Source organism: Candoia aspera, chromosome 4 (assembly GCF_035149785.1).
Source record: "Candoia aspera isolate rCanAsp1 chromosome 4, rCanAsp1.hap2, whole genome shotgun sequence".
NCBI lineage: Eukaryota > Metazoa > Chordata > Lepidosauria > Squamata > Boidae > Candoia > Candoia aspera.
Window position 1 is genome coordinate 104,953,421 of NC_086156.1, and position 121,896 is coordinate 105,075,316.

The following is a 121,896-nucleotide window of genomic DNA, read 5'->3' on the forward strand; positions in this document are numbered from 1 at the left end:
GATCAACCGAAGGAGGAAGCGTTCAGAGAATTTCTAGCCCTGCAAGGCAGGGGAACTGCCAGATCCTTGTCTGTTGGATCTACAAGTGCAGAAACCAGTTTAAGCTTTTGAGATGGAGACACCATTCTGAAATAATTGGTTGTCTGAGTTAAAATACAGTCCAGCAGTTACAAGGAGGACAGTTTTGTATACTGATCCAGGTACAAACTTCAGTCCCATTGCTACACCTGAGGGGTCAGTAGGAGAACCTATGAAGGGTAGTTCCACCAGGAAATATTAATTTTGAAGTCATCAATGGCCATACAGAACTGCTGTTTGGAGATTAATGTCCCAGCAGCCACCCAAACACTGAAAACCTTAACCAGGTTCACAGATCATCCATGACTAGTTCACAAATTGCAGTAAGCCATCAGCTGGTTTGTTTGATTTAGGCTTAGCATATTGTGCAAGCCCAGCACAGATTGCACTAAGCCATGGGCTGCCTAACCTCGATTATGGAATAAACCACAATTGATCCAATTCACACAACACTATTGCTTACAAAGCTCAACAGCTGAGTTCATACGATATGCTAAGCCAAGTCAAACAAGGCAGATGATGGCTTATTGCAGTGTGTGAACCTGCCATTATTTCACTTTGCAGCCATCCAGTGAAGATGCAGGTCTTTCCAGTCCTTACTCCATCCCCGGGGAATGCTTAGAGCTGAGAACATTTTCCCCTCCACTTGACCACTCACCGGAAATTCTTGACGTGGTCCTCCACATTGGTCAAGTTCATGGCATTCGACAGAGCCATGCTGTAAGTACCGGCCTGCACTGAGGAGCCCCAGTTCACCTCTGTGAGGAGCAAGGGGGAAAGAGGGTTGGGGAGAGAAAAATTAGAGAAGCTTTCAGTCATTTCCTACCTTGTCTTTACCCAGCGGTTGCCAAAAAATCAAGTAGGAAAGAGAAACAGGCTTCTTGGCCCAGTGAATGACCACATTTGGGATGGTCTCGTTTCACATGTCTTGCTACCAGTTTGGGAATAAGGGCCATTAGTGATAGGTATCCCAGTTTCACCCCCTTGGTGCTAGATTGGTGGTGATGAGCATTGCATTCCCATGGTTCTTGGCACCATGTTGGGAATGATGTGTGTTCCAATGCCACGTCTCTTGGAATCTGGTTGGGGATGGTGGGCATTGCAATTCTCCATCTCTGTAGAGCATCTGGTTAGGGAAGGTGCTTATATTAGGAACTTCAGTTTAAAGGCTTCCCCACCTGGTTTCTTGTAGGTGACATATGCCAAGCTCACAACGATGACCCCGACGACAATGAGAGCTGCCCACCAAGTCAGCAGAAACATGATGACCACTGAAACGATGGATCCAAAGAGGGCAGTCCATTTGCTGAAGTAGCGGAAGGAAGGCCTCCAGCCTAGAGGGGACACAAGGGAGAGGGGAATGCCATTTACCCACCTCCAGAGGCCCCGCCCCTCCATCCTGAAGCTGCAGCTATGCAAACAAGGTAACGTTCTTAATGTTGAAACAACAGAACAAAAAAGAGGTAAACCCACTTAATCAAAAACACAAAGTGAAATAGCAACAAGGTCAAGGAAATATAAACGTGGTGGGCCACAAGTAAAATATACAATACTATTTACTAATATTTTATATGGAAATATAAAAGGGACGCGGTGGCGCTGCGGGTTAAACCGCTGAGCTGCCGATCGGAAGGTCGGCGGTTCGAAACCGCGTGGCGGGGTGAGCTCCCGTTGCTCGTCCCAGCTCCTGCTCACCTAGCAGTTCGAAAACATGCAAATGTGAGTAGATCAATAGGTACCACTTCGGCGGGAAGGTAACGGCGTTCCAAGTCGTCATGCTGGCCACATGACCCAGAAGTGTCTATGACAACGCCGGCTCCAAGGCTTAGAAACGGAGATGAGCACCGCCCCCTAGAGTCGGACACGACTGGACTTTACGTCAAGGGAAACCTTTACCTTTACCTAATATAAAAGCATATATAAAAAATACACCAAAACCAATGAAAAGGCCCCAAACGGCCAACATGGATAAACCAATAAACAGACACAAATATTCCAACTGGAATGCTCACCAACAGATACAATACTGACGATACACATTTGGCTTATTAACCTTCATCAGTAGTCAAAAGCAGAAGTATCAGACTGAATGTAGTTCTGGACAAGTTAATACCAAGTTAGTCAAGATTCAAGTAAGTGCACTGGCTGAGTCCGATTTGCAGACTGCCAAACTGCATATAGTCAGTATTATATCTGTTGGTGGGCATTCCAGTTGGAATATTTGTGTCTGTTTATTGGTTTATCCATGTTGGGGCCTTTTCATTGATTTTGGTGTATTTTTTATATATGCTTTTATATTTCCATATAAAATATTAGTAAATAGTATTGTACATTTTACTTGTGGCCCACCACGTTTATATTTCCTTGACCTTGTTGCTATTTCACTTTGTTCTTAATGTTGGCCATGCAAGGGCAGAAACTTAGAGAGAAGTCATCACCCTAAAGAGAGTTGTTATATGGCCCTGTAGTATAGAATTGTATATTAATCATGTAATCTACTATTGTATGCTACATGCTAAATGTATATGTACAAATACACAATATTAAATTATTAATATATAACCCATGACAAGATGCAATGTAATACAATGCAACTTTTTCAAGTTTCTCTACTACAAGGACTAGTAATTTATATGACATTGGTAAGTTGTACCTATGACATTTTTATTATTAGTTACTGGTCCTCATGCTTGAATGGGAACCATCTCAGAAGTAGATCAAGATTTTGAAGGATTCTTAAATAAAGAAACAAGCCAGCTAATGAATGGGTCAGTGAAATAGAGAAAGATTTACTCATTTCACTGTCCAAGGACAAAACCCATGAATAAAAAGGCCTTTTTTCAGCAGGATGCCAAAACAGCATGTAGGATTCATTCAAAGTTGCAAACTTGTTTCTCTGTACTGTCTTCTGAAGTCATGCAATCCTGGGACAAAAAGTTTTACTCCCTCCAGCCCTGGTTCATCTACCCTGCCCACCTTACCTGGAGAGTTGGTGATGGTGGCGTGGAAGCAGCTGAAGTTGATCAGGGCATAAGAGCAGAGGAAGAAGTTGGAGATGATGGGGGCTATTGTGTTCAGTTCAGCTGCAGAGGCAAACGGATGTGAGAAAAACTAAAAAGCCACTGCAGAACTCAGCAAAGGTTCTCACGTGCCAAGTAACTAATCATATATCCCAGCAATGGGATTTCTTTTCAACAATTTTAACTGACCTCTAGGCTGAATTCACATCACATGCTAAACCTCGGCTAGAGTTAACGAACAATCGCTGTGTTCACTGAATCTGCTGGGCTCAAGCAAATAAACCATGGTTTAAAGGAAGCCATGTTGAGATTAAGGGTTCCTACGACACCTGGATTCAGCAAGCGACCAACCCATTTAATGTAGTTTAATGGGTTGCGTGAACAGCAATGGCTTGCTTGTTTCATTTGGCTCCTCAATCCACAGTCAAATTCACTGATGATTGATCTTCCACTTCAAAGCAACCCCAACCCGTTCATCTCACCTCACCCTTGACTTTCCGCCCATGGCCTTTCGTTTGCATTTTGGGATGGGTAAATTAAAATGACAAATTTTAAAAACAGCCTCACTTACCAATGAGAATGAAGGCAACGGCCAGGATAAAGGTCAGAGCATAAGCTCGCAGAGGTTCCTTATTCTTTCCATAACCCTTGCCAAAAAAGCCAATCAGCGGGTAGAGGTTGTCTTGACAGAGGCACTGAAGGGAAGAGGGACATAAATTGGAAGCAAGTGTCTCAAGATCCACTGGGGACAGTCAAGGCTAGAGGTCACAGGGATGCGTCAATGCGCCTTGCCACAATTAGGTTGTTGGGCAGCTTGGAGCAAGTAATAGGGATCTGATCTGGCACTATTCCCATTTCAGTTCACATGGAACCCAGTTCACAGTTCCCGTGCATTTACTTGTGATAACATCTCTATCTACTTTCCAACTACCTCAAAGTGGAGATAAACAGAAGAACTTACATGGGTGTTGTAGCTTTTAATTAAAAACCCTCTATACTTCTCTCCCCCCGCCACCCCTGCCCCGGTCCCCACAAGCTTTAAAACTATAAAATAACTTTAAAACTCAGCACATTCAGAGAGAAATCCCCCATTGTCAAAGTTCAGCCTGAACAGGTTAGAAAGAACTTGTTCTTTTCTAAAGTTAATGGCTAATCAATGAAATTGACCCGGTGGTAAATTTGGGGAAAGATAAAAAACATACTGAGCTTATGGAATTTGCTGCAAAAGGGGTTTGTGGAAAGTCATCTTCACAGAGGGCCTTCTGCTTCAGATGTGTTGGAGCGACCAGAATTTGCAGCTAACATCGCTTTGGGGGATATTCTTGGGAAAACTCCAACATGGTATTTACCTTTGCCCCCCCTTCCCCATAATCTTTCCCCAGTCTACCTGGAAGACCTTGGGGGCTGAGACGAGGCAAGCCAAAGCTGAGGAGAGGGTAGCAGCGAAGATTCCCGCAGTGACCAGGGGGCTGAATGCCGAAACCATGCTCATTGTCTAGAAGAGAGGGGTGGGGGACCATTCTGAAGAGACAGAAAGCTCCAAGACACATGTCCCAAATCTCTCTCCTGCTCCCAAAGAGCAGGGCGTGAATCCAGGAGCCATACCTGGTAGTCGTTGGCAAGTCCATACGTGCAGGTCCTTGTCACCGTGCACTCAGTGAAGTTCCAGCCATAATTGCAGCCCAGGCCAACACAGTCTCCACCGGTGAAGTTGGAAACCAAAAGAGTGTCGTTTAGACTTCCAGAGGCATCACGGAGGACACAAGCCCCTGTGAGAGAAGAAGAAAAAGGTCTCACAGGCCTGGGAGCCTGGCATGGTCGTCAAGAGCCTCTGGCATCAAACTGGAATCTCAGTTACCTATGGTGGCAGCAATGGCCAGATAGCTGAGGGTGGTCAGGAAGATGGCCATTAGTGTTCCCTGGGGGATGGCCACTGCTGGATCCTGCAAAAGAACGACTATGGTGAGCAAAAATGGGCAAGAAGCTGGTGCTTCCCATTTTAGAAGGAGAGGAGACACAGGGAAAAGCAAGGGTCCTTCCATGCTAGGACCATGAACAATTTGGTCCTTCTCCTCCTAGAACTGCCTCCACCTAACTGTATCTGAGACGTGAGGCCTCCATCAGTACCCTCTCTTTCTAGAACCATCTGCCGTACTATCTGGCAGCTGCAACCGAGGGAAGGATAAAACCACTAGGACATCTCCATCAGCTTAGCTGGGGTGAAGAACAGTCTGGTGAGTCTCCTCCTACAGCTGCTCCACCTAATGGCATCTGAGGGAGAGGAGAAGCTGTTTTCAATGATCTGGCAGCCAATTAGCTACTCCTCTCACAGGACCATCTGCCACTCCAGCTGGCTGCAACTGAGAGGACCCGTCCTTTAGCTCAACTGGGCCCAGGAACAATTTGGGTTCTTCTCTTCCTAGAACTGTCTCCACCTGCTATATCTAAGGGAGATGGGGTGTGCCACCAGCACTCAATGTACTTGGGCAAGTGCCAGGGACCAGAAGACATGCAAGGCATTGCCCCAAGCAACATTGGAATTGTTGGGTGCAACAGTGGCTGCTATGTTACTGCAACCAGCCATAAATCCTGGAATTCATTGGCAGCACTCTCTTACTTACCACCACATGTATGTTAAATCCAACGGGGCCATATACGGGCTGGTGCGTAACTGGAGATTGGTGCAGCCACTATGGGCATTACTCAGCTAGCTGCGGGCTCTCTAATTGCTTGTTCTTCTTTCCCACCCTGTATGGCCCTGTCCCCCACTTCCTATTAGTCTGAAAGCCCTAATGCCCAGGTCTGCCCATTCTGTGCTCATCTGGTCCGGGTAAAGTAATTTCACTGGGAACAGGAACTATTTTGCAAGGCAAAAACAATTCAAATAACTACTCTATTCCACTTCTGTGAGTCACAGCACATAGCCAATAAACAAGTTATTCTGCACGGGAGATATTCTTTGAAGTCCTTGGTGCTCTCTGAGCTGGGTTGTTTGCTTGCAGACATTTCATTACCCAACTAGGGAACATCATCAGTGCTGTTGTTACATCACTGCTGATGTTCCCTAGTTGGGTAATGAAATGTACACAAGCAAGCAACCAAGCTCAGAGAGCACCAAGGACTCCACAATTCAACCCTGAGCTACAGATATTCTCTCCTGTAAGATATTCTTTAGGTCAGACCGACCCCTTGTTCCATTCCTTTAACATCACTTAAATCTGCTGTGTGGTTTGACCTCACTGCAAAACCACTAGGGCACTCCCTGAAAAGTTGGATTACAGCTACACAAACCTAGGCAGAATCCCCTCCTTTTGGGGGGAGATGGGCGGTGATATAAATTTAAATAAATAAATAATAAAGCATCTTCCAATATTTTTTTCTTTGGGTGCTTCTCTCATCTGATGTGAACCAGGTAAACAGTGAAGAAAAGGCCTTCTCTGTATTGTCCCCCAATCTTGCGGTTCCTTCTCAGAAGAGGGCCACCTGGCCCCTATTCTGATCTCCTTTTCTAAGCTTATAATTGATGGTTATTGGCTTGCGTTTGGGATTGATCTAAATCAGTGTTTTTCACACTTGGCAACTTTAAGATGTGTGGACTTCACCTCCCATGCTGGCTGGGGAATTCTGGGAGGTGAAGTCTAAATTATCTTTCTGAAGGAAAGGGGGCATCTTTTAAGTCTGTACCCTCTGATGGTAAGGAGATTTAGCAGGATCCCTTTCTCCTCTATGGAATGTGGCTTGGCCAGATCTTGCCCAGACATATCTAAAGAGCAGACTGAATGGAAAATTACTCCCTTTTATCCAACTATGAGATCATCCTTCCTCAACTGATATCCTATAAGTACGCTGGGTGTGCAGTTCCCAGAAGTCAGTTTGAAAAGCACCCGGATGTGGAAGGTTGCTTTAGGGAGGTGGGTCTCTTAACTCACTGCAGAGGGACCTGAAAAAGTGGAACAGGGCAAATATGCAGAATACCCAATACGTTTCCCTAATAAATCAGCAGGGAATGAGCTTCGGTTGAAACGCCATTGCTATAAATCCTGATTCCTCAGCCTATATCAGCCTTTCTCAACCTTTTGACCCTGGAGGAGCCCCTGAAATATTTTTCAGGCCTCAGGGAACCCCTGCACATTCAGGCTCAAATATAGGCCAGAAGTTACAAAATTATTCTATTCTATGTGTAGGCCTGTATAGATGCATTAAGTGTGTTCTTCGACTAAAAATAAAGAATGAAACTTACCTCTTTAATGTGAAGTTGCCTGAATTTGAAATAATTTTTTAAATCAATCGTGATCTCCCAGGGAAACCCTAGCGACCTCTCGTGAAACCCTAGACTTCCATGGAACCCTGGCTGAGAAACCCTGGCCTATATTAATGCTGAAATGCAAACATGTGCCTTTTGGTCAGTCTTGACTCCTGGTGATACACAGACAAGTCCATGCAGTTTTTTTTCTTGGCAACAGGTTTTTTTGGAAGTGGTTTGCCATTGCCTTCTTTCTAGGGCTGAGAGAGAGGGAGTGGCCCAAAGTCATCACCTGGCTTTGTCCCTAAGGCAGGACTAGAACTCACTGCCTCCCAGCTTCCAGTTCTATGTCTTGAACCCCCCACACCAAACTAGCCCTTATAGTAATTTTTTTTTTTAAGAAAAATTAGTCACAGAAGCACCTTCAGCCTCTGGGAAGTGGAGGAGCCTCTGGGAAGTGCTTGGCCACTGAAGCCAAAACATCATTACTTTACTTTGTTTTCCTCAGCCTCTTGTTTTCACTCAAACTGTTACCAATTTTTTTCTCTACTTTTAAATTCTTACCTCTGAAAAATGCCCTGGAAATCTTTTACTGACGGGGAGATATGAATGTTTTAAAGAGGCAGACGATCAAGAGAAGAAGCCCAACTGAGCTTCGTTGTGCATTTATGCAACCTGTGGCCAACAGGTTGCCAAGGCAACCTACCTTTAAGTCTCCTGAAATATTGGCCCCAGCCAGGATCCCGGTGGCCGAGGGGAAGAATATGGAGAACATGCCAAAAAAACTGCCCGATTCACCTCGCCATTCAGGCCTAATGTTCTCCAGGAAGATGTCACCTTCAAGAAGGAAAGGACATTTTCAAAAATCAAGTAAGCGCCCCAAAAGCTGGTGAATTTTTTTTAAAAAAGGGCATCTGGCTTTTCAAAAATCCAATCAAGAGAACTGCTTTATACTGAACCAAACTATTTGCTCATCTGCTTTAATGCGGTTTACATTAATTAGCAGCAGCTCCTTAAGAGATCTGTCTTCTGAGATCTGTCTTTATCATTCTACTGTACTTGATGACTCAGAAGATGGGAAGCTGGAGCTTCAGTAGGCACAGCAAATGCTTGATCCCTGAGCTCTGTCCCTTTTCATCAAAAAATAAAGGCTCCAGTCCTCATGATTCCAAATAAAGCATGCATCTGAATATGAACATTGGAAGCTGCTTTATATTGACTGCATCCCCATATTCAGTCTAGGTCTGGTTAAACATGATTTACTGAACAAACTATAGTTGCCTGGGTTCACATAACATGCTCAGACATTAACCAAATTATGGCTTTATGAAGAGTATGTTTCTGACCAGTGGTGGCCTGATGGAACCCATTACTTACTGCAATGTGTGAACTCAGGCAGGGGCAGACTATTGATCTGTCTTTGATCACTGATAACTAGTACTGTTTTAGGCCAAAGTTGTTCTTCATCTGTGACCTTCTGTTTACCTGTCTGGATATCTACTGCTGAAATTCAATCCTTCCTAAATATGCCATGGTTTGCATGATTATGTAATTTTGCTGTACACATGTTCAAAGCAATTAGGAAAACATGCTTCAGAGTGTGCAGGAGTATAAACATTGCTTCTGTCTGCAACTCTTTAAAGCAGCTGTGGTTTCTTTCCAGGATTGCGGGGAAGCACTTTTAAAGAGTTGCAGACAAGGACTACAGTTGCCTTCCTGCATGATCTGGGCAGTGATGCGATCTCAGGAAAAGATACAGCTGCTTTAAAGAGTTCCAAACAGGGCAATATTTGCATTCCTGCATACCCTGGGTAGCCATGCAATCCTGAGAAAAGTCATGACTGCTGACCAGGGTTATGTTCATGTTCCTGGTATTCAGAAGATCTTTGGGAAAATATGGGTGTCCAGGTGTTGGACACCCGTATTATACAACTATGATTCTGTCCAGAAGACCAGTGATTGCAGAATGTGAACCTTACTACGATAGCTGAAGAAGCCCTTGGCCATTCTCTCTGGCGTGGCAGGGATTAAGGTCCCGATGAAATAGTTGATGAAGGACACCATGATGACAAAGAAGAAGACAACCTGAGCCTGGAAAGAGAAGCAACAAGAGAAAAGAAATGGAGGCTTCATTCCCAACTTCCTGATCCTGGATTTCATGGGAGAATTATTCAGATTTAAATACATATAAAAAACCTAGATGGATTTTCCTTGTATTTCATTTACTGGTTAGATATATATCACACTTTTTCTCCAAGAAATCATGATAGTTTACATGTAGATTTCTGTTTATTTTATCTCCAAAAAGCAGCTCTATGAAATAGATTGGGAGTACGAATGGCCCATTCACCCTCTGATTTTCCATGGCTAAGGCTGACCTTGAACCTGGAGGTCCAACACCCGAAACATCATGCCATGATTTCCTTCGAATACTGGAAGGGTCCCACTGGTGGCAGCAAAATACCTTCCTGGTTCAGCCCTTAGCTGAAGGATCTGGATTTGGGATCAGGCAAAACATAGTTCCTGCTGGAGCCTTTGGAGATCCACCACCAATCAGAGTAAGCAATCCTGAAAATATGGATCAATGGGCTTTCCTTTTATAAGGGCACTCCGAATGGACAAAGAATCCTGGGAATTATCATTTGGTGAGCTCCAGTGTCCTCCACTGTATATTTTTTGTTCACTTAAAATCCACAGGGTTCCCTGGGTAGACAGTATGGCTACGCAGCATCTATAGCTAAGACTTGTCCCAAGGTCCTGCTTCCCCTCCTAAACTGTGAACAACTTGACTACTTCCATGGAGATCTGACAAAAGCAAAGATCAATCAATTTTGCATAATTGACTTAATTTATTGTTTTGTCCCACCTACCCCCCAGGTTTTTGCCTAGCAGTACATCCGACAACGCTGCTCAGCTATGTTTAAGGTTTTAACAACTAATAGCACTGCCAAGGTTTTTACCAGCCTCTTCTCCCATGCTGTTAATAACTTCAGTCGGTTGCTGCTATCACATAATGATATGATAGTGATCATGTAACAGTAATGTGTACTCCATATCATGAAAAGCTTTGCCAGATAATCATCTAACGATCAGGCTTTAATGTTCAGAAACGAGTCTGACTGGTTTTCCACCCCATAATCCTTTGGCAAACTTTCACAAATCTGCCCACATGCTGTGTTCAGTCTTCCAGATATTTGAAGCTTGTTCCTTCTGAAAATGTCAGATGACATAGACCCAACACAGAGACCACAAGCCATATTCCTTGGCTTCCCCCAAATGTCTGCTCTAAACACCAAGATCTACTCCCTTCTTCGGACTGGTCACCCATCGCAGCATCCACAGGTTTGTGCCATTACTTTTGCTTCCCATTCCATGCCAGCCAAAGCGATTCCAAGCAGGACGGTGACAGTGATCACACCCACGATGCGGATATCGTTCATGGGATCAGTCATCACGGCATCAAACTGCTGTTGAAAGATGAAGATGAACATTTCCTCCTTATCAGCATCATCCTCTAAGCAGCCTCCCGCATTCAAGCTCATTGCTACTGCAACCCTCAAAAGATTAGGCTAACCTGATTAGCCCAACAGTGCGATCTATTCCTAAGGTGGCGGGGAGAGGCAGTGGGAGGAGGCAAGAAGGAAGGGAGGAAGACCTGTTTTACATAGAAGTATGAGATCTGGAAATTGACAGGTAAAAATGGCTCCATCAGGAGCTCCAAGGAATCACCCCATAATTTGCACAGATAATTTGCTGTTCGACAAACAGCTAGAGGGACTGAATGACAGAGGAAGGACTAGTTTGTTCCATACACACCACCAGGAGGTCCTTCACTGTTTCGGCAAAGCCCACCACGTGCATGGCCACCGCCACGGCATTGGCAAAGGAGAAGAGAAGACCGATGGATCCACCAAGTTCTGGGCCCAAGCTGCGAGAGATCAGGAAGTAGGTTCCCCCTGCGGCCAACAGGAGAAGCCAAGTCAGTTCTATCTTCCCTATCACCAGGCCAGCCCTACCGATGGAGAAAGTCACTTATTTTAAAGTATTTTAAAATCAGAAGTAGAAGGATTTGCACACTGGAGAAGCAACATGCACAAAACATTCATGCAAGTACCATTTATCACGGGCAATTTCTAGATGCTCAGGGTCTGCGATCTCAGCAATCTTTACAACACGTCCATAAAGCCAGTCAGTATTATTGTGACACCCTGGGTGGGGGGCAAGGGGGCAAACAGACATCTGGCTAAATGGTTTGCCAAAGGCTGCCTAGAGAATTCATGAGTGAAGTGGAAATCTTCCAGATCCTAGAAGAGGTCCAAATAGCTGTGATTGTTTATACCTTCAGAATTTGTGAGCCACAGAAGGCAAACTGGATTGAGGCTGTAGCAAACAATGGACTTTAACCCTTTGCTTCAGAACTGGATTAGGAGAGAGGGTTATGCCTGTTCTTAGCAAGGGAGGAAGGATCCCACTATGCCAGAGAAAACTACATCAGCCAAGTACTTGATGCATTTTCATCCTCATCTTCCCAGATCATTATTCTAGGTTTTATTCTTAATGTCTTGGGTCTACATTTTATGGGTCCTTGCCCCTCAGCTAACGTATTTTTATTTCTTTCATGGGCAGGTATCACCTCTCTCCCTGTGTAATGGTTATTGCCCTTCAGGTTACCGAAAGACCCCAAAAGAAGGAGAACCGTTTTGCTGCTATGACTGCATCCCATGTCCGCAAGGAATGATCACAAATCAGACAGGTAAGAGATGTTCGGAAAGATACTGGATGTCCTCCATCATTAAGAAACCACACTCAATTTCATAAACATGGCTAACTTTTTGCAACTGAGTAGCCCATTTCTACTGGAAACAGGGGACTGTATCAACCAAAGAGAACATCTGTAGCTCAGGGTTGAACTGTGGAGTCCTTGGTGCTCTCTGAGCCTTGTGGTTTTCTTGCAGACGTTTCATTGCCAGATTAGGCAACATCTTCCGTGCGAGAAGGGAGTGGGGTCTGCTCTCTGTTGATACATAGTGGCTTGCCCTGCTTGTGTTGGTGAGGATGTTGTTCTCTCCTTGGGAGTTCCTTGATTGGGCTGTTGTTTGCTGCTTGGCTGATTGACTGAGTTAATAGTTCCTTTTTGTGAACTCCCAAGGAGAGAACAACACCCCCACCAACACAAGCAGGGCAAGCCACTATATATCAACAGAGAGCAGACCCCACTCCCTTCTTGCACGGAAGATGTTGCGTGAATGAAACGTCTGCAAGAAAACCGCTAGGCTCAGAGAGCACCACAGACTCCATAGCATGAAGAAATGCCCATGGTGCTGACCCCTGTCCCCTTTCCCACATAGCTCCCAGTCTCTTCAAACCTTCTCCCACAACCACGTTCAGCAATCTTCTTTCCAAACACAAAGAAGTACCATCTAGCCTTCCTTCCCCCTCAACCTTGATCCATTTGTTTCATTTCTGTTCCAGCAACAACCTGTTTTTCCCTGCAACAACAAATCTTGTAAGTCACTCAGGGAGCCCTGTAGAGAAGACGAGAAGGAACTGCCATTGCTCTTATGGAAGACTCATTCTGGAAAGGCGAAGAAGAGCCAAGGGAGGACTTGGAAGTATGGACCCAAGACCCAGTGTGGCAAGAAGAAAGGGTGGGTCCCGGTGACTTGGAACCTGCCGCCTAGCTTGATCTGGATTCCTTGGAATGCCCTCCTAGCCCTCGAGAACAATGGCATCACCAGGTGTTTTTTTTTAATCGTATGGCATAGCAGTTTGGTCTTCATGCTGCTTTTTTTTTTCTTGCTGGGAAATCCTTGTGAGGTCCAGCAGCCAGATGTGTAGACTATTTAGCCCTGACAAGTCACATTGCCTGGGGTGCACCACGAGGAGGCTAGTCTACATTGCACCGAGTGGGGCTGAGAGAGAGTGACTGGCCCAAGGTCACCCAGCCGGCTTTCATGCCTCAGGCGGAACTAGAACTCACAGCCTCCTGGTTTCTAGCCCAGGGCCTAAACCACTAGACCAAACTGGCTCTCACCAGGTAGAACAAGCCAAAAAGGGCTGAGATGTGCAAGGATTGTGCAGGAAATGCTCTTTAGAATTGGAAGTCTACTCATTTGTTCCCAAGAAAGTACGCATCCTGAATTGTATTAGACATATGCCAGCTGTGCTGAGGAGGGAGAGTTTAAGTATTTTATACAAACCTCTCTGTTTGGGACTAACCCAGTGTTAAAAACACTCTGTCTGTATCATACCGTTTTGATCAGCTCCCTTGACCCCTGTTCAGGCCCCTTGAATTGGCTTCTTGGACTGTGACCAGATTTGTACTTTGACAACGTCCCTTTTTATGCCTCCTGAACTGGAACTTTGATTACTTTGCATACTGCTTGTAGCACTACTTTATCTGAACTGCAGAAACCCGAACGACCTTTAGAGGGCAGCAAAGAGATCCAGAAACCCCAACTCTTTGCCGCCACCTTCTGACTGTCTGAAGTTTTGTAGCCCAGATCTGATAGCCTTAGTCTCTATGCCAGCCTTTCTCAATCATTTTACCCTGGAGGAACCCTTGAACTAATTTTCAGGTCTCAGGGAACCCCTGCATAGACATAGCAAAAAAATATGAAAACTTCATAATACAATTCACTTCCAATCTACGCAATCCATGCTCTACAACATTTAGAGCAACTGCAAAGCTGCAGGTTGGCAGCTGAAGCACAACGCATAACATTTCCATATGCATATGCAACTACAGGCTAAACATTTAATTGGCTGGAAAAAGATTGACTTCCCTTCATTGCCTGCCTCAACTCTGCTAGGCCAGCAGCTGACCCAGGACAGAAAGAAAAAGATTGGAATCCCAGAGGGGAAGATAGCTTACCTGCTTTGACCTTTCCGTTGGTGGAAATTGCAGAGATAGAGAGACCAGTAATGCTGGTCACCACAGAGGACATGATAATGATCAACCAGGTTAACCCTGAAGAAACAAGAAACACGAGTTTGGCACTCTGGAAGCAGGGCTGTCCAACATCCACGATCTGATGTATGTATTTAACAAGGAGGTGAACAAGACCAGCACTATGTTCTTTTTAATACAGGTAGTCCTTGCTTAACAACTGCCCTCTTTAGCAACCATTCTAAGTTACGATGGCGCTGAAAAGTAACTTTACAACCAGTCCTTGCACTTACGCCCATTGCAGTGTCCCCATGGTTGCATGGTCAAGATTCAGGCTCTTTGCAACCAGAGGGCCTTTACAACCTTTGCAGCGTCCCGTGGTCACATGACCGCCATTTGCATGCTTCATAGCTGGCTTCTGAAATGCAGAGTCAGTGGAGAAGCCAGCAATAAAATCAGTCACATGATGTCTGCTCAACGACCCACCATGACTCAACGACCATGGAGGAAATGAGGTTGTAAGTCCATCACGGTCATGTGATGTCTCGCTTAACAACTATGTCACTTAGTGATGGAGTTGTGGGCCCCAATTATGGTCGTTAAGCAAGGACAACCTGTACCAGATTAAGACTTGTGGGCCTTCTGCCCAGTCTTTTAATTATTAAACTGGTTCATTCAGCTAGGACTATCTACCTATGTTATATTATGACTGCCTTGCTTTCCTTCAATTTGAATGCAGCTTGATTAGTTTTTTATTACATTAAGCAAATTGTCCTTCTGTTGGAAGACGAACAATTATTTTCTGTGGACAAAATGCATCTGAACTTACAAAAACATTATACAACATTAAATAAAATACGTTTTTCCCTCCTTGCATGCACAGGACATGATATAAAAGTAGTTACAAACTTGCAGAAGGGCCCACCTCAAGACTGGCTACATATGATTTGGGAATCTTTTTTTGGGTGGGGAGAAGGTGTCATCAAGAAAACAGTCCCTCTTTAATTCCACAAAGTTTCTTACCTATGCCAGCCTGGGCCGTTATCCAGGGCAAACGTAAATAAAGGATCACACCCCAAATATTCAACATGCATCGGATCTTGGGAGGAAAAAGTAGATGAGTGAAAATCTGGGAGCATTCACAGTCACATGGCATGTACTTTTACTTTAAAGTGATAAAAAACTACTAAACTAAGGATCACTGAACCAGTTGCAGCCCCCCAACTTCGCTTCTTCCCAATTATGTTTCCTATCTCTGGGATCGTTGGGACCCCACTCCTCCTGGGTCAAATGAATTCATGCATTGCATCGGTGGACTTTACCATGACTCCCGTCACCCAGCCAAATCGCACAGGCAGTCCTTCCGGTTCAGCGGCTTCCACATCCTCTTCCTCCCCATCCTTAGCCCCAGACTCCATACTGGGGTCAACACAGTCTGGGCCCCCAGGATATGTCTGCTCTGTTCCCTATTTAAACAAAGAAAGATAAAGAGGAAAAGAAGCTGAAAACAGACTCAATACGAATCTTCTGCAGTGCCGCAAGTCTTCACAATTTATGGCTACTCTCCTCTCTAATGCTCTCCATGTACGCTGGATTCTGGCTCCATCATCCCCAAAAAACATGGCTGTGCTGGAGAAGACTGATGCTCTTTTTGTGACACATGGAGACTCAATTTGGTTATGTTTACACATTGTGTTAAATCATGGTTTCTTTTAACAGTACAGAACAAAATAATTGAGTTCATATATTAAACCACACTGAGTCAAACTTTGCTTGTTTGCTTGTTTGTGATTTAGATTTTTTAAAATAAATCTAGCCTATGTGGCTTGCAAACCCATGGCATATGGTTTGGCATGCAGGGAGAAGCTAGCAAATTTTTATTCGGCAGTTCATGGCTTAGTGCATTGTATATAAATAATCTGGTTCGTGCATGATCCGAGGCCAAAATTTATGGTTTGGAAGCCATGATGATTTGCTTTACACTTTGCACAAAGTCATGGTTATTGTAATCATGATTAAAGAAACTGCAACTAGCTGAGATCTCGCAACAAATTAAGCTATCAGTCATGACTTACAAAACATAATGTTCGGGTTCAGCAAATGGAAATCAGCAAACCACATTATGGTATAAAGAAACAGATGAGCCCGCCTGAAATAGTTTGGCAATTTTAAACCATAGGTTATAGCTTAGCATTTCATGTGAACCCAGTCAATTGCAGTTGATTCAGTAAACTATTGTTAAACAAAGCACAGTTAGATGTGATGTGTGAAGAAAAGTCTCCCTAGCTTATGTTGTCATGGAGAAGAAGGCCAACTTCTTCTCCATGACCATCATGGAGCAGAACCCTCTTACCGGTTCTGCATTCCTCAGCATGTCCAGCGTAGGCCGAATCTTCCGACGTCCAAGCGGCGCAGAGAGTGCGTAGAACTCATAGCAAGGGCAGGCATCAATCGTAGTCTCATAATCAGGTGGAGCCGAAAGGGATCCGTTTTCTTCTGCTTGTGTGGAAGACGTAAGATCTGCTGAAGGTTTGGGAGCGCTCTTGACTTGCTCCGAAGGGGGACCATTCTGTAATTTCCCGAGTTTGAAACGTCCAAAAGAAAAGACAGTCTTATAAGATGAGGACTCCTCCATGGCCTTTTTGGAACTGTTCTCACCTGCCAGGAAGAGAAGGAACAGATGCTTACCTATTTATTTCAATCTATTTTGATTATATTCTGCATTATCTGCAAGACTGCTTCCTCTAATTTTATCCCCACATTAACAAGCCAGGAGTTGGGCAGAGATTCAGGATTTGCCCCATCCTGGTCCTCTCTCATCCAAGCCCAGCACCCTAACCAATACCTTACACTGTCTCTCGTATTGAGCTAAAGCCACAGCTTAAGTTTAGCCCTAGCTGAACAGTTCTTGACCCAGAAATATATTTGCGGTGGCAAGCCTTCATTCCCAAATTTTAAACCTCACAAGAGGGCCCTGAACAAGACAGAACATTTATCTTCATAGTGTGTATTTGTGACCAAGGCAAACGGCACCTGGCAGTAGCTGTGCAGATGCTTCTTATTATTAGTTGCCTGTCCAATAACTGAATTTCTCTGGCAAATTAACTGGGTGATTTAAAATATTAAAAAGCATTACAAGCATTTTAAATCAAATGTTTCCTAGCACTCTGTGGTTTGGAATTTGGTAGCTTAGATAAAGGGATGTGTAAAATGAGAGTAAACCGAACTGAATATTTTACATTTGCTGCTTTTGGTCCTGGGAAAGCAAACGTTACATATTGCTAATACTCTTCTGTATATCTGTTCCTGAAAAGTAGAAATATGTGTTTTCAGGCCAAAAGCTGATGAGTTCCGTTCCAAAACGCCCAGTTCAAAACCGTTCACACGTGTCCTCAAGTGACTCCAACATGAGTGAGCTTTTAAGAGCATTTTCAGGTCTACTTGAACGGTATTCATCACAAACCTTTCCCTTCCTTTCTCTTTATTTATTTTTAAAACTGAAAACTAAGACACCACAACCACTGACTCCAGACCAAGTCTCTTGCTTTGATACTGCCATGAAATACATATTATCATGTTTTCCAATCTCATTAAATAAAGGCAGAGTGCCAATAGTTAGTCCTCCATAATCAGTCCAGCTTTATTTGGGTCATTATCCTGCATAAAATAGTGTTAGAGGATGCCAATTTACCACCATCCCAATACAAACAGCCTAGCCAATATGCAGTGGAAAAATAAATAAAATCTAGAATTACTACCGCAACTATAACATCACGACATCACAAAAATATTAAATAATTAAGATTATGGAAACAATGGTGCAATATACCACAGTATGAAATCATGTGGTATAAATGTTAATATAAAATATAAAAACCTATGGAAAAAAATACCTAAAAGTCAGTAATACTAACCAAAGAATATACAACCATTGTATCACTAGGACCTCCTGGTAAAATTATAATTAATATTGATATTAAAACTATGCAAATTATAATACAACGGCAGTTGAAAGCTGCAGTATGTTACTTTATAAAAAGCAATAGCAGTAAAAATGGTCATGCTAAACAATTAGAAATAAAATCAACAGTAATACACATTTAAAGTCATGGTCTTCATCCATCCTGGTCTTGCGAAGGTCATAATCAAAGGATTTTTTAATTTAGCACATCAGCCTATCAAATTTCCATCTTCCATATTGAAGCTGGATCTTGTAGCCTGGTCTATGAAAGAGAAATGAAGAGGTGCAATGTCTAAGCTGGGCTGATTCATTTACCTCTCAGCTGGGAGCTATAGAAACCCCCTTATATGACCCTATACAAATATATCAGACCAGAGGCAAATCCCATAGAATTCAATGGATTTTCTTTTAGGAGAAAGAAAATGCTGAAAGAAAAACACCAGAGTTCACAAAGGATTTGACTCTACAGTATTAGTCCATGGGGAAAATAACTCATCAGAAAAAGGTGAAATAAATCCATTTGGATTAACTCAACAGTTATTAGCTCCAACTGCAAAGAACAACTAAGAACCTTGTGGCACTTGAAGGACTAAACTGATTTATTGTGTGGAGTCCTTGGTGCTCTCTGAGCCTTGTTGCTTTCTTGCAGACGTTTCATTGCCAGACTAGGCAACATCTTCAGGGCAAAAGCTTAGTCTGGCAAGTTTGGCATTGCCTAGTCTGGCAATGAAACGCCTGCAAGAAAGCAACAAGGCTCAGAGAGCACCAAGGGCTCCACAGTTCAACCCTGAGCTACAAATATTCTGTTCAATTGATTCATTGCAGTATAACTAGCTACAAGACCACAGCGTTCATGCTGTAATAAATTTATTAGTCCTTTAAGAGCCACAAGGCTGGTTTTAGTCTAGGCTACAAGACTAGCACAATCACTTCTCTTATTTAAGAATCAAAACTCCATTTACAAGGGCAATAATTTTCCCGTGCTGATAATTAAATTTGGGGGCATCTGGTTCCCCCACCCTGAAAGAGGATATTTGTACTGACCTTGGTCTCATCCAGCAGTATTTTATTTTCTTCCAAAAGACTATCCCACACCAAAATACAATAATTATTCTCCTTAAAATGGGATGACCAAAAGACCAAATTAATTATATTTCTAAAGGTTTGTCTCACATATGAGAGAGACAGAGAGATCCAGCAAGAAAAATCTGTTTTCTCACTTTGTATTTGAGGATTTCCAAGCACTGCCATGAAAACAGATGCGTAAAGGGTTTACATTTGGTTTTCCTCCAGGTGAGAAAGTTGGCCTTCACTCCCCAAAGTTAAAATGGGAAGAACCATTCCAGCCTAGGATTGATGCTGCTGTGGACTGTTTAAAACTGATGATCAACAGGAATAAAGACAGAAAGCGTGAGAAAGCAGGGGGCAGATGAACAGCAGAGCCAACTGCAGACACAGGAACCAGGAGCGAGCAGAAAGAAGTTGCAGAGACCAGAAGATGAGATGGAAGGACAAGTCACTTGCTTCATCTCTGTACCTGTTCCTTCAGTGTCTCCACACCAGCCCTTGATATCTTATCTGGCTCCAGCAACTGGTTGACCTACTATCTCTCTTGCCTTATAAAGGCTCCTGATAAATGCAGGTCCAGCTCTTCTAAACTGGACCCAACAGCTCTTGGCTGCCTTGATCCCTCCTATCCATCATTCCTACCACCGCCTCCTTCTCCAAATAGACAAACTTTCCAACTGCAGGAAGGAAGAAGGGGGGGGGAGTTTAGGGGTGGAATTGAAAGAACATCCTCCCCCTTCCTTGCACATACGTACAGAAGTTAATGGCCCTGTTTGCTCGCCTTATCTCCTGCCCTGCAACTTCTTTCCACTGGCCCATTTGCACAAGGCAATGGAAACTTAGAAAGACAATGGAAGGCAGAAGGAAGACTGGAGCCTCAGGGATCTGTCTGGCTAGGTGTGTGGCCAGCCGGTGGGCAAGATCTGGGCAGCAGGGCAGAAAGTAGCAGGGTCCTAGGTAGCACAAGGATGCAGGCTTCAGACTTTATGCAGCTGGCTTCAGTCTGAACCGGCTTCTGAGCCTTGCAGCTGAAATGTCTCCTTCTTGGGGACCTGAACCATTGGTTAAGGCATGCAATAGAGGCTACAGAAGGAAGAGGCTACAGTTTTGCTTAATTGATTTATATTCCCCCTTTCGAACCAAGTAGGACAACCTAGGAGGCTTCCACAGGGCAGCTAAGAATGTGAAAGAAGACCTGAATGAGCTGAAATGAAGAGAGACAGAGCGACCCCAATTAAGACATTTCTTTCAAAAAACAGGGCACACAATGGAGGAGAGACTTTGAAGTAGATTCTGGGAAACGCTGGGGTTTGTTGGAAACTAAAGTGAAGGTTGCACATGAACATGCACAGTTGTGTTTGTCCGGATCTTACCAAAGTGTTTCTCAACTCACTGTACACAAACCATAGCTGGATATAGAAGGCGTTTAGGTGGGACACGAAATCCATGAAACGTGACATTTTTCCAACTCACCCTAAATGATCCATGTAAGGACAATTATATAAATAAACATAGAGATGACCTTCTCGGAGGAGTGGTCTTCTTAGCTTGGAATGCGGGTCAGGGGAGACAGAACAAAGGTATCTAAAATCATGCATGATGTAGATAATGTGGAGGAAGAAAAGATTTAGCCTTTCCCTCACCGTACTTTCTGCAAGCTCATCCATCAAAACTAAATGCAAGGAGATTCAGGACCAACAGAGGGAAAAGCTTTTCCACATGGCCCATAGTAAAATTATGGATTTCTCTGCTAGCACTTGTGGTAACAGAGGCCTGGTTTTTAAAGGAGAGTGGACAGGTTCATGAAGGCCTGTCATCATGGCTACTTATAATGGCTGTTGACCACCTTCTGAGTGGATTTAAATGTGGGAAAAGGGACTCTTGCTCCAGGCTTGTACATCCCCAAAGGCCTCCAATTGACCATAGTTGGACCCAGAATGTTGGGCTATATGGCTCTTTGGTTTTTCTTATGGACTTCTTTCTGCCTTGGTGGGACGAAAGTTCTGGGACAGTGTAATTGGTAGGTCTAAAGAAACAAAAAACGGAAAACCACTACTGTACAATCTGCTCTAATGAAACTATGTGGGGGAAATTTCAAGGAATGATGCTAACAGATCTGAGGGAAATTCTTTGGTATGGACTTTCTTTCTTCCTCCCCGCCCCCACTCCGCTCTCCCCCAAACCTTGATGTTCATTTAAGAGAGCCAGTTGCAAGATAGCGGCTCAGGGATGGAGGCCAGGAAAGTTTGCTTCCCATGAACTGTCACCTTAAATTGGAATGAACTGCATATTGTAGATAAATGCAAATTTACTTCTGTGGAGTCCTTGGTGCTCTCTGAGCCTTGTTGTTTTCTTGCAGATGTTTTCATTGTCAGACTTGGCAACATCTTCAGTGCAAAAAAGTGCAAAAAATTTACTTCTGAATGACTAAAAATCAAGGATTTTATCAATTTCCTTGAAGAACGGGGAAGGGAGAGGAATTGAGGTGTTGACTATGAAGCAACTATTACCTTGCCAATGTACTAGGAATCATTCAGGAATTGACCAATAAATTCTTACCTTGGGCACATTCCGAACTTACCTGGAGCAATTATGAGGTAATGGTTATATATTCTGAATCTGTATACCAAAGCCCAGGGTGCTATGACAGATAAGGAGAGGAGACATTATCCTTGAAGGCAATTGCCTATTCCATGGATAAAATGTATTTTTTACCTTTCTTTCAATGTATTCAAGGTTGAAAACAAAATATCCCTCCCTCTAATTTTATCTTCCTAAGACCCTCTAAGGTGAATGGGGTTGAAAGCTTGGTTGGGCTTGCATATTTGCTAAATCAAGGTTTGGCAGTAATTTCATTTGTGGGGAGGGTGTTAAATCACATTTTCTCAGTTTGTATAATCTTTTAAGTTAATACTTACCTAATCATATTATGATTTAGCATGATTTGCAAAGCCAGTCATAATCAGGTTTGCATATCATGCTAAGCCAGCCTTTCTCAACCTTTTGATCCCGGAGGAACCCTTGAAATATGTTTCAGGCCTTGGGGAGCCCCTGCACATTCAGGCTCAAATATAGGCCGGAAGTTACAAAATTATTCTGTTTCATGTATAAGCCTGTATATATTCATTAACAGTGTTCTTAAAATAAAGAATGAAACTTACAGTACCTCTTTAATGAGAAGTTGCCTGAATTTTAAATATTTTTTAAAATAAATTGTGAGCTCCCAGTGACCTCTCACAGAACCCTAGGGTTCCACGGAACCCTGGTTGAGAAACCCTGTGCTAAGCCATGGTTTATTGAATAATCATCAGTTAAGAGGGTTTGGACAAAACACAAAACCATAAATTATGGCTTCCATACTATAATAGCTGAATCTGCACAATACATTAGCCAAAACCAAGTTTGGTCTGGTTTAGTGTGATGTATGAACAAGTCCAATAACCTATTCCAAAGTCACCTATGGATCTTCCTGTATGAACATGGAGTTGAACCTGGGTGTCTCATCCAATATGCTGCACAGTACTGGCTGGGTGAGATTGGTTTGCCAAATAACTAGTAAGCCAAACTCTAAATAAACCAATCAAAATAAGTAAACAAATATTCCAGCCTGCTCTCATTACCACACCTTTAACAACAATAGAGCCAGTTTAGTCTAGTGGTTAAGGTGCCGGGCTAGAAACCAGGAGGCTCTGAGTTCTAGTCCCCCCTGAAGCATGAAAGCCGGCTGGGTGACCCTGGGCCAGTCACTCTCTCTCAACCCAACCCACCTCACAGGGTGGCTGTTGTGGGGAAAATAGGAGGAGGAAGGAGTACTAGGTATGTTTGCCGCCTTGAGTTATTTATAAAAATAATAAAGGCAGGATTAAATAAATAAATGAAATATGTAAAATATCCAAGTGAAGCTTTGCATGTGGCAGGACAAAAAATATGTTTGGCTGTATCTGCAGCAAAGGCTCCAGTTTAAGGCAGAAGAGCAGGGGAAGAGAAAGCAATTGGCAACTCTTAAGAAGGCCTATGGCAATGTTTCTCAACCTTGGCAACTTGAAGATGTGTGGACTTCAACTCCCATTCTGGGAGTTGAAGTCCACACATCTTCAAGTTGCCATGGTTGAGAAACACTGGCCTATAGCACTGGAGAGTGTTCTGTAAGAAAATGCAAAATAGCTAAATTCTAAAGCACAAGTTTTAATTTAGCTTTATTTACAGTTGATATAAGGTAATCATCACTTTGAACCAAATACAGTGTTAATAAATAAGTTTGTTTTAAAAAATGCTTTATTCTATTGCTATGGTTTGTAAGGTGATTCTTTCTTCCACTGAGAAGAAAAAAATGGTTCCCCTGGCTGGTGATTGATTGATTGATTGATTGATTGATTGAAACAATTTATGTAGCCACCTACCTCAACAAGATGACCCTGGGTGGTCTACAAATTTAAAACTAAAAAAATTGTAACATAAATAATAAAACAATGTTTTTAAAAAACCAAATACCACATTTCTGGGGCTGAATAACCATTACCATTTCAAATTGCTAAGGTAATAATAAAACACTCAGCCAACTCATAGCCCAAATGCCTGTGCAGTAAGGGAGCAGTGGAACATGGCTCTTGTCCATTCCTGAACTTAGTGTGTGTTTGTGTGTGTCTGTGTGTGTCTGTGTGTGTGTATCTAAAAATGCTCCCACTCTTGGGACACTGAAATAAACCACATCCCAGCTGAAATCCACTCTTCTACACCATCTTTTAAAGCCGCCTCCTCCTCCTCCTTCCTATACTATTATTTCTGAATACCCTGTGGGTGCGGGTGATTTCTTCTTTTTATTTGTGCTTTGGGTATTTAACAAACTCTTTACCTCTTTACTTTTTGAATGAAGGTGGCCTTTCATGTTTTTGCATACCCCTTTAGAAGTTCACAAAGAAAAAGGGTAAGTAAATCTCTGAAAGAAAGCAGTTACATGCCATGCTTTGCCCTTCTTGGTATGTCTGCCAGCAATAACAGGGGCTTGGCCTATGGCGGAGGGGCGGGCGTTGGAAACAAGTTTTTACAAGGGTGTTTTTATGGAGGTAATTTCCTTCCCTTTCTTGAATAGCACCACTAATGTCTTTTTGGCAAGGCAGCTGAGCTGGTACTCCATCTGCATAAACTACTACGCCCATCAAAGGTAAAGGTAAAGGTTTCCCTTGACATTAAGTCCAGTCGTGTCTGACTCTAGGGGGCGGTGCTCATCTCCGTTTCAAAGCCGAAGAGCCGGCGTTTGTCCGTAGACACTTCCGTGGTCATGTGGCCGGCATGACTACATGGAACGCCGTTACCTGCCCGCCGAAGCGGTACCTATTAATCTACTCACATTTGCGTGTTTTTGAACTGCTAGGCTGGCAGGAGCTGGGACTAGCAACGGGAGCTCACCCCGTCATGTGGATTCGAACCACCGACCTTCCGATCAGCAAGCTCAGCAGTTTAACCCGCAGTGCCACCACGTCCCTGCCCATCAAAAGTCAACAAATATAACTCAACAATTCTAATGAGCAATCTAACAATTACAGCATTTCTCCATCTTTGAAGTAACAATCCTGGAGTGTTTTAAACCAGAACTACAATAAAAACCATAAACAAAGCCATGGTAATGTTCAGTATAGATTCAGGAATGGGAAATTACCCATTCATACAAAGAAAAAGTGCAGAACAAAAAGAAGATGGGGAATCTGGAACAGGTAAGATATTGTAGAATTACATATGTAGAAGGGACACACTCTCTTCCTTGAAAAATCATTCCATGTAGAAATATTTTGCTATACCATTGTTTGCTATTGGTTAGATTCACACAACATGCAGAACTGTAAACTATGATTTGCAAACCATAAGAACTAGATTTGCATGCCAAACTAAAGCCAAAAGCAAAAAAAACGTATTTATGACTTAGAATGATCCCAGCCAAAGGATCTCCATATCAAAACGCTCAAATTCAATCCTAATAAATAGGATATAGACACTTCCATATTACAGGGCCTGCATGGTAAATTAGTATTTAATCCCAAAGGCTTAAGTAGTTATTTACCAGCAACAGCAAATCACATCACAGTGATATAGACAAAACAATATAACTTTGTGGCAGATGCCAGCTCTGACAGCACTATGACACAGCTTACAATACTTGTAAAACCGATCTTGAAATAAAAATTGATTACTAATTAAATGGAGTCAGTGGTGTCAAATGGCTACAAAAAAGGCAGATGGAGTTCCAGGTTGCATCAACAGAAATATTATTTCCCAATCACAGGAAGTCACAATTCCATTCTTTCTCACGCTGGTAGGACCCCTCCTAGAGTATTGCATCCATTCCTGGGAACTACATTTTAAGAAGGTTCATAGAAATTGCGACAGGTTCAGCAAAAGGCAATGGGTGTGACCAGAAGACTGAAAACTAAGTTCTGTGAGTCACTTTCAACAAATTGAGAATTTTTGGCTTCAAAATGTGAAAACTGAGAGGGAACATGATAGCATTCTTCAAATACTTGGGCAATGTCCCACAGAAAGTGCTTCAGATCCATTCTATCTTGTTTCAGAGTGCAGGATTTGGGATAATGGAATTAAGTTACAAGAAGGCAGATTCCAACTGAATATTCCCCCCTCTCCCAAAAATCTTAACAAGACTTCAGCAATTGAACCAATGACCCAGAAAGGTCATTAGATGTGTTCAAATGAGGGCAAATGGTCATCTATTGGGGATGCTTTTATTTAGATGCCTTCAAGGAGCAAGGAATTGGGTGTGTTGGCCTAAATAGCCCCTTTCATTGCTTAAACTATATTATTTTAATTCTTTCACCCAAAATACCAAGGTTTCACTTGCTCATCTTCCCAAGTGGCATCTTAAATTTTATATTGGACAAACTGGCCTATCTCTTCACAAAAGAAGGGTGGAGTGTTTTTAAATAGGAAAATTGGGTAAACATTTACCACAGAAAATGAATAAAAATGGGGATAGAAAATTGACATCAGATATGGCACTGCTTTAAAAAAAACTGTTCAGTGGGAAAATATCTCAGTGGTGCAGGTCTGGCTGCCCCTGAGCTGAAGGTGATGGTCATTTTCAAAGCAATTCCTCTAATCCGTTTTCATCAGGAGAAATGGGGCAGTTAATTAGAAGAATTCAGCATTTATCCTAAATTAAACAGAGGGCAAGGGTTCTTATCACTTTGCATATGTACATTAGCCCATCAATGCAAGAACGTCTGGGTCACACCCAAGCACTGTTTTGTTAATGGGCCATAATCTTTGGCAATGCTCACTCTCTGATCTCTCTCTCTCTGTCTTTTTTATAAGTCCTCTGTGGGACTGTGTACTTCTCTGCCAAATAATAAATGTGATTGCTTTACAATGCCACAACCACTGACTAAGTTTGCGTTACACCAGTTAACTGACCTGAGCTTTACAGACCCAACCCAGTTACTTAGATTCACACTCTGAAGCACAAAACTCAATGCACACAAATCTGTAAGCACAAAAGGCATCTGCCAATTACACCAACTGCATCTCCCATGTGGGGGAAATCAGGGTCTTTGTTGCAACAGGTTAAATAAGAGGATGCTTTCTGAGTAACCCACAACCTTGCTGGGGATATAGCGTGCAACAAGAAAGTGGGCCAATTTTTTTTTTGACTCCAGGGGTCACATGAGGAGGAGGAGGCAGAAAAGTCTGAGTTGCAAGGAGGAGGGGGGCATGGAAATGTTGCAGTAAATAAATAAATAAATGTGCGTGCCCTCCAAACACAGACATCCCTGCCCACCCCATTCCTAGGATTGTGTGAAAGGTCCCCTGTGCAAGCACCGAGTCATGTCTGACACTTTGGGGGGACACCACTTTTGTGACGTTTTCTTGGCAGACTATAGTGGGGTGGTTTGCCATTGCCTTCCCCAGTCGGGGATTACTAGAAGAAAAAGGAAGTGTTTTGACTCTGTCCTCAAAAAGCCTACTGATGAATGCCTTGCCAACTTCCCATTTCTGGGTTCACATGTAATTCTGAGATCTTCTCCATGCGCTTGTTGTTTAAGCAACTGTCTGACTATTGGGTGAAGAGTAGCAATGTCTACGCAGAGTTGACTAGCTACCTTCTAATGGCAAAGAACAACAGACAAGAGATCTTGTGGAATGTATCTTGTGTGGTGGCATTAAAGTGGCCTGTTCAGAGCATAGGGACAGAATACAAGATAACTGGTCGCACCATACTCTCCTAAAAAGAGATGTTTTGCATTTCCTTTGTTTTCCTTTTTCCTCTTCCTTTCTATTTTAAAATAAAACAAGCATCAACTTTACCTCAAACTGTACCCCTAGACTTCCAAATTAGCCTGGACAATGCCTATGCATATTTGTGTTTAAGTAACCACCCTGAATTCCTTAGAACAGTGTTTCTCAATTCTGGGAGTTGAAGTCCACACTTCTTAAAGGTTGAGAAACAGAAAACCAGCATGGAAGGAAGAAATAATTAAGGCATGATCTGGGAAGCCTTGTATCTTTAAAAAGCCAGAGAAATGTCCTAGCACTTGATCCATGGAGAAATCTTTCTCCTGTAGGGCCAGGTTTGAGGTGGAGGCTCTCCTCGCTTTCCAGAATTTTAAGAATGGCTCAGTTATCACCCAAGAAGGTGATATTTTTAGGTCAGAGCATGTTGGCAGAATAAGCTGCTGTGAAAGTCAGAGAAGGCAGTAACAAAGTGTGACCTGGAAGGAAATAATTTCCTTGTTACATAATCTTCAGCACAAGTGTAGAACAGCTGGCAATACACTTCAACACAACATTTGCTAATCATTTTTCTATTGCTAAATAGGTACCTATTCTATCTGTGTCTCGAGAAGTATTATCTATCAGGATCAGGGTTGCCAACTTTTGGCTAATAGCTTCTGTGCCGTTGCCAAAAGTACCAATTGTTCCACAGCAAAGAGTTGTTTAGTGGACACGTGCGATCTGAGAAAATGCTAGAGTTGTACTTTTGTGGAAAAACAGATAAACCAGATAAGAGATAAACCAGATAAATGTGTGGACTTCAACTCCCAGAATTCCCCAGCCAGCATGAGTTGAAGTCCATACATCTTGAAGTTGCCAAGTTTGAGAAACACTGAGATAAACCATTGATATCCTGACAAACTGGCCACATTCAGAGTCACCTGTTTGCCCTTCTCTTTTCCTCTCCAACAAGTAAGTTTTTCTTATCTCCAGAAATTATGAGAAATCCACTTCAAGCTATGATTCCAGGCTTCCATGGGTTTGTAAGCACCCACAGATTGCTCTTTTCTCCCTGCATGGAGAAATAAGCAAGATTCATATGTCATGCTAAACCATAGTTTGCTGAATCATGATTGTTGAATAGGCTATCGTGGGCTGGGTTCGCATAACACACTGAACCACATATAACTCCAAGTAAAGTGTAACACAATGTATGAACCCAACCACAGTTAAACTGATCGTGCTGGTGAAAGCACTGGTGGTAGAAATGAGCTCCAGATTTTGCAGATCAAAGCAAGGGCTACTATGCATGGGATGTAAAAATCAGGTTCAGCAGTAGATGGTAGCAGAGAATTTGAGTTGTCTATCTCTCTTGGCTGCCATCTGGTGATCAGCTAGGGTTTTGCAGTCCAGATCTGATAGCCCTACAAAATCTAAAGAAAAGAGAAGGGATCACCACCCAAAGAGGCAATTTGGGGCCCACTCCATGCACGTAAACGGTCTCGGGATTTGGGATTAACAGCTATTTTCAACCAGGGTTTCTGTATCTCCAACAGCTGCAGGACAGGCTCATTTTTCAGTAGGGGAAGCTTTCCTTGGCTCAGGAATACAGAGTTAGGGGAAGCTGTATCAGTTTCCTTTCTGCTTATGACCCAACCCCTGAAAATACAGAAGTACAAACATGCATTTTCTTTCATCATTACAAGCAGGCAACAGTCAGAACTTCAACAGGCAGGACTTCATCAGATGCAATAAGGGAAGTACTGAAGCAAACAGAACATCATCAGCTGCTGTCAAGAAGAAACTGAAGATGTTGCCTAGTCTGGCAATGAAACGTCTGCAAGAAAACAACAAGGCTCAGAGAGCACCAAGGACTCCACAAGAAGAAACTACCTTTGAAGAACCTTCTCCCTTCTTACAGCTGCAAAGCAACATCTGGGTTATGGGTCAACCAGCAGTGCATCTCCAATCTGCTCTTCTACTTACTCTGAAGACACTATGTAGACACTACATAGGCTGCCCCGCCAAGCCTGTTGCCTTTCACCAAACGGCCGCACTCTGATCCCAAAGCAGGGATGAAAACATGTCCCTGCTGATGTGCCTGCTTCCAGCTGATAAACTTATGGAGCATTGCTTCACTGTGGACTTGGTGTCTCCTCCCCTGCCGTGTTCTTGCACACAGGCACGCTCAGAACCACGCGCCAGCCACTCCATATGCATCGAAACTCCAGCCCCACCCAAGCTGGCTAAGTTAGTCCTCTTGCAACACTAACTAGGCAGCCAGGGCCTGAGAAAGGTGGCAGATGCCATGTGGCATGGAGGAACAAACACAACCTTGCTGGGCAAAATGGGGGACTGTCCCCACATAGAAAGAACTTGCTGGCGCCAGTTGAAGCAGGAACCGAACACACACCCCTTTCCTTTGAATGAGACCCGAACGCTTCCAACTGTCATGGTTGCAACTGGTTAGAAAGGAAGGGTTGTCCTAGCAATGTTCTTGTTCTGTCATGTCCCCACAGAGGTCTCTACCTCTCACCCCCAGCCCATAAATGAAGTAGACTTAAGTCATCCTTAGCTGGACTGGAATTAAAGTAGTCTTCTGCCCATGTTCCAACACCATCCAGAGGCAGCATCAAAGTGGGTTAAATCGGTTACCTGTTAACTTGGAGGGAATTTGGGGGACTACAGAGACAGAAAAGCTTTTAGGGGAGGGAGGGAGGGAGGAAGATGATTATCTAGGCAGCACTTAGCAGAGGCAGGCTCAGTTCTAAACATTAAGACCCGCCTTGGCAAATATATCCATAGTGCCCTTCCTCAACGAACCTTCTTCCTGGCCCACTAAACCATGGTTTATCCAACCACCAATGAATTACAATCCATTAAATTGCATCGAAATTGTGGATTACAAACCGATGGCTTGTTTTGCTCTGTGACTCAGTCTGAACCAGACAGCCACCTAACATCAAGGTGCATACGGAAACTCAGCCGTTCCTGATGTGCTTGCTGTCCCCCTGAGGTCTCCACTGGTGCTTCTATCCGAAAGGAGAGGGCAAAGGAAATAAATGGAGCCTTTTGTTCTCTCTCCCTTTCTTTAAAGAGTAAAAGGATACAAATAAATAAAGCAGGGATTTTTAAATCTCATGGAAGTTGTAGCTTTCTAATATATCTTTAATTAGTTTGAATAGTTAAATTATGTATGTATGTATGTATGTATGTATGTATGTATGTTAAGGGGCTAAGAATCATGACTGAACAAGCTAAAAATGAATATGAAAAACCACGTTCAACACAATATAAATCACCAAATTGAAGTGTACACTGTATTACATTCGTACCACTAAAAATCCCTTCTGATTCAAATATCGCATGAAATCGAAATATAGATTCGAGGCATATATCCATGTCTTGTTCTTTCTCAATGGCTTGCACAAATGCTTAACCAGATCAAGTTAACCAGATTCATTCACACAACATGTCTGCCTGATGAGGGTTGACTTTGACCAATTTTCTTCATGGCTCCAGCGACTCCTAAATTGACAGTTCAGGAATTGTGCTTCAAAGCACCGGGGAGACGGGGACGTGCATCAGGATGAAACATGCTGCCCCAAAAGGAAAGTCATTCAGTCCGAGGTTGGACCGTTTCTATCAAGGTTGGAATGGCCTGTTCGGTTGTCGGAACACTTCCAATAAGCCCAGGTCTGGTAAGGCCTGAACAGGCCGAAACATTTCAGCTCCAAAATATGTTGCACACTTTTCCAGAAAATGGGTGTGTTGCATGAATGCAGCCCATCTGTTTTGCTGCATGCATACCTGGTGACAGGAAGACCATTGGCAATATCTGCATTGAGAAGAGCAGGGGATTCAGGGAGTCAACAATGGCTCCTGTGCACGCTGACGTATGGACTTTAGCATATAACCACACTGGCACACTTTAGCATCAACCACACTGGCTGTTGATACAAGTCATGAAATGTGCACAACCAAGGAGAAACAGATGCCCAATGAACAGTATTAAGGGCCAGGAGTTCAGAGAAGCCATGTGCCTTCCATTCCTACATCTCCTGACTCGAAAGATGTGAGAACTGATCAAAAATAATTGATAGCCAGGAACACTCTATTAATGCATTTCAAGAGAACTAGAAAAACTCAGACAAATACTGGTGAAGAATAGGTATGACTCAACTTTCCTTCTTCCTGCTAACCAGGGGGGACTGAGGTTCATATGCTAAACTGGGTTTGAAGAAGAAATGCATTTGCTCCCTGCGGTAATTTCTGTGCCTAACTGTTTACCTAGAAAAGTGAGGTGGAGACTAGTCATACTGTACACCTGTAACGTGTGCCCTTTTTGTACATAAGTGTAAATAAACCTATGTCATAGAAATGCTCCAGGCTGTAGTTTAACCTGAACTCTTCAACAATGTCAGCTGTTGGGAAATGGGATGCACACCCATAACAGGAGGCAGGACTACACAATCCCGGAGTCTGTTCCCTTCTTTGGTGACTTGTAGAGATTTTGAAATGGCAGCACCCTATGACTGGTCCATGGTGCTGATTTGAACAGCATCCAAGGCCATAAGAAGATACCCCCTGACTCCTGAAAGGCTACTCCAGAGCAAATGAGAACCAACCCTTAGCATAAACTATGAGCATGGCATTTGAAGAGAAAGCTGTCAGACTTGGGGAGGAGAATCTCTCTGTCTCACCACGACTTGAGTGGTGAGATGGAGTCCTTGCAAACTTAGCAGATGATCCACCTTTCCCCCCCAAGGGGCTTCTCTTTTCCTTCCCCCTCCCCAGACCTTCTTAAATCCAAGGTCCTGCAATGTCAAAGGAGTCAAGGTTTAATCCCCAAATGGATACATATGGAGTTCTACCTCATGGCTGTAACACAAGAGAAGAAAATGAGGCCATCTGCCAAGAAGAAGCCATCTGGAGCAATGGTCTGTCCACAACTCAGCGTCTTTTAAAGAAATACCAGATAGCTCTTTTTTTCCTCTTCATTCACCATCTTCTCTCCCCTCCACCCTTCTCTCATTTAACCTCCCACTCTTTGTTCTACTCCTGGACTCTATATGGTCCAATGGAAAAACCAGTCTGAACAAACATTTTCTGAGACATCAAGGGAATTCCCCCCAAACGCAAGAAAGAACCTTTCAAAAGTAATTACATTTTTATTTTCAGGGGTGTAACTCCGTTCCGACAGGGCACACCCAGGCTTACATTGTATTCCCTTCCCAAAATCAAACTGGTTCACATTCTGTCTCTAAGTCGCCTACTTCCATCAGATACTTCTTCCTTATCAGGGCAAAATACCAACCCAGGCCCTGTTGCCTGAACCCATAAATGCACTAAGTCCTCCTAGGGCACAGGAGGAAATTGTGTTAGGCGGCTGCAAGTTTAAAAATGTCATTTAACCCTGCCACGCCACAATCCTCCATTGGGTGGCAAGCTGACTTCAGGGAATGTGAAGTCCCTAATCTGAGCAGATGTTCATCCTTTGGCACTTTGCAAACCATGGGTTGAGAGGCAGGAACTGTGGCTAGGAGACTACTTCCTCAATTAAAAAATAAGGCAGAAGACATGCACACAAATGCATGGGTTCCTCCCAAAACAGATAAGCTCCCAGCCCCAGCCCCTTTTCCAAGGGACATCACTGCTTTGCCCCTGGTGACATGTGATCAGTGGGAAAGGGCTCGAGGCCTTCAAACTCAAGAGGCAGGGTCTTCCCAGCATGGGGTGAACCAGCTTCTTTCCAGCCCTCTTCTATTTTTTTTAAACACACACCCTGCTTAAGTTCAATTGAAATTTGGGGCAGTTGGAGAAAATTTTAACTTCCTAGTGATTCTGAGTCTAGTCATCGTAACCTTTGTGCAAAAGAGGGCAACCTTTCGGTAGACAGGGCACCATCTAACCATTTTGGGGGTGAAGCCGAGGACTACACCAATTTTAATTTAATATCAGATTTGGTATGGCCTCCCACTGTAGAAGCCTCTAGGCAGCTTACAAAATCACCCAAACAGTAAACCAGTTCAAACAGTTTAAACCCACATAAACAGCAGTCCAAACTAAAACAACTAAAATGACAAACAGTACAAAAATATGACAGGAGCCTCACCAATAGATAACAGCCACATTAACTCCAGGCCTGGGAGCAGAGCCTTTTTAATTTTCTCATAGAAAAGGTCTCATAGGACCTGCAGATAGGCTACTGGGGGAATTTCAAAGACCATTAGAGAGGATTCTGAGAAGGAGCAGCTTGGCATGGGGAAGGATGGAGGTGTTGGTTGGAAGCTAAAATGGCTGAAATGGATTTAGACAGCAACTGGTTGTGGAAGTTGGCTTGTTGATTTTAAGAAAAGCAATTTGGGCTGGTAAGCCTGAACTGGATTAGTATGTGGGCAAGTGGGAAGATTGTCAAAGATGATTGTTTGGGCACTACCCAAGGAAGTTTTCAGAAAAGGAGAACACATTACTGATCTTTCTACTAGTGGCAAAAAGCTCTTGGTGGAGCTGAGGAAGATGGAACATACAGTAGGTACATTCAAGGACTGTTTCCACAGAAGGGTAGCAAACAATGAGCAGGGATGCCAGCCAGCATAACTTATTATTAAGAAAAACCTTAGAGCTAAGAAAAGCCTTAGAGCAGTGTTTCTCAACCTTGGCAACTTGAAGATGTGTCGACTTCAACTCCCAGAATTCCCCAGCCAGCATGAAGAATTCTGGGAGTTGAAGTCCACACATCTTCAAGTTGCCAAGGTTGAGAAACACTGCTCTAGATAGAAGTAATTTTAGTATTTAGAAATACAGAAAGCTGCATACAAGTCAGGTACAGACATATGTCACTCAAATAATAATTTGCCAAAAGATGTTTGGATTGTTCTGAGGCTACAAGCTAGAAAGCAGGAAGAAATGTTGGTTTGGTAGTTTGACTCAGGGCGTATCAGACTATTAACTACTCACAAAAGAATGCAAGAAACAGTTCAGGAAAGTGATACTGCTTGAATGTACCAATACAACTCGGCTGACATTGCTTCTTACAGGAAAGAAAAATAGCTTCTTAACGGAAAGAAAACACTGTGGTTCTGCCTTTCAAACAGGGGTACATATCCCATTGCAAGCTCTTTATGCAAATAAACATGGAAAATGAAAGCTGTGGGTTAGTGTTGATGTTTATGAAGACAAATAACATTAACAATCATGTTTAGTGAACTTTCTGTAGATGGTGAAGAAGCAAAGGTGGTAAATTGGTTTGTATTCTTTGGTTAGAAGAGAGAGACAGATGGACAGTGGCTAAACAAACAAAGAGATAAATCCCAGGGAAGAATGCAATGGCAAATTAAGACACAATCATGAAGGATTTCTATGACTACAGAGATCAGATTTGTTTAAGAAATAGTTCTTTTCCATTGAAAGTGGAAAGCTGGACATTGAGAAGGGGCAAGAGAGACACTTATTAACTATGATGGTTACTAAGAGTACTGTGAACTGCAAGAAGAACTAACCAACTGATCTTGGACCAAGCAAAGATTGACTGCTGGTTATGATCAGCAGAAGCTCACATACTGTGATCATGGGATGGGAGCAGATGTTGGGCTAGAAAAAAAACTATGCTTGGCAAGGTTAAGGAAAGTAGAGCAGCATGGATGGGATCAATGAAATAATAAGATTATCTGAAGAGTTATAAGATAGGCCTGGAAGCAGGTTGTGTCTACAGCAGTGTTTTTCAAACTTGGCAACTTTAAGATGTGTGGACTTCAACTCCCAGAATTGGCTGGAGAATTCTGGGATTTGAAGTCCACACATCTTAAAGTTGCCAAGTTTGAAAAACAGTGGTTTATGGTGTCTCCTGCAGCTGAGCCTGACTTGATGGCAGCTAAGTAAGCTCTTTTTCATCTTTCCCTCCTTAGCAGATTTTCTTTAGGAAATAAAAAACGGCCAGAAGGCCATCTACACAAATAAAACCCTGGAACTCTGGATTGCTGTTGCCAGGTTTAGTCGATGAAGCCAAATAGACTGTTTTGGTTCCATGTAGCACTAAACCATGACTTGTTTAATAATAGTTGAATAACTCCCAATGGCCAGGATCATCTTTAACACTAAGCCACAAATTGTGGTTTAACAAACCCTGAGAGCTGGGCACTGGGGTCAGTCAACACGCTAAGCCTAAACCCATCAAATCTTTTTACAGCATAGCACAATGAATTCAGGGACAAATAGTCTGATCTAAAAAGCAGCTGTATATTCTGTAATTCCCTCCCCCCCCCATTTTTAAAGGTGTAAACATTTCTAGAAATAGTAATGTACTTATAAAAACATATGTATGAGAGAGGGAGGTTTTGGGTTTTGTAAATTGTACAGATCTGCGTGATTTAAAAAAAAATTGTGGGCAGCACTGACATAATTTGCAGGAAATTTTAATTCTGTCTTGTGGTTCATGGGGATATTCACTGACATTCAGAGACAGTCAGCTATCTGTTGGGTTTTGAAATGCACTAAGGAGATTAATACCAGGGGATTGGTACAGAATTTCTCAGTCCATCTGGATTTTGTCATATATTTTTACTGTTTATTTATATTTATATTTATGGTTTTTACAATTGTATCGAATTTTAACATTGTTTTTATTGTAAAATGCCTAGAGTCCCTCCTTTGGGGGGAGATGGGTGGTGATAAAAATTTAATAAATAAAGAAACACAGCAGAGAGGGAGGAGATGGAGGAGAATGCTATTATTTATTTGTTTATATTTGTTTTATATCTTGCCTTCTGAGCTGAAAGGAGTGTACAAAGCTCTCCTATTTTTCCCCACACAACAACCCTCTGAGGGAGGGAGAGGGACTTGCCCAAAGTCACCCTGGAAGCTTCTGTCTCCAACACCTTAGAGCAGGGTTGCCCAGCTTCAGCAACTTTAAGGTGTGTAAACTTCAACTCCCAGAATTCCGCAGCCAGCATGGGATGGGTAAGGGAGTTCTGGGAGCTGAAGTCCACACACCTTAAAGCTGCTGAGGTTGAGAAACACTACCTTAGGGAGAAGACTCACAGATGGAGTAGGAACCCATCTAAGGAGGCTTTGGATTGCCAGTTCTCACCCACTGGCCCAGGAGAGGGATCACCTAAGCCAAACATAACTCTCTTCCTCCTTGCAAGAAGACCCCTACCCACAAGCAAGAAGAAAAGGGCCAAGAGTGAAAAAGGGGGGGGGGATACAGATGTGAAAGTCCACAAAGGTGTCTGATGGATTCCTATGAAAGGAGAGACAGCTGAGGATCTTGCCGGAGGGAGAACCGTGACAACTTCAATCAGGCTTAACGCTTTGTCCTATCACCCTTCCGCGTACTGAATTATAACTGTCTGGACTTCCTGGTATTTCTATTACTAAACCCGTGGTGTCTCAGAAGTAATTAATGTATTCAGGTCATCTGGCAACCCAGGACAGATTTCACACAAAAGTTTCCCTGAATTCTGCTCCCCACCCACTTTTTGTAGAAACCATTCTGACTTTTCCCCAAAGTGCATCAAGTCCAGGTCAAACCTTCCTGGGGTTTACAAGGCTCTAACCAGTTTCCATGAACATGTTGGCTAAAGTTTTAGACACCAAGCAACAGAGTTCCTAGGTTGTTACTCTGTCTGTAGTTTGTGTGTGTGCGTGTTCAGATAAATACACAACACACACACACAAACATGGGAAGCGGAGAACCTGAACAGAGAAAATCAGCATGTCAGGAAAACAGTTTATCTGTGCTAACTTTAAATGAATAAGGGTTTATTTTACTTCTCAAATTTAGGATTGTCCAGTAAGGTGAGTCCCAATTAGTACCTGTGGCTGTACAGTTATGAAACGGCTTTATTTCCTTTTGTGGCATCTGTGAGAATTATGCTTCGATTGCTAGGTTAATGCGTGGGCTGGTTATGTTTAGCTTTGATTTCAGCCCTTCTGCCCTCCTGTCCTCTTTTAATATCTTGCATCTGGCTATAATTAACTTTGCAAGCTGGCATCAAAGCTGATGGTCAGCATACCACAGAGGTCATGCCATAGCTACGGATACCACAGAGGTCCAAGAAGGACCCCGTCACAGCAGACACAGGTGAGAGATTTGGGCTGGGGATCCCCCAAGTAGTTATGAAGCAGCTCCGTCAGTGTGAGAGGGTTGAGGGCGAAGGGTTGAGAGGTCATGTGTCATGCGTGTATGTGGGAAGATTCTTCTGTGGGATTTGCATGTCCACCCTTTTCTTACGTGAGTATCAGACAGATATAATCATAATTACAGGTCAGATCAGATCAGATCAGAATGTTCTCTAACAACCGATGGAAAATGATAAGCATGCTGGGTATGAAGACACATCCCAAACAGGAGTCCAGGCCTGTTCACAGACTACCTGCGATCACTCATCACACTGAGACATAGTGTGACTCACTAAACTTGGGCTCAACACGCTGCATGAACCCTGCCACCATGTTTGTCAACTCTGGCTCCTTGGGGTTAGTGTGCTGTGCAAATCCAAGGGTGGCTTAGAAAACAAACCGTGGTTAAAGCAAATCAGGGCTGAATGCTACGTGTGAATCTGATCCCTCATTCAGAAAAAAATTGAATCATATTCGTGAATTGTGAGCAAACTGTCACAAAACAATTGTTCCCAGAAATTAGAACAGAACTCCCATGTATGGGAGTATTAATCTCTGATTCAGACCACAAATCTACAACTATAACACATCCTTTTCCAATTAAAACACATGCAGGCATGCTTATACCTATTGTGCGTTGTTTATATAGTGGGGGGGAGGGGAGAAAGAGACCATTTCATCCTATTCTGTGCTAGTGGGAAAGGCACATCACATATCTGTAGATTTTCTAAGAACTACCTATCAGTTTTAGGAGCCTGTATACAGGTAGTCCTCGTTTAGCGACTGTGTTTAGCAACCATTTGCAGTTATGACAGTGATGAAAAAGTCACTTCGTGACCAAGCCTTGCATGTACACCCTTTGCAGGTCTGTAAAGCATAGGAAAGCTGAAGTAAGATCATAAGCGCAGTCACGGTTTCACTTAGTAACTGCTTCACTTAATGACTGAGTTGCCAATCCCAGCTGTGGTCGCTAAATGAGAACTACATATATGATATTTAATGTTTCCTAAACACTGAAAAAGTGTGATCTTCACCCCACACACAACTATTTTGTGTGCTGTGTTTGTAATTCAATGACTTGAGGGTAGTATGTATTTCGCCATTCTATCACATTCCTTTACTGTCTTCCACACTTTCATTGGTTCTGTTCTCTTTTCTCACTGGGGCATAAGAAGCCATCACAGTTTGTTGAGGGAAACCTCAAATTTGTAACTTGATGACATGATGATGATGATGATGACGATGCTGTAGGATTAACCTAAATGAGACGAAACATGAAAACTTTCCAGTTCTCCCAAATGCTTCATCAGTTGAGATGTTACAAAAAAGAAAGGGATAGGGTGGGATTTTTGAAATATTTTCTTTGATGAAGCGTGCTGGAGAATCATTTTGGCCAGTACTAATACAGACATCACCCAGCTATGAGTTTTGGATCTTTTCTTACAAGTATCTTCTTTCCAGAAAAGGATGACCTGCATGGACAGACCCCCAGACGTGATGGGAACTCCAACAGAACAACGGTGGGAATTGCAGAGTGAGGGCCACGCAGAAGGGTTCTTCACTGCAGCTGTCCAACTGAGGGGACAGGACCTTCTGGTGGATATGACTGTGACTTTGGGTCTAAAGAACTATAAAGCCCACAGCATCCTTCTGGCTGCAGTCAGTTCTGTCTTTCTGCAGCGTTTAGAGCATGAGGAGCAAGAAGTGATGAAGCTGGACGGTGTGACCACACCATCTGGCTGGGAGGCCATTTTGAATTTTGCCTACACAGGAGAGTTAGAGCCCACCCCAGTCAAGGCTGGAGACATCCTAGATGCAGCCGAGGCCCTGGGAGTCCCTCGTGTGGCTGAAATCTGCAAGACAGTGTTGATAGGGACAGAGAATGGGGACAGACTGAGTCCAGCAGAAGAGAAATGGAAGACGTTGCAGAGGCTAGAAGAGCTGTACAATGAAGGCATTGGCTGGGACCTGGAACTTAAAGCTGAAGGAGATACATTTCGAGGTGAATAAAGCAGAGTTGATAGGAAAGCAAAAAATTCAGATTACCAGGAGTCAGTGGGTTGGGAAGAATTGGAAAACTCCAGATTTGGGTTAGGAATTGTCTCAGAGTTAGGGCACCATGACTGTAGCCAAGGTACAATCCTTCGATTTCCTGACCTCATCTTCTCTACTTTCAGTTCACCGCCTGGCCTTGGCTTGTGGCTGTGAATTCTTCCATGGCATGTTTACCAGCGGCATGAAGGAAACTCAACAGGCCAAGGCCCCTCTTTGTACCCAATTCACTGCAGCTGATCTGGGGCTGATCATCTCCTTTGCTTACTCAGGAGTGCTGAGAGGTGGATGGGATTATATGTTTGAAGCGGCACAGGCTGCCCTTCAGTACCAAGTCTCTGGCATCTTGGATCTCTGCCTGGATCTATTCCACTACAAGCTCACCCCAGAATCCAGTTTGGATGTCCTGTCCTTTTCCTGTGCTTATGACCTACATGATCTGGAAAAATCTGCAGAGAAGTTTATATTAAGCAACTTTGCTCATGTCATGGAAACACCCAAGTTCCTAGATCTTCCCCTGAACCAGCTGGTGGGCTTCCTTGGTGCTGATTCCCTCTACATCCTCAATGAACTAGAAGCCTTCCAAGGAGCCATCCGTTGGTTGGATGCTGACTGGGCTGGGCGGATGAACTGTGCTGAGAAAGTTTTGAGCTGCATCCGATTCCCACTGATGTCCACTCGAGAGCTCAAACAGGTGCGGAAAGAAGAGATGATGGCTGCTCCTGGTCGCCTCTACACCCTCATGGTTGAATCCTTAGCTAGCATCCCACCAGGTCCTTCCAAGATGGAGCAACTTCCTTGCCGGGTGAGATATCCAGAGAAGGTCATCGTGATTAGTGGAGGAGATACTCTGACAAAGAATATGGCTACTCGCAGCCCATGCCAGGATTTCTGGTTCACCCACCGCTTCCTCAGTGGCATCGGCTTGGTCAAACAAGTGGAGTGGCGTTGTCTTGGAAAACTCCCAGAGAAACCACGATTCCGGCATGCCGTAGCAGTCAAGGACAATGTTATGTATCTCTTTGGGGGAAAGCATTATTACGGCGTAAGGGATACCATGTGTTCAGTGTTCAGGTGAGTTGGAAGGCCTGCTGCTTGAAGTAGAGAATTGGGGAGGGAAGAGAGAATAGGATGTAGTCCCATTCTGTGAAGAGACTTTTGAATAGGAGTGGGAAGATGTCAGGCTTAATGTTTAATTATGCATCTGATCATAGTGAGTATGAGGGAAGGAGATACATGAATCCTGGAAACAACCAGCATTCATGATATCTGTAACTGCAGCTGAGGGGAGCTGAAAGGTTTTTATATGGTTCTTCAGCTAATGGGACGCGGTGGCGCTGCGGGTTAAACCGCTGAGCTGTCGATCGGAAGGTCGGCGGTTCGAAACCGCGCGGCGGGGTGAGCTCCCGTTGCTCGTCCCAGCTCCTGCACACCAAGCAGTTCGAAAACATGCAAATGTGAGTAGATTAATTGGTACCGCTTCGGCGGGAAGGTAACGGCGTTCCGTGAGTCATGCTGGCCACATGACCCGGAAGTGTCCTATGGACGCCGGCTCCAAGGCTTTGAAACGGAGATGAGCACCGCCCCCTAGAGTCGGACACAACTGGACTTTATGTCAAGGGAAACCTTTACCTTTACCTTCAGCTAATGGGAATACTGGTTGGGAGCTCATCAATAGGCTGCCATGTCCCCAAGATACATGATGAAGCCAGTGAACTAGCAACAATTTATATCCATCCATCCATCCATCCATCCATTGCAGTTATGCCAGAAGCTGGGATCCCTATCTCCTTCAGGAGCTTGACCATCTGCCAACTTCTGATTTGTTTTTTTTCCCCCCAACAGTTCAAGAAAAAATAGAGTAAAATCTGCAGTGCTCAGAAAACCTAGGATGGGTTGGGCATGGACGAGACTTATTCCTGACACCCCATAGAAATGGAGTGCCTCCTGGGATTGTTCACTAGGCTCCTGCCCGTATATCCCAAGGCCAGAAGAGAGAATTAATCCTCTCATCTGGGTTTGTACAACATGGCTGATCTGGTTGGATAGCTATCCCATCAAGTATCTGTCCAAGGGTACTTTGGGGTGTGTGATCCTAACTTTGAAGTAACTGACTTTCTGTGCTTCCGTAACACTTCTATCGTTTATATTATCCAGCTAAGTATGTTGTGGGAATGGAAGCATAGCCTGATAAATACCATAAGGAATTAAGAAGATCCAGGAGGGATTGTGGCTTCTCAGTCCTCTTGCAAATGCTAATTAGTCAAACTTTCTGCGTGTGGATCCTGCAACTGAGAAAGAGAAGTAGGAACCAGGACATCTATAGTTACACTTCCTTACCCAGGAGGAACGTATCTGGCACACTGGGCTGTCGAGGAATAAGCACTATGCCTCATCCATAAGCAACTGGGGGACAGAGTTGATTTCCACAGAGAATCCTTATTCCTTGACCATCTCTTGCAGGTTTGATCCTCTTTGCCGGAGTTGGGAGCGACTGGCTGACATGACAAATTGCCGGAGTTATTTTCCTGTCGTTTTCCTGAATGGTTTTTTCTACGCTCTGGGGGGGAGCTCCAATGAAGTTTATTGCCTGGATCTGGTGGAGTGCTACGAACCTCAGAGCAACACGTGGAGGTAGGGCTCAGGGAGATTTCACCAGCTGGTGGGGAATTCTGGGAGTTGAACTCCACATGTCTTAAAGTTGCCAAGTTTGAGAAACACTGTTCTAATGGAAAGGGCAGATAAAACAGGAAGAATCTTACACTTGCTTCCAGATACTGAGATAAAAATCTAGGTAAAAGGATAATCCATCAACAAATCCACGATGACACTGGAAATTTATAACCTGTTGTGTCCCCAGTGGCTTGCCATTTTGTGAATTTAGCCCCCAACAGCCAGGCTAGAAAACTCTGCCTTCTTTTCCTCACCTTTCCTGCATGCCTGTTTCTCACAAATAATTCGTTGGCTTTTGGTAAACTGGGTAAACCTCCCATTCTGTGCTCCAGCAAAGCAGTTATTTTCACCTCCCTTATTTTCCCTTATTTCTCTCTCGCCCCTCCCCTTATTTCATTTCAGGCCTTGTGCACCCTTGCCTACCCCAGTCTGTGGCCACGCAGCCTGTGTCCTGGATGGGTGCATCTATATCTCAGGGGGCAGCGACGGCTCATGCCGCTGCCAGTCCTCTCTGATTCGGTATCGCCCAGATGGCCCACCTTTCCTTCTGGCCCCCATGCAGGAAGAGCGTGCGGGGCACATCATGGAGGTGCTGAATAGGCGGATCTATGTGGCTGGTGGTCTACGATGGCGGGACGGGCACGGGGGCTACGCTGACCAACTGACCTGTGAGGTGTACAGCCCAGATCAGGACATGTGGGTCACCTTGAGTCCTCTTCCCCAAGCTCATGTCATCGCTGCCTCTGTTGTCCTGACGGGAGAGCTCTACGTCATGGGGGGGTATAGCCATAACACCTATCGGGATACGCATCTCATTCATTGCTACAACCCTTCCCATGACCGTTGGGTCAATATGGGGACGATGCCTCAGGCTTACGCTGATCTAAAGGCCTGCGTCTTAGAAGTGCCCCCCTCCCTTAGACAAAGTGAACCGTCCCTCACATATGCTCCCAACGAAGATGACCCTCCTGGTTCTTTACTGGATTTGCCCTATCAAAACTCCGGATCAAGCTGCTGAAAGGCTCGAGTATAGCATGGCGTTTCAGGTCCTGGATTTGCAGTGGACAGAGCCCGGTTCAAGTCCCTCCTTGGGTGACTTTGGGTCAGCTACCTCACAGGGTTGTTGTTGTGGGGATAACATGAGGAGAGAGAACCTGCTCCACGTTTGCTTTGAGTTCTCAGCAAAAAGGCAATATAAATGCTAATGCTAACAATAATATCAATAATAATAATACCTTTATTTCCCAATAATAATACTAATACTAATTTTAATAATAACAACTTTATTTCCCACTTGGATTGCCACTTCATTCAAATTAACACTGAAAAAATATTTTTATCTGTTTGAAAAAGCCAAGGGACTGGAGAAAAAGCTCTGCATTCACACAGGCAGATGTAATTTCTTTGCAGCTGGATCTTTGTGCAGGTCATCTGACTGTTTGAACGTGACTCAAGTGAAAACCATTGAAAAGGCAGAGATGAAAATATATTGGCTGATGTTCTAAATCATCTGAGGGTCCCACTTCCAAAACAAGGGCCCCACAAGTTCTTTGAGTGGTAGTGGGTGAGTAGGGGTTGAGGCCAAGATGAAAGGCAAAACTAATTTTTATTTCATGTATGTTTTGATTAAAATTAAAGCTAATATTACTCTTGTGTCCTGGATTTAGACGTTTTCCCCCTTCTGTTGGTCTAGTGCTTAAGGCAATGGGGTAGAAACCCGGAGGCTGTGAGTTCTAGTCCTGCCTTAGGCATGAAAGCTGGCTGGGTGACCTTGGGCCAGTCACACACTCTCAGCTCAACTCACCTCACAGGGTTGTTGTTGTGGGGAAAATAGGAGGAGGAAGGAGCATTAGGTATGTTCGCCGCCTTGAGTTATTTATAAAAATAATAAAGGCAGGATAGAAAATAAATAAAATAAATAAATAGAAATGATTGTTTGGTAAGAATTTCTGCAACTCCGAGAAGGCAGGCAGGACAATGCTGCAGTGATTCATTTTTATCTCTCTTTATAGCTTCTTTCTTCCCCACCCCACAGTAGGGCACTACCTGGCTGACTTTCTCTGTATTTGAAAAAGCTAAGCAAGGTCATGCCTACCATTTGGATAGGAGACCACCAGGAGATTCAGGGCTGTAAACTACACAATTCCAATGAAGACAATGACCATCTTTTCTTTTCTTTTTAGCATTGCTAAGAGAACTACACAAGGGTGCCCAAGCACCTACAAGGGATCAAGCTCAACTTGAAAAGGTCTTTATCTTTAACTGGCACTTCTACAAGAACTGATTTAAGTAAACCCAGAATCTTAAACTAAGCTGGGCTCTGCCACAATGATAAGGATAGGCAGCCTAGGAAATACAGCTACTTAGCTGTACAAGGCCAGTTGATGCAAAAAAATGTTTTTGTTTATTTTAGAAATAGGATTCTGGTTATTTTTTTTTAATTTTATTTTTATCCCGCCTTTATTATTGTATTTATAAATAACTCAAGGTGGCAAACATACCTTTGCTTTACATATCAAATTTCCAAATGGCTGCATAACTGCACCTTTAAAGATTGCTTGAACTGCAGATATAAATAGTATAACCACTAAACTGCTGATTCATGATGCGATTAAAAGCGTAACAGTAAGAATCAAGTTGGAGATTTTGAAAAAAAGGATAATAGGCAATTGCCATCCACAGTTCAACATTCAGATCTTGCTGAATTATAAAGTTATAACTAAGTTTAGTAGCCTTAATCAGCATGACTCATGCTCAGTGGGTTGTGCCTGGATGGAAGACCACCAGGAAATTCTCCAAATAATAAAAAATCCACAAAGAAGGTCATGCCAAACCACTTCTATATGATGCCAAGAAAATTACATGACACTAGGAGCTGAGCTTGACTCGTAATTTTAACGGTGAGATATATATTGCGTGAGCAGGAAAAGGCTGTTAACTTGGGCTTTAACCTAACCAGCAGGGCAGCTCTAAGTTCTCCCAAAGATCCTTCCATTTGGCCCCATTCTAGGGAAAAAAAAGTATTTTCAATTTTCTTGCTTCAAGTTGTTTAAGAATATCTGGGGGAATCTTCTCCATGGGCAACCCTGCATGTGAGAAAGGTGATTAAAAAAACCTCCCTGTGAAAATGAACCTGTCTGATGTGTCCAAATATATATTAAAAAAATGGGGAGAAAAAAAAGAACATGAATGGGAAGCAGCAGAACATTTAAAATACAACCAGAAAAGTCCATCTAATTTATTACCTGATTGAGGAGGATTGGATGCTGCTGAATGGATGCAGAGGTGCCTACCGAGAGTAGGTTCAGAAACAGGAAGCATCCTGGGTTCTTGATTAGATGTTTGCAGACCGGTTGTCTTTGTTATTTCTGAGTGCAGTTACTTTCACAATTGTTTTTTGGACTGAAATGAAAGGCCAGCTAGTCTTTTAGCAATGATTGATGGTTGCACTGCCCAATCCACCAGTATCCTCACTGATCACCCACTTCCCCCCATCCAACCAGAGAATGATTCCAGGGGTGACTTTCTTCATAACCACTAAGTTTAACTGGCCAAGCTCTTATGCCCACAGGTTTAAATAAGAGATGTGTATTTAGGAAGAATAGGATACTTCTAGTGTATTTAGGCTTCCCAGCATGTGGTCAATTGATCAGACACTGTAGGGGGTGCTATTGAGCCATATCCAAATGCAGTAGAGAAGGTTCCAGATGAAGCTTTGTTTCCTCTGATGGGTAGAAATTCAACAGGTAAAACTCATCTCTCAGAAACCTCTCCATGCAAGGAAAAGCTTCAGTTGCTGAGTGATGTATGAAGCATTTAATGCAAATCCTTGTCTAGTATAAAAGAAAAATCTTCATTGTCATCAATTGCCCCATTGCCTAGGAAGTCAGGTTTTATGATGGTTAACCTCATGTTTAAATGCTGCTGTTGTACTGACATGTGATGCTAGTCAAGGAGCAGGAGAAAGGAAAGAGGATACCTTGGATCCCAAAAGTATAAGAGGTAAGTGAGTTACAAAAAGCAAACTGGATTGTAGGAAGCTTATACAGCTAGCCTGATGAAAGCTGAAAACAAGGCTGCTAACCTATTATTGGCTACTTGTAGGACCAGGAAGACTGTAGACTTTGAGGTCCTGGTGGAAAGGCAGGATCTAAATCTAACCAAGAAAATAAATAAACATGGGCACTACCAAGGAAAGGAACTTTCCCCAGTGCTAGGTCAAAATGCTTTCCACCCATTTTGAATAAAAAGAAAATTAAATTGGCTTGAAATGTGCAGCCCCCATTGCCCATCTCCTCTGTTCCCAGTCACTGCTGCCCTTGGCTACAAAGTCTAACAGATCAGATCCACTATCAATAGTAAAAGAGATCAGAATCGTGCAAGCCGTGTTATTCCCTGTGACACTCTATGGAAGCGAAAGTTGGACTTTGAATAAGCAAGGTAAGAAGAATATTGACAATTTTGAACTTTGGTGTTGGAGATGACTCCTGAGAACACTATGGACAGCCAAGAAAGCAAACAAATGGATTATTGAACAAACTAGAGTTCTCACTCAAGGCACAAATGACCAGACTCAAATTACCATATTCTGGATACATGATGCAAAGGCCTAACTCTCTGGAGAAGGCTCTCATACTGGGAAAGGTGGAAGGAAAAATAAAAAGACATCCTGCAGTGAGGTGGATGGGCTTGATTACAGCAGTGACGGGCATACCATTGGAAGACCTGAAAGACCAAGTTGGGGCCAGATCATCCTGGAGAAGGTCTATCTATGTGGTTGCTAAGAGTCGACACTGTCTTGATAGCCCACAATCAATCAATCAATGGTTGTCCTTGGATGGTGTTGAAAAAAGGAGAAAAATACTATAAACTAGTACAGTTAAGGACTTCAACCTGTATAGAGGAACACAGCCAAAAAAAAAAAAAGTTACCAGGACTTATGGTTAGGTGCAAGTGGGCTACAGCTAACTTTGCACAGCACAGTTGGCTAAATTTTAGTTTGTTAGGGAGTTGTGCAAAGATAGTCGGTTTGGTTTCTACATTGTACTATGCATGGTTCGCTTAACTGGGCTTTTTACACACACTACAATCGAAGCAAAAATTTGTAGCTCAGGGTTGAACTGTGGAGCTATCGTGGGCTCTGCTTTTCGGATCCTGAAACACCACTTTGCCCGATCATCCGCATCCTCAGGGTGCAGGCCCTTGATTTGCATGTACTTATTGATGGTGTCTTGCCATCTCTGTTTTGGTCGCCCATCGATGGCCGGCAACCATGTGGGATGCGGACGATCAGGCAAAGTGGCGTCTCAGGATCCGAAAAGGAGACCCCATGATAGCAGGAAAATGCTAGGAAGGATGAGGAGGAGGAGGTTGAACTGTGGAGTCCCTGGTGCTCTCCGAGCCTTGTTGTTTTCTTGCCATTTCATTGCCAGGCTAGGCAACATCTTCAGTTCGCACTGAAAATATTGCCTAGCCTGGTAATGAAACATCCTCAAGAAAACAACAAGGCTGGGAGAGCATCACGGACTCCACACACTACAATCAGCAGGCTTTGTGCACCATGTTAAACCACGACCCGTGGGTTCAGTCAGCACATTAAAAAACCCTGTTTTGCCTCAGAGCAGTAGGTGAAGTAGGCTGCTAGAGCTGGTTGTCTGCAAAATATTCCCACTGGTTCACTGGTTGGGTTTTAAGGAACCACATTTTCTGCAGATTCACAGAAAACATTAAATGTGGATAAAATGGGGTTGGCAGACTGCAGTTTGGCATCTTGGGTGAACCAGGCCATTACCTTAAGCCACGATATGGTTAATTGCTGATAGGGCTGTACCGGCAGAGCACTGTCGCCGGCTACAGTGAGCTGGATGCTACTTTCGATATTGTCATTCAGACATATCCCTGTTTAATAGGGGAGGACGGGTTACATCACAGAAGGGATCGGGACTCCGGGGTGCCTCCGAAGTTCCCCCGTAAGAGCCTGGGATCTCCCAGGTTAACGCCAGGAATCGCGGGCCCTTTCCCAGCGTCTTCGCGGGTTTGGAGCGCAACGGGTTAAGCTTGGAAAGGCCGGGCGAGGCCCCGCTTCGCTGCCTCCAAGAGAAGGAGGAGACGGGCCAAATTCCGTTTGTCGGCGAGGAGGGCGGTGCTCTACGGTGACGCCGCGACCCGCTTGCTTCCTTCTCCGTTTTTGCTTCTTTCGGGAACGGCGGCGCGTTCGGAGAACGGGTGAGCAGCCTCGCCTGCTTGCCCGCAGAGAAGAGGGCGCGTGCCTCTCCGGCGTCCGGGTCCGGACCTTCTCCGGGGCGAGGCAGGGGGAGAGGGGCGCGGGGACGAGCCCCGTGGACTTTGCTGCCCCCTGGGCGGAGAGACGCAGCCGCTTCCTGGTCAGGGAAAGGGCGTGGGAGCGTCAGCTATCCTGGGGTGGAGGGGAAAAAAAACAAGCACGTTCCGCCGGCTGGCGGGCATCTCTGTGCACGGTTGAACGCTTGCCTGCCCGTGTCACGCCTCGAGCTAGGCCGTGGGGATGTGAACCACGATTCACAGAGCGCGCTGAGTCATCACAAGCCGCTGTTTACAGCCGCCGTGACCGGGTTCGCGCAATCGCAGCCCTGCATCTTGGTGTGGCTGAAGGGGATGGGTGAACTCGGCCATCGCGCTTGTTATTAAAGGCGCAGCGCCGACGCTGGGGAGAAAGTTGGCGAACTCGAGATTTTATTTCTCCAGATTTCCTACATGCGGGGGAAGAGTTTCAGCCTTTTTTTTTAAAAGGGGTATGCAATCAAGGGAATGGTGTTGCAGTTTGCCTGCGTCTTACTGTGGCTGTTCATTTATAAACTACGTGCTCCCACCCAACAGCCCAGCCCTGGCTGTTTCTTCTGTCTGGTTCCCCCTCAGAGCTCCCCAACACAAAACTCATCCAGCACAAACAAAAAGTGGTTGGTTTGCTTGTATTTTTGTGTGTGGCATTAATCCATTCCGTGCGAATCCAGATAATGGTGGTTTGTTCAATAAATCTTGATATTATGACTCAGCTTTTGTGTGAACAAATCACTGTCTTTCCAAGCTGAGGTAGTAGTTACCTGGCTGCCCTCTAGGAACCATGTTGGTTGAGGCTTATGGGGAATGGAATGGTTTGGGGCACTGGGTGGGTGTCCTGCTGTTTCTTTTTTTAGGGATTGAGGATAGCGAAGAAATTATCACAGGTACAATTGTAAATGCTGACATATCAGCCTTAATGTTTTCTTACACTCCTTTTGATCTTCCTCCTTCCCTCATACATGCTTTCCAAGTTGAATTTTGCTGGGAAGGTAAATGAATTGGCAGGCAAGTCTTTGCATAGTGAGCTGCCATCCAGAATAATTACCCTGTTATCTATAGGGAAGAACAAGAAGCCATTATGGGTTTGGAGAGAGAACATCATCCCATTGAAATGTGTGAAATGAAGGAAGTTCTTTTTTTCTCACACCCTGGATTAGTGGCAGTGACACTAAGTTAACAAGGGATCCTGGTGAAGGGAAAATTGAGGATTAGGGATTGAGCAAGGTTGTGTGACCCGGAAGATGTTTGGGGCCTTGAGTAGGGCGGGGATCTCTCTGGGCCAGTGTGGTGGGATATGTTCCAGGATCTGATCAAAACAGGACCATACAGGTTTCAATTTTTTGTTTTCTTTTTTCTTTTATTAATTGTGAGAGCCAGGAAAAAGCAATTTGGGCATTAGCCAAGCCTTATCCAAACAGCCAAGCTCTTTCACTTTTCCAGCTTCAGTGCTGCTAATGAGTTTGCATTATGCTGTGTGGGTGGTTTGCCCCCTTCTCTAACCAGGCATAGCATGACAAAGTAGTTTAAGCTCAGGTCATGATCGGCAAAGCACAATGTGTGGGAGTGGGGGCATGTGTGTTTGGCTAGCATATAAGAACCCCTCTGTGCCGCAAATTACTAAGTCTATTCCTATTTCCCCATCTAGGTTTAAAGAAAGGGCTTCTGAAATGAATTGGTGGTTCACCATCCCTTACAGTCTGCAGAAGTGACAGGTGACCTGGGGTTGACTGTTGATTCTTGGGCAGGTAAAGCTCTGATCTTCTGTTCTTCTATTTGTCTTCTGACCCATGGCCTTCTCAAAGAGTATCCCATGGTGCTATTCCATTTCAGCATTCCTTCTTGATTGTGCCTTTGGACGTCTTGCTGAGTCTTCTCCTGGTCTCACCTTGCATCCCATAAGTCCTTCTTAGTAGAAATCACATAGTCTATTTTAGGTTTACCTGCCAACCTTACTTTGAATAGAAACCATCAGTCCATCTTCAGCAGCACGGGAGGTGTCTAATCCATGTTGGCCACTATAGCACCTGCAGATGCTAGTCAGTCAATCAATCAATCAATTTTATTAACCGCCAAAAGGCCCAAATAACCATTCACAAATATAATCCAAAATTTGACATTAGGTAAAACAATTTAACAAGTAAAATATTTAATAAATATTACATAATACACTTAAAACCCCAACTCATTGATTTATGACTAAATACCTTGTTTTTAGCCATAGTTAAAAATTTGGCTGTTATGCCTGTAATTTTATGATTTTCATCTGCAAGTAAAATTTTAACATATTCAGAAGTATCTCTTCCTGGTTTTGATTTTAAAATTGGTCAGATAACTTCCTGCCAAAGACTTATAAAATTCACCATACAATAAAATATGATCCACTGTTTCAAGATCAGTACCATTACAGGGACAAAATCTTTGAGAGATGGGGATTTTTTGAAATCTACCATATAGCATATTTGATGGCAACACATTTAACCTGGCTTTTGAAAAAGCTATTCTGTAGTTACTTAAATATAAACTGTTCAGATATTTTGTTGTTGTTGTTTATTCGTTTAGTCGCTTTCGACTCTTCGTGACTTCATGGACCAGCCCACGCCAGAGCTTCCTGTCGGTCGTCAACACCCCCAACTCCCCCAGGGACGAGTCCGTCACCTCTAGAATATCATCCATCCACCTTGCCCTTGGTTGGCCCCTCTTCCTTTTGCCCTCCACTCTCCCTAGCATCAGCATCTTCTCCAGGCTGTCCTGTCTTCTCATTCTGTGGCCAAAGTATTTCCGTTTTCCCTTTAATATCATTCCCTCAAGTGAGCAGTCTGGCTTTATTTCCTGGAGGATGGACTGGTTTGATCTTCTGGCAGTCCAAGGCACTCTCAGAATTTTCCTCCAGCACCACAGTTCCAAAGCATCGATCTTCCTTCTCTCAGCCTTCCTTATGGTCCAGCTCTCGCAGCCATATGTTACTACAGGGAACACCATTGCTTTAACTATGTGGGCCTTTGTTGTCAGTGTGATGTCTCTGCTCTTAACTATTTTATCGAGATTTGTCATTGCTCTTCTCCCAAGGATTAAGCGTCTTCTGATTTCCTGACTGCAGTCAGCATCTGCAGTAATCTTTGCACCTAGAAATACAAAGTCTTTCACTGCTTCTACATTTTCTCCCTCTATTTGCCAGTTATCAATCAAGCTGGTTGCCATAATCTTGGTTTTTTTGAGGTTTAGCTGCAAGCCAGCTTTTGCACTTTCTTCTTTCACCTTCATCATAAGGCTCCTCAGTTCCTCTTCACTTTCAGCCATCAAAGTGGTATCATCTGCATATCTGAGATTGTTAATGTTTCCTCCAGCGATTTTTACTCCAGCCTTGGGTTCCTCAAGCCCAGCATGTCGCATGATGTGTTCTGCATACAAGTTGAATAGGTAGGGTGAGAGTATACAGCCCTGCCGTACTCCTTTCCCAATCTTAAACCAGTCCGTTGTTCCGTGGTCTGTTCTTACTGTTCAGATATTTAGGGAGCTGAAAAGTATATCTGTAACTGATTCGTTACAGGTGAGCACTTAAACTTTGGTCTTAGCTGTTAATTCCTATACTGAATTGTCCTAAAATCTTTGTTTAATACAATGAAATGCTGATGTCATACCACTGGAAAATAAATAATCATGGTCAATACCAATTTGACTAATCTTTTGGGTCACCTGTTTAAACCATATATATACAAAAGACTCATTTGGGATTTCCTGAAGCAATCCTTCCTTGTTTTTAAATACATATATTTGCAATGAAAACTTAATAGCGGTTAACCAAGTCATTGTTTTCAAAGGGCATTGCCTCGTTTCCAGGAAAATAACAGAATTTGGAACACATCTTGGAACAGTTAAAAGAGATCTTTAGAATTTCACCTGCGATTGGGCTTTGTTATTATTAGCAAATGTAATTCAGATTGGAGCTCCATATAAAATTTGAGATGGCAGTTTTTGAACTGAAAACCTGTATTGCTGCAGGAACAAATCTCCCTCCTTTTGGATAAAAATACTGAAGCAAGGCCATCATAGTAGATTTTGCTTTTTGCATAGTAGAAGTATTGCCTTGCAGTGATGTTCCCAGGATAGAGCATGGTTAAATAAAATGCCCAAATAACTAAAATTCTCTACTTCCATTATCATATGATCTCAAATTTTCCAGATGTACTTTTTAACTTTTTTTTTTTTTTCAAAAACTCAAATTTTGGTTTTATCATAGTTGATTTGTAATTGATTTTCTTAGCAAAACAAAGGCTGAAATGTTTGGTTTCACCCATTCTGAAGACCAGCCTTTTTGCAGAGTGTTATTCCTCCTTGTCTCTGATTAAAGAGCGGGGAGCCCTATCTGCTGAGATTGCTAGGGCAGTGTTTCCCAACCTGGGTAACTTTAGGATGTGGATGGGGAATTCTGGGAGTTGAAGTCCACACATCTTAAAGTTGCCCGGGTGCTGTAGGGGATCAATTAAGCCCTGTTGCATTTGCTTAAAAGTAAACTAAAGGCACCTCGGTTTTGCTTAAGAAAAGGCAAGTCTTGTGTCTTTAAAGAGACAGTTTTAAAGGTAAGCTTGCCAACTGGATTTGCATGCCTAGTTTTGAAAACGAGCTGTTCACAACAGGGCTTTTTCTCTGGCACACAAGCACTGCCTTTACTTTTTCTTCTGCAGAGATTGAATCCCCCGTTGACCTTTCCCACGAGGCCTATGGATCCCTCTGCTCTCCTTTGTGTGGAGAAGCCTTCTGCCCATGCTAATTCTCCTGTTCCCCATATTCTCCAAAGACTGGAGGAATCCCGGGCTCGACTTTTGAATCCTATCCGTCTTCCAGGATCATGGGTAGGTCCTCTGAAATCTGTTACCCAGGGCCAGGCAGTTGCTGGTCCCAAAACAGTTGGTGAGCCTTGATCCCAAATGCTTCCTTGATCCTAAATGTTCCATGTTGGCTGCTTAGCATGATAAGGTACAGCTAAGATCCTGTGGAAAGCTTCTGTGAAAAGTATTCCTAATAGGTGTTGGCTTAATGTGGATTCCTGGCTAGTTGATTTAACTATTGTGGCTTTTTCCTAACCACACAGAATTGTGGGAAACAAAATTAGTGAGGGTCTGAAGGTCATACCTAGGCAAGTGGCAGCCCCTGGTTGACCTCTGCATTTGAAAAGTAAGAAGGGTTAAGTCTAGATAGAATGGGAGACCACAAGGAAGTCCCAGAGATGTAAACTAGACCAGGAAGATGAAAAAACATCCTAGAAAATGCCAGTGGCAGATTGCTTCTGTCACGTGGCCAAGAAAATTGCAGGGAGACAATTGCAGGGAGACATCTGTGATGTCCCTAGAAGTTAAGTTCAGCTTGAAGGAGACCTTTTTCAGATGCAGCTCTCCTGCCAGATTACCAAGGGTAATTTTCAGAGTATCAGAAAGAAGAAAGGAACCGTGCTAATATTTGAATTCAGTTGCTGCTGCTCCGCTTATTTAGATGTGTCTGCTTGTGTCCCAGCAGAAGGATGTGGGTGAGGCAGAGACCCTTGGTTTGGCGTGCATGGAAAGCTTGTGGAAAGGCCCAGCGGGATCTATGGAGAGCGACGATGTCGCAGAGGCCAGACAGATGTTGGAAAGAAACAAGAACCAGGAACGAAGCAGATTAATGGTAAGGGAGCTGTTGCTGGGCAAGGACAAATCAGGGGTGCATATAGTGGATTGAGGAATACTTGGGGGTTGGGCTGGGGAGTCTGTTTGACACCATTGCTGCACATGGTGCTTTTATTGTTCCTTTTCCAGATATCTCAATTTATGCAAATCAGGGCTAAGAAATCGCTCTCGTACTGTGCCTTCTCTCGGCCGAACTTGCTGTGGTTGGAAAACCCGCTCCTAAGAGAGCCCCCATCATCTAGACTTACTTTTCCGGGGCTGGAAGAATCCAGAGCTCGCCTGTTGCTCCCTGTTGTTCCATCAGATCTCCCTCTGGATTCTTCAGAGCTTTTGAAAGCTTTCTCACTCCATCCCTGGCAAAAACTCTGCGCCACTGGCTTGCCACCAGATTGTAGAGTTTGGGAGGAGGCTTCTGGATCCTGCCATGAACTGGAGGATCTCCAGGTAAGAGTAAAACTCAGGAAGGAAATACAGCTTCAACTTTAGTTGTAGAAGTTGGGTACCGTGTCAAGTCTCCTTCACGCTGAGTTTGACTCCTGGCGACTTCATGGATACATTCCATATTGATTTCTTAATAACAATGCAGAAGAGGTTTTTGTGTGCTTGGGGTTTGATTGTATGGATTCCATGAGGAGGAAGAAATTATTGTCATTATTGAAATGGTTTGCCATTGTCTTCTTCCAGATAGGGTTTTTTTTCTTACTTCCCTGAACTACTTTGTAGTAGAGTATTTCTCAAATTACTGCACTAGGACTTCCTGGTAGTCTCTCATCCAAGTGCTAATTTGGGGTGAGCCTATTTAGTTTCTACATGTAGGAGAATCATCAGCTCTGAATGCTAAAAAATTTCTTGCTCCAGATCAGTGTCAGTGGGCTGATTAATGGTAGACTGAGGCTGAATTGAGGGGGTTGTGCAACATCTACTATCTACTAGTATTATAGTACCAACTCATTGATTTGGAGAGCACAGGTTTGGGAAGGCTGCTCTGTCTGAGATGAGTTAGAGAGGATGGCTAGGCAGTGATCTGGATTTGAAATGCAAAGTGTGATTCAAAGCATGTGTAGTACCTGTCAGGAATAGCTTAAATCAAAGGTGTGTTTTCTTGGGATTGCACTATGTGATCTTGGGAAAAGACACCTTTGATTTAGGGTGTATCTGACAGGTGCTTTGTGCACTGCGAATTGCATGTTGTCCTTTGAGTTCAGATCCCTGCACAGCCCTACTAGAGAGCTTAGATTAGTTTTGAGCCAATAATTAATTCTCCCTGAAGGTTTCCAATGATGGGTGCTGGTGTGCTGCAATATCCCTCCCATGCATTTTAGGGGGACTTGGAGCTGAGAGCTCCCTGACTTCCTTAGCACTCATTGGTACCAGCTGTTTAACAAATCATTCCTCTATTATGCATCTTGAATGGCACCACCGACACACTTTGCATGCTTTTGGAAAACCAGATGGAGGAGATGGCATGGAAATCTAAACTTCAGAATAGCAGCATCTCCTGCTTTCCTATTTAGGTGCTGGCCATTGCTTGTAGGTTGACTTGACCTAGTAGCTTAATGGTGAATGGTGTTTTTCTTTTGTCCGATGGTAGGAAGAAGAGGATGAGATGGATACATTCAGTGGCATCCCAGGATATGTTCTCACAATGCCAGAGGATGAGTTGGAACAGTCACAGGAGGAGGATGACACCCTGTTGGCGGAGATACAGGAGGATGTTGAAGGGCTAGCTGTGAAAGAGCAGAAAGTAAGGGGCCAGCTGCAGTAGTAGCAGCACCCAATGTTTGATTGTGCCATGATCTTTCCCATTTTTGTGGCTATAATAACAGAGAATGTAAGTGCAGTTGCTTTGCAACTCATCAGCTTTGCAGGCAGGAATAACAGTTCTGCATTCTTTTGTTCCAGTGTTCTATTCAGTCTGGAATTTTTTTTAATGTTTTCATAGTTTTGTTTTCTCTGTGTCTCTAATAGTTGAGCAGTCTCTCATGGACTAGAAATTTGGAATTGGTAAGCAAATTCCCATGGAGTGCTACCTAAGTCTTTCTCTCTTCGTTCCCCCCTCTTTTTTCTTTTTTTTTAGCTAATGCTCTTGAGCTTGGTCTGCTGCTCACTGGTGGAAGGGGCAACATTTGGGAATCCTCCAGGGTTGCTGCAGCAGGAACTGATGAAAATATGTAAGAGTCTAGCAGAATGTGAACCTGAATTCATCCTCAAGGTATGAAAGGTGGCTGTGGAGCCTGGGCTTGAGGGTTGGGTGGTGGGACGTGTGAGGCATTAGGAGCAGCTGTGCACCATGGATATCCCTGGACCTAAGAGGTGGTCCATGGGAAAGATTGCTTGTAACTGTTGCATAGGTTTAGCTCTGATTGTGCCATTTTTCTGTACATGATTGATTTCCCCAATTTTATGGGTTGGCAGCTTTGTTTTAGGTATCATAGAATAACCAAAACCTTTAGTAAGTGCCTATTATTATAATAGTCAAAATGTTAAGTCGAATGATCTGAAACACATCTTCAAATCAACCATGAGCAAAGGTTTTCAAGAAAAGACAGGCAACCATTTGTACAGAATGATATGAGGATTCCTGCACTGGACAGGAGGTTGGACTAGAAGACCTCCAAAATCTTCCAACCCTATGATTCTAACATAAAAGTTTTCGAATGGCCTTCCCAGTCCCTGGAGTTGAGTATTTTGGATAACGTAAAACATGCAGTATGTGCAAGGAAACCTAAGAATATTTCTCGGCTGGAAGAGTTCTGCAAGGAAGAGTAGGAAAGCATTCCCAAAACGAGACTAGAAAGACTCTTAGCTGGTTGCAGGAAATACTTGGAAGCTGTTATTTCTGCAAAACAGAACTATTACAGAGTTCTGACAGAAAGGGCATCCAGGCTTTTGCACCTGCCATAGTACAGTTTTCTCATTTTGAATCTGTAAATCTCTGCACATAAATAGCAAGTATGCTTTCAAAATTGCAGAACGATGTTGTGATTTAACCTTGTACCATGTTGAGGGTTTGCCTGCTGCTGTTTATTTAGGGACTCTTTGAAACCTAAGGGGTGCCTAAACCTTTGCATGCAACTGAATCTTTAAATATTACCGACCAGGTATTCTTAAATATTAGGATTCCTAATCGTCCCAATCATATAAGGATTCAACTGCCTTTGCCCACCTGTATGCTCTCTTTCTCTCTTCTCAGGTCGCCCTATATGCTCGCCAAGAACTGAACATCCGCAGTACAGCTAATTTCCTCCTGGCGTTGGCGTCCTTCCTCCTGCCCTGCCGCCCACATCTGCGGCGCTATTTCTGCCATGCAGTGCAGCTCCCGTCGGACTGGATGCAGGTAGCCAGGCTCTATCAGGTGAGAACACATCCCACGTCCTCCTGCCGCTCCTAGAATCCTTCAGCAGGGAGTTCCAGATTTAATCCAAGATGGAACTCTTTTTCTTTGCCACATGGTGCCCTTTTCCTTCTCTTCTGTGTGCAGAGCCTAGCAGGGGAAGAAGGAACTCTGGCTCCCATGCCTTCCTGCCTCCGCGCTGGAATGGCTGATAAATTCCGGCAGTTTGATGCCTATCAGTTGGCCAAGTACAACACGCGCAAGTGCCAGGGCAAGAAACGTCATAAGCCAAAGACTACAAAGGTAGAGTTTTGGACTTCTAAGTTGGTTAGACTTTTTAAGGCTGTAAGTGGACTGTCTCCTGCCTTCCTTCACACGAGTTGAATGTTCGGACCCATCGGAGGTCCCCTCGAATATTCTGCAAGGGATGCGAGCAGCAATTTTGATGCAGAGAGAAATCCTGCACTAACTTTGCTAATGCAGAAGTGGGCAAGGGGAGCCAACTGTTTGAAAGAAGGACAAGTGGCTGTGAATCTGAATGTTTGTATGTCCCTTTTCCCCAATAATTAGTCTAATGTGGTTGTTGTGGTAAGAGATGGTAAGAATACAGGTAGTCCTTGTTGGTATATGGTTTTTTTCTGCAAGAAATTTTAGCTGCAGAGAAGTTACTATGGTAACAAATCATTTTGGCAGGGTGAGAAGGTCAGATTTAATTGTCCTCAGGTTGGGGTGTGAAGAAGATGACCATATAAGATAAAGCTGCTGATTGCCTGGGGGGAACTTGCCGTAAGAAGGTTTTAGTTTTGTTTTTGCAGCCTCCCTTCCAGCAGCAGTTTGTTCAGCTCAGCACGTGTGTATGAGCTTGTAAATATGTTAATGTAAGAAGCTTTTGTGCCTATCCAGCTCTGGATATGGAAACTGTTTATGTTTTATGCTTTTTATAAATACACTTATTTTTATAGAAATGCCTGGTGTGTTTTTTCTGATCTCTTGGGCCAAATGCTTTCCAGCACTCTGAACAGTCCTCGCTTAATGACAGTAATTGGGACTGCAATTCTGTCACCAAGTGACGCAGTTGTAAAGCGCAATATCACCTGACCATGCCAACTTTTGATGGCAGTTCTGGCAATTCGGTTGCTGTCATTAAGTGAATCCCACACAGTTGTTAAGCATGACGTCATGTGGTCACCATTTGCAACTTCCTGCCAGCTTCTCCATTGACTTTGCTTGTCGGAAGCTGTCAGGGAAGGTTGCAAATGACAATCATGTGACCGTGGGATGTTGTGATGTCATAATCGCAAGCCAGCTGCCAAGCACCTGAATCATGGTCGTGACTGCAGGGACGCTGTGATGGCCACAGGTATGGGGACCAGTCGTAACTTCCACTTGTTCAGCACCGTCATAACTTTGAACAGTTGCCGTGAACAAGTGGTCGTTAAGCAAATTTTCAACCTGTAAACATTGAAAAATGCTATATCAAGCTTTTGGAAATGCTTTGAACTGAAAGATACTTTTTGCCCTCTCTTTTTTTCCCATTTCTGGAAATCCTTTATCTTTTGGGGGTAGAACAGGAAACAGTACTCCTTTTGTGACCAAGAGGGCCAGAACTGTAAATCTATGAAATTTGTGCTAATAAAGGCTTGTCTAAGTCTAGTGGGACGCGGTGGCGCTGCGGGTTAAACCGCTGAGCTGTCGATCGGAAGGTCGGCGGTTCGAAACCGCGCGGCGGGGTGAGCTCCCGTTGCTCGTCCCAGCTCCTGCACACCAAGCAGTTCGAAAACATGCAAATGTGAGTAGATTAATTGGTACCGCTTCGGCGGGAAGGTAACGGCGTTCCGTGAGTCATGCTGGCCACATGACCATGGAAGTGTCTACGGACAAATGCCGGCTCTTCGGCTTTGAAATGGAGATGAGCACCGCCCCCTAGAGTCGGACACGACTGGACTTTACGTCAAGGGAAACCTTTACCTTTACCTTAAGTCTCCATATCAATTTCATCTCTAATATGGAGCCTTCTAGAACGCCAGGGGCAAGATTATTTACTTTGGAAGTTTTGTTTCTTTGGCAGCCTAGGACTACACCTTGGGATAACTGGAAAAATCACAGACTAGGTCGGAACAAAGACTTTGCATCAAAATGTGAAACCTTGCAGAAAACAGTAAGTGCTCTGGGAGGAGGAAGGGAGGAATGTGTTCCCCTGTGCTTTGCTCTTAATTTTGAACAATTCAAGGCCTGGTACTATCAAAGCATGCATCGAGATGCCCCCCCACCCCAGCCATTTGTAAATCTAAGCTGTTTTCTCCCCCCCTCCCTTTTATAAGAACTTCATTCAATTTCAAGATACATAGTTAAAATACAATATAACAAATATAGAGAAACGAGAAAATAGCTAACAAACGAAGAAGGGACTTTATTTATTTATTTATTTATTCATTCATTCATTCATTCATTCAAATTTAATTACCGCCCATCTCCCCCAAAAGAGGGACTCTAAAGTCCCTCTGCACTATAAAAGTGAAGAAACGAAAGATGATTTCCGATTTCTCCAATAAGCGATATAAATACAATTTGAGATACAATCTCTGACCCGTAATTAAACCATATTAATACCGTTTCTTTCAAAGTTAACCCTTAGTCACTAAAACCCACAATTAAAGCTTCGTTTTTTTCCATCACACGCAAGTCGTCTAAAAGTGGTTGTCAAGTAGCGATGAGTCCAGAGACAGTATTCTCTATTATCAAAGCTGTCCGTTTTGCCATTTGGGCCAAATCCATTAATTTAATAATCCAGTCTTCCACTGTAGGTATATGTGGATCTTTCCATCGTTGTGCATATAGAAGTTTTGCAGCTGTAATCATATGCAAAAGTAAATTTCCGTGTTGTTGCTCTAACTCCGTCTCCATCAAACCCAAGAGAAACATTTCTGGGCTTCTTTTTTTTTTTTTTTTTTTTGTATGTTCACTTTGAGAATCTTTTGTGTAATATTACATATTTGGTCCCAAAACTTTTTAGCCTTCTCGCAGGTCCACCAACGTAAGCTGTTTTCAAGGTAGGTGGGTGGGTGGGTTCCTGTAACTGTTAAGATGCAGATTGCTTGATTCTCCGCTTTTGATTTTTGTAGTTTCGAGAGAGCTTGGATTCGAAAGAGAAAGCAGCTGCCAAAGACTGCTTCTCCCTGAAGAATTTGATCCACCGCCTTCACATCTCTGAGCCAGCTCAGCACGTTATGAGTCTCTTGGGACGGAGGTGAGACTGCCTGGGTGCAGCTGGGACAACACTTGGAAGCCTGGTGCAGCATCTGTCTTGAGGTTTCAACAGGGACACATAATTTCCTCTAAGTGGAGGGCGACTCTAAGACTTCGAATGGCACTTTTTCCCAACAGTGGCTGCAGCCAGCTAATGGTACAATGGTAATCCTGACTGGTACAAATACCAGACAGGATTCCATGGATTTTAAATTGGATAAAAATTTACACTGCGTTATTCCCCATCCTTCCTGGTTTTTCTCCATAAATCTTGTAAGAAGTGACAGCTTGGGGGCAGTTCTCAGCTGACGCGACTGGATTGGGGGTTTTGGGATTTGTAGGCAGAGTGTTTTTGCTGTCGCTGGAGGGTATCCAGCGAGTGGAAGAGTGTTCCAGGTGCTAATAAGTTTGCTAACGTGATGTTTTTAAAAATGTTTTGAAGTTTTAAAAACCCATAGAAACAGGGCTAAAATATTAGCTGGGAAATTGCAAAGTAACTGTTGTACGCTGTCCAGAGTCACTTGTTCTGTGAGATGGGCAGCTATATAAACTGGATGGATGGATGGATAAATAAATAAATAAATAATAAAAAATTGGAGATAGTCTAGGGAGCACACCCCAAGGCTTTGGAGGTCCTTAGGATCTGCATCTCTTCTGAGGTTCAGGTTAGGTCTTCTTAGAAAGGTAGGAAGCTTTTATCACTCAACCGCTCTGCAAATTGTATGAAAGGGGCACTTTCTGAAGCATGCCAGTGCAATCAAAATGTGGGGACAGCTGTGTCCTCTGGTCTGTGACACACACAGAATGGCACTAGTGAAGTGGCTCTTCGTGCATACATATATACAGACAAGCCAAGTTTAGCTTCTGATATCCCGTGTGAGCCCTGAAGTGGATGCGCCTGGTTCAATATTTCAAGGAGAGGAGCTTTGCTTGTGTAAAATTGCTTCGCAAAGCACCCTGTTCGGAGGTATTGTGTGGCATTCTTATATATTCAAAAAAAATATTTCATGCTTAGAAAACATTGCAATCCCTGCCATTCATCTTACCCAAATCTCCTTTTACGAGACTTGTGGTAGGCAGTGCCCATTAGTTGGTCCACGTGAAAGTTGACTGTCATTCTCCTCATGTTTCATTCTGGAGACCTTGAGTTCACAGCCTTCCTCTTCTCTAGGTACCCCTCGGATCTGCCCACCTTTTCCCGAAGTCAGTTGCCAGGGCTCTGGGACCCGACCCTTGCTGGCACTCGCATGAGATTGCCACTGCCCCAGACTTGGGAACGAGAGCTGAGCCACCGTGGGAACAAGGCAGCTGCCTGGGAAGACCTGATCGGTAGGTGGAAGAGTTGACTATTTTCTTTTCTTTCTTATGTGCTCATATCACTAGTAGGACCCTGAAATCACAGAGTGGCATGCTGGTCCCAATATGGGATTGGACAGAATTATAGTAGAAACATGGAAAATAAGCATGAACAAATGTACAGATAGTCCTTGAGTTACGACCGCTTGTTCAGCGACCATTCAAAGTTACAGCGGCGCTGAATGAGTGGTACTTATGACTGGTCCTTGAAGTTCTGGCTTTTACAGCATCCCCACAGTCATGTAATTGCAATTAGAGCTCTTGGCAACTGGCTCACACTTATGACCCTACGGTCACATGGTCGCCATTTGTGACCTTTCATACTGGCTTCCCATGAGCAAAGTCAGTGGGGAAGCCAGCAGGGAGGATGTAAGTCGCTCCTGCTCCCACTCCTTATTCTCCTGAGGACCCCTGCTATGGAATACAAGATCCTAGGGATCTCATTCTCCGTAGCACCCCTCCACCTGCCTGCACTATGTGGTGTGTGACTGCCCGCAGCCCACCCACTCTCTTTAGCGCCTGCCCATGGCATACATGCACCCCTCCATGCTCCTTGCCCGGGACTCCTGCCTCTTCCCGCTTAATGATCCCCACAGTCCTGGGGTTATGACAGTGACTGGGACTGCTGAGATTGGCATCACTAAGTGATGTGGTCACGTGGCATTGCATCTTAGGACTGCGTCGCTTAGCAACAGAAATTCCAGTCTCAATTGCTGTCATAATCTGAGGACTAGCTGTAATGCAAAGACCCAGTTCCCTTGAGAAGGCTCTAATGCTGGGAATGGTGAAAGGAAAGAGAAGAAGAGAACAACCAGGAGCAGGATGGATAGGCTTGATAACACTGGCCATGGGTGCATTGTGGGAAGACCTGAAGGATCAGGTTGGGGACAGATTATCCTGGAGAAAAGTAATCTGTGTGATTACTAAGAGTTGAAACTGACTTGAAGGCATATGATCAAAAGAGGTTTGGGAGATGCCATAGGTGTGGAACAAGCTTGGAAACTTTTACAAACAAATGTTGCAGTGGTGTGATAATTGTGTTTCTATCACATTACATTATGCTATATTTTAATTTCTAATATATTGCGTAACTTCATAAGTTACAATCCTATATACTATACTATATATTTATTAAAGGTTACAGAGTCATGCTAATCTTATACAGCTCTGAGTTATACCTTCAGTTAATACACTTCTGTGTTAAGTAACAAGGTTAAAACAAAATGTAATAATGTACAGTGGTAATAACAGTGTCATGATGAACAATGTAACAACAACAGTGGTGAAAATTCCTTCCTAGCTTTAAATGGAAATCTTCTAAATTGGAAGTGTGAAGTAGGATCCAATCATAGCAACAGGAGGTATAATACAACAGATGATGCTGAAATGCTTTCAAAATATGTGGCAAAATACTGGATATTGGGGGACAGGGAGGCACCCCTCTACCCCCTTTTACTCCATTCCCCCACCCCCCCAAGCCTGAATATATATATATATATGTATGGAAAGGTAAAGATATAAACACTGGATATAGTTCTTGTATCTTCGCCCATTTTTTAAAAACGCCAGTCCAAAGTGTTCTTGGGTTGCCAAGTTTAAGCTTTGGCACCCTGTACAATTGCCATCTGCCTTCTCCCTCCTAGATGCAGGGAAGCTGCCCTTCATGGCGATGCTACGGAACCTGCGCAGCATTCTGAGGTCTGGGGTCAGCGAGAGGCACCATATATGTCTCCTAAAGCGCTTTGAGGATAAGGTAAGGCCATCCGTACCAAGGTAAGAAATGCAAGGTAGCTGTTTCATGCCAGGTCAGACCACAGATCTGTTCAGGTCAGGATTGGGTATGCTGGGTGGCAGCTGTCTGCCTGAAGTTTTGTTCAGAAAGCCGCCTTCTCTTTGTCAGGTAGAGGTATGGGAGTCAGGATAGAGGGCATTAGTATTTGTCCCCGCTAATGGTGGTCCAGACAAGGACAGGAGTGGGAATGAGGCCGGTAAAGAGATCTTAAGGCCAGTAAAGTGCTCTGGACTGCCTAATCTGCATATGCAGATTGGGTGGGTGGGGTTACGAAACTGGGGCAGGCTGAGTTCAAAGTTTCCTTAAATATGTGTGAGAGTGAGTGTGCGTACAGGTAGTTCTTGTTTAGTGACTACAGTTGGAACCAGCAACTTGGTCATTGAGTGAAGTGTTCACTATGACTGTGCTTATGATTGTACTTCAGCTTTCATTTGCTTTTTTTGTTTATTTGTTCATTCGCTTCCGACTCTTCGTGACTTCATGGACCAGCCCACGCCAGAGCTTCCTGTCAGTTGTCACCACCCCCATCTCCCCCAAGGATGAGTCCGTCACCTCTAGAATATCATCCATCCATCTTGTCCTTGGTCGGCCCCTCTTCCTTTTGCCCTCCACTCTCCCTAGCATCAGCATCTTCTCCAGGGTGTCCTGTCTTCTCATTATGTGGCCAAAGGATTTCAGTTTTGCCTTTAATCTCATTCCTTCAAGTGAGCAGTCTGGCTTTATTTCCTGGAGTATGGACTGGTTTGATCTTCTTGCAGTCCAAGGCACTCTCAGAATTTTCCTCCTGTACAGCCTGCAAAGGTTGTAAATGGAAGGAATGGTCATAAAGTTACTTTTTTCATCACTGTCATAACTGTGAACAGCCACTAAACAAGGCAATTGCTAAACAAGGACTACCTGTATATGAGAGAGAAGAGAAGTTAGAGGACTGATGGCCAAAATCTCTTGCATTAGATCAGAAGCAGGGAGTCTTTGCTGGTTGGGGCTGCCCTTTTTTGGGGTGTGGGGAAAACCCCCCAATGGGGAGCAGGTGGGCAGCGCTCTGATGTGGATAGAAGTGCATCTAGTTTTCTTTTGTGCGAATTTACTATATATTTATATATTTTAGTGGTAAATATATAGATTGGTATGCACTATGGTTTTTGAGTGTTTTCTGCCTCCCTTGTGGGCACTTACGTTGCTGATTTTCAGGCTTTTCATCTAGGGGGAGGTTTGAGCTCTATGGAGGAGAAATTTGGGGGCTCTGTATTTATTTATTTGTTACTCAAATTTATATAGCCTGCTGTCTCACAGAAAGCAACTCTGGGCAGCTCACAGCAATTGAATAAAAACAGCACACACGTAACAAACAGTATAAAAATATCCAAGACAATAATAAAAAGTAAATGTTCCTGAAGCCGCTGATTACCCAGCGGCAGTAGATTCTCTGTTAGAATGCAGTCTGAGTTTTGCAGCAACGGCAGGGAAAAGTGCTGAGCTCTGCAGCAATGGCAGAAAAGTTGCAACAGAGCCCAGCTTGACAGTTAGAAAGAGCACCAAAAAGAAAGCAAGCCCATTGGCTGCTACCTCCAAATGGCACAAAGAAAAAAGAATAAAAGGTCAGGGAAAAAGAGGAACGTGTTGTCGGGGACAAGCATTCTTCAGGCTCAGCTTCCAGACCTCGCCTCTTAGGATCCAGAACTGGAAGACCTTCCAAGCCTTGCACAGCCGGACCACCAGAAAAGCCTTCCTTCCTGCGCCTTCACTGCCCTCAGCCGCTTCCAGCCCTGCCCGAAACCATCCCACCCCCGGTCCGTGGAAAAATTGTCTTCCACGAAACCGGTCCCTGGTGCCAGAAAGGTTGGAGACCGCTGGGTTATGCTATTGTCTATGCATGTTGCATTGAAGCAGGCTATCCCATTAAATCATAATAAGGTCTAGTACACTAGCTGAACCCTGCTATTGTATTCTGTGAATCCTGTGTGAACTCACCCTTTATATGTTTTCCATCATTATGAATGGCAGCCATTATTTTTTCTTCAAGGAGACCATCAAAAAGGGAAGACGTGGGAAATACCTGGCACAAACCATGGTTTGCTGCCATAACAATATGGGCAAAGAGTTCAGGCTTCCACTGATTGCTTGTGCTCTGAAGTCTAACAGAATACATTTTTGTACTATCAGATTCCCCTGTGATGTAAAGGACATTCCTTCCACACAGCCTCCCTATACAGACTTCAGTTCTTCCTAAAGATGTCTTCTTACTAGGTCATTCAACTTCAACCTGGACATTGTCCATATGTGTAGACTACAACTCCCAGAATTCCTCAGCCAGCATAGTTGTTCCTGAGCCTTTGGGGAACTGAAATCCACGTATCTGGCAGGTGCTCTTCTGGGAGAAGTTCATAGTAGATTATTCTGTACTTTAATGTTAATAATTTCCCTCCTGCTTCTATCTTTGGTGTTCCTCTGTCCCTCCAGGACTCTGTCATCCACAGCAGGCAGCTTCCTTTTCGGTTCCTTACAGCGTACAAAGTCATTTTGGACCTAGAAAAAGACCTTAAAAAAAAGGGTGAGGAGTATTTACATGGGTTGAATGGCTGGGAATTGTTTATTAACATTGGAAAGTTCCTCCTAAGTCATTTTGTCCTGTGGGGCTGTTCTGAATTTTTTTCAGTGCATCCTTGTGAGCCAAGTTTTGAAACCAGTATTTCTATGTTACGTGGAAAAATAGTATGTATATGGTTTCAGAGTTTGAACTGTTACACAAGAAGGAAGCAATGTCTTCTGTTTCATGCACATGGATGTATGATCCAACTTTCTGCTGCATGACAAGGCCCTCTGCTGGTGGAGAAAACTGGTATGCAGTAAATAGCCAGATTTTTGAAGAAGGATGGTGGTACCTGATGGAAACATAAGAAAGCTGTTTCAATGAAGCAGCTATGATTCCCTCAGCTCTAAATGTTGCATTCAGACTTGCAAAGGGAACCCAGCAGAGAGAAAGAAGTGGGAAGGATGAAGGCAAGAGAAGTAGATGAAGATCATTAAGATGAGTTATGAATGTCAAAGAAGGAAAAAAAGATGATGTGATTTGCTAGATTACCTATGGATGGAAGTATCTATTTTCAAACGGGGAAAAAGAGATCTTCCTTCTTGCTTCCTTGGACATCTTTTTCTTCTTTTAGACGAGCCCTTTCCATGTAACAGAGAGATCATCACGAAGATCCTAAAGCAAATGAAACTACCAGCAGAGTTTGGAAAACCCCGATACCTGCGTGGCTGCATGGAAGTCCCGCTAATTTTCCAGATGGTGAAGAAGGAGAAGAAGAAACTGCTTAAATCCAGGTACTGGTGGTGCAGCCAGGACCATCCTTGCCTTCTGGCACAGCGGAGGTTCTGGAGATGGAGAATGAAGAATTTGGTGTAGGCTTTAGATCACGGTCACTAGACCCTGAAGCCCAACAGTGCCCAACAAAGTATTTGTTGGCCTGATGGGGTCCAAGGTCAGTCTAGTCCAGCTTCCAGCTGCCCCCAGCCCAGTGTGACTTCTAGGCTAAGGCTGCTGCATTTATCTGCAGCCTCCTTGATTCAGAGGTATATTGCTATTGGATGTGGGGTTCACATAGCCACCTTTCCTAATATCCACTGATATACTTTTTTCTTGGTGTTCTTATTTTCTGCCACTGGGGCTCCTGACATCCCTTGTAGCAAATCCATCCTTGGATGGGTTTGTGCCCCCCCCCACTCAACAAAAGATGGCTTCCTTCTGTGAATCAGCCACCCTAACCTTGATCCACCTGAACCAAGGAACAAGGAAATCATATTTCCTTTTTCTAGACATTCTTCTTTCTCAATCTTGTGTCTGACAGAGACCTGCACTACACCCACGACCTCCTGCAACGCTACCGTCAGGCTCTAGAGACAGCAGTTGGATTATCAGTTCGGCATAACATAGCCCCCATTCCTGGACGAACTCTCATCTTGATCTCCTGCTGCTATGTAACAGGAAGACCTTACGTTCAAGGCCGAAGTATATTTTGCCCCACTTCTGCCCAGAAGGACCACAGTGAACAGAAGAATCCCGTAACGGTTGGTAGGAAGTCATAAATTGTCATTTAGTTCTCCCTCTTTTTGGGGTCTTCTTTTGTTCAACCTTTTTAAAAGGGCCTCCTCATAAGCATGAATATTACTTTAATACTAATTGATTTTCTCAAGCCTATTTAAAAACAAGTGACCTGCACCCCCAGCAAAACAGGCACAAACTTTTGCAGTGGAAATGGGCAATAAGGGACAGAGGGAGGGTCACTTGTTTTCAGTTGTGTTGTTGGAAATCGTAGTCTGGCAATGTATAGAGGTCTGCGGGGCCCACCCTGGATTTTCTGCAGGTATCCGCCACAGTTGTTTTATCTTCAGGTATTTGTATTTCATTAAAGTATTTATGTGGCTTAAGCAACCAGGATGGTTTGCTAGAATTTGATGCCCTTTGTACATTTATGCCCTTTAAACAGCATCAGCACCCCAATGATAGCAAAAAACCTACAAATTAAAGCATCATGATTGAGTGAGCCATGGAGACCATAAAGTCTAATCTCTGCTTAGGGCAGGCATCTCTGCTTGAACACATCTGGGCTATCTCTTTGACTCACTGGTCTGATCCTTGAACGACTCTTACTATTAGGCATTTTTCTTCCTAATGTCCACTCAGAATCTGCTTTCCTGTAATGTAAATTTAATATTCCATCTCTTGCACTGTGCAAGGAGAAAGAACCAGTCCTGGCCTTCCCTGTGATCCCTTTTCTGAGATCCTCCTCCTTCACCACTCAAAGATAAACACTTTTAAGTTGCATCACTGTCTTCATAGGATTTTATGTCTGTTGTCTAGTCATCCTTGCTGCTCTTCTCTGAACCTTCCCCGGTTTCTCTGAATCCCTTTTAAAGTGTTGGACCCAGAACTAGACCCAACCCTTGAAGTAGGAGCTGATCAGTGCAGAATGAAGTGGAACTTAGCCCTCTTTAGTGTGATGTTCACGTGTCCGGTTGAGCACACAAGATGTGGGGAACGGTTCGCTGATGGCGTGAACCCAGAAAGCGGATGAATTTAGTAACCCTCTTGAACACGCTGTGTGAATGCAGTTGTAGGGTTACGGATCTGAGAAATGTAGAGTCTGAAGAGGCCATGTGGACCATTGAGTTCCACCTTTTCCTTATTACAGGAATCCATGTGTTCCAAGCAGATGGATTTCCATCCTCTGCTTGATCAGATTCAGTGGAGGGAAGCCCACTCTCTGAGTAAATGGGTTTCACTGTTGACTGGTCATGTTAACTAGGGATTTTTTCCCCCTGATAGTTTCTTTTAAATTAGATCCAGTAGATAGAGGACCAATAAAAGAAAATATTGACGCTCTGTTGACTTATCGTTTATCTATTTATTAGTTGTGTATGCCGCCTTTCTTACACAGGAGCTCAAGGCAGCATACGTAATGCTTCCTCCTCCTGTTTTTCCCCAGAACAATCCTGGGAGGGAGGTTGGGCTGAAAGAGAATGGCTGGCTCAGAGTCACCCAGGGAGCTTGCATGTCTGAGGATAAACTAGGCCTTGGGACTCCCTTCTCCTAGTCCAATTCCTTTTCCCATTGCTCTACCCTGGTTTTCTTGCAACTAGAAAACATAATGGAAAGTGGAAAAAACGTATTCCTTATCCCTCCAATATGGAATTGGGCTTGGTAAAAGAAGTGGAATGCTAAGTGGTAGCTGATTAGGGATATATCTGATTCATTTTTCCTCCTGCATTAACTCAGCTTGCTCAGTTAGTTGTCTTCTAGATGAACAACTTCTCTTGGGAATTTTATAGATGCGTCGGTATCACCTCAATTGCCAGTACTTTATTGGCAATGGTATGAAAGCAGTCAGTTTGCCATTACTTACTTTTGGGGATGTCTTTTTGTAGCCCTCAGCTTCCAAGTGGTCTCCCATTCAAGTCTAAATCAAAGCCAAGCTTGCTTAATAAAGACCAGACAACATTGGCTAAGTGCCGCTACCCCCATAGGCTTGTTCCATCACTTAAATGCAAAGAAGTAAGGAATTCTTTTGGCCTATGGCAGATGGGCATAATAATTGGGTCCTGCGTGTGCCTCTTTTAATGTCACTCTTCCCCTCTCCAGGTCCGAGACATGGCCATGTTGCTGAGTTCCATGACATATTCTGTCTGCGAACAGGCTAAGGTCTTCCTCTGCGAGCGTGAAGTTATCTTGGGGGCTATTGCCATGACTGGCTCTGTGCTGAAGGATGTGCAAACCTTACAGGATTTGGTAAGGGAGGGGCATGGGGTTCAGGGCAAGGATACGGTTTCAGGGTCAGGCTTCATCGTCTTTCCCTTTTCTCCAAATAAATATGAGTATTCCTGAATTGTATGAATTGGTCAGTGGGTTTGAGGGGGGCAAAGAGGGTTTGCAAGGATAGAAACAGATAGAGATGTCTGGTGAATGGGGTTGGTGTAAACTAGATCTAGTTAGGTTCCCTGAGGTTAATCTCTTCAGCTTTCTTCTCCAGCTTTGTTCTGTGCTTTGCATAGCATTGCTTATCCCCAAAGCGAATATTGTGATGGGCTTGTATCTTTGCACTATAAAGACTGTAAAAATAATGGGAGAAAAATGGATAAATAAGTAGGAGAAGAAACTAACAAGGTTACAGGAGAGGCTGTTAGTCATGGATTGCCCTGTGCTGATTAGCAGGATAGTAAATCTACAGAAGAGTTCAATTTACACTAATGGAACCTAGGAATGGGGTGCTGGATGATGTGTCCAATGATTCTTTCTCCAGAGCAAGTCACATTACAGTGGTGAAGATTGGTCAGCAGTGGACATCATCAAGGATTTCCTGACTCGGAGGGAACATGTGAGTCTGAGTCTGTGGTGAAGATGCAGGAAGCCTTCAGTTAGAAGGACTGATTGGACAAAAGGATCTTGCTGATCAGTCAGTTAAAAACACATTAGGTTAATGAATGAAGATATCTTTAGAATACTTCAGTTTCTTCAATCGCGGCCTCCCTGTCTAGATGTTTCTGGAGGTCTCTAGTGATCTGCTAGACAACCATATTGCTGGGTTAAATGGCTGTTCTTTGGGGTCTCATCCAAGGAAACAATGGTAAATACTTTGAAACCCCTCCCATCCTAAGTCCCTTTTTCCAGCTGACCCAAGGAAGTGCAAAGACTTTGCTTTCTTTTGATTTCACACAGCAAAAGAAAGCAAAGTCTTTGCATTTCCTTGGGTCAGCTGGAAAAAAGGGCTTAGGATGGGAGGGGTTTCAAAGCTTTTGTAGCTGTTGTAGCAACACTCTGTCAGCATTAGTTATGGCTTCCTATGATCCCCATCAACAAGATGCTGATGGGAGTTGTAGGCCAGTAATTATACATAGGTCTGGGTTGGAGAAGGCTTGATGAATGCAGCTGCTGGACATTTGGAGTTCCAGGGTGTTGACCTGTTCACACAAACAAAAAGGAAAAAAGTTGCAAAAAGACCTTTTGCAAACAAAAGGAAGCAATTACCTTGGAGTTTTAACCCATGCAGGTCAGTGTGATGAGTCCCCGCATATTCCAGAGTTCTTTTTTATTTTTCTTTCCCAACTCCAGGTGGATACGATTCTCATGCTAAGCAGTGACGTTGAGGAGCTTGGCAACTCCTGTCTCCAGCTGTATCGCCATCACGTGGCCCCAGACTGCCTTTTCATCAACATCTGTGCTGACCCAACGTAAGGAGAGAGAGCGGGCCCTGCCTTAGACTCCTCATTTGTTTTTATTCCTCTTGACGTACCCTTTACGAAACTCGGAGTGGCTGCAATTAAAAAGATTTCTGGAAGGAGCAGTGTGCTGTGCAACTAAGAGAACACTTTTTTGCCTTCCAACTTTAGGGAAAAGAGAACTTTTAAATCCAGAAAGGACGTGGTAATACATGGTTTCAGCGAGCAAATGTTCAGGTGAGCCTCTGAGCTAGATGGGTGGGTAGAAACTGATGTTGATGGCTTGTTTGATGTGTGAATGATTGCACTTTGTTACGGGATTGCTTTCATTCAATCACGGAAGGCTGTTTCCACAACGGGAAGGGCTAAAGATGGTTTCTGTAATGAGCCTCGATTTATTTTATTAAACAGATTTATATGGTTGCCCAACTCACACACTAGGTCCCCGGGCAGCTTACAAGAATAAAATCCATAAAACAAAACACCCTCCATGGCAGCAACGGACGCACTCAAATTAACCACTATAGTTGGTGGCTGTTTAAAGAAGCAGTTGGAACGAAGGTGGAAGTCTCGGGAAGTAATGTCTGTGTGTGCTGGGAAATTCTAGATTTTAAAAGAAGTTTCTTACTTTGGGCAGGTTTATGGCTGAATGTGGCGATTCCCGATTCTTGGAGCATGTTGGAAAGGCTGACGAGATCCACGGCTTGCCCAAGCAACGGCGAACAGTGACAGCTCAGCAGGGAGCTGGCGTTGTGCCCTGGATACCTGCCCCGCAGAGCAGGTGGTTTTGAGGGGAAGTAATGAGAAACACCATGCATTGGTGTGGATGGAGAATTGGATATTGACACCTGTTTTCTGGCAGGTGGTGCTCTGTAAGGATTTTTGTTTCGTCTACCTTCCGGGACATGCACGGTGAACGTGACCTGCTCATCCGCTCTGTTTTTCCTGAGCTTCGTGCACGAGCAGCCCAGTTCTGCATAGCAATCCAGGAGATAGACTTGCGCTGGGGGATCACAGAGCATGAGAGTCGGCAGAACAAGTATGTGGGGTGCTTTTGGGGAGGGAGCGGGCCTGAACAAACCAGTATCTGTATTGAAGAAAGAAAGCTAATGGTATGTGCTAATGAGTGTGTTATCCCTTTATCATTTCTCGGTTAGATTAGTGGTTTTCAAACCCTGAGAGTCCCCAGATTACACTTTGAGAACCGCTGAGTTAGACTACTATAATGCACTCTGCCTGGGGCTGCCTTTGAAGACAGAAAAAGTGCAAAGTGCAGCAGCCCAATTTTTGGTGGTGGTATACCTGCCAGGAGCGCATGACATCCATCCTTAGGGCCCTATGTGGCTGATCAGTAGGCTTTTCCGATCTAATTCAAAAGGGCTGGTTTTGACCTGTGAAGGACTGTCTTCTCCTAACTGAACTGGCCCTTTCAGTATGGTTTTTGCGGGGTGAAGCCTCATACCTCACTTTTGTGAAGTAAGAGGAATGGAATCGCTTTATGAAATAGCTTCCTCTTAGTATAAAGTCCTGCTCCTGTTCCATCTCTTCCAGTGTTCTGGAGGCTGCTGAAGGTGGAACCTGTCCAAAAAGTGTCTGCCTGAAAAGTCTGTTCTCCCCATCCTTAATTTATTTTCACTTTGAATGACTTACATTGATCTCTTTGCTGAGGTTATTTTGTCTGGCTTTGTTATGATTGTTTCATTTGTTTTTCCTTATCACTGTTATTACCATTGATTCTTGATCCCAACTTGGGTTGGTTAATGATTTATTTCTATTTACTCTGATGTTTTTAACTGCATGTTTTTGTTTTGCAGACCTTTGGGAGTCTGTAGAAATAATAATTATAATAATAATAATAATAATACCACCACCACCACCACCCTGGTTCTAGGAAATGGGATATATTAAAGAATTCTTGATTACCATGTATACTCATGGATAAGCTGAGTATTTTAGGTGCCAAAACACATCTAAAAAATCAGGTTTGGCTTATCCAGAGATGGGCTTATCCATGAGTATACTGTATATGGTAATACTTTTTAAAAGTATCTATATTTCCTGTATATATTTGCATATAAGACCATCCGTTGATAAGCAGGCCCTCAAACTTTTAAGCAAAATACCATGAAAAATGCAGGTTGGCTTATCCATGGGTGGCGCACTTTTCATGGTATTTTGGTTAAAAATTTGAGGATTGGCTTGTGTGTCCATCTGGTACTGGATATACATTCATGGTTGCAGCATTGACGTCCAGTATGGGGTGCCTGTGGTCTTCTGGATTCTGCTAGATCCATCAGAAAGCCTTCTCTGCCATTGCCTCTGCCCTGTGGAACACTTCCCCTAGAAGTGAGGCAGGCCCCCACTCTCCCAGCCATCTGGAAGCGGGTGAGACCTGGCTGTGTCACCTTGCATGGGGCGTGAGGAGGGGTAACCAACCCTGGGGGTGGTTAGCACCCTGAAGATGCTCCCATGAATCAAGAACTTTTAACATCTACTGTATGTCTTGGATTATATTTTCATTTAAGAGTATTGTTTTATTGTATTTTAACGAATATTCTTGTTTTATTGTAAACTGCCCAGAGTCGCTCTTTGAGTGAGATGGGTGGAGACTAAATTTGAAATGTAGATAAATATAAATAAATAAATACATTTCTGGCCATTGGCCATGCTAGCAGGGACTGATGGGACCCAGAGTCCAACATACTCTGCAGTTTGTTGACTGCTGATCCCTCTTTCTTGGTTTAAGCATTTGAAGACAACTCCTTTGTGAGAAGTATAGAAGCAGAACTTGCTTCACACCGTTGGGTGAAGAGGGAGCAGCACCACCCCAGGTCCCCAGTCTATAACTTCTCACCCTGATTTGCATTTTCGTGCTTTCTCCTGGAGCCTTTTTTGAAACTGTCACTGTGGAAATAAAGAAGCAGAGCATCCACGTCTCTGCGATGTGCTGAGAGACCAAAGTCCATTAAATAAATTTGGCCATCCTGCACACCTTCCCCTTCCCCGTGTACATCTAGGATGGAGATGGGATTGAAGCAAAACTGAGGAGTGGGAAAACAGACTCACCAAGGTTTTTCTCTTTAGGCAGGTGGAGTTGTGTCTGTCAGAAGTCTCACAGAGTTTCCTCTTCATCGGAATCCTCGGGGAGCGGTATGGCCATGTCCCGAAAGAGATTTCCTTGCCGGATGAGCCTCAGTATGAATGGGTGAGAGATGATGCTGATGTGAGCTCCAGGGTGTGGATGATCCAGAAGATGCTAAATGGAAACATCCATTCCTCAAAGAAAAATGAGCATCAACTGGAGCTCTGTGTGTGGAAGAGGCAGCGTTTTAGATCTTGCCTGTTGGGGCCATTCGCATCAGCAGAGATTTGCCTAATGTCCATTTTATTAGAGGACAGATTTGGTGGGATTCAGTGGCCCCAGCTATTGGTAGGATAACATCTTCAGAAAGTGACATAAAAGCAGTGTTTTGCTGGTCCCAAAGGCTTAATTAGTTAGGGTTGGCAGGAAAGGCAGATAATGACGGGAATCAAGGCTTAACCAGGGCTGAATGTCATCAGAGAGGGCATAATTGCAAAACAGCTGTTGAGATGATTCTCAGAATAAGAGCTTCTGTTTGAATATTGCCCCTGCAGGTGAAAACCTACCCAGCAGGCCGCTCCATCACTGAGTTGGAGGCTGTTCAATTCCTGAGTAATCACCCCACGGCAGGATCTAGGACATTCTTCTATCTCCGAGAGCCGGACTTTCTTGGGTAAATTGTTTTTATTACTTAATTTGAAGATCCTATAAACCAGTTTCAACAACTTACTTTCAACTTGCCTGCTCTAATACATGTACTTAAAAGGTATATACTGTGTTTTTCTTGCAGAAAGAAGCAGGCAGCCTTGGTTGATTTTAAAAATAGCTGAGCAAGGTAGAACTTGGTTCATCCTTGGATGGGGACCATCAAGTAAACGTAGGACAATAGCCTTCATAGGGAAATGGGAAAAAGAACCTCCTGATAACCTTGTGCTTTGTCTCCAAACTCCTCCACACCTTCAGATGGTGCTTTTTAATTCCAAAAACAGTTCTCACAGAGGGTGGATTGCCTTAATCATAGATTTTGAGCATTCTTCCTCCTCCTCCTCCCTCTTCATCCTCTTCTCCCTCACCAGCTCTGTGCCAGAAGCGTGGAGGAAAGATTTTGAAGCTGAATCAGAGGAAGCTGCCCAACGCATGGCAGACTTGAAGGAACATCTCAGGAAACATGGAAGCTTGGCTGCCTTTAGCAAGTAAAGGAACTGCTGTTTGGTTGTGTTCTATGATAGCTGCTGAGTAGGTGGGAGAGCATAATGTGTCCTAACCTGACTTTTTCTTGTAGCTACTCCTGTCAGTGGGGTGGAGTAGCCCAAGGTCAGCCTTACGTGAAAGGCCTTGAAGATTTTGGCCACAGAGTCTTGCAGGACGTGTGGAAATGCCTCCAGTGTGAATTAATAGAGGTATCTGCAAACCCTTTCAAAGCCCTGCCAGTCAAGCTTCAGGGATATTTTAAAACTGGCCTGGGCTTTATTTCTCTCGCATCTCAACTTAGGGACGTGAATGTCAATTCACAGCAGAGGAAGAGGAAGAGGAAGTAAGCATTCTGCAAGAATCTTTCCAGGAACTGCAGCAGAAAAGATTTTGTGCTCGGACAAAGCTTTTGAAGACCACAACTGCTCAGTTGCGTGGGGGCAGGCTTTATGTTGTGAGCAGTGAGCCTGGCCAAGGAAAGACAGTTTTCTTGGTGAGCAGAGGGAAGGTTCAAGCAATGGGGGAGGTCTGGAGAAGCTGGGCTAAGATGTGCAAGCTTGGTTTATGTTCTGGCGTGGCCAGAATAGTAGCACCTGTATGCAAAGGAAATAGCAGTTTGGGATGGGAAGGGAAAGACTCAAAGTATCCCCCAGATCACAGAAAAATGTAGGGCATTTATTCACACTGGTTCTGAAGATGCAGGAGAGAGAAATGATCTTGTGAAAGAGGTTGGGGCACATTTTTTCCTCTTTAAGAAAGATAGACTTTGCTCCCTTGTATTTTGTTAACACTGAAGTTGCTGGCCTGCAGTGCTACCCAGGAGCGAAGTCTTCAACCAGGAGAGAGTGGTGGCTGGGATGGCGTTTGAAGTTGGCCACTTTAGTTCCAGGATTGATGGAATTACGGAAGGGTTATGTTGGCTGGGACCCATGGCTGAAGCTTTCTCTCCCTTTCTTTCCTTCTCCACAGGCAGCACTTGCAAAGAACCTCAGGTTGTTGGTCCCGCCAGAAGGAGAAGGCCCTCCTCCCTGTTACCATGTTGTGGCCCATTTCACCAAGGCGGGACCCAATCAGGCCGAAGCCCAGGTCATGCTGGGTCATATCTTTACCGTGCTGAGGAAGTTGCTGAAGAAGCCTCAGACTCCACCCCGAAGCTACAGGTTGGCACAGGCCTAATTCTGCAAAGCGGGGCTCCAGTAGGTAGATGTCGAGGAAGGATGGCATGAGAGGATTGCCTCAAGACTGCCCTCCAAGTGTGAAACCACTACAAAACCCAGAATTCCCAGTCAACTGACTAACATTTTGGTGTTCCCGGTATACTGTATGTGGAAGATTGTACTAGAGAACAAGTTGAAACTTTTTCAATGAAGAGGAGGAAGGAGATAATTGTTTTCCCACTTAGGCTGAAGATTCAGTATATCTTTTTGGGGAAAGGGAGTTAGAGTCACAAACCTGCACTTACAGATCTGTGTTCCAGACAATAACATGTAGGGGGGAAAGTCAAGTGTTATCCATCCTCTTCTGTCTCTACTGGACCACCCACCTTGTGTTTTTTCTCCATAGAAAGCAGCATGTGTATTTCATTTAATGATCTGACCAGAAATCAAGTATGCCTGTGCTGAAGAATGGTTGTTGAACTGTGTCAGGGACTGTCTGTGTGGAGATGCTGTTGTGATGTCCTGGGTAATTGCCAGCGGCACCTAAGTGGTCACAACATACAGCCCATCCTCTAGTTCTAACCAGTCTTCCCCCTCTTCTCAAGTGGAAGTGTTTTGTGCTGAATATCTACTTCCAATCACCGCTGCTAATCTAAATGTATATAATGCCTAGGCAATTCTTCATCTTTTTGGCTTGGCGGTGGTGGTTCTTTTTCGTTTCCTGTGCAGCAGATAAGGAATTATCCTGACCTTGCAGAAAGGAAAGAGATTTGTTTTGCTTACAGAGGGCTGGTGGCCCAGTTTGAATGCCTTCTCTATGCGGTGGCCAAGTTGCTGAAACGGGGCCAGACTTTGGTACTTTTGATTGATGATGCTGACTTGATCCATGCTGCCAGAGGAGAGCTGGTATCTGACTGGCTACCTGAACAGATGCCCCAGGTAAGGTTTAGTTGCCCTCCATATTCTTCCTAGGCCTTGGCACCTTTAGCTGGCCCACATGTAGGCAGTCTAAGCCTTCCTTGGCTTTGTGTCTCCATGCAGCGAGTCAGCCTGGTTCTCAGTGTCTCTCAGGAGTCAATGCTCCTTGAATCTCTTAAGCAACGGAAGGATGCCATCTTCATTCCCCTTGAGCCTTTGGCCCTTCCAGACCGAGCTGCCATCGTCCGCAGAGATTTGGCCCTGCATGGGAAAAAGTTGGAGGAGTCAGCTTTTAATAACCAGGTAAATGGCAAATCTGCAGATCTAACCATGGTCACCTTCAAAACTTCTGTACAAGCACAACATCTGAATAACCATCATACAATCCTTTATTCAGGGCTGCCCCACTTTCTCTTTTGAAGACTCCTCATGGAATGGAAAAAACCACAAGCAGTTCTTAGCATAGGCTTGAGAAACAGACAGGTAGCGTGTTTGCCGAACGCTGTTCCAGCCCTGAAATTTTAATGCAGTGTAGTCCAGTAGGCTCTTGATTCTTTCTCAGGATGAAGCAGGAGGAGGATGTGCATTTATGAGGCACTAGCGTGGAAAGGGAGGTGGGGTTGGGGTTGGGCATGCTTGTTGCCTCTGTTGGTAGCCATAAGGTCCTAAAAAAATACTGGTTTGAGTTCAGAGGGCACTGATGGGGTGCAGCACCCTGTCCCCACCTTGTTAATGCCTCCTTTAACTCAAAGGGGTACATTTTCCTAGAAGCACACAGATACCAGCAAGGGCAGTGAGTACACCCCCTCTGGAGCTGCAGAGCTGCCTACCCCTAAAGCCAAAAAACCCCAACACAATGTGAGTTAAATGCTGGGTGTTTTTCATAATCGATGCCCGGTTCCTTTGGAGGGCAGCGCATCAGCCACTGCAGATCAGGGATTTGCTAAGAGTCTCTGTTCTTCTTAAGCATTTTTCCCACAGTGTGAAAGAAATGGGATGGGGCACATGACGCAGAGCCCTCATAATGCAGTGGCTCATAACATCATGGAGACCCAGGTTCAAATTTCCCTTCATCCCTGAAGTTCATTGGGAGGTCTTAGGCTAGTTAAATACACTAAGTCATAGCCCATTTCATCTGGAGGGACTGGGAGAAAGAGTGGGATGAAACTCAACAAAACAGGGAGGTTTAGTTCACAGCTTGATGCCTTCCAGATACTATATATGGGCCTAAACTCTTTATCTTCCCAGGTTTTGCTAGGTGGGAATTATGGGAGTCCTTGACACAGGCTTAGGGAGGTGCTTAGGGAAGGGGAGGGGCAGAAGCTTGAGGACAGCAGTGGAAAGACTCTGTGGGTCCTGGGACCCCATCTCTTCTCCCCACAGATGCGGCTTGTGCTCATGAAACGTGGCTCTCGGCAACCTTTATACCTGAGCTTGCTAACCCAGGACCTGCGGCTTTTTACCCAATACGACAAGGTGAGGGGTCCCTTAGAAGGGCTGTTAGGGGAAGGGAGGATTGGAGAAACAAGGCTTCGCAAATCTCTGAACCTCAAGAAGTTTCATCTGTCCTTTTTTTTTCCCTCCCACCTTATGGCCTCAGCTCTCGGAGCGGATCCAGAAACTTCCTGTCTCTCTTCCGCTGATGATACAACACTTGTTGGGTTGCTTGGAGCAAGATCATGGGCTAGAGCTGGTTGCTGTCATTCTGGTGTCTCTCTGGGCCAGCAGAGATGGTAAGTTGCAAGGGGGTGTTACATGAGAATGTTCAGCAGGGCCGTTGGCTCTGGAGAGCAGGTGCCAATGGCCATAAGCAGCCACCAATAGTCCTTTGGTGGGTGGGAAGGAGGGAAGCCATTGGAGGTGATATGTTCTTCCAGGCAATGTTGTGGTGAAGGTCTTGGACCTGAACTTGACACCCGGAGATCTAGTTTCAAGGCCTCTTGACTAGGGAAGTGACTGGGTGATTTTGGTCCAGCCATTCTCTTTCAGCCCAACCTCACAGGGTAGTGGTGAGTTTAAAATTATGGGAGACCTTCATGTCATCTTTCTTAAATTGACAGAAGAAAATAAGGATAGATATAGATAGATAGAATAAAGAGGAGGCGGCTTTGATGCAAAACATCTGGCAGGCTTCATTCAGAAATTATTCTGCCTCTGATCCCTGCAGGACTAATGGAACAAGATCTCTATTCAATCCTTGCTATCTGGAAGGAATTGAATGGGGCCAGCATAACCTTGGAAAAAGCTATTATTGCTGGAAGACATGTGGGCAGCTTCCCCACAGCCCTCTTCTTTGACCTTCTGCGGAGCCTGAGGGGGTAAGACACTCACATTTGGGGTTCTGGCTGAACAAAGATAATTCTCCCCTGTAGAGTGTGAGTTGCTGTGTGTGGTAGATGCAGAGACGAGGGATCTGCATGTGTGTGATGCCAAGTGCTTCTAAAAGATAGAAGTTGAAATTAGATTAGAGGTGCTGTTTCTGGGCTGCAAAAGAGTGAGCAGCCACCAGAAGGCAGAAGAGATAGATAACCCTAACTGCTGCTCCTAAGTACAGATGTTGTTGTTTATTCGTTTAGTCGCTTCCGACTCTTCGTGACTTCATGGACCAGCCCACGCCAGAGCTTCCTGTCGGTCGTCAACACCCCCAGCTCCCCCAGGGACCAGTCCGTCACCTCTAGAATATCATCCATCCACCTTGCCCTTGGTCGGCCCCTCTTCCTTTTGCCCTCCACTCTCCCTAGCATCAGCATCTTCTCCAGAGTGTCCTGTCTTCTCATTATGTGGCCAAAGGATTTCAGTTTTGCCTTTAATATCATTCCCTCAAGTGAGCAGTCTGGCTTTATTTCCTGGAGGATGGACTGGTTTGATCTTCTTGCAGTCCAAGGCACTCTCAGAATTTTCCTCCAACACCACAGTTCCAAAGCATCGATCTTCCTTCGCTCAGCCTTCCTTATGGTCCAGCTCTCGCAGCCATATGTTACTACGGGGAACACCATTGCTTTAACTATGCGGACCTTTCTTGTCAGTGTGATGTCTCTGCTCTTAACTATTCTATCGAGATTTGTCATTGCTCTTCTCCCAAGGATTAAGCGTCTTCTGATTTCCTGACTGCAGTCAGCATCTGCAGTAATCTTCGCACCTAGAAATACAAAGTCTTTCACTGCTTCTACGTTTTCTCCCTCTATTTGCCAGTTATCAATCAAGCTGGTTGCCATAATCTTGGTTTTTTTGAGGTTTAGCTGCAAGCCAGCTTTTGCACTTTCTTCTTTCACCTTCATCATAAGGCTCCTCAGTTCCTCTTCGCTTTCAGCCATCAAAGTGGTATCATCTGCATATCTGAGATTGTTAATGTTTCTTCCAGTGATTTTAACTCCAGCCTTGAATTCCTCAAGCCCAGCTTGTCACATGATGTGTTCTGCATACAAGTTGAATAGGTAGGGTGAGAGTATACGGCCCTGCCGTACTCCTTTCCCAATCTTAAACCAGTCCGTTGTTCCGTGGTCTGTTCTTACTGTTGCTACTTGGTCGTTATACAGATTCTTCAGGAGGCAGACAAGATGACTTGGTATCCCCATACTGCTAAGAACTTGCCACAATTTGTTATGGTCCACAGAGTCAAAGGGTTTAGAATAGTCAATAAAACAGAAATAGATGTTTTTCTGAAACTCCCTGGCTTTTTCCATTATCCAGCAGATATTGGCAATTTGGTCCCTAGTTCCTCTGCCTTTTCTAAACCCAGCTTGTACATCTGGCAATTCTTGCTCCATGAGTTGCTGAAGTCTACCTTGCAGGATCTTGAGCATTACCTTACTGGCATGTGAAATGAGTGCCACTGTTCGATAGTTTGAACATTCTTTAGTGTTTCCCTTTTTTGGTATGGGGATATAAGTTGATTTTTTCCAATCTGATGGCCATTCTTGTGTTTTCCAAAGTACAGATAGTCCTCACTTAACATCCACAATTGAGACTAGCATTTTGGTTGCTAAGCAAAGTGCTCATTAAGTGAATCCGACCTGATTTTATGACCTTTTTTGTGGTGGTCATTAAACAAATCACCATGGCCATTAAGCGAACCACATGGTCATTAAGCAAATCATGTGGACCCCCATTGATTTTGCTTGCTAGAAGCTGGCTGGGAAGGTCAAAAATGGTGATCATGTGACCATGCGTTGCTGTGAATGGTCATAAATGGGAACCGGTTGCCAAGCACACAAATCATGGTCATGTGACTGCAGGGACACTGTGACGGTTGTAAGTGTGAGCACCAGTTGTAAGTCAGTATTTTCAGCACCATTGTTCATCTGGACCATTGCTAAACAAATGGTCATTAAGTGAGGACTACTGTAATCATCTGGCATTTTGCAATTCAGCTTTGGTAGCCCTAGATAGATTGCACTGATCCTCTGGGACCGCATCTTGCATCTAACATGGACAGAGTCTCTAGAAGCCACAAGCATAAACCAATGTGACTCCCTGGCTTGTTGGCTGGTGGCATTCAGGAAGTGTGCATTGCATGTTGGTCTACTAGTGGCTTAACATGGCTTCTTGGACCACTGAGATGATCCTTTCACCTCTCTTAGCCAGGATAGTTGTCCTGGGAGCTAAGGGTCTCCAACAGCAACTAAAGGGTTAAAGAAGCTTCTCCTGGGTGGGATGGGGGAGTCTAAAATTCCACTGACTTCACTGCATGACTTTGGACCAATTCTTGCCTCTCAACCCCGCATATGTCTCATAGCTGTGGAGGGGCGATTCTCATGGGTGTCTAGAGCAGTGTTCCTCAACTTTAGCAACTTGAAAGTGCATGGACTTCAACGCCCAGAATTCCCCAGCCAGCATGCTGGCTGGGAAATTCTGGGAGGTGAAGTCCACACTTCTTGAAGTTTCCAAGGTTGAGAAACACTGGTCTATAGGAGCAGGAGAGTACAGATGTAAGAAATAAATTCAAAACCAACCTGGGGCTGAGGGCTGAGACACTCGCCTAAACTCTTCACTGAGGCTGTAGTTTGATCCTGAATTGTGTGACGCTGATTTTTTGGGAGGGGGGGAGAAGGAGACAAGATCCATCTCTGCTATTTCTCCATAGTCTTCTTCGGGCGTGTGGCTCCCCGTCAGAGCTCCCAGGTTCTCGGCTGCAGCTCTGTGGCAGCCCCATGAGGGTGGCAGTAGAACGGCGCTACTTGAAAAAACCGGGCCTGGACCACACCGCTCATATGCTCTTGGCAGGTAATGCTTCCTTCATACTTTGGGGGGAACATGACATGCTTTGCCTCTGCAGGGTCATCCCATTATCTCCAAGCGTTCGTCAGCCTTCTTAACCTTTGGCAGTATTTAAATACAGGTAGGTCATTATTAGTGAGAGTTTGAATAATGTGATATTTGGTCTAGTGCGAATTGTAAATTGATGTCAGGTCGTGTTTAACATAATCCAAAATGCAGTGAACTCGAGGCTAGGGCCTACGCAGTTGCAGTTGGGGTTTTAGACGCTGCTAATCTTGGAGGAAAGGAAGATTCTGTCAGAACAGTACAAGTTTAAAAAAGAAGAGGCAATAGAGCAATGGAGCAATATTACAATAGAGCAAGAATTTGATATAATTGCATGCATGACTGTGGTCACAACAACGCTAAAGTAGAATGAGATATTGGAAGGCCTGAATCTACGGTAGAATTTTTGTTGTTTTCATTTTGCTTTCTGTAACTACTCTGTGACTTTGTTAACCATAAATTTGAATTAGAAGTATATTCTTTTTAGCCTTTACTGTAATATTTCATTAATATACATGTAACAATGTGTGTTTAAAAAAATTTACTGTCTATTTCCGTCGAGCTGGAACCAATTTCCATATTTCCCATAGAAATATCACTTTGAATAGTGCAAATTCAAATCATGCGACCATTTTCTGGGATTCATTAACTGCACTAATTGAGACCTACCTGTACCTGGGTTCAATTGTGCCATCATTTAATAGATCATTGCACCTCTCCAGCCAACCTCTAGAGGGCAGCATTGTTTTTCATGGTGGGAGAGGGTGTTGAAACAGCCTGTAGGGAGCAGTAATGAGCAGTTGCCTAATGCTTTCTCCCCTGTAGCTCACTGGTGGAAACTTTCAGACCCAGATGGTTCCTGGACCTTCCAGAAGTCCAAGGCAGAGGCCCTGACTGCTCTGCCACACCACTTGGTAAGTGACATGAATGCTTCTAAGCAACAACTTGGCCTGTTAGGTACTTCTAAGGAATACATGTGTAACTGGTGTCATTTGAAGTCTCTCGAGAACTCTTGGTCTGAGTAAAAGCAGCTCCTTTGAGACTTAAGTTTCTAGACCTCATGGCTATGGAGGAAAATGGATAAAAACAGGTAGAAAAATTCTGTGCAGATAAGGAACTGCAACTGCATTCTTCTGGGAAAAAATTCCATTTTGGTCTGTCTCTTTTAGATACAGTTCTTTATTAGTCTCTTTTAAAGTTCACTCCCTTGCAAAGCAACAGATGAAAAAGAGCAACTTCAGTGAGCTTTTGGAGACTTCCTGTTCTGAAATGTGCATGCTAAATATTACTTCGGTTAAAGGGGGTGTTGTAAAGCAGAGCAAAAGTGTCATAGGGGACTGGGTTGGCCGTAAATCGTGTGCCTGCTAGTCTTAATGGCAGGCATCCAGAAAGGGTCCCTTGTTTATGGATTCTGTGCAGGATAGATAACACAGTCCTTAAGCCATTTAAAGATTAGCATTTGAATTATACCTAGAAATAATGCAGCTTGTGCAAAATATTCAATAAAATACTCAGTCTCCTCTGTCATCCGGGTTTCTGCACTTCGTACCAACTACTTTGCACATACATAGTTTTACAACAACACATGCAAGTCATTTAAAGAAATAAATTTGCAGATACTTTGCAAATACATGCTGGGATATGTTCAAAGATAAACATTAGAATGCAGCAGGTTTGATCTGTAACCCGTCCATTCCAGTGGTGTGTCCTTGCGTATTTCTTAGCAGATCGCATAGCACCTTCCTGGGAATTTGGACGCTCTAAGAATTTGAATTATAACTGTTCTTCCTCAGGTCCAAAGTGGGCATTTGGATGCTCTGGCTTCTTTCTTGACTGATTTGAAGGTTATCAGAGCACATCTTCATCTGGGCCTCCTGCATAGCCTCTCCAAAGCCTACGCACTCTCTGGTGAGCCACTGTCAAATAGAAAGTAGGAGGTCAAAAGGCATCATCCCCCCTTGAACTAGGCGGGGAATCATGGACTTAGAAAGGTGCTGCCACCTTTTAGCTGAGATGGAAAAATTGCAGGCTGGGGTTTAGGGGTTGGCCTTGCAGTGGGCTGGATTGTAAAACAGTTCTGTAGAAATGCAGGTACAGGTACTCCTCACTTAATGACCATTTGTTTAGTGACAGTTCAGACTTAAGACAGTGCTGAAAAAACCGACCTACAACCGGTGCTCACACTTATGACTGGTCATGGGATCACCATTTGTGTGCTTGGCAACTGACTTGCATTTATGACCACATGGTCTCGTGATTGCCATTTTCAACCTTCCTGGCTGGCTTCTGGCAAGCAAAATCAATGGGGAACCGTGTGATTTGCTTAATGACCACATGGTTCACTTAATGGCCACTTCAAAAAGGTTGTAAAATTGGGCTGGATTCACTTAATGACTGCTTCGCCTAGCAACCAAATTTCTGGTCTCACTTGTGGTCATTAAGTGGGGACTACCTATATCATAAAGGTGACTGAAAATGTGAATCCATCTGTTCTCTTCTGTAGCAACAGCTGCTGGCTCAGAGCCCAATGAGGCAGTCAGCTCATTCTCCGACTTTTTGCAAAGAAACTTTGGGCTGCTTTCCCAGAATCCTCTACTGCTCCTGCAGCAGGCGGCTAATGAACCCCATTCCTCAGACCTCTGCTTGCAAGCCCAGGTGGTGCTCCGGAAGTGCAGGAAACCTTTCCTGAAATGGATTAACAAACCTGAGAAGGTCCAGCAAACCAAGAGGTAATTCTATAAAGGAGGGGTGGGGTCCTTTCCTTCTCATGCATCTCGCTATGTTTTTTTAATGTTTCCCTTTGCTTTTACTTCACAGTCTCATTTTGAACCTTCCTTCCGCTCCTTCTTCTGTTTCTCTTGCTCCTTCGGGAAAACTGGCCATTGTGGGTACTGCAGAGGGGACGTTGCACCTCCTGGAGATGAAGACTGGGCAGGTAAAAGTGATCCGAGTTGTCAGCAATGCTTTGGCTCTGGAGACATTCAGGCTGTGTGGTGGTGTTCGCTTAAAACATGTCTGCAAGCTTTGCAGTGTTTCTCAACATTGGCCGTTTGAAGATGTGTGGACTTCAACTCCCAGAATTCTGGGAGTTGAAGTCCACACATCTTCAGGCGGCCATGGTTGAGAAACACTGCTTTAAAGGAATTGTGCACAGCTGCCCTGCAATCTTGGGAACAGAAACAGTTGGTTTAAAGAGCTGCTGGGAGATGCCACGTGTGTGCCACTTGTGTACTCTGAAAATCCTTTTTGTCTTTTTTAAAAAATCATTTTTAATTGTATTTTTTAAAAAGAAAACAAAACAAGCCAAAAAAAAGATGCAAAGATATAATATCAATAAGTGGACAAATAAGTTATAGAAGATTACAGTTACTGCTGAGTATATTGTTGATGAAAAGTTAACCATAGAAAACAAATACCTTATTTTTAACAATAAGGAAAAGGATTTTAGAGATCTTCTTGAACCTCTGAGCTGAGTGCCAAAGTCTCCACTATTTTGTAATTTAAAGATACCTTTAAAAAGAGGAAGAAAGAAGAAGAACTACTAAAAACATTCCTTTTATCTTTGGAATTAAAGCCCTGCACAGCCTCACTGCTTCACAGCCCCTCTGCCCAAATCCATACACACACAAAATGTTTGCATCAGATGAGCATGGCTGGGTGAGGTGAGGGGTTGGATCTGACTTGTGACTCTAAATTCTCCTCCTTCCAATGATTTAGGAACAGAAATCTTTGTTGAGTGTGTGCGATGGAATCTCAGCCTGTGCATTCTTGTCAGAAACAACCGTTTGTCTCGGAGCCTTCAATGGACGCCTTGAACTTTGGAGCCTGAGGGAAGGATGCAGGTAATGGGGGCTGGTGGGGGGGCGTTATACAGAAGAAGGACAGGATAGCAGTTGACCAGGGCTGGAGAACAGGGGAAAGATGTTTGAATTGTGAGACTGGAAGATAGTGATAGTTGTTTTACAAGAGGCAGCCTGTATTTGCAAAGTTCAAAGTAGGGCTACAAATTAAATCCTTGGGGTGGGCAACTTGACAGTCCTGAGCTGCCTGTAGATCCTGGATCCTCTTCATCAGCATCTTTGGATCTCCCTCCAACCACAAATGCAAGAATCGGGGCATAATTTCTAGCCATTTTGAGGTAGGAAACGCATAGAAAATGAAAGTACATTTAACTTAGGTCCAAATGATTAAAGAACAAGGAAAGAGGAACACAGGGGTCTGCCAACTCTGTCTTCACTTTTCCTGCACTAATACCTGATTTTTCCCTAGTGTCCTCCTTTGTGTTTCAGGGTTAGTGCTCCTGCCACAGTGGAGGAGTGGATTGTGAAAATGTCACAGTTTGCTGAGGTGGCACGGTTAACTTGTTTGTTTGTTTCTTTTCTATCCCACCTTTATTATTTTTATAAATAACTCAAGGCGGCGAACATACCTAATACTCCTTCCTCCTCCTATTTTCCCCACAACAACAACCCTGTGAGGTGAGTTGGGCTGAAAGAGAGCGACTGGCCCAAGGTCACCCAGCCGGCTTTCATGCCACCTCCTGGTTTCTAGCCCAGCACCTTAACCACTAGACCAAACTGGCTCTCTAATCAAACTAACTTGTTTGATTAGAGGAAAAAAAAAATTTTTTTTGAAAGACTGTTAACCTTGTATGGACTTTTTGCTGAAAGAAGAAAAAAATGATAGGGTTTATGGTTTTGAGGACTGAAAAAGATGCAGATTAAGGGAGGGGTTGAAGGGTTTCGTATGGTATCTAAAAAGAAGGGCTGATAATAACATTGTAATGAACAGTTACGGAGAAAGTTGGAAGTCACTATATTTCATAACTTCAGTTTCTTTTCTTTTTGCACTTTTTCTTTGCTTCTTGCTTTCCTTCTTCTTTGTCTTTTATGTAAAACTCTTAATAAACATAAATTTTAAAAAAGGGTTAGTGCTCCTGCAGAGAATGACCCCATCTAACTGCTGCTCCAGGTTCCCTGTTTCTTCATTGTTTTAGAATCCTCGGTGTGGATGCTCACAAGGCCCAGATTACAGACTGCTGCATCGATTCAGATTGTAAACTGTTCGCTTCAGTGTCACTCGATGGCACTCTTAAGGTATTACGGGCAGGGGTTAGGGGAGGGGGGAATACAGAGCTGGATTTAAGCATAAATTAAACCAGGTGCAGCTTAGAGCCTCATGGTCTGAAGAGGCCTCTCAGAATTTCAGATGTTTGAAGATTTGTTACAGTTTTATTATAATGTCATATATGAAAGTCTCTATAAACTAAGCCGCCTTCTTTGGTTTACATGACCTCATTAATTGATTGAAATATGCTTTGTTTCTGCATGCGTTTGTACCTTCTGTTCAAAGAGGGCCCTTCTCCATCCCGTTACGGGTTGGATATGCATCTTGGTGGCATTTTTGCCAAGTTCAGGTATTACACAGCCTTCTTCTCTATAATGCTTCTATAGAACCATTATAGCTTCTCATACCGTAGGAGCTTACCATGTCTAAATCCAGCCCTGGGGGAATGATTGCAACAATTGTAAGCATTTACAAAACGCCACAGTTCTCATCATTTTGAAAACTTTCTCAGCTTTGGGAATCTGCATGTGGACATGTGCTCCACCAGTGGGACTTCCCGTGCCCTTTGAACTGCGTGACTTTTCATCCAGAGGATCAGTTGGTGGCTACTGGTGGATGGGACAGATCCGTCACCATCTTGGATACAAGTGGAAGAAGCAAGATCTCGGTGAGGTTGAGAGGGACTCAGCATATAACTGGGAGGTGCATGACTGATGAAGACCAACCAGTGAAACTTGGTTTGGAAGTAGATGATTTTTTTTGACTATCGTTGTCCCTTACAGGTGATGAAGGATCATGATGCCTCCATCCATTCCATTTCCTTCTCTTCCACTGGGAAAGTTTTGGCAGTGGGTACTTTAGCTGGTTCCATCACCCTCTGGTCGTGGCAGGAGGCCACCATCCTGGGTTCATTCATGGCTCACTCTGGCTGTGCCTCTGTGGCTCAGTTCCTTTCTGATGGAAAACTTCTTACAGCAGGAGAAGACTGCAAGGTGCAACTCTGATAATACTGAATTATATTGGCGGCTGGTGGGAGGAATGTAAGGAGACCTGGGCTGTGGGGAAGTTGGTTTGATGTGGGTATTCGAAATTTCTGTCGCACTTAAAATGTACCAATCGTAACTCTTCAATTTCTGCCAGTACATTGATGATACAGATGACTTTGCAGATGGCCACACTATAGTTTGTAATGAGAAAAGAACCTCAATAAAAGTAAACCCTACAAATATAGGGCCAAGAACCTTTCCCCTATAAATTAAGTGCGTGAGATACTCGCAGTCTGTGGGAAGAAGAGGGAAGATTGAGACTGGGGGTTTCTGAGTAGCCCAAGAAGCCCAGCCTTAGGCAACAACTGCTTTCAACTTTACATCTTCCCAACTCAGGAGCCATCTACAATAGGGAGTGCAGCAATAGCTCTGCAGAATGAAAAACTCTTGCTTTTCTTGTCATTTTCCAATCCCTTTATACAGCTGGAAACCCACTTTCATTATTAAATAAAAACACATCCATCAGTAGGATATCTGGCACAGTCTCCATTGGAGCTTAGCCGCAAACCAGGACAAACCAATCGAGTATGGCCGAGTTATTGCAGTCCTTTTTTTTTTTAAATGAAGTTTTATTGAGATTTTTGGTACCTTAATTTTTTTTTTATTTGCATGTGAATTCTTTTTTTTTTCCAGCGAAGTATATACTGTAAATATTGGTAAATCCCTGTGTGTGTGTGTGTGCGTGGGGTGTGTTGTCTAATTGATAATTGTATCCTGATGTATAGGTCCAGATTTGCAAAGGCCACTTGGGGCAATTTTGGAGCACTTTAGGATCAGGAGCTTTTTCTCCGGCCCTGTGTATGGCGCCAAATCTTGATGGCAGCCGACTGGCTGTGGGACACCACCAGGATGGCATCTGGATCTACAGCCAACCTTGGCGTAAGACAGTGATGGTTGGAAGTTTCTTTTGGGGGGTGTGATGCAATGTGGTTTCTTCATTTATTCCAGGCAACTGTGGCAGAAAACATCCTCCCTCCCCCCCTCCCTCCCTCCCCAATTGCTTAAAGTTTAGAAATTGTATGTAACTTTTAGGCTCCTTGGTGGTAATCCCAATTTACTGATTATTTCAGCGAAAGTTCTACTTGATGATAATTGTCCTAGATGAATTGTAATTTGGGGCAAAAGAACCAAGCGGAAGCCAGGATGGTGTATGGATTAAGACTGGGGAGATCCACGTCTGTCCACTTTAGGGTGACTTTGGAACACAGTCTCCCAGCCCTACCTACTTCAAGTTGGTTGCTGTAGGGGAAAGAGGAGAAGAGATGATTAGATATGCTTTCTTGAATCTTAAAAGGAAACCTGGTATATAAAACAATGAGTAAAGCTGAGAGTGCTTGGAAATAGAGCATTACTAAGAAGTCTCTTGGATGAGAAGACTGGGAGTTGTTCCCCTCAGATGTTTGAGAAGCTTGCTATAATTCTTAAAACTATAAGGGTATAGACATCCACAAATGTCTTACGTAAATTATGCCACTGGACAGTTTCTGTGAGCTTTCTCATGGTATACTTTGTTGGAGAAGCAGCTTATGTATTAGTAGGGATGTTCATAATCCAATCTAGAACAGCTTTTTCATTCTCAGTACTTTTGTTAGAAGAATATATGGCTTGCTCATCATCTCTGGGCCCTCTTAGATATTCTAGCTGCTGTGAGCTGAGCATTGTCTCTCTCTGCTGTTTGATGGCTTTTACTTTCTGATCTGCACACCTGTTAAAAGTACCAGATCCCTAATCAGTCTTGTACATGATCTCTAAAGAAAAAAAAGCAGGAAAGACTGCATAGAATAGAACCCATGTTGCAGATTGGGGTCTAAATGTGGGTCATGAGTCTGAAAAGAGGTTGTTTGCCATTAGAGCGGGAAATCTTAGGTATCTTTTTCATCTATGCATGTTCTCTCATTCTTGTAGGCTTTAAGACAAGCCCCACTCACTGTCAAGGAAGCGGCGTGGCCGTCTGTAGCCTGGCGTGGTTACACAATGTATTTCTGGTTGCGGGCCTTGGCAATGGGTCCCTTTGTGTCTGGAAGACTTTGGAGACTAGCTCTGCCTGCTGTCATCAGTTCAAGGGTCATGATAAAGCTGTGATGGGCCTTGCAGTGTCTAAGAAACTGGTGGCTTCTGTCTCAGGTGAGTCCAAGGGAGATTGTTTGGACCAGTCATGGGTTTCTCTGAGGACTTCAAGAATCAGAAACAAAGAAAGAAAGGGAGGCTCTCCTGGGGAGGATTCAGTGGGATTGCAGGTAGCAGTACCTGGCTAGCCTTGCCTAGGCTTGATAACTAAGTAGGGTCCAGCTTGGTTAGAACCTGGATAGCAGACTATCAGAAAATCCCAGGTTTTTAGACCACAGTGAGAAGTCAAAACCTGTACCAGTGATGGCAAACCATTTCCATATTGCTTCCAAGAAAACTCCATAAAGTCACTTAGGAGTTGAACTTGACTTAAAGAGACTTCACTTTTCTTCTTTTGGAGAACACAGATACTGTCTCTTTTACTTACAAATTTGTGATAGTGTGTATATTTTAGGCTCGGGCAATTGAGCGTTGGGGACCAACTCTATCGCACAGTCAGTTTTTCGGTGAGCGGGTAACTGATCTGCTTCCATCTCCCCAAATACGTCCGCAAATTCTTGGTATTGAGCGGGCAAGCCTTCTAAATGTGGCAAATCAGGGCGCGGCGTGGCGATCGCTGCCCTTCCAACCCTGGGCAACCATCTCTGCGGCAGGAGCTTGGTAAAATTCATCTTTAAATGTCACAGTCCTGTGCTCCCAATTTATATAGGGACTCCGAAAGGTCAGCCATGGGATCCCCAAGATGACCAAGGGGTTGCCAACTGGGGCTGTAATCAATTTCAAAGTCTCATCGTGGCTGCCCATTTGCATTGCAATAGTTTCAGTGAAATGGGTTGCCACCCCCCCACACTGCTGAACCATCCAGCTGTGTAAAGATGAAAGGACGCTGGAGGGGAAAACTTGGCAGTTCCAAAGCAGCAACCAAATCGGGGTGAATTAAACACCTGGAACACCCAGAGTCAACTAAAGCCCACAGCTCGGTAGATCTTGTGTGGGAACTCAACTTCACTTTTACTGTTAAAGTGGGACAGTCATCACTCACCATAGCATCTTCGTGCCCATCCTCTCCCACCTGCCAGCTGGCGCCTATCATGGCAGGTGGCTGGCGTTTCCCGCCGGCTCCTTAATTTCATCTTCAGCCTCTCCTGAAAAGTAGATTAATTCTTCAGAGTCGGCTGTCCCTTTGGCAGCTGTCATTCGTCACGAAGCAGGGGGCGATTTGGCCAGCGGCTTCCCCACTCGATCTCCAGCTTTGGCTTTCGGGCAATCAGCTGCTCGATGGCCCTCCTTTCCACATCAAAGACACTGTCCTCTCGCATAGCGCCGATCTCTCTCCTCATCCCAGGCTCTGTGGCTTGGCCGGACAGCAGTTGTAGCACTTCGGGGTCCTCTCGTGGTGTTGTGTGGTTTTTCAGATTTTCTGGTTTGCAGGAAGGTATGCTTGGCATTCTCAGCCTTCCCTGCCAGGCAGATCCAGTCATACAATGACTCGGGGTTGTCTCGGCTTAACACCCAGCACAGGACATCTCGGTCGAGCCCCTCTTTAAAAAGCTCTATTAGAGTCGACTCAGACCAGTCAGTGATTTTACCAGCCAGAGCTTTAAACTCTGGAGCCTAATTGGCTACTGACATTTGGCCCTGGGTAAGATCCTTCATCGCCTTCTTGGCTCATGCCTTGGCCAGAGGATCTTCAAAATGCAGTTTTAACGCCCAGATGAAATCATTGAAATAATCAAGTGCAGGGGAGTCAGCATCACTTAATTGAACATACCAGTCAGCTGCTTGACCCTTCAACTTGGTGGCAATGGCATTTATCTTAGACTCTTTGGAAGGGAAGCATGCCCCAAACTCTCTCATATAACTCTTCGCATTAGTCAAAAAGAAGGATAACTTTGTTGGATCCCCATCAAATTTGACAGAAAAGTCTCTCACTCTGCCCCTTGCTGGAGTAGACCCAGTAGGTGCTTGAGTGATTTGCCCCCAGGTTACCATAGCTTTACCTTTACGGGGTGGGGATACTGATGGCCGGGCTCTGCGGGGTGGAGATTCGTCCCGGAACCGTCTCTGGCCCCGTTCTGCTGGTGGTCTAGATGGGAGGATGGGGGATGGTTGCGGAAGGCTGGGATCTCCTCCGCATCTCCCGTGTCCCTCCATTGACAGAGACAAGTTTTTAAACATGTACTCTATCGGTTCCATTTTGGCTTCCATCACTCGTAGCCTCTCAGGGGTCTGAGAGTCCCTTCTCCTTCGAGTGCCTGGTTTCCTCTCAGTTGACGCCGTAGTAGATTCTTTGTCGGGGGTTAGTGGGAACCGATACTTCTAGGATGTCCCCGACGTCCCTGGTTGGGGGTCCCCCACTTCATCCAAGATGATCAACTCGTTGAGTGATTCGCTTGGTACCGGTTGCTTTGGTTCTTCCCCATTATTGGATTCTTCCGAATCTGAATCAGAATTTGATTCATCCTTTGACAGGTCTCGGGATTCTGAAGGTTCTGTAGTGACGTTTAATTCTCCACTTTTGACCGTCGACTCAGGCATCAAGCTAGTCGTTTCCTCAAGTCCCCTGGTCGTGGATTTCGACTTAGCTATCGTTAACTATATTCCCTCACAAGAAACTAATCTTGGTAGGAGCTAACGGTATAATTTTGGGATTCTCAGCTTTATGTAATGATTGCCTATTCTAATGTACATCAGACCCATAAGCAGGGTTTCAAAGGTATCTGATTTATTGAAGAATAGTATGCAGGATCACAAAGAAAGCTGAGAATGATGAAAGCACGGGAAATTCAAACTAAAAACCCTCGGTGCAAATGAAATCCCTCCCCCTGTAGAATCTTCTCAAGTCCACAATCTCAGGTGCTCCTAACGGTTTCTGATGGTCTGCGGGAAAAGGCCTTGAACAGAGAACATAACCCAAACACATTCCATTATCCTGATTTCACATACAGAGCTTGGTACAAGGTCTCACAGCAGCTCCCTCCCAAACAGAAACGCGCGTCAGCACCATGGCATGTGAAACGTTACGATATATGAACTACACTGAAACAGTGAACATGACAATATCTATTCACAGTGTTTGTGTATATATGTGCTCTACAGGGGGCTACCCTTGAAGAGTATCTGGAAGCTTCAGCTGGTCCAGAATGCAGCCGCACGGGCCATTTTCAGTGCCCTTAGGCCAGCCCATATAACACCTCTGCTGCGCGAGCTGCACTGGGTGCCAGTTTGCTTCCGGGTCCAATTCAAGGTGTTGGTTATTGTCCTAACAACCAGGAAACACACTGAGACAATGAACTGGTCTCTAATATTTATTGCTAGTACTTAACAGGAATCCTAACAAACTGAAGAAGCGTGGGAAAACCCAGACATATAACCCCCAAGGGTTAAGGCGGTCCCGATCTGTGTCTCTTTGAATGGCTGAACAATTCCTCAGTGCTACGCATGCGCTTGACAGTCTGGATGGGAGCCCCCTGCTCGCCATCCTTACTCATGACAGTTATCACCTTTAAAGCCCTACATGGCATTGGGGCCAGGCTACTTGAGGGACCACCTCTTCTCCATCACGTCAACCCGCCCCACCTGATCATCCAGAGGGGGCATGTTGCGGACCCCGCCTGTAAGAGAATTTCATCTAGCAGGGTCCAGGAAATGGGCCTTCTCTGCAGCGGCCCCTGGCCTTTGGAGCATCTTGCCTTCAGAGGTGAGGCAGGCCCCTTCGCTCCTGACCTTCCGGAAGGCCCTGAAGACTTGGTTCTGCTGTCTCGCTTGGGGCGGGAAGGTGGGTAGCCATTCTTGGGGGTGGCTTGCACTCTAGAGCCCCTCCCACCAGCATGGAGTTTTATAGCCTCTTGGATTTTATATTTATTTATTGCATTTTATATTTGTAATGTGTTTGATTTTTATGAGATTTTAATGTTTATTGTTGTAGCTTGATTTTATTGTAAGCTGCCCAGAGTCCCTCTTTTGGGGGAGATGGGCGGTAATAAAATTTGAATGAATGAATGAATGAATGAATGAATGAATGAATGAATGAATGAATGAATGAATGAATGAATAAATAAAATATTCTCTCTTTCCAGAGGATTTCACTGTTGGGCTGTGGCTTTCAGAGACCCTGACACCAGGCCCTGCCATGGATGCCGGCATCTCACCCCTCTCCATCCTCCGTGGTCACACTTCTGGGGTGACCTGTTGTGCCTTCAGCCTTGATGGCAGCTATCTTGCTACTGGAAGCAAAGACCGGGTAAGGTTGTCGGATGGCCTTGGCCCAAGGGCAGAGGAACTTCAACATGTTCCAAAGAAGATGGGATGAGCTTCTGGGGGGACAGCTTCCCTGTCACACCCAGTCTGCTACCTGATGTTCCAGTGCAAGAACCTTGGTGCATTCATCAGTTGTGCAGTGGGATGATGAGGCTCAGTATCTTAACAAGGGTCTGCTGGAGTGGTTCGCCCACCTGGCCACCTGCCCTCGAGTCCTTTGTAGCGTAAATATTAATCTTTCTGGAACATGAAAAATGTTTTGCAAATGGGTGTCTAGGAAGGTAGAGGGAGGAAGGGAGTAGGGCAAAAACTGCTGCAGTCCTTTGCTTTGTACTGAATGTGTCTCCTCCCAATCTCAGGCCTTGTTTCTATGGGATGTCAGGGACCCTCTTCAGAAGACTCCCTCTCTCTTGTGCTCCCTGCTTTTCTGCCACCAGGACTGGATTTCCACCTGTGCTTGGATTGGCACCATGCTGGTGAGTTTGGAGAACTGCACAGAGCATGTAATTCTGGGCTCCTAAGCAGGAGAAACCTCAAGGCAGAGAAGGGGATGGGTTAGTTTCCATCACCTGCCAAAAATGAGGACCCACCATCTGGCCATTGACCTAGCATTTGCAAGTCCACTGTTGTGAATTTAGGTTGATATCCCCAAATCGGTAGGACAATCAAATGTGTGGCAGGTAGGAGCTTTCCTCTGACTTTTCAAAAAGGTAACACTTCCTTACCATTAATGCCTGCTGGATGGCTGGGTTTTGCCATAGTTACCTCCAGGTCTTGACAGTTGTTGGCATTAATTCTGGAGCTGTTGGTTTAAGTGTTAGATTTTATCGTCGTTCAGATCCCATGAAACCTTTATTGTGGACATAAGGCCAGCAGTCAGATGTAAAACAAAGGAAAATGGAAATACACAAGGCTAAAAAAGAAATCAGTACATATTTTCAGACCCAAGAAGAAGTAGGTAGTGTGTATACAGCAAAACAGTATCTCCCTTTCCAGGAAAAGGACAAAGATACAATAATCCAAGTGAAAAGTAAAGCGAATCTCCTGCAGCATTAGAGAGAGGAAAGTAGGATAGTATTAATTTCCTTTCTATTCACTTAGTTTTTTTGTGACTGGGCCACATCAGCTCTGGCAGCCATTTTGTGATAAGTACCATGGCATCTATTTCCTCAACATTTCAAATGTGGTCACTGGCCCCCAGTGGCTGGATAACCCTCATGGGGCAATAGAACTTTTGATTGATTGATTGATTGATGTGCCATCAAGTCAATGTTGACTCTTAGTGACCACATAGATAGAGACATGACGATCTGTCTCTAACCTGGTCTTTCAGTGGTGTACCCATCATTGCTGCAACTGAGTCCATCCATCTTGCTGCTGGGCATCCTCTTCTCTTTCCTTCCACCTTTCCCAGCATCGCCGCTTTTTCCGGAGATCAGGGTCTTCTCATAATATGTCCAAAGTAAGATAATTTGGACCTGGTCATTTGTGCCTTGAGTGAGAACTCTGGGTTGATTTGTTCGATGATCCATTGGTTTGTTTGTTTTGCAGTCTATTACATTTTTAAACTAGAGATCTGTCTGTCTGCATTTCTGACTTCTCTCTCTGCCCCTCATCACTTTTCCAACAGCTCTCGGGCTCCAACGATGGTACTGTTCGTCTCTGGGATCCTACAACTAGGCAGTGTGTCCAGGAATTCCTGGGACACCAAAGTCCAATCTGTGGTGTCACAAGTGAGGTAAGGGGATTGGCCGATGATTTTTGTTTTCCTAAAGATGATTCTTTCCCAAATAAAACTTGCCCCCCCTTTTTTTTCTTCAAACAAAAGCATTTGGGTGATTCTGCAGAACAAAGTGAGGGCATGTGAAGTGGGAAAGGAACCCACTGGGAAGCCTGTAAAGATGTGCAAAGTGTTTAGAATTTGGAATCACTGTTTTGGGTTTGAAAGAGGCCATTCCTCTCTCTCCAGAAGTGATCCAAGTGAGCTCAGAGAAGTTGTCCTGAGCTTGACATGATCCGGTTAGGAGCAGCATCCGAACACTTCCTGTGAAGTTGGAACAGCCCCTTTTAAATCCAGAGCAGCAGTTTTGAGGTCAAAACATTGTGTGTGCTTCTAGAACTCTGTCCCTGTGAATGGGGGTGTGCCAGAAAACATCCTTGCATTCAAGGGTGCGTTGTTTAGAAAATGAAATCAATCATGTTTTGGAGAAGACTTGACGCAAACATAGAGGTAGAGATACAAACTTTTAACCTGATGCTTTAACCTTTAAGGACAGATGCCCTGAAATTGCTGTTTGCATTTGGGTTTGCTGTTTGCATAACCTGCACAGCTCCAAGTGAAAGACAAAGACACATATTAAGTTGTATCTTCCAAAGTCTGTAAGAGGTTTGCATCGTCTTGGAAGTGGTATATTGAATGTGCAGAAAGTAGTAGTGTTATTGCTGATAACTAGTATACTACTATTATTGTTTCCACCATTAATATTGTACCAATAATTGTACCAATAATTGTAATAAATTATTATTTCTGCTATTACCATGGCTGATTCTTGGCAGATTCATGTTACTCTTTTGCTTCTCTTCCTCTTCTTAGCTGTCTACTCCCAGCTTTCTCTTAGCTGGTTCAGTACCTTCTAAAGGAGTTGGGATGTGGGGGATCAGTTCTCAGAATCCACAGCCAGTACCCTGGTTGGGTCTTTTGAGAACTGTGACTCCGCATGGCTCTGGAGGGTACCAGATTTGGAAAATCTGCTCTGCGTTGCAGCCAGCCTTGAGTCCTGTCTGATGTTCCCAGCCACTCCCATACAGCAGTTGCTGTGTGTATCCTGACTGTAACTATGCCTGCCCATCCTTCTTGTTTCATTCCTCTGAACTCTTCCCTTTCTGGGTCCTTGAACAGAAAAATCACGTCATCTCCATGGGCAGGGATGGGCTGCTGATAACGTGGAATCTCAAGGGAGTGGAAGAAACTCGGTTCTTGGCTCACCCAAGTCAGACCAACCACTGCACTGGCTTCAGGGATCCATGTAAGAGGTTTCTTAGCACTGTTTTTCAAAAATGTGATACCGTTTTAGGAATCTGGAAGAGGGGAGTGTGAAATTGGTGCCTGCATTATTTATCTTGTAATGCAAATGAATCTTTGGTTGTGTATATTTTTATATTGGGATTTAATTTTGATGCAGACGCTTCAGTTTGTGAAGATATACATTAAAATGTACTTAAATTTGGACAGGGCACCTCCTCTTAGGCCCTGAGGTAGACAGACAGACACACATGTTACATTATGTCATAGTCCCAGTTGCAGGGAAGGATATATACAGTCTATTGGGGGAGGGGGAAATGTCTTTTTACACAGTATACAGAGTACAGTACTGTGGGGGTGGAAGTCGTGTCAAAGTTCATGCATGGAGACGTGACTTAACGTAATATCTGTAATATCTCCCTCTCTGACAGTTTAAGGGTAGGTGGAACGGGTATACAGGTAATCCTCACTTAGTGACCTCAATTGGGACTGGCAACTCTGTTGCTAAGCGCCGTGCTTGCTAAGCGGGAAATCACATGACTGAGATTGGCTTATGACCTCACTTCTGCTTTGGTCATTAAGTGAATCACCACGGTCATTAAGCAAAACTTCACATGATCGCAACTTACGATTTTACTTCCATGTTCTCCATTAACTCTTGCTTGTTGCAAGCCAGTTGAGAAGCAGACAAATGGCCATCATCTGACTGGGGTGCTGTGACAGATGTAAATGTGAGGATTGGTCGCTAAGTTTTTTCAACCTTTGTAACTTCGAATGGTCGCTAAACAAGGCAGTTGTTAAGCAAGGTCTACCTGAATACCATTCTGATAGATTCTATATATCCGTTTTTGCAACACCACTGAGCACCAGGACTGGATAGTTTCTGAAGCTAATGCATTTTATACTGCCATCTAATGTGTGAAGGTCCATGAAAATCCCAATAGAAGATTTGAACCCCGTAGAATAACATCATATGACGATTACTAATAAGAAGAAACTGGTCACATGCTACTTCCTGGTGGTCAACATAAATTTGAACAGGAGAATATTTCTTGGTTTTTCCCCCTTGTTAGCAAATAAAAAATCTTGGTAGCAGCTTTTCCAAAGGTTCCTACAATTTGGAATATCAGTCCTAGTATGGATTCTCCGATGCTTAGCTTAATTATCTGGGGAAGGAGTTTGGAGTTGTTTGGTGAAGTGATTTGCAGGAATCTTGCACTGAATGGATCCCAGCTGAGGCATAAAAGGAAAGCGGGAGGTATCATTAAACAGGAAACTTCATCATATTTACAGCAGTTCATAATATTTGGATGTGCCTTTCCCATCGGTTACCCACTGTTGAGTTGGTACAAAAGCTTCCATTTTTCTTTTGGCAGGGCAGAAAGACTTTGTATTGGCTGCAGCCGGTGCTGATGGCACTGTGAAAATTTGGAGGCCTTTGACGGTAAGAAGGGAGGGGAATCTTTTTTTTTAAGGTCCCACAATAAAACAAGCTTTTTATTCATTTATTACACAGTTTGATACACTGCCCATTCCCATGGCATTCAAGGCACTTTATTAAAACAAGGGGATACATATACTAAAACCAGAAGCAAAGCATAAGTAAGTAAACGGCAACCCACACAACCATGAAGCGCAGACACTCAGTGGAAAAATCCAGTTGTAAGCAATTTGCAAAAGGCCAAGAAGCAAATGCTTCCATCATATGTGGCAGCTCCAGAAAAGATAGGTCATCGGAGCTCACCCTCCCTTGACTTCACACAGGGTGGGTGGCCCTTAGTAATCCCTCCCTGCAAGAATGTGTGGGGTGGGGAGCAGATCTTGACAAGATAGACGTTCCTGTAGGTATCAGGAACTCAAGCCATGTAGGACTTCGGATGCAGAAACAAACTGATAACAAGTGCAGCAACTGTAGCCTAGGTATAACATGGCTCAGAGTGCTACCTCCGGTTAACAGATGGGCCACTGCACTTTGGCCTCATTGAAGCTTCTGAGTAGTCTTCAAAGGCAGCCCCACGCAGAGTGTGCTGCAGTGGTCTAACCAGACGAGTCTCTGTAGTTGAGGCACCCCGATCTTGGTATGCTTCCAGTTGAGATCATGGTTTCTGGGTCCCTTCCATGAAACAATGTCTTGCTGGACCCAGGAATCATGCCTTCTCTCTGGCAACATCTGCTTTGTGGAACAGCATCCCCCCAGAGATCCAGATGGCCCCAACTCTCAAAGCATTAGAGACCTGGCTATTCCCTTGGGCATTTGGGTCAAGTGGTTAAGCAAGCTCTACCCATTAATATTTTCTCCTAAGTTGGAATTGTGGTCTCGTGACCTCGGATGTTACAATTTGTGTTATTTAAACTATTGTTTTTAACCTTGTACGTTGCCCAGAGTTACTTTCATGAGATGGGCAGCTTTACAAATTTAATAAATAAATAGTATTTCCTCTACAACTGACTATTTTTGTTGGTTTCAATCCCTTTGAAATCTCTTTAGAGAACTCTGACTGTTGCACAGTATAAATAATACAGATAAATTCTCCCAAGTGTGAGGTTGGAACCTGAGAGCTGTATTGTTGGATGCATCTGAAAATGTTGGTTGAAGTGCCAGAGTTTGGTTTTACTGGTTTTTTAGTTTTTATTATTGTTGTGAGCCACCCAAAGTCATGTTACATAAGATGAGCGACCATATACATTTTTAAAATAAAATAAATTCATAAACATTTACTTATTTTTTGCATCTTCATGAGAGAGATCATGCAAGAGGGCAGATTTAATCAGTCTGGAAATACAGACCCCACATGTGGCTTCCAACCCCTGCCTTTCATTAACCCTTTTCTGGTTATTTGCAGATGGAGCAACCCCAAGTCCTGTTTGGACACTCTGCTTCTGTCTGTGCGGCTGCTGCCACCTCATCGTCTTTCGTGACGATCTCCAAAGACAAGACAGCCCGTATATGGGCAGTTCCTAAGGATGACAGTAAGTAGGTGGCTCCCCTAGAAGGCCCGTGCCCTTTCTAAACTTGTGGGTTGAACAAAAATAAGAAATAGAGAGAGGCAGAGGTGTGTTGAAGCAGCACCTGACTATAAGTGGGGTTTCCCAACCTTGGCAGCTTTGTGTGGACTTCAATTCCCAGCTTGCATGACCATAAGGAATTATGGGAAACAAGCAAGCCAGCAGTAATGCCTATTGCCCCCTCCAGCAATACTTCCAAAAGAAATTTGAAAGAAATTCTCAAGCCCCCTGAAAATGAGGAGAAAAAAACAGAAGCCTCATTCAGGGGCAGCGGGGAGGACCTTCAGAGAAATTGCAAGGCAGATTTCAGCATAGTCTTAGAACTCTGCTCCTGCACAGCTGAAAAATATCAGATAGGAAAAGTTGGAATTGAACAGACATTCCCAAGTTCCACCCCCTGACCCAGAGCACTGCCAGCACACTTTACCCCTCCCCTCCTGCCTCTGATTACACTCACCCAGCACTGATTGCAGTGGAAAATTGTCTCCCTGCTTCTAATCTACTTGCTAAGAAGTTTTTTTTCCTTCTCCACAGCCGGTGATACTGAAAATCCGCCGCCCCACCAGGGCGCTGTCACAGCCGTGGCTTGGTCGCCAGATGGGAATTTGGCTGCTTCCGGTGGGGAACGTGGTGACCTGATTGTCTGGCGAGGAGGAGATCCTCTGGGGACAGCAAAGGTAGGGCAAGCATTCTGCGTGTTTGTCCTCAAATTTGTTTGGACCTTGGGGATAGCACCTTTTGGGAATTGGAAAAGGAGCTGCAAACAGAGATCAAAGATTTAAGTGCCTGCTTTCAGCTGATGTCTGTTTTTTTTAATCAACTTCCAGGTTGGCCACCAGTGCATCAGTGCCCTCACCTTCCTTTCTTCACATACAATCCTTGTGGCTTGTGATGGGATCAGCCTTTGGGACATAAGTGACAGCACACAGAACGTCAGAGCAGTTAGGTAAGATCAGGCAAAGTGTCATGGGGGAGACTGTCCACCCCTTCCTCTCCTGGATTTATATGTGAGTCACTCCTTGGAGTCTGAGGTGAATCTCAGCCTAACCCCAGCAGCAGCTGCCGTAAGAAATAGAAAACTTCTCTGAGGTCTTGCAGAAGGCTCTCTGGAGACATGAAGCAAGTAGGTTCAAAACACAGTGAGAAGAAAAGGTCTTGCGGAATTCACTGCCACAAGATCTTAATGCCAGAGGAGCAGTGGAACCATCAGGTAGACAGGAGTTAGAAGCATCTTGTTGTGAGAACAAATGATCAAGGAAGACTGACCATTTTTGTGGCTTACTTGAACTTGTCCAAAATGGAACATTTGATGAGCTCAGTCTTCCCTCTGTGGCACTCCGGGACTGTCAAAGATAAGATCGAGTTGAATTGCAACCCCCAAAACATTTTGAAGGTGCTAAATTGAGAAAGGGCGAACTGGACAGATGCTTGGTTTGATCTTGCTGGGCAGATCTCCTGCTGCTGATTCAAGAGGCTGCCTATAGTAGTTGGTTCTTCCTATTTGATGAGTCTTTCAAGGCTGTTCTTCACCCATCAGCTGCACACCAATGACCCGTCTTTAGCTACTTGACTCTCTTGTCTTTTCCCTCTTGCTTAGTTTGACTTGTAGGAAAACCTTGTGGCGAACCAAAGGAAACTCTGTGCTCTGCATGGGGACAATCTGGCCTCTGGGCCTTTCAGTCTGTGGGCTGAGTAATGCAAGTTTGCTGATGCTTCAGCCTGGAGCTGACAGTTTCCAGGAAGTCAGGTGAGTAAGATATCTGTGAATGGTGATGAGATGGAAGGATTTATTTCCTGGTTCTGTCTAATTGTTACTTTCTCCCCCCAGCTATATGTCTAAAAATTGGTATGATGATTGTGTCTTCTTTGATACGTGCCCATCTGATGAGGAGGAGAAGGTCTTGCATGTCTGGCACTCCATGGAGAAACCGGGCTTGCTGAAATTGGTGAGCCAGAGCAACATGTCCAGATAAGAGTTCTTCCAAAGACAGAATCATCTCTTGAGGTGTTAACGCATCATGCTAAGCCATAATTTGATTTGTTTGGATGTGGTTCAAGGTGTTGTGGAAACCCAACATTTGTGCCTTGTGAATCCACTCATTTGTGACTGCTTCAGCAGAGCATGGCTTAGCACATTGGTTAGGGGGTGGGAGATGCTCCAGGCCTACCAACCTGCTTCTATCCAGAGAACCTTTTATTTCCAAAATCAGCAAGTTGGCTTATCTCCTTTCCCCAACCTCCCAACAAGGAAAATTCATTTCTGGAAAATCTCTTTGGGATGTCCAGTAAACACAAGAAAAGAATCTTTTGTTGAATCAATCTCATCTGAATATTGTAGGATGCTCATTTAATGCTCTAGCCCAGTGTGTCACAACCTTGGCCACTTTAAGATGTGTGGACTTCAATCCCAGAATTCAACTCCAGGAACACATCTTAAAGTGGCCAAGGTCGAGAAACACTGCTCTAGCCCATTGATTTGTTAAAACTCCCAACTCTCTATTTCAAATTACCATCTATCTACCATCTCTTAATACTACTTTTCAGTTGTATATACAAATGAACTGTAATTCGGGAACTTCCAAAACTTCCCAATCAGGTTAATAGATTAGGAGAGTTTGGGGCACTGCTAATGCCTCAGGATATAGATGCTACCGATAATGCTGAGCTAGACTGGTGTTGGAACCATACATAGAAACATTCTTTGTATGAAATTTTCTCCCTACAGTCTGAATGCAAGCTGGGTGGTAATGCCTCCATACTGCCCTACGTTGTGCTTTCACTGACCATACAGACCCAGTTTGGTAGTGGCTTGGTTTCTTAGGGTGAGACAGTTTGGTATAGTGGTTAAGGCACCAGGCTAGAAACAGGGAGACCAGGAGTTCTAATCCTGCCTTAGGCATGAAGCTAACTGGGTGGCCTTGAGCCAGCCCCTTTCTCTCAGCCCTAGGAAGGAGGCGACAGTGGCAAACCATTTCCGAAATCTTGCCAGGAAAGCAGCAGGGACTTGTCCAGGCAGTCACCAGGAGTCAAGACTGATCTGAAGGCGTGCACAAACACACAGAATTTCTTAGACTCCATTTCTTAGAAATAATAATTTGCATAATGATCCCTTAATATTGTCCAGACAAGCTAGGTCTTTGGAAATGAAAAGACAAGAAGAGAATGATTTCTCCAGATTTGCCCTCTCAGATAGTTCAGAAACGCAAATTCTTTAAAGGGGCGCATTTAGCAGCAAGACAAAAGGGGGTGATTTCTTCACCCAATTATTTGCTTTTTTGTTTGTTTGTCCCTGGATTCTGGTATAAAGAAATTCTCTGATTTAGAAACCCTTTACAAATTTATCTGGCTGGGATTGGGAGAAGAAGTAGCAGTCCCATTTTATTAGCACCTACTGTTTTTATCGGTGGTGTGTGTATTATTTATAGTGGTTTCTAAGAGGGGGTTTCATCCCCCACTACCAGTGACTTACAGCGTCTGAGCTGCCTTTCACACCAGCACTTTTGACTATGGTGGTTCTTCCCTAGAAAGCGAGCGAGACTGGGAAAATCAGGATGATGAAGCCAGTCAAGTGGACACCGAACAAGCCTTCTGGCTACGTCACAGTGGCCAGGCTGGTAAAAGGTGAGGTGGTGCTGTTTTTTTCTGCTCAAGATTCTGTGGAAGAGAATTCGTGTCCAGTTTCTGCGCTTATGGTAGAAACCCTTGGAAAGTTACTAGCCCCCGTTGTGGAGAGCTTGGAACTCTGTATTTGGTGTTCATGGAAGAAACTCACAAGGGCCAGTGTTGAGTTGAACCATTGCAAATGTAAAGCCTCCTGTGGGTGAGTTTTAATCAGTAGGTGTTGGTTGGCTTCACAGGATGATTGGCAGAGAGAATCTGGAATGGACGTCAGAGAAAAGGGCCACTGACTTGTATTAAATGAAGGGGTGGGGGAGAGCTAGGTAGAAGTTGATTTTAACTCTTGCTTCCCCCCTTTTTGGCAGACAAATTGCTATATGGCGACTCAGAAGGATTTCTCTGGAGTCAGACTCTGCAAATTGAGGAGGAGGAGGAAGAGGAGGAGGAAGAGGAGGAAGAGGAGGAAGAGGAGGAAGTGGAAGAGGCGGAAGTGGAAGAGGCGGAGGAGGAAGTGGAAGAGGAGGAAGTGTCTGAGGCCTGGCAAAGGAGGAAGGTGAGACAGGGTCAGGAGAACGGTTGCCCATCTCTCCTGGATTACACGTCAGCAAGAATGGGAGCTGCATTGTTTCTCAGGCAGTCCAGGCAACTGATTGGAAACTCTGCTGCCCCCATTCCTGCTTCTTTGCCATGTCAGTGGCCCACTTCCAGGCCTGATTCGAATGCCAAGGTTCATTCTCCTTCACTGCCAGGAGTCCGTGCAGCGGAATCCCCTGGTACCAGTTGCTCTTGTTCAGCTTTGCCTGATGCAAGGCCGAAGATTCGCTCCAGCTCATCTTGGTTTCTCCTTAGATCCACAGTGACAAAATTACAGCTTTGCATCTGGTGGGAGACAGGATTGTAACTGCCTCACACGACCAGGACGTGAAGATTTGGGATGGCAGCACGATGAAACTTGTGAGTGACTCTCCACTATGCTGGGCTCCATTTAGGCAGATGCCTCCCCCTGTCCCACCTTGTTCTCCCTCAATGCTTGTTTCATTTTCCCGACTGTGTCTTTTCACCCAGATGCCAAATGCATCTGAAATACGTTTGATGGCCAGAGTGCCTGGAATTAATCCAGAGAGCCACATCCCCACTTCTTACATGATTTGTTTATACGAAAAATCCTATCTGCCATTAATACTGGTTTTAGGACCAACACTTGGATCAACTGTTATATTGTTCTAGTAAGACAGGGAAGATAGTGCCCATGCAGCCATTTCCTGCCCTGCATCTCCACTCTGCCTAGAGTCTATAGAAACATGTTAAGACTTTTTCTCACCATAATTAGACAACCTCTGGGTAGCCCCAATTTACTCTCCCAAGTTAAGCCAACCCCAAATTTTGCATTCTTCTGCTGACGTCTTGTCTCTATTCCTCCCTCGTCTTGGTTACAGGTGGGCCAATTCCGATGCCGGGCCCCCGTTTCCCGTCTCCAGCCCTGTCCTCGCACGGACTCGTCTGTCCTCTTAGTGGTGGGTGACACTCTGGGCACTGTTTATTTCCTGGATTGGGGCTGCCTTTGTGAGTAAGGAGCCGCTGAACCTTTCTGAACGCCACTTCAGTCTCTTTTGACCTGTTCAGCAAATCACAGGTGCTGAGGTGATCCTTTTGTTTCTTGTGACCTGAAGCTGGTACCAATGTTGCAGCTGATGGTAGCTTAATAGCCACAAGGCTTAGGTTGAGCCTTACAATCAGCGGAGAAATAAAAATTCAAAACTCCACTTGATCATAGCGGAGCCTGGATTGAATACTTGTAATTGTAGTAAGTGGAAAAGGAATGTTTAAATTCCACATAAATTTAATTTGCTCTACGTAGTGAGTCTCCTTTGATCTGTTTTTACATATGTATGTTTCCCCCCGCCCCATCTCTCAGTCCAAGCCACCATATACTCTCCAAACATGATGCTGAATATTTGTGGAAGCCTTAAGAGCATCCTAATCCTGTGTGGTTACGTATTACTTGTCAGAGCCAGCCCAAGAACTATGTCAAGTCAGTGTAATCCAATCTCCAGTTCTTTATTGCTTTCACCATACAGAAAGAATCTTGCCAGACTAAAGCTACTCTGACCTCAGGGTAAAAAACCTGGGAGAGTCTAGGGCAGAGCTACCTTGAACCTCTTAACTTTCCCAGCAACAGTCTCTGGACTGTGAATCCTTAACTGCCTGGAATGCGCTCCCTCCTTCCTGGGAATCAGTGTCAGCGCTGAAATCCACAATTACAGAGGAAACAAATAAATACTATGAGTGAGACTATTCAGGCCTAGTTAAGGCAGACCTGGAATTCAGATTTGCTCATGGTCACCTTAGTGGACTTTTTTTAGAGCTACAAAAATCAGACAACCTAGACTTTCATCCCTCTTAATAGCCACTGAGGAGTTGCTCAGATTTTTTCTGCTCAGATCCAGAAACTCTAAATTAAGAGTCTTACTTGGCCTTTTTTTAGACCTAGCTTGCCTGTGTGGCTTCTGATGACACTTCCATGTTCTTCTCATTCTGTAGGTATCCTTTGAAGGAAGGATGGGGTTCAAATGGACTATAAGTAACACATCTAGTATTTGGGTTCTTCCTCCCTCCCTCCCTTCCCCCCCCAGCTGAAAGATAGTCACAGCTAAGAGTAATTTTGAGATGCACTAACCATTCTGTGCATGAACAGAACAGCTGGTTTGGGATGATCTGTGCCCAGAATGAAAGGGGTCTTGGCTGGTTTGGGCAGAAGTGATCAGGTTGAGAGACAGGAGAAAGCCAAGTACGTCAGCAGTGGGGAGGAAGGGAGGGAAGACTCTTGAGTCTGGTGGCCTATGCTCCTTTTGGATTTTGTTTCATCCAGAACCCTGAAAGTCCAAAGCATTCTGGGATTATGTTCTGCAGAACTGAGGCTAATCTAAAATGGTTTGGCAATTCCTCCTGAATGATCGAAACATTTTGTGCACCTCCACAGTGGATACTTGGTCTACTAGAGAAGGGGGGATTAAAATATACAAATATACTAATTATACCAATTAAAAGATACAAAATAAATGTTCTTGTTTTCCTCCATCCAAATCCAAAGCCATTGACATACACCAAAGAGCGAAGCAACATTTATTCTTTTTATTTAAAAAGATTTCAAGCAATTTGTGTGTTTCTTTTGGAACAATTTGCATGCAGTTGAAGAAAAAATAATGAGAAACTGGAAACCCTGAGGATTAGCGTTCCTTGCTGGCATTGTTTTTGTCCTTCGAAACCCAACTTAGCAGCAGAAATGTAAATTCGAATACTACAAAAGTTTTCTAACTGCACAACAGTCAGTTTCAGGAGTCGAGCTCTTCAACTTCTTGGCTTGAAGGCACTTGACGTGTCCCATCAAAAAACGACGTTGTTCAAGTTGTCATTCTTGTGCAAGTTTTCCCCCCCCATTTTTTCCCCTGTTCACCAAAGCTGTGTGAAATTGAAGCGCACCTTCAGGAGGTACTTCATACGCACCTGGCAGGGATCATAGACAATGAATTCGTTGTAATTCAGAGTATATCCAGGAGACTTTGCTATCCCAGTTTCTACAGCTGGGCCCAGGGGAACAATTGCGCCGTGCCTGGCCAGGAAGGAAAGAGATATCACTGCTGTGTTGAGTGCCCCAGATACAGCTATGCATCCATCCATAAATTCCCAAACTTTTAAAAGGAGAAAACAAAAATGTTGTATCATTCCAGTTAAGCTTCCCCATGCCAATGGCTAGTGTTAAGCCATCCAACAATACAGTTTCTACTTGGTTATCAAGACTGAAAATCAAGCATTTTTGTACATTTTTGCAATGCGGTCTTTCTTCAAAAAAGGGGCATTTTATTCAACAGCCACGAAAGAGATACAGACTCTCACAAAGCAACAGAAACCTCTATGAAATATGAAAGGAATGCAACGTTCTAGCTATGTTACCTTTTTTCTCTGTTTTACAAATCTGTGTTTGCTTGGGGAGGGAGTGTGGAAGTAAGGAGGTCAGTACAGAGCCATGTGCATTCCACTTCACCTCCTTTTAAAACCAGATTTCAGCATTGCTTCCATCCTTCTAACTCTATCTTTGGTAACTTAAACCACACTTTCCTACATTGACAGCAGTCAGATTGCATTCGCTGAATGTTGTGGGAGCGGCAATGTCTACACATTTTTCTAGATTAGGGGGAACCGACTTAAGTAGCAATTTTTATCCCAGCTGTTCCCTTCCCATCATCCCAAACTCACAGAGAGACACAACTGGCCAGAGACGGAGCAAGTTTGCCAAGGCCTTTGGTGCTGTGTTTGCTGACTAGCAGTTTTTCTGCTTCTGGATTGGCCTCCAGCAGTTCATTGCACTCCCCCAGAGCCACCTGTAACAAATACAGTACCGCACAGATGCTGCTTAATAGACAGAACAGGGAAGTGGTCCAACACATGAAAAGCCCTGATGCTCAGTTCAGCCTGGGAGGGGAAATACAGCCAAGGTGCTAGCCAAAATCAGGAAGCCAGAGAGTCAGGTTGCATCTAGGTGGTTAGATGCACACCTGTGGTTCTTATCCCAAACCAACCCACCAAGATGGGATCTCACCTCTGACAGCAGGAGCAGGCCGACGTCTTTCTTGCGAGTGGCAAAACAGTAATTGGCGCTCTTGGAGGACATGTCCGCAAAGTAAATGCCTTTCCCAAACTTGGAGAGGAGAAAGAAGAGGGAGAGAATGCAGACTTGGCTGCTCCCCAACTTGAATGCATCTTGGGTTCAGCGTAGCCTAAGTAGAGACTCACCATATAGCCTGTGATGGGCGCCTCCGGCGGTGCCACACGCAAACCCTGGCTCAGAATCCCTGCCCAGTTACCCAGGCGAGATCCATGCCAGAGCAGCATCCTGGGAAGGGAAAGCAGGACAAAAGGTGCAATTTGGAATACAGCCCAAGGGTAGATTTAGTTTCACCCCATCGGCTCCGTTCTTACCTGTTGGGCAGGTCAAAGCGGAAGGTGGCTTCTGAGCTTTCCTTGTTCAGTTCAAAGGCCTCGAGCAGGGTCATCGTGTAATCCTTGTGGGTGGGAGCATGGGTGGAGAGCAAGTAGCGCTCCAGCACCTGGGGAAGGACATGAAGGCAAGCTGAAATACCACAACAGTTCCATTAGGTTCTTGCTTACTTGCTTATTCAGCTACACACCTGGAAAACGTGGCTGTCCTTCTCCAAGGGCTGAAGCTCACAGCCGAGACTCTGGTAGCTCCGGTCCAGAGGGTGCTCCAGATCCAGTTGTTCTGATTGCACATGTTTGATGCCAATACGGATCTCGCTGAGAGCCTTGAGGTGGAAAAGGAAGTCAGCAGAGAGCAGCTATCACAAGTGCAGGGTTTTATAGGACAGCTTCCTTCTTAGAAAGCACCCCTAAACACTTGAGTAGGCATTTGGAGGGTTGCCTTCTGGATGTGGTGGGAGTTGGAGTCCAAAACACATGGAACGTGCCAGGTTGGGAAAGGCTTGGTTGAACTAACACTTTTCTATATTGAAGATTAATAAAGCTGGATGGCGTCTTGAGGACATCAAGTCCAAAGCCCTATTAATTGGACATTCAAATTAAAACATCCCAGAAAGATTGTGTCCAGTCTCCGCTTGAACCCTTCCAGTGAATAAGTGGAACTCATAAGCCCACCAATTCTTTGCCTTATTGGTTCCACGGGATCACTCTTGACACTCAACTGGAATCTGTCTTCCTGTAACCCAAGACCATTCTTCCATATATGCTCCTCTACACAAGTTCATCTTTTCAGCATTCAAATCTCTCCATTAGGTTGAACAGGAGTAAATGAACACACAGTCAAGTCTTTGCAGCCTTGAAGACTGACACATTTATTATGGCATTAAGGTTTGTGGCATTCAGTCCACTTCAGTCAATGCCATCAACCAGCCTACTGTGAAAGAAATGCCCCTTCTCTCAAATAATACTGCACGTATGACTAAACTGCGAAAACCATTGCCAATCAATTTGGTTGCCTAAGTGCCACAAGATACTTGCTGGTTCTTGTTCATCATGGTGATTACTTTGGAAATTAAATGATATGGCAGAACTGTTCAAAAATGAAGCAGGGAAACTGAGGATCTGCAGAAAAGCTTTTCCTTCAACACCTGAGAGCTGCTTTAACTAGTCCCATCTGCCTGAAATAATATAAGCTAGGAACTTGCATCTCTTATCCTGTAAAAGAATTTAGAGACAACCTTGGTATGAAAGAACCATTAAGGAGGGACTTAGAGAAGCAATTACATAGTCCAAAAGTGGAAGCAAATATGAGGAAGAAACTCAACCCCAACCCCACCTTGTTTTTATTAGTGTAAGGAGGGACAGAAAGAAACTTGAAATGTTTTTCAACATTGTCATTATCCCCTACTATAATAAAGCAGCATGACTGGAATTCTGCAGTGTCTGTCTCTTGACTCAGTCTACCTTGAATAGCCAACATCATGCCCTTCACCTCATTTTCCAGTTCAGCGCAGGAGCCGAGGAACTATTTATTCCCTTGATCTTAATAGACAGTCTACCCACCACTCTTCTCTCCTTGAGCAATTAAATGTGACTTTCCTTACCTCCAGTAGCTGTGCCTTTTCTTGCAGTTCTTTTAACGTCTTTATTAGTGGTGGTGTTTTCAGCCTGAAAAGGGGAGGGGGAACAAGGACAAACACTTTTATGGTTTTGCACTACAAAGAAGACTCGCCCATCAATGAAGATCCTCCTCAGAGAGGTGTTTGCCCTTCAGAGGTTGGGGAGGTAGCAAACACAGGGAGGACCTTTTCAGCAGTTACAAAAACCTCTTAGACCAGGGATGGTGGTCCACAAGCTGCACATGGCTTGGCTTCAAGCACCTGATGAGACCACCAACATCTAGTGGCAAGCGAGAAGAACCTCGGGAGACAAGAGGAAGAGCTGCAGCCAGGGCAACAATCTGACAAGAGAGATACCAATCACCGAAGGTAGAGAAAGCATGCAGAAGGGACCCTCCCTACTTCTCTGGGGCGTAAAGGCAAGGGAGGCGAGAAATGTTTTCAGATTTGCAAGATTCTGTTACTGCAACCTTAGAAAAAAAGCAGTGTTAGTACTCATGGTTTTGGTTTCCTGTCTGGGCCACCTCAAAGGGCTGACACAAAATGACTGATTTTCAGCATCCGAATTTTGGTGGTGGGTTTTTTTTTCTTTGAAAATTAAGGATGGAAAAGGAAGTGGGGTGAATGCTTCAGTTTCTACCTCTAACCCCCCCGGTGCTCTCTGGTAGATGACCCAAAACTATTCTGCCACGTAGGGCCTCTGGGGAGCATGGTGTGAAGATATTTTTAAGGGTGCAAATGGAACAGTTTGCCTCCCAGAAATTTCCCAATCATATGCAACTTCTAAAACTTTTTTTTAAAATCCATTCAATCGGGTCTGATTCTCGGAGACTGCCAGGTCTAAAAAATGGGTTGGGAAGGAAAAAACAGTCTCACCCATCTTTCTGGTGGTATGAATCTTTTATCTTATTTCGTTGTTTGATTGTCGCTGCCCAGAGTCATTGAGAGTTGGGCGGTATACATGTTTAAATAATAATGATAATGATAATGATAATAAATAATAGGAAGGGGGAGAATGGTAGTTCCCAACATCTGGGAGAATCATGCTCTTTTCTATATGCTAATTGTCCAGAACCAACTACTCTATTATTCATGAATTCCATCCAGTCCTCTCAAATATTTATTGCTGCATTAGTTATTTTAGAGAGCCAGTTTTGTGTACAGTTAAGGCTTCAGGCTAGAAACCCGGAGACCGTAAGCTCTAGTCCCTCCTTAGGCACAAAGCCAGCTCGGTGACCTTGGGCGAGTCACTTTCTCTCAGCCCTAGGAAGGAGGCAATGACAAACTATTTCTGAAAAACCTTGCCAAGAAAAGTGCAGGGACTTGTCCAGGCAGTCTCCCAGAATTGGACATGTTTGAACGGATTAAAAAAAAGTTATTTTAACTGCTTTATACTGTACCTACTATTCGTTTTCTATCTGTATCCTTTTTTGCCATGGGTTTTGCTGTTTTAATCTCTTTTAAGTTTGTTTTAAAGCTCAAGAGAGCAAAGAGATCAATTCAGCAACAAGTAACAGAGTTTGCAAGGACGTTAGGGAGGGAGAGGGGAGAAATCTCTCCCTGCTTGGTTGCTACACAGAAAGAGTTAAAGGAAAACCAAAAACTGATTTTGTCACTCAAATTTAACTTGTCAGGCTACGGCAAACAGCCAAAGGTTGGGAAGATCAAACCTTGAAGAACCAGTCAGGAGAGGGAAGATTCCCCTTTCACGTGGGCTCTTAAGGGGCACTCTGTTTTGTCTTTCATGTGGTGAAAGAGTATTTCTCTTCTGTGGCTGGCTGAAGCCGGTAAGAAGTCGCCCACCGAAGTTGAGTTGGAGATTGGCTAGTTATACAGCAAGATCAAGATGGAAAGCTAGATGCAGATTAGGATTTGTTCTTTGTTTTATGGACTCTAATCTGAGTTACACTTTTGTTTTGCATGGGTGTGTGTGAGGAAGCTGTGGTCTGAATCTGCAGCTTCAGAAGCCATTGCTTATCTCTCCTTTTCTTTCTTCAATTCCCCTCTAGTTGTTTACACTTGATATACCTGGTAAAAACTTGAATTCTTAGTGAATCTATGGCTCTCGATTCTGAAATGAATCAGATCTTTGGCACGTGCTTCTCTGCAATTGGTTAAGCTACTACGGAAAGGATAGAAAGAGGTTGCTATTATCCCCAGACTAGACTAGCAGAGAGATAATCTCTGGACACCCGTTGCAAGAGCACACAATTTCTAACAAGCGATTACTCCCATAAAACTTAACAAGCTCTATTTACAAGCTACGTTGTTCTAAGATACCTTAAAGCTAATTTGAAGCAAAAGGGTACCCAGCAAGTTTATAGCTAAACGGTAGCGTTCAATTAAAAGTTGACATCTCTGCAAAATTATAGATAGATCTGAGTGGCAAAAGTTTAGGCTGGGGAAAGTACATAGTCCATTGTTGTCATTGATCAGAAAACTGGCTGAGAGATGTAAACAGCAAAGAGAATAGGAACAAACAACAGCTACACAGAAAAGTGTGAGAACAGAGCCAAGAGAGAACTATTTTTTTCTTTAGACAACTTAGAACCCCAAGATGGGGAATCAGCACTACTAACCCAAAATCATGGGGGATCCGTGTGTAGAATTCATTGCAAGCTAACAGCAGGGCAGGGCCAGTCTGACTTTGCTTCAGACATGCTTCCACCTTCTGTAATGACCGGTACCCTGCCTGGATTTGTTCAGCTGTCAGCTTTCCTGGAGCAGAGGTGAAAAAAGTCAGTTGGGTTAAAGGTAGGCAGGCAGTTTAAATTTCACAAAGATCCACCTATGGAATTCAGTGGTGCAGGACTTCCTATGATCTGTCTCCTACATTGGTGCTCACACAAATACCCTGCTTAATCACTGAGCGTCGAAAACAGGAGCCGTGATCCTCCTTAACAGGAGTGTTTATATATGAGCTAGCTGCACCCCGTAGTTTAATGCTGCTCTCTGTTTGTAGCTGGCTCTTGCAAATGCTTGTTTTGAACGAGCAGGTTTTCCTAAGCAAGGGTGCATTTTTCATTTCTTTTAAAAAATGATTTCACTCTACTGCCCTTTCTATGTTAAAAGGAGGTTCCCTTTTGCCGTGCTAAGAAAGTGACCAACTAGGATAAGAGTGACAAACTAGGATTGCGTACCTAGTGGAGCTTTTCTGGTGTCATACTTCATCTCTATCACCATCTCCTCCATAGTGCGAATGTTACATATCAGCTCTACCAAAGCCTGCATCCGTGGGTCCAGCCGGGAAACTGGCTTGGGACTGGAGACTGTCTTCTCAGGGACGGCTTCTGAATTGTTCTGGCAAGAATGCAAAATGAGGGCTTATGGGCAGAGTATCCTCCTGACCTCTAAGCTGCCTCCCTGCTCTTTCCCACCTAAAGTCTTACAGTATCTCTGACTTCATAGTCCAGATGAAGAAGATCATATTTGCCTGCAACCTTCTGGAAGCTAGCCCGCTTGGCCCATTCATTTTTGGTTTTGTCCAGGAACCTACGAGGCAAAAAAAGAAGTCCCGTTCAGGAGAAGGGAGGTGTTGTGTGGGATAAGGACACCGTCAAGAGTTTTAGAGGGACTCACTTTTTGGTGAAGACATCTTGGGCTTTTGCTAAATCTCCAGCACAATGCACGAGGGAGTGCTGACCAGGCTTACCCACTAGGAAGTAGAGAGAGATGGAATGAAGGAATGAACGAATGATCAAAAGGACTACTGCAGGGTATGTGAGGTGAAGCCACTTTCTAGAACTCAGAAAGGATCAAGAATTCCGGAAGAATCCAAGAGCTTGATACATCATGAGTCGCCAACATTTCAATCGTTTTTCAAAAAAAGATCTTTACGATAACTGCTACAGCATTATTGGGAGTGAGTTCCTAGATCGGTATTTCTCAGCCCTGGCAACTTTAAGACGTGTGGACTTCAACTCCCAGAATTCCCCAGCCAGCATCCACATGTCTTAAAGTTGCCACGTCTTAAAGTCCACACGTCTTAAAGTTGCCAAGGCTGAGAAACACTGCCCCAGATCCATGATTGCCAGATGGACTAGGACCCTGATTTTTTAATTTTTTTTAAAAAATTAAGCCCTACTCCTGTTCCAGGTTTGTCAGCTCTGCTCTCACCTCCTCAATGACTCAGTTCCTTGCCCCAACTCACCACGCCCCCAGCGCATCCAGACGCTGTAGTTCCGTGCATTATCCTCCTCCAACAGCTGTATGAGATAGTATTTGTTGTTGTTGAATTGAAGGTTTGTCTGGAGGGAGCCAAGATGACAAAAGCAGGGGGTCAGAAATAAGGCAACATCTAGTTCCTTTTCCATTCCATCTACTTGTCTCCTAGGTGTCTTCCTAACAAATACCTACGAAAGACCAAGCTTTCATTCAACTATTTCTCCAATCTGTGGAACCAGCTAAGGGGGTGGGGAGCCCAAACCTATCAATAAACCTCATCTACACCGTTGTAGTTTCTAATTCTATCTTCCCTGCCTCTCAGGCCAACTCAAATGGTTCTCCCCACTGTTTTGTCTTCCCGATGATCTTGCTAAGTGCAAGAGGCCCAGAGACAGGGCTTGTCGGAGCTCAACTGGTGAGCTTTGTGACTGAATCAAGATATGAATCTAGATCTAGATCTCCCCAGCTGACGTCCAACTCTTTCAACCATCCAGAATCTCTGACTGGAGAAAGCAGGTTCAGCCCACTCACCTGGTTCAACATCACATTGTAAATGTCATCTCCTTCACAGTAAACATGAGCCTTTAGAAGGTGCAGAAGGAAGGAAAGAGGAAGGGAGGTTATTCAAAGCAAAGGAATAAAAAAACAAAACAAAACAAAAAACAAAAAAGGAAAGCCTCCTTTAAGCTAAGCTTGCCTCCTGGTGACTTCATGAAGACAACCGTGCAGTTTCCTTGGCCAAAAAATACAAGGGGTATTTGTATTGCCGTTGCTTCTTCCAACTTCACAGTCTGCCCTGCGGCCCTAGCATTCCCTGTAGGTCTCCATCCAAGCACTAACCAACCCAGACCCTGCTTAGCGTGCAATCCCAGACAGGATGACCAGGCCCTGCCATTTGCTATGCTAAAATAATCTTATGTGAGTCTTTTCCAGACTACAGAAGTCTTCCCCTTCCCCAAGCAGATGGTATCCCACCATGTTGGATTTCAACACCCGACAATCCCAGCAAGCAAGGTTAAAGGGCTACTTTATGCTAGTGACAGCCACCATGAGGAAGTGGCTTAAGGAACCTCATGGGGCAGCCACAGAGCGACACCGCCAGCTGTCTGCAGGAATTGGTGATCCTCCTCTTTCCGCTGCCAGTGGCTTTTCTGCAATGACCATTGCCCATGTAGCTTATCACGGCAGCAGTTTCCATTAAGGGAGAGCAAAGACAGAAAACCACGTCCTTGGGTCTCTCAGTTCAATCCACTGACCTGTGCCAAGATGCCACTCCTTGCTTCCTTCTACCTTGTACCCTTCTACCTTGGCAACATAAGCTGCTTCTTCAAAAGGGGTGGCCTTCAACCTACAAGGCAGGCATTGCTAACCTCAGATGCCAAGCTCTTTCTAAAAGCATTCTCGTGCCGCCTTGGCAAACTTCCTGACGACACTGCCAACTTGTTGCTGACCGAACTCTGCCTAGACTGATGGGCAGATCTGACCCCAACGTAGCAATTCTTCTATTCTCAGAAAGGTCATTGATGATGCCAATGACTTACTTTTCCCAGTTTGGCTGTGCACTCTGGGTCCACAGGAGCTTTTCCCTTCACTGTCAATGTCTTCACCGCCTCTGTAGGTGAAAAAAACAAAGTGGGCCAAAGCAGGGTCAGCCTCGTTACACCGAACAGAGGTGGCATTTGGCTACAAGGAGCTTATGTGGGCATCCTACAATCTTGGCATTAAAGAAAAAGCAGGTTTCTACTTCTTAAGTTTCTAGTGTCTCTGGGCTTAAAACAAGATGGCACTTAATTAAAGGGATATTTCAGCAACTCTAACTTCCTATGGGATTCCTAATGGCAGCTCCTATTACCAACCTCCCCATCCTGGATACATTTCCCAATCAGGCTGTTCTTTTCACCACAGTGTCGCGCACTGACCTCTAAACTCCTCTTCTTGGCACTTACCCACACCATCTCCCTCCCTCTGAGATGCCGGGGCATCGAATTCATTCTGGGACTTCTTAGCAGGAACAGCAGTTCTGGCATCCAACTCACTGCTGTTCAGCTGGGATCCTCCCTCAGCCTCTGTTGCATCTGAATCATGAAAAGAGAAAGGTGAAATGGGACACGGGGTGTTGTGGTTTCAATTCATATGTAAAAAACAGAGGGGAGGGGTCCTTGTGGCCAAATCTTTGCTTGCAGATTTCCAGGAGTGACAGGGTCCAGCTGAAGTTCTTCAGTTCAGTTCCCAGCATAAATCAGGATGAATCATCATGTGATGGTGCAAAAGTATACTGGGCTAAATCAGATATTCCACCACATGATGCTGTCCAGGTCTGTTAAGACTCCCAGGGAAGTCTGGGAGTTATAGGCTGAAGAGAACTGGACTGAACCAGAAGGAGCAAAGCAAATCTATGTGGGTTAAGCTATCTTCCCATCTTCCTGAATATATACATTTCCAGCTGTAAAGGTCTCAGATGTTCTCAATGTACAAATCAAACAAGATCTGACTTAACAATCAAGCTGATTCCATGTTACAATTTAAACAGTCAAAAGGAATCCATCTGATTTGAAGTTCCGATTCAATTCAGGGAAAAAAAGGGTGTGCGGGTCTACTTAAAAACCCTCCAAATCTTCAAAAGCAATCCAAAACCCCGAACTGGAATTGATATCAAGTTGGTCAGGGAATTCTGGGAGTTATAGTCCACAGACCTTAAACTTGCCGAGATTGAGAAATGCTGGCCTAGGAGGCTCTGAACCCCTCCCATGTGCTCCAAGAATATGATCGATCATTATTAACAAAGATACGAGAGCCGGTGTGGTGCAGCGGTTAAAGTTTTGAACTAGGCATGGGAAACCTAGGTTCTTGTCTTTCCTCAGGCATGGAAGCCAGCTGGATGACCTTGGGTCAGTCCCTCCCTGTCAGTCCCACTAAGTAGATCAGACCAGGAAATCAACTCCAGAGGAAAGCTAAAACTACTTTTATTGAGATTGGCTATAACAAGGTAATTGGCTGTACCTCCTCCCCCTTATACTCCTGTGAATGAGGGAGGTGTCTGTCTGAACCTCTTCTAATATTTTCTGTTTTTTTGTGGAATTCAGACATGTTTCTCCCTGTGTTGCTTTGGTAATGGAGCTTGCATATCTCCATCAAGGTACCTTTCTTACTTTTTACACTCTGAACCCTTATCAGCATCAGGCCTTGTGGCAAGCCAGCCAAAAAATAAAACTCCTTCTTCCATTATGCACTGAACTGATGTGAGGGCAGTGTAAAATAAGTGCGCCTTGCAACCCTGTGGGACGAATGCCAGGAACAATAACATTATGCAAGATACATCCTATACGTGGGTACCCAACTCCCTGCATTCCATCTGACGTTCAAAGTTAGTCCGCTGGTTTATCTGCATCATGCGAGCCGTGTCCAGCTTGTAGCGTGTCCGGCCGACTGTAAAGTCCACTGTGGGCTCCCGGTGGCCGTTCTTGGCTGCCTGTAGATCCAAGCAGATGGCAGCAGGGTATGGAACCCAGGCGCCTTCTTGGTCTCCTTCCCATTGCCAGACAAAATCTGCACCCATGTGGTGTTGGTGACCAAGAGGAAAGAGGAAGAAGAAAACATTATCAATATAGGAAGTCAAGGCTAAACGTCTCCCAGGGGCTGGGGAGGAAGAGAAATGGGGAATCACCTTGTCTGAGAGTTAGTCTCCCATCCAGACCTGACCAACTCTGAACCTGCTTAGCAACCATGGCCTATATTTAGATCTGAAGCAGGCAGGGTAGCTTCTGATCCAACTGGCATTTCTTCTCCATCTGCTACCTGATTTTTAATGTCTCCTTAACTTAAGTATCTGTTTTCCTGAGCCTGAATGGCTACCCTGACAGCCCTGGGTGGCTTCTGGAAGAAGCAAGCAAGACATAGACAAAGGAAGTCTGGACCAGATACAAAATCCCCCCACTGCTTAGCTTCAGATTAGTATCAAACCCTGCTTCCACTCCCCATTCCTGCTTCTTCCTAATTCTGGCCTAGCTACTGAAATGGTTTCAGGGAACAATAATCAAACTGCCAACATAGCACAGCAAGGGTACTATTTAAACCATTTCCAAATTAATATCATTAATTTGGAAAATAATGTTCCATTCTGATGTCCCTTCTACAAATGTACATAATTTTTTGCAACATACTTTGTTGAGCAGGATGGTATTGGACGAAAACCTCTTCTGTTAGTGGAGGTTTAAAGCTTAAAATATCATACAGCTTCCACCTCTCATGTTAAATTGAGTAAGGTGTATGAGAGAGACTAATGATTATTCACAATGGTAACTCACCATTACTGACAATCACTTCCATTGGTGGTAGCCCCTGGCCCCCTGGGCTTTGAAGCTAAGCAAAGTCAGGCCTGGTTAATATTTGGCTGGGGGACCAAAAGGAAATCTCAGGACCATAAGCTAGACCGAGAAGTCAAAAAACATCTCAGAAGAGGAAAATGGCAAGTTGTTTTTGTTTTGTTTCAGAAAACTGGCAGGGTTATATTTAGCTGAGTCAGACTTGAAGACTTCTCAGAAGAGGCTCAGCAAGTTGCAGATCCAGAGAATCCTCCTGATGGGATGGCAAGTCTCAAGTAGGGAGTTCCAGCTGCCTGTCAATCAAAACCCCAGTGCCAGATGTTCCCTCACAATTTAAAAACCTCCCAGGATTATGAGAATCAAACAGCAGGGACAGACAGGGTAGACTCTGGCATTCTTGACCTACAGAGCAGAATTCAAATGCAATAAATAACTTCGAAATACTAACTTACATGATTCCTGATCCCAGACAGCTGCACGGACACAGCTCTCCTGACCTGTCTGCTTATTCCATTGCACCATCCTGCACAGGTCCACGCAGTCCTCCCCTAAATCTTCCAAGCGCTTCCGTGCCCTGCAGGGAAGACAGAAGCTTGCATTGCAACCTTCCAATCAATTCCAAGCTACTGTCTTCTCCTCCTCCTCCTCCATCATGGAGCCAACTTACCGAGTTGCTTGGCACAGGGCCTCGCCATGTTCAGGTGGGAACACCTGCCATTTGCCGTCACTGATCTCGCGCTCCCAGCGCAGCTCAGGCTGGGCCCCCGCATTGCTGGGCTCTCCGGTGGGCTGGGCTCCAGGGGCCTTTCGTTTCCCTCTCATCCCTAGATGGCAACACAACACAGCTAAGTGGCTGGATTGCCAATTCAGAGCCCCCAACCTGGCACTGAAGATCAGCTGCAACCATCACCCCATTTCTGCAAGCATGAAGACGGGGTTCCTTTCTCTGCCCCCTCCCTGCAACCTCCTGGGGCATGTGTGCCCAGCCCTTCTTTGAGATGCTAGTAAGGACCACGGATAAGCTGCTTTTCCTGGCTCTAAAACCTAAAACGGAATGCCGCAATAATCTTGCTGTCTTTAGAGAGCCACAAGGTTATCTTTCTATAGGAGCGTCTTTTTCTACCTCCCACGAGAAGCATTTCTTTCGCTCCTGGGCAAACGTTCTGCAGGTTTGCATCAGCTGAACACCACTCAAGTAACCACGCCTTTTAAGCGCTTACGGACTATCTTGTAGGGATAGATGGTGCATTCTGGAACATCAGAGTAGGATTTGAAACATTTGAGGCTTTTGCAGCAAATACTACATCTTGTAGCTCTGTAGCACATGTAACTAAGAGTTTTGTACCGTTCCTTGAAGA

General features: G+C 44.3%; 4 protein-coding genes across 4 annotated transcripts in view; 2 read left to right on the top strand and 2 right to left on the bottom strand.

The window, feature by feature from the left end:
* The window catches only part of LOC134495808 (solute carrier family 12 member 3-like), a 26,249-nt gene extending 10,674 nt beyond the window's left edge, over positions 1–15,575 (bottom strand). Inside the window, exons 1-14 of the mRNA XM_063301463.1 lie at positions 15,553–15,575; positions 15,254–15,329; positions 14,216–14,311; positions 11,158–11,297; positions 10,698–10,808; positions 9,321–9,432; positions 8,048–8,178; positions 4,957–5,041; positions 4,704–4,867; positions 4,486–4,593; positions 3,670–3,793; positions 3,060–3,161; positions 1,257–1,412; positions 737–836 (exon numbers count right to left, since the gene is read on the bottom strand). Of these exons, the coding sequence (XP_063157533.1) occupies positions 737–836; positions 1,257–1,412; positions 3,060–3,161; positions 3,670–3,793; positions 4,486–4,593; positions 4,704–4,867; positions 4,957–5,041; positions 8,048–8,178; positions 9,321–9,432; positions 10,698–10,808; positions 11,158–11,297; positions 14,216–14,311; positions 15,254–15,329; positions 15,553–15,555 (1,508 nt within the window). The 5' untranslated portion in view covers positions 15,556–15,575. The remainder of the gene's footprint in view (positions 1–736; positions 837–1,256; positions 1,413–3,059; positions 3,162–3,669; positions 3,794–4,485; positions 4,594–4,703; positions 4,868–4,956; positions 5,042–8,047; positions 8,179–9,320; positions 9,433–10,697; positions 10,809–11,157; positions 11,298–14,215; positions 14,312–15,253; positions 15,330–15,552) is intronic.
* A 23,490-nt stretch (positions 15,576–39,065) lies between these two features.
* KLHL33 (kelch like family member 33) lies at positions 39,066–43,469 on the top strand. The gene is made up of 4 exons (XM_063303089.1): positions 39,066–39,600; positions 39,776–40,724; positions 42,114–42,284; positions 42,726–43,469. Exons 1-4 carry the CDS (start codon positions 39,066–39,068, stop codon positions 43,339–43,341), a joined length of 2,271 nt encoding a protein of 756 aa, XP_063159159.1. The 3' UTR covers positions 43,342–43,469.
* Positions 43,470–48,554: 5,085 nt separating this feature from the next.
* On the top strand, positions 48,555–108,498 carry TEP1 (telomerase associated protein 1). Its single transcript, XM_063301464.1, has 58 exons — positions 48,555–48,706; positions 50,287–50,386; positions 53,324–53,491; positions 54,150–54,299; positions 54,431–54,745; positions 55,893–56,045; positions 56,379–56,513; positions 57,495–57,656; positions 57,783–57,938; positions 59,704–59,793; positions 60,758–60,882; positions 62,053–62,210; positions 63,881–63,990; positions 66,490–66,580; positions 67,194–67,353; positions 67,878–68,097; positions 70,169–70,315; positions 70,827–70,901; positions 71,636–71,754; positions 71,914–71,979; positions 72,380–72,523; positions 72,605–72,781; positions 74,827–74,947; positions 75,379–75,497; positions 75,901–76,017; positions 76,107–76,224; positions 76,317–76,508; positions 76,985–77,175; positions 77,958–78,111; positions 78,214–78,393; positions 79,474–79,566; positions 79,691–79,823; positions 80,258–80,408; positions 83,174–83,313; positions 84,178–84,266; positions 85,146–85,260; positions 85,856–86,081; positions 86,170–86,287; positions 87,070–87,194; positions 88,349–88,448; positions 88,931–89,086; positions 89,202–89,411; positions 90,191–90,344; positions 91,371–91,589; positions 95,612–95,775; positions 96,152–96,268; positions 97,423–97,530; positions 98,692–98,818; positions 100,191–100,258; positions 101,658–101,784; positions 102,355–102,497; positions 102,648–102,766; positions 103,418–103,567; positions 103,649–103,766; positions 105,345–105,441; positions 105,804–105,991; positions 106,288–106,392; positions 106,875–108,498. Exons 3-58 carry the CDS (start codon positions 53,360–53,362, stop codon positions 107,007–107,009), a joined length of 7,872 nt encoding a protein of 2,623 aa, XP_063157534.1. The 5' UTR covers positions 48,555–48,706; positions 50,287–50,386; positions 53,324–53,359; the 3' UTR covers positions 107,010–108,498.
* Positions 108,499–108,580: 82 nt separating this feature from the next.
* On the bottom strand, positions 108,581–121,574 carry PARP2 (poly(ADP-ribose) polymerase 2). The gene is made up of 18 exons (XM_063301465.1): positions 121,206–121,574; positions 120,991–121,112; positions 119,550–119,762; positions 118,163–118,291; positions 117,758–117,828; positions 116,748–116,798; positions 116,203–116,299; positions 115,632–115,707; positions 115,442–115,544; positions 115,193–115,352; positions 114,632–114,770; positions 112,038–112,101; positions 110,625–110,759; positions 110,416–110,543; positions 110,230–110,329; positions 110,036–110,134; positions 109,693–109,817; positions 108,581–109,048 (listed from the first exon to the last, which is right to left on the bottom strand). The coding sequence occupies exons 1-18, from the start codon at positions 121,358–121,360 to the stop codon at positions 108,889–108,891; spliced, it is 2,127 nt and encodes a 708-aa protein (XP_063157535.1). The 5' UTR covers positions 121,361–121,574; the 3' UTR covers positions 108,581–108,888.
* Between the last annotated feature and the right edge of the window lie 322 nt (positions 121,575–121,896).

Bases quoted from the DNA above. Each gene is read 5' to 3' on its own strand.
- KLHL33 (XM_063303089.1), top strand. From the start codon at position 39,066: ATGACCTGCATGGACAGACCCCCAGACGTGATGGGAACTCCAACAGAA. The intron at 39,601-39,775 runs GTGAATAAAGCA...CTCTACTTTCAG, and splicing joins TGAAGGAGATACATTTCGAG to TTCACCGCCTGGCCTTGGCT. The intron at 40,725-42,113 runs GTGAGTTGGAAG...CATCTCTTGCAG, and splicing joins ACCATGTGTTCAGTGTTCAG to GTTTGATCCTCTTTGCCGGA.
- PARP2 (XM_063301465.1), bottom strand. From the start codon at position 121,360: ATGAGAGGGAAACGAAAGGCCCCTGGAGCCCAGCCCACCGGAGAGCCC. The intron at 116,300-116,747 runs GTGAGTGGGCTG...GGCTCCCTCCAG, and splicing joins ACAATGTGATGTTGAACCAG to ACAAACCTTCAATTCAACAA. The intron at 110,544-110,624 runs GTGTGTAGCTGA...GTCCTTCCCCAG, and splicing joins AGGACAGCCACGTTTTCCAG to GTGCTGGAGCGCTACTTGCT.
- TEP1 (XM_063301464.1), top strand. From the start codon at position 53,360: ATGGATCCCTCTGCTCTCCTTTGTGTGGAGAAGCCTTCTGCCCATGCT. The intron at 56,046-56,378 runs GTAAGGGGCCAG...CTTTTTTTTTAG, and splicing joins TAGCTGTGAAAGAGCAGAAA to CTAATGCTCTTGAGCTTGGT. The intron at 86,288-87,069 runs GTAAAAGTGATC...CCAATGATTTAG, and splicing joins TGGAGATGAAGACTGGGCAG to GAACAGAAATCTTTGTTGAG.